Raw genomic sequence first — 144,179 nt, 5'->3', positions numbered from 1 at the left:
TCTTGGGGTAAATTGAGCCGCAGCAGTACAGTGTAAGTTACTCCGGGCGGACTGGGACAACAAGTCAGCCCTGGAATGTCAATCACACCAGCCTTTTGTCTACCCAATGGCATGCCCTACCAATGAAAGGCCCTACCCAATGGCATGCCCTACCAATGGCATGCCCTACCAATGGCATGCCCTACCAATGGCATGCCCTACCAATGGTATGCCCTACCAATGGCATGCCCTACCCAATGGCATGCCCTACCCAATGTCATGCCCATCTTTTTGTGAGAAAGTACACTGGTGACTGCAAACACAAGTGGGAGTAATGATTAATCATTTATAAATGTCTTATAAAATGTTTTTTTTAAGGACCCTTAAAATAAAGTGTTACTCATCCTAGTTGTGAATGAATGAACACCATATATATTAAACAAATTTGAAAATGACTGAATAAATGCCTTAAGGTATTATATAAGCCAGTGGTCATCTATAACAGCCCAACTACATATTTCAAATTCATTCATGTCAAGTGTCCCCCCCGTCCACGTAGCTAAGTGTTTAAATATTAGGCTATATATAATTCAATAGAAGAGAGAGAAGTAGAGAGAGAGAGACTGACAGTTCCTTAATGTTTGGGTTACATTTAAGGAACTGGCACTCTCTCTCACTCTCTTGCTCTCAAACACAACCTTCTGTGTTTGCCAAAGAACGGTGCCAGGACTAGTTTATGTAGATCCGGATAGATTTCCAGATCTGTGCACGCCATTTTACAATGGCGCGCATTTCAGCAAATGAAATAAGAGTGAGATAGGTGGGACTTTCCAGCCATCAGTGCTGTGGCTATGTAATGTCATCCGAGTCACTTGTCACTAAAGCTCCTAAACCCACTCGCTGGGCTAAAGAGACTGATATTCAGAAGCCAATAAACATTGATAAAACAATTCAAATACACAGACAGTCCCCGAATGTACCTGTATTGTAATACACTCGACTCAACTGTCGTCACAAACGATAGACCTGTATCCTTTCTTTCTTTTCTTTCCAAAACACTTGAGCGAGCCGTCTCTGACCAACTCTCCAGTTATCGCTCTCAGAATGATCTTCTTCACCCTAACCAATCAGGCTTCAAGATGAGTCACTCAACCCGAGACTGCTCATGGAGGCTCTCCTCACTGCCAATGCTGACTCTCTCGCCTCTGTTCTCCTCTTCCTAGATCTATCCACTGCCTTCGACACCGTGAACCATCAGATCCTCCCCTCCACCCCTCTCAGGGCTGGGTGTCTCAGGCTCCGCACACTCTTGGATTGCATCCTACCTGCCAGGCCGCTCCTACCAGGTGACATGGAGAGGATCTGTGCCTGCACCACGTACTCTCACTACTTGGTTCTAGGCCCTCTCCTCTTCTCGCTTTACACCAAGTCACTCAGCTCTATCATATCCTCACATGGTCTCTCCTATCATTGCTATGAGGATGACACCCAACAACTTTCTCCTCATCCCCTTCCTCCACAAACTTCTAAGTGTTTCCATTCAAATGGTATCAAGAATATGCATATCCTTGCTTCAGGTCCTGAGCGACAGGAAGTTAGATTTGCGGCTGTCATTCCATGCAATATACAGCCAAAATATTAGGCCTAACTGGCAGCATAGTAGTAGGCCACAAGAGCTGCGTCAGTGTGCGTGAATGTGTCATTTTCTGTTCTCTTCCTACCTTGACTGCACAGCAGCTGATTTGTCATTTCTTACAGACATGCATACAGCACTCGGACCAGCAGAACCAAAACCTTTAGCCAATAAGTCGCTAAAAAAACTTTTTTTGCCGTCACCTTTCCGGGACTGACAGAGTCAGAACTGGTCCATCTTGGGAGAGGGGCCGCCCGTTGCCCGCTGCTATGGTAAATGCTAAATATAGATGATTATGAAAAAGAAAAATAGCACAAAAGTCATTAAAAAAAGAGGCCCAAGGGTCGCTGGCAGTGTCCATTATTTATATATATATATATATATATTTTTTTTTTCTTTACCAGCCCACCCAAGAATTGCCAGGTGGCCAATCTGCCCACAAAGCCGCCTACACGTTTCTGTAATAAATGAAATGTTACCACTACCTTTTTAAAGCCATGTCCATCTTTATTTCCCAAACACAATTCAACACAATTACAATCGCTTTTTTGTCTATTAGTCATTTTACGCATATTTTTATACACAGGTTTAAAAGCCCCCGAGAGAAATCTGTCAATGTAAGCTCAATCCACCGCATCCGCCGTTGTCGCACTTCCACATCTGCAGTGAAAGGTGACAGAGCCAGAGCGCTGTTCTCCGATTTGCTCGAGGACCCCCACAAGCATCTTGGGACTCTTATAGAGAAGCTTATAGAGACCCCAGCTGACGTATAGAACAATATTAAAATGATCTACTTAGGTTTAGATACAAGCATCATGAAACCTCTGACACAATCAATTCATTTGACTTGGTGAAAATCTGTTTTTTTTGGACCTAACTTGCTTACCACGTTGTCCACGTGGTTTTTTCCTTCAAAGATTCCATGAAATGATGACCTCTTCCTAAATAATTTGGTCAAATTAATAATTTTGTGTGTGTGGTTTCCAAGAAACAAGGGTGGATCAACTTACCCCACTCTCCCCTATATGAGAAAAAATTTGACAAATTATACACATGCACTATGGTGGCAGCTCCTCGTGTCTAGGTGAAGTAGAGGGGTCTGGTCCGTTAATTGGAAGCTAGCTGGAGGTGATTATAGGTGGGAATGGTTGTATAAGGGGGCGAGGTTGAGCCAGGACAGCCGTCGTCTTGTAATAAGTGCCTAAGAATGGCTGATGGCTAATGACAAAGTCAGGCCTCATCTGAAGAATGCCAGCCTGACAGCCTTACCTTCTAGCATCACCATTCTTGCACTCTGTTATTTGAACTATTTGGTTCAATTCATCTTTTGTTTTTATTGTATTGCTGTGTTTTGACCAAGGCTGGCCCCTTATGAAACCACAGTCACCTATAATCTCTTCCAGCTTGTCCAATTGACACATCTGCGCCTCTACTTCCTCAAGACTACTATCGCTAGGAGCTATTACTAGTGGAACTGGTTCCGAGTGGTTCAATGAGTAACGGTTTTAAAGACGAGATAAACTGCAGTACACATAGGCGTACACTTTGGGGCAGACCCCAAATGATCAGCGGTTTAGGGAAACAGGGGTAATCCTTTTCTCCAATGTGTGAGATTCAGGGATTTCTTCATCTGAAGTATAGGAAGCATGAAAGGGAGCCCTGTTGCCTCAACTGTGGACAAAATCATTTGCACAGAATTGATTTATTGAGGATATCAACCATAGCCGACTAGTATGCAAATGTTCTGGAAAAACAGCTAATTTAAGTGAGGAAGTGAAGCCTCTGTGCAAAATCCATGCTAAGTTAAAAAATGTCGTGGCTAAGGTTTGGATCAGACTGACCTGCTCTGATATAGTCAGAGCAACTGATTTTAATTAATTTCTTAATACGATATAATGGGCCTAGATCTTGTACAAGGGTATTATGTTTAGATTTCATTTCAAATTGAATTGATCTGCCTTAAAGGCACATTCTGGGATCTGGGAATGTGTTAAATGGTCATTTCTTTACGTTTACCCTTAGATTTTTAAAGATGATGAATTCTAAATACCTTGTGAACTTAGCACAACTGTCTTTCTCTATCATAACGCCCCCCCCCAAAAATATGGTTTTATTGCTTCATTCTTTTTAAAACAGGATTCAAATCATCGCCTACATTGACACTTTGGGATGCCATGTTTACAAGAATGTAGACAAACAATGTATGTCTTCAAAATTGTCTCATTGTGTAGGCTACCTTCAAATTTTAATACCTGTCCAACTTCACTTGCAATCTTAGGTAGTCATGGCTACTGTGCTTTAACCCTAAAGGGGTAGTATTTTTTTTTTCCTAACATTATTATGTGGAAACGTATGCTGATTATATTTTTGTTTTATGGAGGGGTGATGGAAAACAGCTCCGGGCATTCCATGCTTTTCTTAACTCCTGTTCTGAGCACTTGATATTTGCTATGCAATCAGACACCCATCAAACCAGCTTTATTGAACTTTGGATTTTGTGTGAGGATCATGTTCTACACACTGATCTTTACATGAAACCTACTGATCATAACAGTTTGTTGAGGGCTGATAGCTGTCACCCGCTTACCTTGAAAAACAGTTTGTCATACAGCCAATTCTGTCTAATTAAAATAGTTAGCAAAAAACAATCAGATTTTGACAGAAATATGTTTGAGATGCAAATAAAATTCAAGGAGAGGGTGTACAAAAATGGTCAGACTAATACAGCAATTAAAGTGTTTCAGTACTATATCTCTTGACACAATGATGAAAACAATCATGGCCTCTAAACCTTCAAGCTGCATACTGGACCCTATTCCAACTAAACTACAGAAAGAGCTGCTTCCTGTGCTTGGTCCTCCTATGTTAAACATAATAGACAGCTCTCTATCTACCGGATGTGTACCAAACTCACTAAGGGTGGCAGTAATAAAGCCTCTCTTGAAAAAGCCAAAACTTGACCCAGAAAATATTTTAAAAACTATCGGCCTATATCGAATCTCCCATTCCTCTCAAAATGTTGTGAAAAAGCTGTTGCGCAGCAACTCACTGCCTTCCTGAAGACAAACAATGTTTACAAAATGCTTCAGTCTGGGTTTAGACCCCATCATAACACTGAGACTGCACTTGTGAAGGTTGTAAAGGACCTTTTAATGGCGTCAGACCGAGGCTCTGCATCTGTCCTCGTGCTCCTAGACCTTAGTGCTGCTTTTGATACCATCGATCACCACATTCTTTTGGAGAGATTGGAAACCCAAATTGGTCTGCACGGACAAGTTCTGGCCTGGTTTAGATCTTATCTGTCAGAAAGATATCAGTTTGTCTCTGTGAATGGTTTGTCCTCTGACAAATTAGCTGTAAAGTTTGGTGTTCCTCAAGGTTCTGTTTTAGGACCACTATTGTTTTCACTATATATTTTCCCTCTTGGGGATGTCATTCGAAAACATAATGTCAACTTTCACTGCTATGCGGATGACACACAGCTGTACATTTCAATGAAACATGGTGAAGCCCCAAAATATCCCTTGCTGGAAGCCTGTGTTTCAGACATAAGGAAGTGGATGGCTGCAAATGTTCTACTATTAAACTCAGACAAAACAGAGATGCTTGTTCTAGGTCCCAAGAAACAAAGAGATCTTCAGTTGAATCTGACAATTCATCTTGACGGTTGTACAGCCGTCTCAAATAAAACCGTGAAGGACCTCGGCGTTACTCTGGACCCTGATCTCTCTTTTGACGAACATATCAAAACTGTTTCAAGGACAGTTTTTTTTGCAAAAATCTGAAATTGTCTGTCCAAAAATGATGCAGAAAAATTAATTCATGCTTTTGTTACTTCTAGGTTAGACTACTGCAATGCTCTACTTTCTGGCTACCCGGATAAAGCACGAAATAAACTTCAGTTAGTGCTAAATACTGCTGCTAGAATCCTGACTAGAACCAATTTTTTAAATCATATTACTCCAGTGCTAGCCTCCCAACACGGGCTTGCTGTTAAGGCAAAGGTTGATTTCAAGGTTTAACTGCTAACCTACAAAGCATTACATGGGCTTGCTCCTACCTATCTTTCCAATTTGGTCCTGCCGTACATACCTACACGTACGCTATGGTCACAAGATGCAGGCCTCCTAATTGTCTCTAGAATTTCTAAGCAGACAGCTGGAGGCAGGGCTTTCTCCTAAATTCACATGCTCCACATATCTTATAACTTGTCCTTGTGGTGAAACTGATGCGGAAAATTAAAATTAAAATCTTGGAGCATCGTAGCACCATAAGGTGCAAAATCCTGACGTACCCAGTTGCGGCCCACTTTTTGGAAGCGAACCACTTTATTTCGTCCCTTCGCTATAACGGCATCTATAACGACATCAAACACATCACCCGCCCTGGGAGAGGGGGAGACCTTAACAATTTATTGTTAAAAGGATAGGCTGCCTGGAACTTTAATTTAAACACCCTTGCTCCCTTTGGTCTCAGCGTGGACTTCCATCTGAAGCCATTCTTATGATTATTGTGATTTTGCTATTCATTATAAATGTTTGTAGGCCTATCTAGCCAAATTGTACTTATGTAATCCATTCATGCTTTTTATATGTTCTCTTTATATCTAAATCAACCAGTGACATCAAGCCACACCCAGCCATGATTACAGACACCTGTGTCCCTCCAAATTATATAAATTAGTAACCTGCAGTGTTTTTCGTAATAACCTGATGAAGACAGCTTCTCTGTCGAAACATTGGTTGCATGCTCCTAGAGTTTGAGGCTCTCCTTTTCTTTTTCAGGTAGTCATGGTTACCACGAATCTGAAGATGTTCAAGTATGTAAAACGTTTGTTTGTCTGTCTGACTGTGTGCCACCTATGCGTGCCCTCATCTGGGGAAAGGTAGTTCAGTGCAACCTTGCAATTCTATGGGTCGGATCGGGAGGATGTAAAGTTAGGCTGCAGAAGTTTCAGATGGAAATGTGTAGAACCGGCATGATTGTCTTTCATGTAGAATAGGACAAAACAACATTTCTTTCCTGGAATATTCTGAACATTTCTCCTCACTGAATACACCCTTTGACTAATAGGTACATCCAGCCTCTGTGCTAGCCTCAAAAGACAGGCAATGCAAACACATTGACCCAGCTTTAGCAGATAGACACACAAACCCACCCACGCACTCACAATGCAGGCTATGTAATTACCACTTACTTAGTATGTTCAATTATATGAAATATTGCAAACTATTTTATTTCCATTAAACTGTGAAAATGAATAATAAGGTTAATGATGTAAAACATACAACAACTTACTCAAAATTAGTCTACATTTCTGATATGCTGATACACAGTTCTGCATTTGATTGTAGTTTGTTTTTATGTCTTGTTTTTTTCTCTCACCTCTCGTACATTTACAAAATATTATAAGCTATGAAAGTCATGTTATTGCCGCTTCTCTCAGACTTTTGATAACTTCCGCAGCGCAAATACTCGATAGACGACACGGAACATAACAGCAGTCGTGTTTTTACTTCCTAGCACATGTGCTACGAAGTGGTTATTGGAAATGGGAAATGTGGTTTTATATATTAAAAACTGTTCTGCACTGCAACGCTAGATGCAACAAATACGGACAACATATCCCAGAGAAACCCGGAAAGCGCTGTTCGAGGAGGGTTTTGTTTGAAGCTATTTTTGAAAACTTATCCTTTATTTAACTAGGCAAGTCAATGAAGAACACAATTTTATTTACAATGACGGCCTACCAAAGGCCTTTTGTGGGCTGGGATTAAAATTGTATTGAATAAAAATACAGGACAACACACACATCACGACAAGAGAGACAACACTACATAAAGAGATACCTATGACGACAACATGCCATGTGTTGCTGCCATGCTAACACAGCATGGTAGCAACATGACAACAACATGGTAGCAACACAACATGGCAGAAACACATGACAACACAGCATGGTAGCAACACAACATGACAACAACATGGTAGCAACACAACATGGCATCAGTACAACATGGTAGCAGCACAAAAAAGGGTACAAACATTGTTGGGCACAGACAACAGCACAAAGGGCAAGAAGGTAGAGACAGCAATACATCATGCAAAACAGCCACAACTGTCAGTAAGAGTGTCCATGATTGAGTCTTTGAATGAAGAGATTGAGATAAAACTGTCCAGTTTGAGTGTTTGTTGAAGATCGTTCCAGTCGCCAGCTGCAGCAAACTGAAAAGAGGAGCGACTCAGGGATGTGTGTGCTTTGGGGACCTTTAACAGAATGTGACTGGCAGAACGAGTGTTGTATGTGGAGGATGAGGGCTGCAGTAGATATCTCAGATAGGGGGGAGTGAGGCCAAAGAGGGTTTTATAAATAACCATCAACCAGTGGGTCTTGCGACAGGTATACAGAGATGACCAGTTTACAGAAAAGTATAGAGTGCAGTGATGTATGTGTACCATAAGGATGATTACTGCCAAATCTGATGACCGAATGGTAAAGAACATCTAGCCGCTCGAGAGCACCCTTACCTGCTGATCTATAAATTATGTCTCCGTAATCTAGTATGGGTAGGATGGTCATCTGAATCAGGGTTAAATTTGGCAGCTGGGGTGAAAGAGAAGCGATTACGATAGAGGAAACCAAGTCTAGATTTAACTTCAGCCTGCAGCTTTGATATGTGCTGCGAGAAGGACAGTGTACCGTCTAGCCATACTCCCAAGTACTTGTATGAGGTGACTATCTCAACCTCTAAACCCTCAGAGGTAGTAATCACACCTGTGAGAAGAGGGGTATTCTTCTTACCAAACCACATAACCTTTGTTTTTACTATTAGCGCAGTAAGTCAAGTAGTATTTGTAGGGTATTAAAGCCCCTCACCAGCATTATGACCAGGAATACAACTTTCCCAAATTAGATCCTTTGTTTGCACCCCCCGGTGCAATTGAACTTATCCCAGAGGCTGCTCCAAGACGCCGCCGGCAGAGAAGAGGTATTCGGAGTGGACTTCTAGTCTGACTCAGGAGGCGTGCACACCATCCACTGCTTCTGAGTATATTACTTGCTAATGTTCAGTCTCTGGATAATAAAGTAGACGAGGTCAGGGCGAGGATCTCCTTCCAGAGAGACATCAGGGACTATAACATACTCTCTCGGGATATACTGTCCCCATCCATACAGCCAGCTGGGTTCTCAGTTCATCGTACAGACAGAAATAAAGAACTCTGCGGGAAGAAGAAGGGTGGGATGTATGTTTCATGATTAACTACTCATGGTGTGATTGTGATAACATACAGAAACTCAAGTCCTTTTGTTCACACGACCTAGAATGCCTCACAATCAAATGCCGACCGTTTTACATCCCAAGAGAATTCTCTTCGGTTATAGTCACAGCGGTGTATATTCCCCCTCAAGCCGATGCCAAGACTGCCCTCAAGGAACTACGCTGGAATTTATGCAAACTGGAAAACACATATCCTGAGGCTGCATTTATTGTAGCTGGGGATTTTAACAAAGCAAATTTGAGGAAAACACTGCCAAAGTTCTATCAACACATTGACTGTAGTACTCGCTCTGGTGAAACATTCAATCACTGTGGACACCAACATCTTGCTCCCGGACAAGCTAAACATCTTCTTTGCCCGCTTTGAAAATAATACAGTGCCACCGATGCGGCCCACTCCCAAGGACTGTGAGCTTGCGTTCTCAGTGGCTGACATGAGTAAGACATTTTAGCATGTTAACCCTCCCAAGGCTGCTGGCCCAGACGGCATCTCTAGCCGTGTCCTCTAGCCGTGCATGCGCAGACCAGCTGGCTGGAGTAGACATATTCAATCTCTCTCTATCCCAGTCTGCTGTCCCCACTTTCTTCAAGATGTCAATCAAAGGTAATTGAACTAAATGACTATCGCCCCTTAGCACTCACGTCTGTCATCATGAAGTGCTTTGAGAGGCTAGTTATTAAAGGATCACATCACTTCTACCTTACCTGACACCCTAGACCCACTTCAATTTGCTTACCGCCCCAATTGACGATGCCATTGCACTGCACACTGCCCTATAAATCTATCATAAAGTTTGTAGACAACATAACAGTAGTAGTCCGGATTACCAACCATGACGAGACAGCAAACAAGGAGGAGGTGAGGGCCCTGGCAGAGTGGTGCGAGGAAAATAACCTCTCCCGCAACGTCAACAAAACAAAGGAGCTGATCGTGGACTTCAGGAAACAGCAGAGAGAGCACGCCCCTATCCACATCGACAGGACCGCAGTGGAGAAGGTGGAAAGCTTCATGTTCCTCAGGGGGAAAACACATCACTGACAATCTGAAATGGTCCACCCAAATGGTCCACCCACACAGTGCGGTGAAGAAGGCGCAACAGCGCCTGTTCAACTTCAGGAGGCTGAAGAAATTCCACTTGGCCCCTAAGACCCTCACAAACTTTTACAGATGCACAAGTGTTAAAATGTTTTATGGAAAAAAATTGGTGTTTCCATAATGACAACTGGTAAAAAAAAGTTGTCACGACATGCATGCATGCTGCTCTGTCCCCTCTCACTCAGGTGACTCAGCCAATAGCGGACTAAGCTGCCTGCTGCAGTGCTTTCTCAACACCGGCCCTCCCCACCACTCACTCACTCAGCAGCAGCCTGCCTCACTGCCTGGTAGTTGGCAGCAGCAGTTCACAGGGAAATATCTACATATTTAAATACAAATCTACATATTTTAAGAGAAATGCCATTGCGGCTGCACTGCATCTTAGAAGTAGCCCAAAAACCTGCTACCCTGCTCGGATGAGAGTGCTCTGAAATCAGAGTAGATAGCTAGAGTGGCTTTACGAACCCACCCAGTATTGTGTGGCTCATCCTTATTGTGGCTAGCTTCAAATGAATTCATTAGACACTAAAACAACCTAATCAGATAGGCTTTTTGACATAATGTGCTTTTATTTCCATTTGTGTAGTGCCTTCATTTGGGTGAAAACTCAGATATTATGCTAGGCTACTCTGATTATATAATTGGTACATTAACATGATAACATAATATTGGGACAAATGACCCAAATAGGCCTAGGTTATATCTTTAGTGTCTCTCAGTAATCAAGTTGTTCATGCTTAGTACAGCCATTATCTTTTCTCTCTGCTTCTCATCTCTCAATGCAACATTTCCATGACGACAGGTGCCTTTCTCTAACATCACAAGGGGACCGATTACTTTGAATGAATGGGGCGATTTCACACCAGCAGAGTATGAAAATATATGTATCTCAGATTGTTCTGGTAATTCTCACATAGTAACTTCATTAGGAGGAAGGATGTTTGACATGCTTTTTACATGTGTATCACAACCAACTTTTTTTTGGAGAATTATGATGAAAGTGTCCGTTTTAGTCTGTTTTTGGACCCATGTCTCCTGTAAGACTCTATGACAGCGTTCCCCAAACTCTGTCCTTCAAGCGGTGCACGTTTTGGTTTTTTAATTAGTTGATTATTAGAATCAGCTGTGATGTGCTAGGGCAAAAAGCAAAACGTGCACCTTTTGACCCGAGGACCGACTATGGGAAACCCTGCTCTATGATCTGTGAACCATGCATGACACAGACAACATTTTGCTGTCAATATACTCCTTATAATGTTCTCTCAAATATGGAGTATGTCTTGATTCTGAAATACAAATGTTCATCACTTTATTCAGCATTTATAAATATTCATATCTTAAAACAACCCTAATTTGATTTAGCTTATTTTTCGACATTGTTTGTAACAATATACTCTTCAAACATATCACATTTCCAAAGTAGGCTCTCTGGTACGTTTAATTACATTTTATACATAGAAATTGAAGTTATAGGTCATTAATCAATCACAGCCCTCCTTTAAGATTGCACATTCAGCAAGTCACCAGAGGGAGTGTCCATTAAATCAATTTTCCCTTTCACTGTGTTGGTGGTGCTCATAAATTGATCATACCTTCAGTATTAGCTGAGAGCCCACTCTGGAAATATGATTTACCTGTAGAGTATATTGCTCCAAACAATTATATCTTAAAATTAACAAAATCAAAAAGGGTAGTTTTGAAATATTACTATAATTTTTTTATGATGACTAAATTAATGTGAACAATTTTATTTCAGAATCAGGACATACTCCATTTTTTTTATCGTCAAAAATAATATCCCCCGACAAAAAAAGCACATCCTTCCTCCCAATGAAGTTACTATCTAAAAATTGCCAGAACAATCTGAGATATAAAAAATAATTTAAGCTACGCTGGCATGGAATCGCCCAATAGGACTATATATTTTATTATCTTTTCTTATGTCTCTTGTTCTAGATGTCTGTCTTTCTCACAGTAGCCTAATTAAGTTGTTTAGGTATATTGATGTATTGTCTCCTTGCCTTCTCTCTTTCTCGCACACACACCTTCAGTAATCTTAGTTTAAAATCATAATTATTATGTCAAGCACATCTCTTCTCTGTTTCTCTTTCCTCTCTCTTGATCTTTCTTTCTCTCTCTCGCACTGTCACGCCCTTGCCATAGAGAGGCGTTTATTCTCTATTTTGGGTAGGCCAGGGTGTGACAAGGGTGGGCATTCTAGTTTCTTTATTTCTATGTTTTCTGTTTCTGTGTTTTGACCGGGTATGGTTCTCAATCGGGGACAGCTGTCTATGTTGGGAATCATACTTAGGCAGCCTTTTTTCCTTTGGGTATTTGTGGGTAGTTGACTTTGTTTAGTGGCCTGTATAGCCCTAGTAAGCTTCATGTTCGTTTTTTGTTGTTTCTTGTTTTGTTGGCGACATTTATAATAAAGAGAAATGTACACTCACCATGCTGCACCTTGGTCCGGTCATTTCCCTGACGACGTTCGTGACACGCACGCTCTCTACTTTCTCTCTCACACACTCTCTACAGCAGGTATTCTCCAACTGGGGTACGCGCAATGTCGTCGGTGGGTAAGCCAAAAATGCCTTCGGGGACACGCCAAAACATACTTTTTACACGATATATATTTATTTTTTATATAAAAAAAAAAGATCTTCACATTTTCAAACAGTACATTCATATTTTCTAATGGGGCTATACATTTGGGTGAGGTCTCTCACCTGAGTAGCCTCGTTTCGCTGCGAAAAATAAAATTAAACCATCTAGTGTTCAGCGAAATAACACCACATTGTCAAATACAGGAAGCCTAGTCAAATAATTAACATCCAATCACATTAAACGTTACTCTCTCGCAGGAAACGTTCACTCTTGTGCAGATATTTAGAAACGAATCATGACAATTTGAAAAATAAGCCATGGGACTTTTTTGAGCGAGAATAAAGATGACTGTCAAGTAGTAAGACATGTATAAAAGCAACAGATACCATTAATAAGAAGGGGCTAGAAGCGTCTGATATGGTGAGCTACCGAGTGGCTAGGACAAGCAAACCCCATACTACCGTGGAGGACTTAATTCTTCCTGCTACTGCGGATATGGCTGGGACAATGCTGGGAGAAAGGCAAAAAAAAACTATACAGACAATGCCTTCATCAAACAACTCTGTTTCACGATGCATCAGTGAATTACTACTTCACCTACAAGCTGGTGAATTATATGCGTTACAGCTGAGTCAACAGATGTGGCGGGCCACGCACAGCTCCTTTGTAAATGTCCGTTACATTTATGGGGGGTCAATTATGGAAGACATCCTCTTCTGCAAACCACTGGAAACCAGGGCAACATGATATGATATTTTTAAAGTACTGGACAGCTTTGTGATGTCAAATGGATTTTGGTGGTCAAGATGTGTTGGTATCTGTACTGATGGCGCAACAACCATGACAGGGAGACATAGTGGAGTGGTAAGCAGTTGCAAGCAGTTGCTCCCGACGCCACTTGGGTCCACTGCAGCATCCACCGAGAGGCTCTTGCTGCCAAGGGAATGCCTGACAGCTTGAATGACTTTTTGGACCCTACAGTGAAAATGGTTAACTTTCTTAAAGTAAGGCCCCTGAACTCTCGTGTATTTTCTGCACTATGCAATGATATGGCCAGCAACCATGTAACGCTTTTACAACATACAGAAGTGTGCTGGTTATCAAGGGGCAAAGTATTGACACATTTTTTTTAAAATTGAGAGACGAGCTTTACTGACCATACTTTTCACTTGTCTGACCGCTTGCATGATGGTTTCTCACACGACTGGTCTATCTGGGTGATGTTTTTTCTTGCCTGAATGATCTGAAGCTAGGAATCCAGGGACTCTCCACAATTACATTTAATGTGCGGGACAAAATTGAGGCTATGATTAAGAAGTTGGAGCACCTTTCTGTCTGCATTAACAAGGACATCACACTGGTCTTTCCATCATTGTATGATTGTTTGTGTGCAAATGAACTCAAGCTTACGGACAATGTAAATAATGTGATATAGTGAAGCTCCTGAGTGAGCTGGATGCGCAATTACGCAGGTACTTTCCCAAAACGGACGACACAAACAGGATTCGTCATCCCTTTCATACCAGGCCTCCAGTCCACTTACAGATATCTGAACAAGAGAGCCTCATCAAAATTGCAACAAGCTGTTCTGTGAAAATGTAATTTAATCAGAAGCCACTGCCAGATTTCTGGATAGGGAGCTCTGAGTTTCTTGCCTTGGCAAATCGCGCTGTTAAGACACTGATTCCCTTTGCAACCACGTACCTATGCGAGTGTGGATTCTCAGCCCTCACTAACATGACAATGAATACAGGCACAGACTGTGTGTGGAAAATTATTTAAGACTGAGACACTCTCCAATACAACCCAACATTGCAGAGTTATGTGCATCCTTTCAAGCACACCCTTCTCATTAACCTGTGGTGAGTTATTCACAAATAAGGTTTTATATGTAAGATGGCTAAATAAAAAGCAAAATTATTGTTTATTATTATATTAATATTTGTGCCCTGGTCCTATAAGAGCTCTTGGTCAATTCCCACGAGTCGGGTTGTGACAAAAACTCACACTCATTCTTATGTTTAATAAACACATCATATAGTGTGTGTGTGTGGCAGGCTTACAATGATGGCAAAAAACAACATTTGAGAGTGAGCTGACCCCGGTGGTAGAGGAGGTACTCAGCTGGAGGTTGAATGTTTGAAGGGGTACGGGACTATAAAAAGTTTGGGAACCACTGCTCTACACTTAGTGTAGTCCTTAAGCAGTAACAACTTGATATCTTTTCTCTGCGCTTCCCAACTCTCAATGCAACATTTCCATGACTACAGGGGCCTATCCCAAACATCAAAGGGGGACAAAATATTTTGAATGAATTGGGGGAATTGGGGCGGCAGCGTAGCCTAGTGGTTAGAGCGTTGGACTAGTAACCGGAAGGTTGCAAGTATAAATCTGACAAGGTATAAATCTGTTGTTCTGCCCCCGAACAAGACAGTTAACCCACTGTTCCTAGGCCGTCATTGAAAATAAGAATTTGTTCTTAACTGACTTGCCTAGTTAAATAAAAATTCCACACCAGTATAGTCCAAAGATATATTTGTTAAGTCAGATTGTTCTGGCAATTCTCACATAGTAACATTGGATGTTTGACATCATTTTTACATATGTATCACAAACAAGTTTGGGGGAAAATCATGATGAAAGTGGCAATTTTAGGCCCTTTTTTAGACCTGTACATTCCTCCTCTAAGACCCTACGATCTGTGAACCGTACATGATACAGACATTGGTGTGATTATACTTGTGTTCTGTCGAACATCTAGATTCAGAAGTCAACATGTTCACATATTCCTTTGTTCAACGTGAAACCTCTGATCTTCTATTTCAGCTCATGAAACGGGACCTACACCTTGATATTATTGTTCAGACTTGTTTTGATCAGTCATATTAAATCCCTTACTAAAAAGTAGCTGTCGGTCTTTCTCACAGTAGCCTAATTACGATGTTGATAAATATTGATGTGTTGTTCGATCGCTCTCTTTCTCTCTGCAGTTAATTAAGTTGTTGATAATGAATTACAAATGACCTGATATCTCCTCTCTATATCAGCAGCCACTGAGTTGACTGTGAGTGTGCATGGGCAGTTAGTACAGTGTGGACGAGTTCCCAGAGAGCTTTAACCAGCTGGAAATGCTGAAGACCCACGACCACCTGATCCCCCTGCGGAGCATGCAGCCTCTGGCAGGGAGACGAGGAGGAGGACGGGGGGGGGGGGGGGGGGTGAAGACTGGTATCAGCAGAAGGAGGAGAAGCTGAAAGACAGACCGGAGGAGCTGATGCTGTGGGCGGCGGAGAATAACAGAGGGAGTGTGACGCACTAGGGCTGGGAATTGCCAGGGACCTCACGATACAATGTTTTCATGATACTTAGGTGCCAATATCATATGTATTGTGATTCGCACGATTCTATGTGTTGCTGATTCTAAACTGTGATTTAATTGGGATTTGATATTCTAAACATATTGCTCACCATATGTCTCCTGCAGAGGGACAAGAGAGAGCCAGGAGAAAACACGTTTTGACCAGTCATGGAAAGAAAAGTGCTGAAAACAAGTATGAATTATGAATGAATGTTTACTTAATAATTTGCAATTTACCCAGAAAGACCTGTGACCGTGAAAAGCTTTAATAAAAGTGTACAACAAGTTTTGGCGTTGACCCTGCTATCCTGGAGCTGGTCATCAGGTGCTCATAGTTGACCTATTTTGCACACCACAGCCTATCATGAGACATCCATTTTCTTCGTCACTGGGCCAATATGTATGGAAAGGTTTGTTCAAATCCAAAGTGGTTGCGGTGTAAAAGTGAATGAGTATGAGCTGTGAGATCACTTGCTTAAGATTGGAACAGAACAGCGCGGTAAGCTTTGGATTACTGTGTGTGTCCTTGTTTGTGCGTGTGTCATGATGTGTCTCACTGGTATCGCCCACAGCCAGAGAGGTGGTGAGATTTAAACAAATGGAAGGAGGGAGGGGAGGGAGAAAGATAATCCTCTAGAGCTCTTGCTTGTTCCCCCTGTCAAAACTGTGCAGAAATAACTTTAAATCTCCATCTCTCAGGGAATCCAGAGGCAAGAACAGATTTTTGTTGGCGGCTTGATGGAGGTTTGATTTAGCATAGAACAAGCTGAATAATAGTTGTGAGTTGATTGTCATCTGTAGGTGGGATAATGTTGGGTGGTTTTAACTATTTTAAGCTCCGGCCTTGTTTTTTGATTTTTATGAAATGCATCTGCCTTTCGGCTGTTTCATGATATGTTGAAGAGTTCGATAAAGGTCAGTTAAAATGCAAATATTCTCTCTCTCTGCCTCTTTAAGCTGCCGACGGTCAAGCGGCTGCTCTCGGTTGACCCCTTGATTGCGCATTGCCAGGACAAGGACGGCTATACTTCGTTGCACCATATCGGCCTACGGAGGCCACGCAGCCAGGGCCTCTAACCCTGCTGCCAGCGGGCACCGAAGTTAAATCCCGCACTGCCGACGGCTGGACGCCCCTACACGGCGCCTGTCGCTGGGGCCAAGTCGTCACTGCAGCCCTCATGTTGAGTCAAGGGGCGGAGTTGTATGCCCAGCCCAACGGTGGCCTCACAGCGCTCCACCTAGCTGCCTCCCACCCTGGACAGGGCTCCGCCCACACGCTGGAGTTCCTCCTATCGCTGTGCTCCATCAAGGCGGAGCTTCAGAGCAAAAGCTAGGAGAAGGCCAGTGAAATCACTAGCCGAAGTGGACCGCATGACTTCCTGTTTGAGATGGCGGAGAACTGTAACAGCGTGCTGTCTCTCCGGTGACCCCCCCCCCCCCTCACATCAGCCCTCCTTTCCCTCTACCCGGGGGACTTCATGGAAGAGAAGACAGTGTTCCAAGAAGTGTCTTATGAACATATGAACAGTCATGTACACCACCACATTGTCTTTCTTTGCAGTCCTGGGAGGAAATGTCAATTATCAGTATGATGACAGTTTCTCTTATGTGTCCTCTGCACGCTTTATTTGTCCCAAATGCCAACATATTCTGTACATAGTGCACTACTTTTGGACCCTTCCCTGGTCAAAACTAGTGCACTATGTAAGGGAATAGGGTGCCATTTGGGATGCAGATCCTAATATCCGTGTACTTGGAATGGGTTGAAATGAACTGGTCCAATTAGTATCCCCTCAGAAATGGGGAGATTTTAGCATGGAAACCCACACGGTCAGACACTGTACTTTGGATTAGGTCATCTTGTGATTGGTCGAAGGTGATCCAACTCATCCAATTGCTGACATACATTTTTTTGTTGTTGATTGTCCGTCATTACACACGCAGGCTCAAATGGGTTTCAATGGTGGGATGACTAACATTGTGAAATGAAGCAGATCAGTTTGGGTTCCAGGCTAAATAGTGTGTGCTGGAGTAATGTTTCTCATTGGTTTCTGAGCATTTGGGCTGTATTCAACTCACCTATTGAATTGATTGTCGAGCGTTATGGCCATTAGAAATATAATGATTCATTCTAATGCTATGGTTACAGCTCATTTGTTAGTCATCCAAATGTCATCCGTGCTCGCTGTAGAAATACAAACACAATCAGTATACATTGGACCAGGTATGTTTTCACTTAATGCCTTTGAATGTCCCATCTCCCTTTAAAAATAATGGCCATCATTTTGATAGCGCTTAACCAAACCCAACCTGAGGACATTATTCAGAACCGCATTCATTTCCAAATGTTTGTTTGCCTCCGGATGTCCATGAGAAGATGTCTAAAGTGTGCCTATGCCCTGCGCACAGTCAATTCAAAAAGCATAGTGCCCGAACGGCGGTGTTTCAAACTCGCTTGGGATGAAGCGCTGTCCCATGTTATGGCAACTTGTGGTTGTTTTTGATAAGATCACCTTGATCACCTATTATTTGATCTTAAAATGGGTAGTCAGACCTGTCACTATCCAGCCGTGCTACAAAGGACGGAAGTATGGTCATCAAAAGGTCACTAAAGGTAAGCAGAAGGAGAGTCAAACCGGTGACGTTTCCCCTATGTACAGATCTAGGATCAGCTTCCCCTCCCTCTATCCTAACTCAACCATCATTGGGGTAAATGCGGAATTGACCCAAGATTAGTGTCTAGGGTCAACTTCAGCCTACTCTGAGGGTCAACTTTGAGCGTGACAGTTTAACTTCTAATTTAAAAAAAATGTCAAAAAACATATTCGGATACCCACAACTTTAAAGCGCAACTGAATATAATAACCAACTTCTCGGGTTGAAAACGGCCTATGTAGTATCAATATTAGTCAAACGTTCAGTGGCAAAACTGACTGAAGTATAAGTAGGATCATTTTGATCATATAAGTCAGTATATTCCAAAACAGAGTTTTGTGAGATTTGTGTAATGGAGTTCGTCATGACTTTACATGAGGGTTGGGTTTGGATTACAATCATGCCCACTTTCCCACAAACACAAGATGGTAGAATAGTCATGAACAGAGAAACAGCTGCGCTGATTGCGCTCCATCCAATCATAGCAGCCAGAATCTACAGACATTGGGCTTGTTCGACATTGCAGACGACAGTGCAAGCAACTGCCGACTGATCTACAAATCATTTAGCACCGTAAATAACTACTCATTATTATTTGTAGAGCAGTCAGTCACCACAATGCATCTCGAACACTGCTATTGAGACAGACCTGCCCATTACGCAGCGCCACAGACTTTGTTTACATAAGACAACCCAGCGCCAATGTTATGTTGCTGAAAGAACACTTGGCCTCTAAGCCCTTCATGGGGTGGCCAATTACTAATGTTTTTGATAGTGATCAATTGTGTCTGCCGCGTTTTTTGGGCAAAAGGAGAATTGAGATGATGCACTGCCACTTCTCAATATTCCATTTGCGAGTCGTGACCTGTTTTGTAACATGATTTTCTATCAAACACTGCCAGACAGACGCACTGGATAGTGAGAAAGTTATAAAAATAAAAAAAACGTCACGAAGCACACTCGCAAGTGACTTGATAAGCTGATTTAGCTGACCTGGCCTGGCTGCTCAATGTGCCTGCTAGCTACTACTAGCTTCATTGACAAATAAACTGTATGCAGGGCACTGACTAGTTTTTCATGCACATTTTCTTACTTGAGAAATACTGCACCAAACAACTTAGCTAGGTGTAAAATTGTGCTATTAAGACCTTGGCAAAAGCGTCAAAATGACTGACAGATTTCTTGATTTTCCTCTATTTGGAGGAAGCGAGTGACTGTTGTTGCTATGGTGACTCGGGAGGGACAACACAACAGTAAGTGCCAGGGTACGATGTGCGAACACAACACACCCACATCGAACCACTCCCCCAAGACCCAAATCTCCTGTTTTTTTGGGGTAATTAATCACCAGAAAAACACAATGCAGAATCCTTGTGTTCAGTCAGTCCCCCTTTAAGCAGCATATCTTTAAACCCCAGAACTTCTCTACGGCTCCATCAATGTCTGTGAGACGGGGCTGATTTTATTCATGCAAATTCAATCGCAAGATAATTGTCCTGTCTGTTTAAAAAGTTGGGTTACTTTGTGCACAGCGTGTGCAACTACAAGTACATAAGATCTGAGTGACTTCTACCCGTTGTCATGGGAACTGGGAGAGTCTGCTGTTCTGCGGTACATCTGTGGGCGCAGCCATGTTAAAATACTCAACACTCATACTGTCCTGTTTCCTCCCACACACACACACACACACACACACACACACACACACACACACACACACACACACACACACACACACACACACACACACACACACACACACACACACACACACACACACACACACCTAACCCTAGCCCTTGGGTATTTATGTACAAAGGATTGTTTGTACCTACAGTCCATTAGCCTTTCAAATGCCTGGGCACTAAGGGGATAGGGATTGCAAATGGATTTGGAATCGAGCAGCTGCAGTATGTATAATGGACCCTGGGTCATACTAATTAGGGCACACCGTACCAAAATGTTTTGCAACGGAAAACGAAAATGACTGTTTCTCATTGGACAAGTTACGATAGTACATCCCCATTTTTGTCCGTTTCCTTCCATTTTGGGCCTAGTGTATACAACCCTGCTGCTGTTGAGGTAAGGCCTCTCAGATATGACCCAAAATGGCTATTTGACCCCTGTTTGTTTCTGTGTGAGAGCAGAGAAATGCGGTGAAGTTGTCCCTAGATGCTGATCTTGGGTCAGTTTTGCATTTTCCCCACTAATGGTTAAGGTTAGGATTGCGGGGGGAGCTGAACCTAGATCTGTACCTAAAGGACACTTCACCTTGGAGTGAGAGCAGAGGGACTAACAGCCCTCTGCTCTCATGTTTAACTGTGAGATGCAACTGATATGCTAAACAGTAGAAGCCCTGCGACATCTTTAAGGTGCTCGTTCAGATAGCAACCACTGAATATGCATGTTAAAACTGCACATTTGAAATCTGAAAGAAATCAAACTTGATCGTTGTTTAATGTCTGCTGAACCTTTTTGCTGCTCATTGACAAGTTGTAATCCATGCTCGCTGTGGAAAGACGAATACATCTTTGTTCAAATCTCCGTTTTCAATCTTCATAGTGCATGTGCAAATTGGAACGAGCAATACATTCCACGTGAACCTCGTCTGGTTCCTTCTCCGATTGAGACCGGTATGCTTTGAATGTGAGATGCAAAAGATATACCCTCTGTTCTCAAAGCAGCAGCACTTCAAAACTTGACACATGTTTATCCCTAAAATTGCTCGAGTACACAACTGTCTTTTTCAAAGTTCTTCCTTCAGGATACTCTTCTAATGTAGCAGATCCCACAACTACGCTAGGAGAAAGCTTGTCTGTGTGCCAAAATGGCAACTTATTTCCTTTATTGTGCATTACTTTTGACCAGCCATTATGGGGCTCTGCACTAAAAGGGAATATTGCACAAAAAATAGGGTGCCATTTGGGGGCGAACCCTTTGCCACGTCATGCAAACGAAGCATTCAAGCTGCATTTGTGAAGTCGATCGCAAAGATTTCCTATGTAAGGGATCTAAATTTGACTAAACCACAGAGCCTACGGAAGGTTGCAGGATACTAATGGGCACTAGCTAGATCTGTTTGGCATAACTCGCATCTCGAAATTAAACATGGAAACCCTACACACACAGATTCCTAATGTCCTTGAGTGATCAAACATCATGTAGAACCCCGACTTCAAACAGGCAGAGGTTGGCCTTGAAGAGTAATCGCAGGGGAGATCAGGTTTAATATTGCAGAAAGATTGTGGGTTCTATCAATGTAATTGTCGTCATCATTTCCCATCCCCCATATATATTTTAAAAACATTTGACTTCTTTATTATTTCCCCCCAAGCCTACCTCCCCTAATTTGAGTAAACCAATGGACAACAATACTTAGGCATCTACTCCTAGTTTTTTAATTGCAATCGGAAAGTATTCAGACCCCTTCCTTTCGCCCACATTTTGTTACGTTACAGTCTTATTCTAGAATATGATATATGAAAAAAAATTCCTTACCAATCTACACACAATACCCCATACAAATGTGAGCAAATGTATAAAAATATAATTTTTTGCTTATTTACATACCTATTCAGTCCCTTTGCTATGAGACTCGAAATTGAGCTCAGGTGCATCCTGTTTCCATTGATCATCCTTGAGATGTTTCTACAACTTGATTGGAGTCCACCTGTGGTAAATTCAATTGTTGGAAATGATGTGGAAAGGCACACACCTGTCTATATAAGGACCCACAGTTGACAGTGCATATCAGAGCAAAAACCAAGCCATGAGGTTGATGGAATTGTCTGTAGAGCTCCAAGACAGGATTGTCGAGGCACAGATCTGGGGAAGGGTACCAAAACATTTCTGCAGCATTGAAGGTGCCCAAGAACACAGTGGCCTCCATCATTCTTCAATGGAAGAAGTTTGGAACCACCAAGTTTCTTCCTAGAGTTGGCCACCCGCCCAAACTGAGCAATCGGGGAAGAAGGCCCTCGGTTGGGGAGGTGACCAAGAACCCGATGGTCACTCTGACAGAGCTCTAGAGTTCCACTGTGGAGATGGGAGAACCTTCCAGAAGGACAACCATCTCTGCAGCACTCCACCAATCAGGCCTTTATGGTAGAGTGGCCAAACGGAAGCCACTCCTCAGTAAAAGGCACATGACAGCCCACTTGGAATTTGCCAAAAGGCACCTAAAAGACTCTCAGACCATGAGAAACAAGATTCTCTGGTTTGATGAAACCAAAATGGAACTCTTTGGCCTGAATGCCCAGGGTCACGTCTGGAGGAAAAACGTGGCACCATCCCTACGGTGAAGCATGGTGGCTGCAGCATCATGCTGTGTAGCTGTTTTTCAGCGGTAGGGACTGGGAGACTAGTCAGGGTAGAGGGAAAGATGAATGGAGCAAAGAGATCCTTGATGAATACCTGCTCCAGATATTATTAAAATATATTTTTTGAATACATTTGCAAAAACATTTCTAAAAACCAGTTTTTGCGTTGTCATTATGGGGTATTGTGTGTAGATTGATGGGGGGGGGGGGGAGTATTTGAATCAATTTTAGAATAAGGCTGTTACATAACAAAATGTGAAAATGGTTAAGGGGTCTGAATACTTTCCAAATGCATTGTATTGAAACGTTCAGGTTTCAACCATTTAAGTATATGTTTTATAAAAAATGCACAGGCCTACTCCCTCCAGCTCATTACAATGTGGTGTGTGATGCACTGATGAAGCCTGCCTTCCGTTGCCGTTTGATTCCGTGTTCAAAACAATTTGCAACTCAGAAATATCCAAACTTCCGACTTCAGTGCGTTCAAGATAACTGGGGAGATAAAACAAGCTCTGACTCATAAAAATTATTTTGAACAGTCGGAATTTAAACATCGGGAACTCGGGCTTCTTTCTAGAGCTCTGATTTACAGACCTGAAGATCACTGGTGGTGTCTGACAGATTATCCATTTAAAAGCTCTGTATCTGTATGCTGTACACACTAGCCAATTTAATTCCACTAAATGTAGCTAATTAATCTATAGACCGACAAGCATGACCAGTCAAATCAATGAATCAGTTTAAAAAAACATTTTGCGCCTCCCTAGTGGCCAGTGGTCTAAGGCATCACTACAGACCCAGGTTCAATCCCAGGCTCTGTCACAGCCGGCCGTGACCGGGAGACTCATGAGGCGGCGCACAATTGGCCCAGCGTCGTCCGGCTTAGGGGAGGGTTTGGCCACAAGCTGACTTGGTTTGTCAGGTGTACGATGTTTACTCCGACAAATTGGTAAGGCTGTCTTCCGGGTTAAGCGGGCAGTGTGTCAAGAAGCAGTGCGGCTTGGCAAGGTTGTGTTTTGGGGTACGCATGGCTCTCGACCTTCGCCTCTCCCGAGTCCGTTTGGGAGTTACATTGATGGGACTCAATACCAATTGCATATCATGAAATTGGGGCGAAAAAGGGGTAGAAAGTATTAAAAAATATATATTATAAAACGTTGCGATGGGATTTTTTTCTTCTTCTCCCGACCAATTTTATTGATCAACTTTAGAATTTCTTTAAACGGACGAAAGCCAGCTGTTACCGGCTAACAGAAGCCCTGGTGTGCTTGTGTGAGAGAGAGCGAGTGTGTTTTTGAAAATGTCTGTGTACGCGTGCATGAGAACTAGGATTGGGCGGTATCCAGATACCTTCATACTGACCTTCCGCTAATACCTGCGCTGAACAAGCTGCGCTATTGTCACACCCAACTGAGCCTCTGTAATCCGATGTTTAGCACTTAGCTAGATAGCTAACTAGCTACTAAATTAGCAAACCAAATGCACAACTACAGAGTATTTAGCACATTTTAGACAGTTAATTTAATAGTTATAAGATATCTAGCTGGTAAACATTTAGTTATGAGTTCCATACTGTAGCTATATAGATCCCTTGGCATGTGCTGCACAACAGTGAGTGACTCACAAGGCTCCGGTATCTCGTCGTTGTGCGCTTAAAAAGTAGCTTCAAATAATCAAATGTATTAAAAAACTTCAAATAAATAGGGTTAGGGTTAGAGAGAACTTGTATTTCAACACGTGCGTGTGTGTGTGTGTGTGTGCCCTTCAGTTGCTGTGGTTTGGATAAGGACTTTGAAGGGTGTCAAGGAACACGGTGCACATGGCATTACCATGGAGACAGATCTTATGAAATTAGAGTTGGGAAAGGTAGAACATGATAGGATCAATGTTCCATTGTGGTCCTCTATTGGTAGGCAAGTGGCTGCAGAGCAAAACATGGGACATGGACACTCTGTGCCATACATTAAATCCTGATGGCGTCGACAGATGGTCGCCCCTCTTCAGGTCCTTAGGAAACTGTGCAGTATTTTTTACAATGTATTATGTCTTACATTGTTAGCCCAGAAAATCTCAAGTGTTATTCCATACAGCCGGAAAGATGTACTGGATACAAAAGCGACGTCAATTTACCAACATTTACAACCAGGAATACGACTTTCCCGAAGCGTATCCTTTGTTCGGACCTCCACCCTGGACATGGGATCTAATCCCAGAGGCCGACCCAAAACAACGCGGTCGCCGCAGGAGAGGCAGAGGGAGCGGCCTCCTGATCATCACTAGCCACGTCCCCAGAGCATGCCCAAACCAGCTGTCTGGTGTTGTGCCTACATGCTCCAAGATGGCCACCAATTGTTCCTGTTCCCAAGAAAGCTAAGGTGACTGAACTAAATGACTATCGCCTCGTGGCACTAACTTCTGTCATCATGGAGTGTTTTGAGAGACTAGTCAAGGATCATATCACCAAACCCCTACCTGATTACCAAGACCTACTCCAATAGGTCCACGGACGATGCAATCGCCATCACACTGCACACTCCCCTAAACCATCTGGACAAGAGGAATGTTGTTCATTGACTACAGCTCAGCATTTAACACCATAGTACCCTCCAAACTTGTCATTAAGCTTGAGACCCTGGGTCTCGACCCCGCCCTGTGCAACTGGGTCCTGGACTGTCTGACGGGCCGCCCCCAGGTGATGAGGGTTGGAAACAACATCTCTACCCCGCTGATCCTCAACACTGGGGCCCCACAAGCGTGCGCTCTCAGCCTCTCCTGTACTCCCTGTTCACCCATGACTGCGTGGCCACGCACGCCTCCAACTCAATCATCAAGTTTGCAGACGACACTACAGTGGTAGGCTTGATTACCAAAAACAACGAGACAGCCTAAAGGGAGGAGGTGAGGTCCCTCGGAGTGTGGTGTCAGGAAAATAACATCTCACTCAACGTCAACAAAACAAAGGAGATGATCATGGACTTCAGGAAACAGCAGAGGGAGCACCCCTCTATCCACATCAACAGGACAGTAGTGGAGAAGGTGGAAGTTTTAAGTTCCTCGGCGTACACTTCACGGACAAACTGAAATGGTCCATCCACACAGACAGTGTGGTGAAGGCGCAACAGCACTGCTTCATCCTCAGGAGGCTGAAGAAATTGGACACTAAAACACTTTTTACAGATGCACAATCGAGAGAATCCTGTTGGGCATCCTGTTGGTCCACAACCAAGACAACCCTCTGTCATTTTTATGTTGATTTGCAACATGCAGGTTAATCGCAAGATTGAACCCAACATTGGGGGACTGTCATGACGTTGGTCTGGGGGTAGGTTTATGACAGTCATAAATATCTCTTCCCCCCCTTTTTCCTCTCTCTACCCTACTGATGTTACATTTGCAAACCCCTTTGGTTAACATAGAGATTCTGGGAACAACAGAAGGTGGGGGGAAATGAACTATATTCTGGTAATCCGACCAATTGAACATATGCAGTGGTACTTAATGAATATGATGTCAGTTCGGTTGTCATCTGAGACATTCTCATCAATCATAAGATGACATAAACTCTACAGTGGAAAGTCTACACATCAGAGTTATCGGATTCACATGGAATTGTTGTTCAATTTAAATGCTTGAATATGAAATTGTTCGTGATGGGATGTAATGTGATTTTAGCTTCTAAAATGTGAGATTTGGGTTTTCATAAGATTAGGGCTATGCTCAATCCGTGGCCCGCCCCTGTGAAGGGACATGGGCTATAAAACTTTTCAAACGCCCTCCTCTCCCTTCATATATAAAGCCTTGACGACAAAATAACCTCCTGTTCCGAGGATGTGAGGACGATGGTCCGATGTCAGAAAGGTTCAGATAATATCTACAGAACGAAGCCAACATCAGCGTGAGCTTTGGTTGTGAATGGTATGAACTTTGAACTCTTATTCACTACAGAAGTGATACCTCCTAGCCGTTGAGTTAGCAACAGCCGCTGCAAACCCGGGTTAGGAAGGAACAGACAGAGTATCCCGTCTATCACACAATGACGTTACTACAACGTATCCAATTGACAACCAGAGACATTCTTCAAAGGACTCGGTTTGGCAACACGGCCTTCCATCTACCACCAACCTACTGAAGCGCAGCCCAGAGTAAATATTTATTGCATTTTCCTTTTCCAAATGTGCGGTAATTTAGAATGCATAAGATACTGTATTTACGATAGCACAGCTTCGCCCTTTGTTCCTCAGTCTTCCTGCTCTTTCACTCAAAACCACCCCTTTTCTTTTGTGTAACAAGCTGTCATATCTGTTCCGCCCGCTAGGGACGGTTTCCTTTATGACGTAATTTGTAATCAAGTTATGATTAATTATGTGTAATTATATGTAATTCTGTGTGATTAGTTAGATGTTTAGTAAATAAATAATTCAACCCAATATTGTATTGCTGATTCAACTTGTTAGCCAGGGTTCGTGCAGATAACCAAGAATTTACAACTTTCAGATGAGACTGAATTAAGGTGACGATTAAAATGGACTGCTATTGATGTAAGATTCCAAGAACTCTCAATGAGATGTTACTATCCTTTGTGCAAGCACTTCCAAGAGTTCATGAACAGTGAGCCTGGTGAAATTTGGGGAGCGCATTGTCAGTAGTGTACCTTTGGTTCCTAGGGTGTTTTGGCCTTTCACACTATACACCCTCCCCAAAGGCGGCCAGCGACAGGGTGATCAATCCTACACTTGCGTCCCATTCCCAATTAGTCATAGGAGTTGCCTTGTTGTTGATAGCCAACATCTCATGGGACTATGAATGGCAGGGGCGTCCTCCTCCCTGAGTCAAGCATTGTTGACCGCATACCTCCTGGCCCTCTCACTTCGGGGCCCAGCTGGGGTCTTTCCTCTTCATCCAGAGCCACTGACTGCTGCCTTCTGCCGCCTCTGATACAGCTTTGATTGCCGAACGCTGGCTCTGGCCCTTAATTCCCAGGTCTCTAAGCAGTTTGGTTGTAGATGTTGCCACAAAACCTCTGCAACCCACCTCCACTGGTCGGACTTCTGTGTTCCAGCGATGATGCCGTGCTTCGGCAGCTAGATCGGCATAGCGCAGATGTTTTCGCTCATAAGCCTCATGTCAGGTCTTAGGGTGGTGATTGCGATCTCCGGAGGAAACACAAGTTGCCGGCCAATGTCAGCTAGCATTTTCCAGTCGCGGGTCAAGCGCAGCTGGTCTCGCTCTAATGGTGTAGAGCCGCTCTTCGGTGGTTTAGCCCCTTCACGGACAAAGGTCGTCCGTAAGGGGTGTGATGCTGCTGGGGGTGGTAGGGAGTTGGTGGCAGCTCGCTTGTCCTCCAGGGCGGACGCAAGGTTTTTAAGGACTTGGTTGTGATGTCAAGCGTCCTTGGGTAAAGCTTAAAGACCTAGTAAAATATTACTAGGTCTTTAAGAGTTTATTCGGAAAATAACAGCTCTATAAATATTATTTTGTGGTGCCGCGACTCTCTAGTTAATTACATTTACATGATTAGCCTAATAAGGTAATATTAATTACGGATAAATTATTTTATAGAATAGGATGTCATATCACTTAATCCGGCATAGCCAAAGACACGACAACAGTGTTTAAACCCATTACAATGAAGACCTGTGAAGTTATTTGTATTTTTACAAATTATCTTTGAAAGACAGTGTTCTGAAAAAGGGACATTTCTTTTTGCTGAGTTTATTTTATTTTAAAACATTTACATGTTTTGCAAGAAGAACGATTTCCCCAATGATCCTCTTCACATGGACACATCTGATAAATAACTGCAGAAAATCGGCAATCAAAATAATCAATCAAAATCTACCACAGCGACCATGTTATTTTAGCGAAGTCAATTTGATTCTGAAGGAGACTTGTGCAGATCAAATACACCACTGGATGCCAATTTAAGCTATTTACACTTCTTAATAATTCTAAAACCTGTTGCTGTAATCGGTGTATGCTTACTTCGATTTTGACATTATGCCAATTAAGATAAGCAGAGTCAATTGTTTACATGACTATTGCCATACTCGGCCTACTGAAATAATCAGTTTAATATCTAATTATTAATGCGCATGTAAACATACCCACTGATTAGTCAGTTAACCTTTTAAAAGCATCGCAGACCCATATCCCCACTTCCCCAGCCTCTCAGCCCCCCAGCCCCCAAGCTCCACAAATCCCACATCCCAAACCCCACACCTCCACCTCTCCATACTCCCAGGATGCGTCCCAAATAGCACCCTATTAGTTCACCACTTTTGACCATGGTCCCATAGGGGAACTATATAGAGAATACCGCACCATTTGGAACACACCCCCAGATTTGAATACAAATCCCCCTCTAGGCTAGACACACACCATAGAAATAGATTATTGGATTGTATTTCTATGACACACTGCCCCCTAGGGGGTAGTACTAGCAGAGCGCTTTGGAGCGGTACTCCACCACTTCTCAGTTAAACGGTGCTCAGGTGAGTCAGTCTCTCGCAATGAATGTATGTCCCTGAGGCAAATACTGCATGGAAAGATAACCACTTATCATACACGCAGCAGACCTGAGATGGAATATAGTGTGTCCCTTTTAGAGTAGTGCACTGTAAATGGAATAGGGTGCCATTTGGGACGCAACCCAGTCTGACATTTCGTTGGGAAACTATTTACCAATTATGGTAAATGTTCACCGATACATTCAAAAGCACTTTTCCCATCCCGAACTCAACCACAACAAGTCTCTGGAATCAAATCAAATGTGCTTGGAAATGTTCAGCATGCACAGCAGGCTACCACACGCCGTCAGCTAAATACATAGCTTTTCTTCCTGTGAAATTGCTGAAAAACATCACCAGGTTGACCTAGAAGCGACTAGTTTCAGTTGTAGAATGCAAGAATTGTCATGCTTGTCAGTGACCGCCAATCTGGAAATGGTTAGTGTTTGACAGATGTAACATTTCCCTGGTTGTTTCTTTTGGATGACTAATCTTATGCATATTCTAAAATGATTTTCCTCAAGACATTGCCTCAATTAGTTCATAGTCGGTACCCAACTTTGATTGTCCATATACACAGTGTACAAAACATGAGGAACATCTGCTCTTTCCATGACATAGCCTTCACTTGGTCAGTCTATGATACTATTATTGACTTCACTTGTTAAATCCACTTCAATCAGTGTAGACGAAGGGGAGGAGACAGGTTAGACTTTTAAGCCCTGAGACAATTGAGATTGCTTCTGTGTGCCATTCAGAGGGGGAATGGACAAGACAAAAGATTTAAGTGCCTTTGAACGGGGTATCCTAGGTAGTAGGTGCCAGGCGCACCGGTTTGAGTGCATCAAGACAGCTGTGTTTGTCACGCTCAACAGTTTCCTGTGTGTATTAAGAATGGTCCAACTGTTTTGTTCACTCAGTGCTCGTCAGGGATGGGCAACTGGCGGCGGCACCCCTTTTGATGGCTCTCGGGAAAGCCCTGTAAAAAACAACTAATTTTCCTCTCTGCTATATGGCAAAATGAGTACAATTGAGTTATAAAATTTCAAAATCTTCTCTCCCACCACATGGCAAAATGTGTAGAATTGCACCAAAGAAAAATATGTATGTGGGTACGCAGACCTGCAAGCAACTGTGGCCCCTCATGATGAGTTAAACAATTGTGGCCCCCCACTCCCATCAAAGCCGCCCTTCCCTGGTATAAGTAATCTAGGGACAAACCTTAAAGCTAGTGTCACTCTTATGTGCGATGCATCGGATTCTGGTTAATTCAATGTTTAAATTGTGTCTCTCCCTACTTAAATAACGGATTACCAAAATAAGTGCATAGAGCTGTGAGCCGGAACCTACAAGACAGTGCTACACCATGGCTCGCCCCCCTAGACCCCATTATCTACACATCCCCAGACTCAGACCGTAGCACTCTACCCCTCATTCCTCCAGCCATCCAGCACCCACCCAGCCTCCCAGTCTTCTAGCAGAGGGGCCAAAGATATTAGACCCCCCTCCCCCTAGACTCACTCCTCAGCCCCCAGCTTTCCATCTACCCTGCCTCCCAACTATCCATCAATGTTGCCACCTGGCCTCCAAACCCACCAGCATTCCATTCCCGAGCCACTCAGCCTCTCATTCATGTTGCTACCCAGCCTCCCAAACATTCAGCCTTTCATTCCCCAGCCACTCATCCTCATCCACCCAACCATGTTGCCTCAAGACATCCATTTACCCATCCATCCATCCATCAATCCATACTCCCACCCACCCACCCTTCATCAGTCTTCCTGCCCACCCAGCTGTCATCCCCACAGAAATAGGGCTGTAACTTCAGCATTTCTCATCAAACACACATCAACAGGCAATCATTGCTGATGTGTAGGGCTTTGTAGTTTGACAAGTGTGTGATTATATCCAAATGAACCATGCGCACTATGAGAAGGGAGGCATGTGTTTTGAGAGCGCTGCCATCACGCACACACTTCTGAGGTCTCACTGCCCACTAGTGGGAAAGTTCCAATAGGAAGTCTCACATGGGATACATCTCAATACTTTCAAGTAGCTTCTTCTCCTTCCATGTATACACCAAGTTAGACACACACCCTCACGTAAACATACTATAACTAGCTTTGGGAAACAACATTGGGAGTCTGTGTATTGGTTGGACTCCCTGAGTTGTGCACTGTTCTGGTGGGTGGCGACAGAAAATAAACCTAACCCAATAGGGGAGAGTGTGGTAAGCCGTTTTTTACATTCAGCATCACTGCATCAAGGGAAATGTAGTACACTTTCTAACAAAGATATCTACATATATATTTCAGGATGTTGTGTATCCCTGGAAATAATCAGAATGCACATAAACATAATTGTTTTAAAAACATAGCTTGTCCAAAAAAAGTGGTCTCTTGGCACAATTTACCCTGGGTATGGGATAAGTTGAGCCTCCTTGGGGTATGTGGGTGATGGTGTCCCGTGATGGTGCTGGTAGGTTGAAGTTTAATATATGGAATGGGGATGTGGTATATTGTATAGTGGGGTCTGAAAAAGACCACCTTGATAAAGATGAGAAATAATGACTGTATAAAATAAGTAATTAAAATACTGAGCTACAGTGTATGCTCAACATGTGGCTGTTATTATTCTATACTAACACAATTGCTGAGAGTTTTTATTTATTTATTGTTAAACATCTCAAAAAGGTAGGGGTCCAAATTGACACCCCTAAAGATTTTTTTGTAAATAAAGTAGTCAAACGTTCAGTATTTGTTCCCATATTCCTACTGTAGCATGCAATGACTACATCAAGCTTGTGACTCTACAAACTTATTGGATGCATTTTCAGTTTGTTTTGGTTGTGTTTCTGATTATTTTGTGTCCAAATTAGAAAAATTAGAAATTAATGGTAAATAATGTGGTGTGTCATTTTGGAGTCCCTTTTACTGTAAATAATGTACCATGACTACAGATAATCCTAATTGAATCGTGAAGAATAATGAGTGAGAAAATTAGATGGTCAAATGTCATAAAAGTGGCTCCAAAATGACACTACATCATTTACCAATTATTTGTATTGGGCACAAAATAATCTGAAACGCAACCTAAACTGCAAATCCATCCAACAAGTTTGTATAAAATAACATAATTTCCCCCCAAAATGTAGAATACAACATAGCTCAGTATTTGAATGATTTATTTTATACAGCCATTGTTGCTCATTTTTATCAAGGGTGTCAATCATTTCAGACCCCACTGTATATCGTAAATATACCTACATTCAGATATAGAGCTCTCTGTTCAATATCCACGGTCTGCCACAGTGTGCCACGGTGTGTTTGTAGGCAAGTTCTCTGCATTTGAGCTTACTACGCCCAATGATATGTTTATCAAGCCCAGACTCCATGTCATCAGATAAGATCTTCTGCGCCTCTGCTGCTCTCTCACAGCCTCTCTGTCACACAGGTGCATGTTTTGTTTCCATTTTTTAGTCAATGTACCCCCTTCAGTGTCATTCAGTCATATTTCAAATAAAAAATACACATCTCTTGCTGCTGCTCGAATGGACTTCTTGCTTTCTCTTACTTCCTTGGCTGCTCTATCAAGGACCTCAAGGGAGGGGGCATAATGTCCGCTCTGTAACAATAAAAGTGCACTAGCTTGAATTCATATGCACGATACATTGCATAAAAACTGACTAAATGTAATCATCATTTGAATGGGGTATGGTGGTCATTGGCTCAACTTTCCCCAAAGCAAACATTTTTACTATATTAGCACACGCGGCTACAACGATGTTTCATGAACTGAAAGATCCCAGGAATTTTTCATACTCACAAAAAGCTTATTTCAGGTATGGCATATCAAGAAGCTGATTAAAAAGCATGATCATTACATGATCATCACACTCTAAAAATTGCAGTTTGGTCACACAACACAATGCCACAGAAGACTTTAGTATTGAGGGAGCGTGCAATTGGCATGCCGACTGCAGTAATGTCCACCAGAGCTATTGCCAGAGATTTTAATGTAAATTTCTCTACCATAAGCCACCTCCAATGTCATTTTAGAGAATTTGGCAGTATATCCAACCGCCCTCACAACTGCAAACCACGTGTAGGGCATCGTGTGGGTGAGCGGTTTGCTGATGTCAACGTTGTGAATCGAGTGCCTCATGGTGAAGGTGGGGTCATGGTATGGGCAGGCATAAGCTACGGACAATGAACACAATTGCATTTTATCAATTGCAATTTGAATTGTCGTGCTATTCATCCGCCGCCATAACCTGATGTTTCAGCATAATAATGCATAGCCCCATGTCGCAAGGATCTGTACATAATTCCGGGAAGCTGAAAATGTACCAGTTCTTCCATAGTCTGCATACTAACGAGACACGTCACCCATTGAGCATGTTTGGGATGCTCTGGATCAACGTGTATGACAGCGTGTTCCAGTTCCCACCAATATCCAGTAACTTCGCACAGCCATTGAAGAGGAGTGGGACAACATTCCACAGGCCACAATCAACAGCCGGATCAACTCTATGCAAAGGAGATGTGTGTCGCTGCATGAGGCAAATGGTGGTCACACCAGATACTAACCGGTTTTCTGATCCACGCCCCTACCTATTGTTTTTAAGGTATCTGTGATCATCATGCATATCTGTATTCCCAGTCATGCGAAATCCATAGATTAGGTCCTAATGAATTTATTTCAATTGACTGATTTCCATATGAACTCAGTAAAATCGTTGAAATTGTTGCATATTGTGTTTATATTTTTGTTCAGTATACTTTGGCTTAGATCAGGGATTCCCAAACTCGGTCCTCAGGACCCCAATGGATTAATGAAGGGATGTTCGACTGGCACTATATGGTTATGTTGTAGTCATTTTAAGTGGACAAGGAGAGTGGTAAGTACAGTCTTGCTAATCTATTGTTAAATGTTGTACATTGTTACAGATATGGGTTGTGTGCTAGTTTGAGTGTAGTTATGTCAGTGTTATGCAGTAGTAGATGCAGGCTACCTGATTATGGATAGTAGGGCGCATAAAACGTCAACTCTAAGTGGGATTATTTCAGAAAGTACCATGTACATTATGGTTCGAAGATGTGTAAGAGCAGTAGTGGTCACATCTACCAAAAAGATGTATGTTTATTTCTAAACTCCCAAGTATGTCTAGTAATCAAGTGACAAGTCGATTGAAGCTGGTAAGTTTGTAGTAATGCTGGTATTTTTTATTTTTTTGCTTTGGAGCTCTTACAGAAATGTGAGAAGTGAAAGAAGCGAAGATTCCATGGAATGTCACAAGCACTAATAAGGAAAGATTCCATAGAATGTCGTGACCACTTGCTCTTGAGGGTAAGGGACTAGATATAGGAAATTGGGGTTAGGTTTGGCCAGTTGAACAGCCTTTCTTAAACAATTAGGCTGCGTTCACACAGGCAGCCCAATTCTGATACGTTTTCCACTAATTAATATTTTGACTAATTACATCAGATCATCAAATGACCAACTAGTGTGGGGGGGATATCAGAATTGGGCTGCCTTTGTAGACTGCAAGGCCCCATAACAACTGCAATGGCTAAGAGCCCCTCCCTTGGACCTTTCCCTCCAATGCATTTGAGGAGGTGAGGAGAGAAGACAAGGAATGGAGGAAATGTACACACATTTAAAAACGACACACTACTTATGCTTTTATCTATTGCGTTTTTGTTTTAAAACCTTACCCAACATTCTTAGCTAATAACATTTCTTATCTAACTGTATGCATTTTCAATGGCTCCATTCAATCTGTATCGTGGAAGTTCATCTTTGTAGCATGTTGGACAATTAAAGACAATGTTCCCGTGGTCGCAGAGACCGCATTCACGGTGAACGCTGCACTAAATCAGGGCCCATATTCATAATTCCTAGAGAAGCAATGCTGATCTAGGGTCAGTTTGCCTTTTAGATCATAATGATAATAATAATAATGATGACATGGGATAGGACCCTCCGAGACGCTATATGAATGTGGGTCTAGTTCTGTTTGATTCCAGGGCAACACTCCCACCTAGTGGTCTAGTCAGTTGGTGTGGAACAAATAAAGCACTCCGCCCATGGGAAATACTGGGGAAGTTTACTTTTTGGACTAATTATGTCTTCTTCCTCCCAAACTGTGCACCTGCTCACTTTCCTTCACCGATTAAAGTGAATATTGTGGAAACTCCCACAATAATGTTTTTAAACTAGTGTACACTTCAGAAGATTGTTGCAACCCCTATTACTATCCTGTTCATCCTCTCTTTCATATCATCTGAGATTCCCAAAGATTGGAAAGCTGCCACGATCATCCCCCTCTTCAAAGGGGGAGACACTCTAAACCCAAACTGCTACAGACCTATATCTATCCTACCCTGCCTTTCTAAGGTCTTCAAAAGCCAAGTTAACAAACAGATTACCAACCATTTCGATTCCCACCGTACCTTCTCCGCTATGCAATCTGGTTTCAGAGCTGGTCATGGGTGCACCTCAAGGTCCTAAACGATATCATAACCGCCATCGATAAGAGACATTACTGTGCAGCCATTTTCATCGACCTGGCCAAGGCTTTTGACTCTGTCAATCACCACATTCTTAAATTGGCAGACTAAACAGCCTTGGTTTCTCAAATGACTGCCATGCCTGGTTCACCAACTACTTCTCTGATAGAGTTCAGTGTGTCAAATCGGAGGGCCTGTTGTCTGGACCTCTGGCAGTCTCTATGGGGGTGCCACAGGTTTCAATCCTCGGGACGACTCTCTTCTCTGTATACATCAATGATGTCGCTCTTGCTGCTGGTGATTCTCTGATCCACCTCTACGCAGACGACACCATTCTGTATACTTCTGGCCCTTCATTGGACACTGTGTTAACTAACCGACAGATGAGCTTCAATGCCATACAACTCTCCTTCCGTTGCCTCCAACTGCTCTTAAATGCAAGTAAAACTAAATGCATGCTCGTCAACCGATCGCAGCCTGCACCTGACCGCCCGTCCAGCATCAATACTCTGGACGGTTCGGACAGAATATGTGGATAACTACAAATACCTAGGAGTCTGGTTAGACTGTAAACTCTCCTTTCAGACTCACATTAAGCATCTACAATCCAAAATTAAATCTAGAATCGGCTTCCTATTTTGCAACAAAGCATCCTTCTCTCACGCTGCCAAACATACCCTCATAAAACTGACCATCCTACCGATCATTGACTTCGGCGATGTCATTTACAAAATAGCCTCCAACACTCTACTCAGCAAACTGGATGCAGTGTATCACAGTGCCATCCGTTTTGTAACCAAAGCCCCACATACTACCCACCACTGCGACCTGTATGCTCTCGTTGGCTGGCCCTCGCTTCATACTCGTCGCCAAACCCACTGGCTCCAGGTCATCTACAAGTCTCTGCTAGGTAAAGTCCCCGCCTTATCTCAGCTCACTGGTCACCATAGCAGCACCCACCCGTAGCATGCGCTCCAGCAGGTATATCTCACTGGTCACCCCCAAAGCCAATTCGTCCTTTGGCCGCCTCTACTTACAGTACTCTGCTGCCAATAACTGGAACAAACGGCAAACATCACTGAAGCTGGAGACTTATATCTCCCTCGCTAGCTTTAAGCACCAGCTGTCAGAGCAGCTCACAGATCACTGCACCTGTACATAGCCCATCTGTAAATAGCCCATCCAACTACCTCATCCCCATACTGTATTTATTTATTTATCTTGCACCCCAGTAACTCTACTTGCACATTCATCTTCTTCACATCAATCACTCCAGTGTTTAATTGGTATATTGTAATTACTTCGCCACCATGGCCTATTTATTGCCTTACCTCCCTTATCTTACATAATTTGCACACACTGTATATAGAGTTTTTTTCTACTGTATTATTGACTGTATGTTTGTTTATTCCATGTGTAACTCTGTGTTGTATGTGTCGAACTGCTTTGCTTTATTCTTGGCCAGGTCGCAGTTGTTAATGAGAAAGTGTTCTCAACTAGCCTACCTGGTTAAATAAAGGTGAAATAAAAATAAATAAAACATAAAAAAGCAGATATTATTGGGATGCACTCATTGTTAGTACATTGAAAGAATCAAACTTCAGAAATACGACTTGGAACTTTTCAGACTTATATAAAAACATAACACAAAAAAACAAGCCATTGTGTAGTTTTTTTTCCCCTTTATGCATTTCTGTGAATATTTACAAAACCATAGACCTATGTACAATACCAACTCGCAAATGAACAAATAAACTACGGACAGCACAAACAAACCAGTTTACGTAATGATCATATTTTTTTATGTACATCGAAACTGGCAAGATGATAGCATGAAACAATGTAAGATTATATGTGATTATGTTAAATAAATTCATCTATCTATCAAGAGGTGTTGTGCGGTTTTAATCCAATAAGACATAATGCCGGGTTACTTGGGGCTCCGGCAGACCTACAAAGAAGCCTAGCTCTGGTCCAGGGCGTTAGTGCGACTAGCTAAAGCTGTGAAGGCTCAAACCGGGATTCCACCCGACCGCACTTTGTCAGCTATGCACCTTTTAAAGGCAATGTTTCCGCAAACTCTGTATATGTCGGCTTAATCGGAAATTACTTTTAAAAATGTCAAGCGCGCTATAATGCAAATCTACCACTGATCGGATTGAATGCCAGCCTAAGCGTTAGCAAGCCACACTAACACCCTGGACTAGAGCTACAAGCAGCTCATCATCTAACAGCAGTGAATGATAGAAACCAGAGTTGCTGAAAAAAGACTGGAGCTACACTGGTCAGTCTGAAAAGGCAAAACAATCAACATAAATGACGCAACAACACTGCATGTAAAAAATAACCATAGCGTGGCATAGTATTCAGCTATTCCCACTCTTCTGAAAGATTGCCCCCCCCAAAATCACTTTGAAGAACACAGCCAAGTTAAATACAGAACTCTGCTCGTCGCAGAAGACTGGCCCGGCGGCCTAATGCACCTTTTCAAAGCGCTTTTAAGAAAACACGTGCAACAGGCACAAAATAAAAGAAAGATGCCAACAACAAGAATATACTTGGTGTATTTTAGGCAAAGCAGTATTCAACTGCTGTCTTGTAGTGTTCATTTTGAAGGAGGGAGCGGGGAAAAGCCCCAAACTGACTATACAGTGTCTTAGGTAGTCCAAAAAGAAAATTTACAACACACTGATGGTGGCGTTTCCTTCCCCCCCTTCACTCTAACCCAGGGGCTCTCTTGCTCCGCTCCTGGGGTGCAGGCTTTTGCTCCGGCTCAGCGCTATTAACACACCCGTTTTAAATAATGATTTAGCCATGGTCTTTCAGTCAGGTGTAGTTTCATCGGGTGAGTTAGTACTGGAACTAAAGCATGCACTCTCCAGGACTGGGTGTTGGAGACCCTATAACATCTTCTCAGCACTGGAAACACACACACACACTACAGCCTCAAACCCTAATAGTGTTAACTTGAGTGTGTTCAGAAACGTCCATACAACACTTGAAATACAAACAATCTGTGGTGCGTTCTGAACATTGTTCATCTCGTTTTCAAGCGAAAACTAAATTAAAACGTCCACATACACAACACAGGCTGTTGTCACTCCTACACAGTCACTCCTTCTCTCACTCCCCCAGTCTCTCCCTCTTTTTGTCTCAGAGGACAATATATAAGGGTATCAATAGCTAGGTTTCCATCCAATTGGTGACAGATATTCTCAAATCCGCACAAAAACAATCTGTGCATTTTCCCACCAGAGACGCGTTTCCATCAAATTGACTGTGCGTGATGATGTGGTGCACATACAAATACCTTTTGCTGTTAAATTCCCATGTACCAAATAAAAAAAATAAGTTAAATGGATTTCCATCACATTTTCAACTCTACAGATGGTTTTCCCACAAAACTGTTCTGTTATATAGCGAGTCTGCCCACTCTGGTACTGGCACGTGCGTGCTGTTGGCTAGAACACACGTATAGGCTACATGAGATTATTATGGCCAAAAGAGCGAGTTTTCTTTATTTGTCAAACGGCTGCCACGCATCGATGATCACCAAAATAAGACCCTTGATATTTATTAAACAGGAGCATCAAGCTCATCACCTTGCACTTTCACCACCCTGTGAAGTTCATCCCAATGTATTTAATCTGTAGCCTAAAAAACTGCATGCTTTCCTGACGCGCCGTAGTGGGAGGGCCACACATGTCATCGCGCGACCCCAAGTTTACTTCGATATGATGGTTATTACATCAATAGTTCCACCGACATTTCTCGCATACTTCATTTTACCGACACAAAATATCCCACCTTGTCTAGCGTATTTCGTTTTTTTGACATTTGGAAAGTGTACCGAAAAATGTTGTTTCCATCAGGCCTGTCACTACATTTTTGACCCGACATTGACCCGTACTTTACTACATAAAAAGGTTGGATGGAAACCTGCTTAATGAGATGTAGGCTACATTCCAATACCCACATTAGCGTACCACTTCAAAGGCACGCCCACTACATTGCTTCCTTAAGCATCAACTCTTGTTTTTGGACCGCCAGCGAAAAAAATATTACAGAGTTGACAGTCACTGCTGTAACGTTACGGAGTTGACCACGCCTCTGTTTTGGCTTCCTTCATTCCAAGTAGCATGCTATTGTGGATACTGTGGAGCTATTGTTGTGTCTGTCCATCAATCTCTCAGTCTCTCAGTCAGTCTTCTCAGCACACCATGATGGGCGTCCCGTCGTCCTCACGCCGCTGGTTCTTCTTAAGCAGCTGGATGCGGTTGTGACAGTAGAATTTGATGGCCCGCCAGTCGCGCCGGTTGGTGACCAGCAGCGGGCAGCTCTGCAGGCAGCGCTCGCAGTCGGCCTTGGCAGGCACGCGCAGCTCGGCGATGTTGCAGGTCAGGTGCTCCTCCACAGCGGCGCGCTCTGCGTCCGACCACGGGCGCTTGAGGACGCCGCGTTTTCCTGTGCGGGGAGGGGGTGGGTTAGTACACACAGGGATGGATCTGTGTAGACATGTCTTTGTGGTGGGCTGTATACAGTACACACACACTACTGTGTACATACACACACACACTTCTGTATTGGTCTTGAATGTCTCAGCTCTTTCAAAGTTTGAGTATGGAATGAACACACACACACCTGATTTGGGCCCACCTGAGCCTCTTCTGCGGCCGGGGAGCGAGGGGGAGAGGGGCGATGTGGAGGAGGGTGTGACCTTGAGTTTCCTGGCACGCGGCGTCCTGCTGTTGGTCCTGCCCTTCCGCACCATCAGCAGGCTGGGAGGGGCCACCTCGCCCTTCTCCTTCCGCCCCTCGCCGTCAGAGTCGCCCTCCGAGTACGAGTCGGCCGAGTTGCCTGACATCACTGTAAGGGGAAAAAGATAAGGGTCAAATACATGTAAATGTTTCTCAACTTTAACTACAACGAACAATCATCATGAGACGACGCTAAACTGTTTAACCCATAATAAATAAAAAAATCCCCATCAAAATGTCAGTTTAAGTTAAGAGATATCTTTTTCAATCCACCGCAACCGCCGATGTCGCACTTCCGCATCTGCGGTGAAAGGTGGCAGAGCCAGAGCGGTGTTTGTCAGACCATGAGACATCCTGAAAATTGGTCGTCTCACGAAAACTTCTGATCGGTTTGACCTACAGCTAACCTTTCTCTAAGGGTCATCGTGTTTTGTTCCATCCGTTCCATTATATCAAGCAGGTTGAATCAAGCGTACTTAATACACAGTAAAGGAGAGAAAAATATCTCCACTTCTAGCTTGACTATTCAGGTCTGACGTACATGTTAATCCTCAGTGTCTCCTTACCGTCAAGCTCCAGACAGATGTGGTGGAGGCTCATCCCACGGAACAGCACGCCGTCTCTCTCCCCGCACAGCACCACGCGCCCCACTCTACCCATCAGCCCCGGGTCCTGGCCAATCCCGCCGCAGCTCTGCATCACGTGGTACTCGCGCTCCAGGAAGTGTTCCAGGCGCTCTACGGCGTTCCCACCCGGCTGTCCTGGCTCCTCCCCCTCGCCGAGCAATAGCAGCTGCGTCAAGATAGCGACCTGGCGCCGGACTCGGGTCTGGGTGAGGGCGCGGGGGTTCCGGGTGCCACTGGAGCGGGCCAGGCTCCGGAGGAGGTCGGTGCCACGGAGGGGGGTGGCTGGGGAGTGGTACGGCCGGGCGAAGACGTACGGGTTCTGGGGATCGACGCCAACATCTTGCCTGGTCTGGAGGAGGAGTTCCAGACACGGCTCGCAGTGCGGTGGCAGGATAAGAGGTTGGACTCTTCCTCGTTTGCCCTGGACACCTACCCGAGGCAAATGTGGAAGCACGAGACGCTCAAAGGGCGAAAGCGATGCCTCCAGGGGTGTGAGGGCGGGCGGGGCGCCGGGGGGCACTGGCACGGGGCACTGGGGGGTGACACGGGAGCGGTATTCGGCTATGGCCAGTTTGGAGACCTCGCACTCGCGGCGACGGTTGTAGAGTATGAGCAGGGCGAGGGAGGAGTGGCACAGGAGGCGCCAGGCCTCGGCGGATTGGAGCTGGCGGGACAGGGAGAGGAAGGCTGAGTGCTGGAGCCTGCGGAGGTAGAGGACCAGGGAAGACAGGGAGGAGAGGAGGGGCAGCATGTGGAGACGTCCCGAACTGAGGGAGAGGGAGGGAAGAAGCGAAAGAATGAGGGAGAAAGGAGAGAGAGAGAGATTAGTTTCAATTGCAGGCGTCAGTTATTAATTTATTCAAAAAACAAAAAAATAAACATCTATTTAAAGTATGTACTATACTCATAACATTTAATATATTGATAACATCACATCAGCAGTTTGGAGTTAATTTGAAGTCTAAATCAGTCAACTGAAACAGTCATCTAATTAAAGCATGCTAAAAGCATTCCTGCTGTTTCACATTCCTCAATTCTAAAGCTGAGCAGCAGTTCAGTTTGCTGGCACTTTGCTGATCCATCAACTACTTTCTCAATATCCATTTGATGAGGTGAATCTGTCATTTAGGTGAACAAGTCCTTTAATGGAGTTCCTCACCTCAATAACTCCTTCTCCTTATCCTCCGCTCCACTGTCGTCTTCCATCATACCTTTCGCCTCCTCCTCTTCTTCATTTTCATCCTCTTTAGGCAGCCGTTCCATCTCCTTGGGCGTCTGCTGAAAGACGTGGGGAAAAGCCGCCTCTGCCTCTTCTTTGGGCTTCACCACCTCAACTTCCACCAGATCGTTCTCCTCTTCCTCCTCCTCTTTTTCCTTCTTCACTTTGCGCAGTCCCGCCTTTCTGGGCGGGGTCACAGCCGCCGGAGGCGGGCTTCTCTTCAGAACGGACACGGCCACCGCACTGCGCCCTCGGGGTGGAGTCAATACCAGGGGGGAGGAGTTTCCCCCAACGGCGGAGGAAGGGGATTGGGCGGCCGGACGTTGAGGAGACAGGGAGAACGCGGTGGCGCCCCCCAGTGGTGGCTTGTAGGAGTTTTGCTCCACTCCTGATGATGACCGAGGTTGCTGCTGGGTCTGAGTGTGGTGTGTGGCGTGCGCGGCCGCCAGGTGGGGCATAAAGCGCTCGATGAGCGCGGCGCGGATCTCAGGCTGGTTGGTATGGTGCTTGTCCAGGTGGCGCCCCAGTGAGCGGAAGTGGCGGCCGCAGTAGGCGCAGCTCAGCTTCTGGGGGGGCACACCCATGCCAACCCCCCTGGCGATGTTAATACTGATGTTCGCCGTCGTGTTGGGCCCCAACGGAGCGGGGGATTTGAACAGAGAAGAGCGAGAAGAGGTGGAGGAGGAGGGAGGGGGGGAGAAGGTGAGGGGGCGGTATGAAGAGGAGAGGGGAGGGCGGCCCGGGGATGTCCGGTGAGGGGTGGTTCTCTTTTTGGAAGGTGTGGTGGTCCGGCGGCGTTTTCGGCGGCGAGGTGTGCGTCTCTGACCCTCGTCCTCGCCCTCCTCATTCTGGGGATCAGAGTCGCTGGCGTTGGAGTGGGAGAGGGGGGAGGAAGAGGGGGACAGGGGCCAGGAAGGGGTGAGGTAGTCCTGGGCTGAGAGAGAGGAGGGCACGAGCCCGGACTCTTCCTCCTGAGAGAGAGAGAGAGAGAGAGAGAGAGTAGAGAGAGAGAGAAGAGAAAGAATGAGGAAGAGAGAGAGACAAGAGAAAGAATGAGGGAGAAAGGAGAGGGAGAGAGACAGCGAGACCGAGAGATGAGTGGTGTTTGAGCCAGTTGTGTGAGTAGAGTACAGACAAGTACATAAGACAGACTGTTTAGAGCAGCGGTTCTCAACCCTGGTCCCGGGGACCCAAAAGGGGTGCATATTTGCGTTTTTCCTTAGCACTGCACACCTGATTCAAATCATCAAAGCTTAAAGCATTGATGATGAGTTGATCGTTTGAATAAGCTGTGTAGTGCTAAGGTAAAAAATAAAATGTGCACCCCTTTGGATCCCCGGGACCAGGGTTGAGTACCACTGGTTTAGTGACTGTGAATGGTGGGTGCCTGAATGAGGAGTGTCCAATGAGAGCATTGAGTGAGCAATACTAGTATATTACAACCGTTGAGGGTACACATATAAAACAAGCACATCAGTATAATATTGAGTGTTGTAGAAATATAGTAGGTGTTTGTAGGCAACAGGCGTATTTTCGTACCTTTTTGATACGGTTGTTCTCAGGGTCAGCGATACACTCATATCTCCCTGAGGAGACAGTACCACGGAAACCCTGGAGGGATACAGACTCCATTAACATCCATTAATTACCCCCCCAGTGCTGTCAATCAGGCGGTCAAACCAATTACAGTAGCTACTCAAAAAGCACTAGATACTATAATCAGTCAAATACAATAGTCAGCCCAGGTGAAAAGATCCAGATATGTATTACGGCGCAAAAAAACGACTCAACGACTTCTGCGAGGAAAAAGAGGATCATTTCATCAAAGTAAAAGTAGACAGCGCAGAAATGTGTTGCACGTGATCCAGTCGCTAGTTGCAGTACTTACAACTTGCCTCGGATAAACAAATCATGGATATTGTGGCATACTGTCTATTCAAAATGTAACTATTTTGTGGTTATTTTGATTCGGAAATGTAAGCTGTACGTTGCCTGCACTTGACTTGCATTTACGGTCCACTACATCCCAGGCTATATCGGTACCAGCCATCGCTATGGCTACAGTTACTTAGGCTCTAACAGGTACATCCTCATGGTTACTCACCATGGCAACAGTTACTTAGGCTCTTACAGGTATGTCGCCATGGTTACTCACCATAGTGTTGTCTCCCCACTCGGTCAGGCTGTAGTCAACGGTGATCTCCTCTCCCTTGGTGATGTCTCGGATCGCTATGACGACCAGACGCACCTGGCTCCCACAGTGTACCTCTCGGATGCGGCAGTTTGGAGGAGGGGGGTACATCACCGCCGCCCCCCTGCCCCCGCTGGATCCCTCCTCACCCAGCTCTGAAGACCCACTGCTGAAAGGGGGGAGAGAGGAAGAGAGATGGGGGGAGAGAGGAAGAGAGATGGGGAAAGAGAGAGAGAAGGAGAGGGAGGGAGGTAGATAGATCAGCACACGTGGACCTATGCATACAAAATCAGCAAAAATTGCGTCTGCTATCTGAAGCTAAGACACACACACACACACACACACAAAGCTACCCCAAGCAAAACAGCACAACTATACAAAACATTAGGAACACCTGCTCTTTCCATGTCATAGACTGACCAGGTGAAAGCTATGATCCCTTATTGATGTCACTTGTTAAATCCACTTCAATCGGTGTAGATGAAGGGGAGGAGACAGGTTAAAGAAGGACTTTTAAGCCTTGAGAAAATTGAGACATGAATTGTGTATGTGTGCCATTCAGAGGGTGAATGGGCAAGACAAAAGTTTGCCTTCGAACCGGGTATGGTAGTAGGTGTCAGACGCTTTGTGTCAAGAACTGCAACGCTGCTGGGTTTTTCCCGCTCAACAGTTTCCTGTGTGTATCAAGAATGGTCCACCACCCAAAAGGACATCCAGCCAACTTGACACAACTGTAGGAAGCATTGGAGTCAACATGGGCCAGCATCCCTGTGGAACGCTTTCGACACATTGTACTATACATGACACACAATAAAAAGTACACAAATGTTATCAAATAAAAAACATTTTATCATAAAAATAACACCATGAAATGAAATCCCACTTACCAGATCTGAACAGGGTCATTGATGTAGCAAGGGCCATCCAGGGTTGGTCGTTTGTTCTCTGCAGCCCCCTTACCATCACCTGAGAGAAGAGTATAAAAGGATTACACACGAGTACACAAGCAAATGCACACAGACACACATGTACGACTGCACACACACACACACACTGACACGCTCGAAAGGACACACACACACACACAAGGTCATCACCCTTTCCCCACCTAAACACATATGCACATCACACACCACTCACACACAAACACAGTCAGTCACACAAACATTTATATAGGTCAGCACGCACCCCCACCCCGCCCCTCTTCCACCCATAACACGCACAATCCCAGACGCATGCACACACACTCAAAAGGACACGCACTACACAACTATAAGACACACGCGTCAACAGAAGAATCGTCCCTAAAGGACAAACACACACCTGGACCGTAGCTGTGTTCGGAGCTCTCCTCCTCATCCTCTGTGACAAAGACGCGGTCGCACACTTTCACCGGTGTTCCCTTCCTTTTCCTCCCACAACCGCGTCTGTGGAACACACACACACACAGAGACAGAGACAGAGACAGACAGAGAGACAGAGAGAGAGAGAGAGAGAGAGAGAGACAGAGAATCATTTTATCAATGCCCCAGGCGGACCAATCTTAACATCAATCCAGTAGGAAAAGCAATCAATACACTGATTACCAATAGGAACCCAGTCTCAATTTCTGTATCCAATTACTTTCAACCAATAACAACGGAATCTTTGATTCATTTAGACTATGCTGAATGCTGACTGGACAGAATTTGGGCAGAATTGGGCCAAATTCTTACTGGGTAAATTGGTGTTGAAGGGACATTTGTGAATCACAAGCCACAATACAAGACACTGATCCAAGGTCTGTGTTGAGTTTCACTCCACTACTTCAGGATACAGGGATGGTAAACTGATCCAAGATCTCTATGCTACGGTGCAGATTCTAGCCATAGCGTAAAGCCACTTGTAAGTAAGAGCAGAGGATACACTAGGAGCTGATCTGAGCTAATCTTTCTTTGCCTTAGGCCTAGCCGTAACCATTCAAATCCAAGCACTAGAAACTGGCTTTGGATCAGTGTGATTTAGGGCAGTTTTTTTACACACACACACGCTGTTTTCCGTAATTCTTTCTATTTTTTCCTTACATGACATTGAACGTTCTTAAAACTAGGCCATAGGAAGACAGTGCCTTGGTTTCTCAAGTGTTCATTACTGCGTGTGTGTTTGTGCGTATGTGTGTGTGGGAGCGAGAGGTGTATGTGAGAGAGAGAGACTCTTTGAGCAGAGATATCAACCAGACTCGCTGTCTTTGTATTGATCTGCCCCTCGCTCTCCATCTGGACTCGTGATAACGTGTGTGTGTGTGCGCGTGTGCGTGCTCGCCTGCACTTTCTTGTGTGCACACTCTCTCGTGTGAGTGTGTATGTCTGCATGGTCACTCATGTATGCCCATACTTTTGTCTACTAAGCTTGGGCCTAGTTGCTCTTTCTTAAAGTAACAGCGTTCTTTTAAATGCTTTCCACCCATTCCCCATTGTATAAGGTAATTACATTATAAGAGGCATTAGCAACGATTGATTTGCATACAGTACCGTGGTTCATAGTGTGTATATATATGTGTGTGTGTGTCTGTGTGTGTAGTACAGTACCACAGCCTTTCTAGCCTGGTCAATTCTTCCCGTTAGGTTGCATACACTACATGGACCAAAAGTATGTGGACACTTGTTCGTCGAACATCTAATTTCAAAATCTTGGGTATTAATATGGGGTTGGTCCCCCCTTTGCTGCTATAACAGCCTCCACTTTTCTGGGAAGGCTTCCCACTAGATGTTGGAACATTGCTACGGGGACACAAGAGCATTACGCTTCGATCACACCGACAGCGCCATCGCATATTTGGTTCACCAGAATTTCATTAATTTCCAATGAAACGCTGCGTTTGGCCTGCAGCATTGCGTCGCAGAGGCTGTTGCAGTGTGTTCGGTGTGGTGCATACATTGAATTTATCAAACCTATGCGTCAAACTGTATGCATAGGTGGCTCGACAGAAATGGTAGCAGAAGATGAACGTTGAACTTTTGTTGCAGACATATCCAGATGACGCTGCGTACTATTTGGCGCAAGGACACTGTCGGTGTGATCGAAGTGTTAGTGAGGTCGGCCACTGATGTTGGGCGATTACGCCTGGCTCGCAAGTCGGCGTTCCAACTCATCTCAAAGGTGTTCGACGGGTTTGAGGTCAGGGTTCTATGCAGGCCAGTCAAGTTCTTCCACACCAATCTCAACAGACCATTTCTGTATGGACCTTGCTTTGTGCATGGGGGCATTGCATGCTGAAACAGGAAAGGGCCTTCCCCAAACTGTTGCCACAAAGTTGGAAGCACATAAACATCTAGAATGTCATTATATGCTGGAGCATTAAGATTTCCCTTCACTGGAACTAAGGGGCCTAGCCTGAACCATGAAAACAGCCCCAGACCATTATTCCTCCTCCACCAAACTTTACAATTGGCACTATGCATTGGGGCAGGTAGCATTCTCCTGGCTTCCGCCAAACCCAGATTCTTCCTTCGCCAGATGGTGAAGCGTGATTTGCTTCTATTTTTATTTATTTTTTACTTTAAAAAATATATTTTGTCATTTAGCAGACGCTCTTATCCAGAGCGCATGAGTGCAAACATTTTCATTCTGGTCCAACCGTGGAAATCAAACCCGCAAACCTCGGCGTTGCAAGCGCCATGCTCTACCAACTGAGCCACACGGGTCCTCCAGAGTCCAATGACGACGAGCTTTACAACACTCCAGTTGACACTTGGCATTGCGCATGGTGATTTTAGGCTTGTTTGTGGCTGCTCGGACATGGAAACCCATTTCATGAATCACCTGACAAACAGTTATTGTGCTGACACTGCTTCCAGAGGCAGTTTGGAACTCAGTAGTGAGTGTTGCAATCGGGGATGCGCTTCAGCATTCGGCGGTCCCGTTCTATGAGCTTGTGTGGCCTACCACCTTGCGGCTGAGTCGTTGTTGCTCCTTGCCTTTTCCGCTTCACAATAACAGCCCTTATAGTTGACTAGGGCAGCTCCAGCAGGACAGAAATTTGACAAACTGACTTGTTGGAACGGTGGCATCCTATGACGGTACCACCGTTGAAAGTCACTGAGCTCTCCAGTAAGACCATTCTACTGCCAATGTTTGTCTATGAAGATTGCATGGTTGCGTGCTTGATTTTATACACCTGTCAGCAACGGTGTAGCTAAAATAGCCAAATACACTAATTTTAAGGGGTGTCCACATACTTTTGTTTATATAATGTATTTCCTAACCAACATGTTCCAATGGAATTTTGCGTATATCTCCTTGATGGTTTTAAGGGTCTTCAAATACAGCAGGGGGGACAAGTGTGAAATTGTCTACTACTATGTGTGTTTGTGAATTCTACATGATTCAATGCACTACGACCACACATTATATAGTGCACTACTTTTGACCAGGGACCAGTTACGACCACGGCATATCGCCAGTCTCTTGGATTTATCATGACATGTTTATGTAAACCCAACCAGGATTGAGGAAGTAAGTCCATAGGAGTGTTTCTCTTGGTGATAGTCCATTGTGTGTGTGTGGTCTATTCTAGCACTGTCTAATCAGATGTCTCTCTTCTCCATTCCATCTGTCCTTCACTCTATCAATCTCTTTCTCTTCCTACCATTGATTCTCTCCATTCCCCTATCCCTGAACATCTCTCCCTCTCCCACAAACAAACACACTCTCACACACACAGCCATCCTCCTTTACCAACCCACATACACACACAAATATACAAACAAGTCCTCACTCAAGACCAACATGTGCACACACAAACACACACCCTCTCAGGCACACACACATTCTCTCCAGCCAAGCTCACATGCACGCACACACACCCCTCCCCCTCTCTAAAGCTCACATGCTCGCTCTCTCTCTCTCACACACACACACACACACACACACACACACACACACACACACACACTCTCTCTCTCTCTCTCTCTCTCAAATATCCAAACCCACAGTCTCATGTTCCCTCTCTCTCACACGCACACAAAACGCACACACACATACAATCTGCACCATACCCACTCCTAGACTTCTTCATTTTTCCTGCAATACACCTCTTTTCTCACTCTAACACACACACTCAATCTCCAGAACACATGAGCCATCTATTTCTCTCATGAACGACAGTACTTTTTAATACACACACATCCTCTCACACACTACACGAGTCTCCATAAGGCACGCATGCACACACTCACGCAATCCTCTTCGCACACTCTCCCTCCTCCATGGATAACATTCTCTCTACACGCACACTCCCACCCTCCCCCCACTCGCACACACACACACACACTGTCCTTCCCTCTTTCGTAAACAAAGTAGATGCATAAATACTCTCCTTTCCTGTCTCGTACACACAAGCAAACACACTGCCCTGTCTAAGTGTCACACACACACACACACACACACACACACACACACACACACACACACCTTCTCTCTGTATCCCCCTTTCACACACACCCTTCCCTTTTTCTCTCTGCCTGCAGAACACACACACACACACACACACACACACACCCTTCTCCCTCTGCCTCCAGAACAAACACACACAGACACACATTCTCTCTCCTGCTTGCTTGCTCTCACACACACACACACACACACACACACACAAAGCCTTTTTTTCCCTTCCCAGACAGACACTCATTCTCCCTCCCTTCTGTTTCAAAAGTGCACGCACGCACAAACACACACACACACTTCCTCACCCTCTCTCCATCACACACCCTCCCCTTCTCTTTCCCTCTCACACACACCCTCCCTCTTCTTGCTCTTCCCTTTAAACACACACACACACACACACACACACACACACACACACACACACACACACACACACACACACTGAGAGGGAGACAACCCCCTCTCTCTCCCTCTGTGTGTAACACACACACCCTCCCCTTCTCTCTTCGTCACAAACACACTCTATCCCTCCATTTCTTAAAGACAGACACACACACTTTTCCTCACCCGTCTTCACTGTCAGTTTAAAATAACTAAACAAAAACTAAAATCTCTCACACACACAAAATATGATACCACAAAATGTTAGTCTCTTACTAAACTATTCTTTCTACTTAGAAGACAACACACTAATGGAAAGTCAGAAACACATTCTCTCTCTCTCTCTCTCTCTCTCTCTCTCTCTCTCTCTCTCTCATCCCCTTTGCTTTATCCCTTCTACAAACACACACACACCCACACATTTCTTGGTTACACATAAACACACTAGTCCCTCACACAGACCACTCCTCTCTCCCTCTCACACACACACACACCACAAACAAACACTCATACACCCTCCCCCACTAAGCAACACACATGTATGCACAAACACACTCTTCCCTCCCCTTCCCTGTACCTCTCTCACACACTTCCCCTCTATCCCTCCCTCACACACGCACACACACACTCCCCCTTTATTACACAAATATGCTCACAATCACGTACACACGTCCTTCACAGTCTCTCTCACAGCTCTCTCCTCACACACACTCTCCAAAAAAACACACCTTATTTATTTTGTCTCTCCCCTTTTCCTCACACTGCAGCTCTCCCCCAGCCCTTTCTCTCACACAATCTCTGAAAAACACACCTTTTCACTTTTCCCCCTTCCTCTCCCTTACACACACACACTCTTAAACACACACACACTCTTAAACACACACACACTCACATACACACAACTCCTCCCCTCCTTTCTCTCTCACACACACTCCCTCTCTTAAACACACACACACACACACAAATCCTCCCCTCCTTTTTCTCTCTCTCTCTCATACACACACACACACACCCTCTCTTAAACACACACAACTCCTCCCCTCCTTTCTCTCACACACATTCATCCACACATGCCACCCCCTCTAGCACCCCCCCCATCTCTCTCTCACACACACACACTCTCTCTCTCTCTCTGTGCTCATTCCTCTCACACACTCTGGTTCTCTTTGTCACACAGTCTCTCCACACCACACGCACCCCCACTCACACACACATACTGTGTCTGTCACGCACACACTCTCCCCCTCTCCAACACACACCACTCCCCCTTGCCATACACACACCACACACACTGTGTGTCTCTGTCACGCACACACTCTCCCTCTCTCCAACACACACCACTCCCCCTTGCCATACACACACCACACACACTGTGTGTCTCTGTCACGCACACACTCTCCCTCTCTCCAACACACACACACACACTCCCCTTTCCCTCCTCTCTATCTCACACACAGTGCTCATTCCTTTCTCTCACGCTCTCTCCTCTCCCTGTGTGTGAGCTCTCTCTTCTCACACAACCACACACAATTTGATAACTACACAAGTACAGTAGTTGCTAAATTTGCTAGCTACTATAGCTCGTACAGTTCTCTCTCTCGCTCGCTCGCTCGCTCACACACACACACACACACACACACACGCACACACACACACACACACACACACACACACACACACACACACACACACACCATTATATTTATAGCTGCTTTGTGAAGTGGGTAGCAACTATTGCAACTAATGAACACTAGACTATAATTTATACTGGTTTCTCACACAATGTCTCGCACAGAATACGTTAATAACGAATGTGTTACGCATTACAACTTTCCTTCAACACGGCGTTAGCTCAAACACGCCATCTCGCTCGCGCTGTCACACGGTCACCTCAGAAAAAATACCTTTAAATGTCGCCATGGCAACTAATTAACTAACTGACTGACTAAAACCCTCACCCCCGAGGTGTCGGCGCCGGTTTGGTTCCCTCTCCGTCGCTGTCCAGGGTCGGTGGCTCCCGGTAGTCGAAGAGCGAGCGTACGGTCTCCGCCATGTTAAAAACCGACTAGTCTTCTCCGTCAGTTTCTCGCTCTCCGGCTCTCTCGACTGGCTCACCCGAAGGTTATTCTAGCCACTCCCATTGCCTCAGAGCGGAGGGATGAACAAACACATCAACAACACGCTACTAAGCGATACGTTTAGCTCACATAGTGTTTAGCTCATATATAACACGTAGTTGGTGACTGTTAAAAAAAGAAGAACATCCACACATTGTGGTAGTAGTGTCGTTTAAAGGGAGTGTGCTTAGAATGCTGATTCTTTGGAAGTGCGGTAAAGATCCAACCCTACATATATAAGCAATGGACTCGTCCGCGGAGAGAGAACGAAAAAAAATTGTTGTTGCCTACTGACTACCCGTTTCTATGGGAAGACTTGATTATCTTGTTAACTGTAACTGGAAGAAGGGGAAACAGCATCTGTCTTGGTCTCTTTCTGGATTCACCAGCGAATTTAAACACGTTTTCTTGCTGGGAGTAATGTTATTACCTCTGCAAGAACTCCAAGATATCACCAGAGTTAACTGAATTAAACTGCTGGGGCAACTTGATTGTGCTCAGTAGCGCCATCTAGTTTATTACCCTACATCAACGTTATTTACCAGCACCCCTATCCTATCTCCAGTTTGAGTTATTCTGGTACAATCAGCGGCGATTTTAGCATGTACATCTTGGTGGGGCAAAAAATAATAATACATTGGGATGCATGCCTGCAAAACTACTACACAACACAACACTAAACAATACATGAATTGCACTATAACGGTGACAAACGGTGCCCACAAACTGTAACGGCCTACATAAAGCTGTCCCAACAGCAGAGTCCCAACACCTTACCACTGCTACACCTGGCTATCATCAGAGCCGTATCTGGCAGTGAAACAGTTAATTCAGCTCCATTTACTGCCTTTGAAAAAAACATAGCTGATATGGCTGACTTGCTTAACCAATGTAGTTGAGATGTACAAACTATGGCATAAAAGGGATAACAAGCGGATAAGTGAATTATGAAATCCATAATTTCAATAGAACTATTTATTCAGCACTTTTGAAATGGGCCGTTCTTACAGTGTTCTCCCTGTACACCAAGTCAGAACTGTAGTATAAATAAAGGGGGCATATAAGCAGACAATGAAAGCTCTTATAATATTCAATGATTATATTTCTCAAAAACAGGCTATAGGCTACATGTGCACCACCAAGTCAGAACAGTAGGCAAAATTAAGAGGTGAAAATAGACTCAATTATTAGGGTGAGGCACACAGGCTACTAACAGCTTACTACACAACATACACTTTTGATTTAGAATTACTTTCTTAGCTACAGTATACATATCTCCCTGTTATATTACATCATTTATGCAGCAGCATACAATACATTTTTGGACTCACCTTGTTGTGCTGTGCTCACTTGAACAGGAAGGTGGCACGGCAGTCCTTCGTGTGCAAATTTTGTCATCAAACTTTGTCATCAAAGTCTGCCATTCTCTGGATTTATGGTGCTTTCAAAAGAACTGGGAACAACAACAAAAAGTTGAATCATGATGACATCAGTGATCTTCAGGTTGTTGTTCTAGAAAGAGGCCCGAGTTCCAGATTTACAATTGCGAGTTGGATAAAAGTTCCCAAAGTTTCCCAGTCTTAGCTCATTTTTCTAGAGTTCCCAATTGTCTTGAACTCATTAAAGTCAGATTTTGCAGTTCCGAGTTAACAATTGTTTTGACCGCAGCACATTTCATACTTTGTTGACAGCATGGCCAATGTTGAATGTTTATAATTTTAAACTGGGAAAAGAGACTCTCAATCTTAGACTTGGGACCACACAGCCATTCCACTGAATAGCAGGCTAATGATTGTTTTGCAATGCTTGCAGTTAGCCACTGATTCCTTCCAAACCACTCATTGTTGAATTTGCGATTTCCAACTTGTTGTGTAATGTTTATGTCCAACGGCCGATGAGCACCGATACGTTTTATCTATAATTTCTCTTCATTATTTCTCTTCATGACAAAGAATAAAAAAGATTTGCCAGTAGATTGTTGACTTGATTCATAATGATGACTGCTAGCTAAGATTTTGAAAGTACAATGTTGACTTGATCAGTCCAATTAAATCTATTGTAGATATAACGTGATTTTATGTTATTTTATTTTTATGTAACTTTGATTTAACTAGGCAAGTCAGTTAAGAACAAATTCTTATTTACAATGATAGCCTACCCCGGCCAAACCCGGACAATGCTGGGCCAATTGTGCGCCGCCCTATGGGACTCCCAATCACGGCCAGATGTGATTCAGCCTGGATTCAAACCAGGGACTGTAGTGATGCCTCTTGCACTGAGATGCAGTGCCTTAAACTGCTGCACTACTCGGGAGCGCAAATCTGTGGCCTGTGACCTTGAGCCTTCTTGGATAGGCACTTCTAATGTAACTCTATGGCAGCACCGAAGGGGCTTGAATTTTCAAGGTCTACCCTTAGACTTGGCAGTGACGTAGTGTCCCCATGAGTGATAGAACACTGAGCCAATCACGGGGCAACACTCCGTATTTTCTGCTGGCTTGCCCCACCACCACAGAAAGCACTGAGCTAGGCTGAAACACCTGACTTTTGGAGCTGCCTTACACGAGAAACAAAAAAGTGACCATGTTTGAATACGGCTTTATTAACTCAATTCTATATTAATTTTTTTACATTATTTGCAAACTGATATGTGACACATATTAATGCCAAAATAACATGCAAAACAGGCAAGCCCACCCCCCAATAAAAAACAAACACTTTTTGCATAAAACGTGGGGCTCAAAACAGGTGTGACTCTGCCCCACCTGCCCTGAATGACGGGTCGCCACTGGTTACAATTACCATTGAAGATGGACGTAGGCTCCCGTAACCATCCTCTGCTATCCCTTTTAGGGCTCCTGAGTGGTGCAGCGGTCTAAGGCAGTGCATCTTAGTTCTAGAGGCGTCACTACAGACCAGGCTCTATCACAACCAGCCGTGATTGGGAGTCCCATAGGGCGGCGCACAATTGGTACGGCAATGTCTGGGTTAGGGCTTGGCTGGGGTAGGCTGTAATTGTAAATAATAATGTTTTCTCAACTGACTTGCCTATATAAAGGTTGAATAAAAAAATACAAGTGAATAATAGGTGAATTCAGGTCTCTAAAAAGTTGAAAAGTCACACTGACCACTTTATATTTGTCAGCTTGGATTGACATATTTCATTTGTAAGCTAATATATTTAATTTGTAAGCAGTGGTGTGTGTAGCCTCCTGTAAGATGAGAAAATTCACGGTGTGCTCTCATCCACGTGCACATACACACACGTCAAACAATAGTCACACACACACAAACCTTTATAATAGAAGAGTAGGCTAACATAATTTTCCTACAAAAGGCACCGGCACATTTTGTTGCACCGTAACACACACAAACACACACTACACACATATTTTCCCTGACATACAGTACAGATATTATTGCACTGTAACACACACACGAATACACACACGGATACACACATACACACGGATACGCACACACACACACACACACACACACACACACACACACACACACACACACACACACACACACACACACACACACACACACACACACACACACACGCCATTTGCAGAGCTCCTCTCTCCCCCTCTATCTCTGTCAGACACACACAAATACACACGTACAGACACACTCATTCTCCCTCCTACGCAAGCGCACAGACAGACACACGCACACACACAGCCAGACAGACACACACATACACGTTTCCCTCTCTCGCCTTTCACACACACAGCTCTCTCATACACCCATCCCCCTTTCTTTCTCACACACACATGTCCTTTCTCTCTCTCTCACTCACTCGCATACACACACATCCTCTCTCTCTATCTCTCCCTCACTCTCACACACATAGGCACACACACACATAGGCACACACATCCAGGCACACACACACAACCGCATGCGCACTCACACACACACACACACACACACACACACACACACACACACACACACACACACACACACACACACACACACACACACACACACACACACACACACACACACACACACACACACACACACACACACACACACACAAAAGCACACGTACAGACACACACTCACACACAGACGCATGCACACATTCTCTCTCCCGCTTGCTCTCCCTCACACACAAACACATGCAGACACATGTATGCGCACACACATTTTCTCTCCTGCTTGCTCCCCCTCCCTCCCTCACAACACACACATACATTCTCTCTCTCTCTCTATCTCTCTCCACACACACATTTTCTCTCTTGCTCGCTTTTACTCTCTCCTCCTCTCTCCTTACCTCTGTCTCTCACCCCCCCCCCCCCCCCCCCTTCCACAGGCATCCTGGCTGCCACTCCTTCTCTAACAACCACACACTCACACACACACATTCCCCCTACTATCTGTGCACACAAACACCCCCCCCCCTCTCACACACACACACACACCCCTAAAACACACACCCCACCTATTTTACCCAAACATACATCCTGTCTTTCCTTTAAAGTTAAACATCAACACACATACACACACACACACACATACACAAACTCAAATGTAACCCAGCCTTTTTTTTCTTACATGAGCCTCTCCCTCTCCCTCCTGCTCCAAAATCATTAATGCGCACACACACACACACTCACCCACACAAATCCACCCCCACACATACACACACACACACACACTACTCATCACTTGCATCGAGAATGTTCGTAAGCCATCCAGTCCTTAAGCCAAACAGATCCAAGAGACAATTCAAAATATAATCCACAGACATTTATTTCATCCTTTCTGCATATCTCAAAGTCATACATGAATAATAAATATGGTTTCTATATCTTCCCACACCACACCAGAGTTAATATGAAACACATCAAAAGAAAATCAGCAACAGGAAATGTTAGTAGATTAGTTTGGAGTGAGTTAACAAAGTATCCATCAGTCCTATGTCTAACTACTTTATATACCAGGGTTGGCTGGCCTTCTCTAGTCACTCATAGGCTCAGTCACTGGTAAACTTTAATTTACAAAGTCATTTTTGGGTTTACTAACATTTTATTTGTGCTTTTTTATTGTTCAGAAATGTGGTGAGCACTCTCTTCGTTCGCTGGACTTTATCCTGCTAACTGTTCCAAATTTCTGAACTGAATTTGGAAAAAGGGCTTTTATGTACTCTGCGCCATCGTCTTGGAACGCCTTAAAATACTTTCAAACTGGAAGAACTTGTCCCAATTTGTGTTTGTAAATCATTGATGAAGGATTTTGAGGAGGATTCCCTGACCTGTCAATGTTTTTAATTCGCTGTTTTATAATTTTGTTATACTCTTGTGAAATCTATGTTGTTTTACTAGATTACCTGTAGTCTTTCATGTTGTCTGTCTGTAATTGTGTAATGACTTGGTGCTGCCTATCTTGACCAGGACACTCTTGAAAAAGAGATTTCAAATCTCAATGAGCCCTTCCTGGTTAAATAAAGGTTAAATACATTTTAAAAAACGACTGTCTCTCAATCTCATCAATGTGCCTAACCAAAGGATACAGGGTTAGATCCGTTTGCATCCTCCTACTGGTTAAAATTAGGATTGGGGATAAGGTCATCTGATCCTAGATCTGTGGTTACGGGCAACTGGCACTATACCAAGAGGTCATGGAAAAGGGCTAGTTGCTCCAGCAACCGTGTGTACTCAACTCAGCGTAAAAATGGAGGAGACTTTGCTACAGTGCATCTCAGTCTACAAATGTACTAAAAACAATCCAGTCTGGCAATTTCAATTTTCCTTCAAAGTCACATACACAAGAATAGGGATGGCCATCCCTCCGCTTGGAGAGCTATTGTCTGCAGGCTTTTGCTCCAACCCTGCACGAACATACCTAATTCTACTGATCAGCTGCTCAATCCGCTCTAATTTGAATTGCGAACATGGTTTAACAACATCCCACCGCCCAGCCCTACCAATTTGACGGCTACGGAATTATATTAAAAGGGTCTGTTTCAACGGGGGTCATATAGTAATGATTGGGTTTAAAATATATATATTTGTGTGTGTGTGACAGTACCAGTCATAAGTTTGGACACACCTACTCATTCAAGGGTTCCATAACACATATGGAATCATGTAGCAACCAAAAAGTGTTAACAAATCAAAATATATTTTATATTCTTCAAAGTAGCCACCCTTTGCCTAGACGCCAGCTTTGCACACTCTTGGCATTCTCCCAACCAGCTTAACCTGGACTGCTTTTCCAACAGTCTTGAAGGAGTTCCAACATATGCTGAGCACTTGTTGGCTGCTTTTCCTTCACTCTGCGGTCTAACTCATCCCAAATAATCTCAATCGGGTTGAGGTTGGGTGATTGTGGAGGCCAGGTCATCTGATGCAGCACTCCATCCCTCTCCTTCTTGGTCAAATAGCCCTTACACAGCCTGAAGGTGTGTTGGGTCATTGTCCTGTTGAAAAACCAATGATAGTCCCACTAAGCGCAAACCAGATGGGATGGTGGATCGCTGCAGAATGCTGTGGTAGCCATGCTGGTTAAGTGTGCCTTTAATTCTAAACAAATCACTGAGTGTCAGCAGCAAAGCACCCCCATTCCATCACACCTTCTCCTCCATGCTTTCACGGTGGAAACCACACATACGGAGATCATCCGTTCACCTACTCTGCATCTCACAAAGAACCAAAAATCTCAAATTTGGACTCAAAAGACCAAAGGACAGATTTCCACTTGTCTAATGTCCATTGCTCATGTTTCTTGGCCTAAGCAAGTCTCTTCTTACTATTGGTGTCCTTTTGGTAGTGGTTTCTTTGCAGCAATTCGACCACGAAGGCCTGAATCACGCAGTCTCCTCTGAACAGTTGATGTTGAGATGAGTCTGCTACTTGAACTCTGTGAAGCATTTATTTGGGCTGCAATCTGAGGTGCAGTTAACTCTGATGAACTCATCCTCTGCAGTAGAGGTAACTCTGGGTCTTCCTTTCCTGTGGCGGTCCTCATGAGAGCCCATTTCATCATAGAGCTTGATGGTTTTTGCAACTGCACTTGAAGAAACTTTAAAAGTTCTTAACATTTTCCACATTGACTGACATTCATGTCTTAAAGTAATGATGGACTGTCGTTTCTCTTTGCTTATTTGAGCTGTTCTTGCCATAATATGGACCTGGTCTTTTACCAAATAGGGCTATCTTCTGTATACCAGCCCTACCTTGTCACAACACAACTGATTGGCTCAAAAGCATTAAGAAGGAAAGAAATTCCACAAATGAACTTTTAACAAGGCACACCTGTTAATTGATACGCATTCCAGGTGACTACCTCATGAAGCTGGTTGAGAGAATGCCAAGAGTGTGCAAAGCTGTCATCAAAGCTAAGGGTGGCTTCTTTGAAGAATCTCAAATATAAACTATATTTTGACTTGTGTAACACTTTTTTGGTGTGTTTTTACATTGTAGAATAATAGTGAAGACATCAAAACTACATAGTTTTGATGTCTTCACTATTATTCTACAATGTAAAAAATAGTAAAAATAATTAAAAATCCTTGAATAATTAGGTGTGTCCAAACTTTTGACTGGTACTATATATATATATATATATCGTTTTTTTCTAGCTTTAACAGGTTCAGAACTGGATTAGCAGAGTCTGGTGTTAGAGCAGGGCTGGAGCAAACGCCTGCATTCTCAGTGGTTCTCCAGTAGGAGGAGCTGCACAGCTGGGATGTTTTGTTTTGGTTCCTCTACTCACCACTAGAGGGCAGGGCACAGTCTGTATTGGACAGCTAAACTCATCACATCACTTCAAGGCACAATATGTGAGATTACCATCCACCAGTAATGAAAAGTTCTGGGACGAAGTTTCCCCTGGGTACAGATCTAGGATCAACTTCCGCTCCCCATTCCTAACCTTAACCATTAGTGGGGAAAAATGCAAAACTGATCCAAGATCGGCTTTAAAGGGCAACTACACCCAATGAAATCGCCTACCCTTTCTCATACCTTGTCATAACCCCAAAATGACCAATGTTCCATTGTTTGTAGTCTCTAAATGGGTAGGAAGCCATTTAAGACTATTGGGATGCATCTTAAATGTGAAACAATTTGTGGTGATTTCCATCTAATGCTGGTCCTTGCTCACAAGGACTGGAAATTAATATCACATAAACCATCGTCTTGAACCGGAAATCTACACTCCATTATCAAAGTGGATCCTGTAGCTGTCACCAACATTACATCTCATTTGTGGGATTGTTTTGGGATCAAGGGGCCAGTTTATCAGAACATTTAATCCATATCAAAATGATCCTGTGTTGTATCAAATTCTGTTTCCCTAATCAGATTGGAAATTGTAAGGCAATGCCAAACCAAATCTCTTACAATAACCACACCAAATGTTACAATCAAGATCATGCTTATATTAATGACCACATGACATATGAATATTGCCTTTCAGTTAGCATAAAGAGAGAACAGCCGACCGGGCACAGATGTCAGTTCGACGCCTATTCCACGTTGGTTCAACGTAATTTCATTGAAATGACGTGAAGACAGCGTTGATTCAACTAGTGTGTGCCCAGTGGGAGGAGACTAAATTAAATGTTCTGAAATACTGTTCCTTGTATGTCTGGAGTAGGCCAAAGGAAGGTCATGGTTGAATACTTTGACTGTAGGCTGTAAAACCAGGCAGAGAACACATCTTGATACCAGGTGTAAACCGCAAACATCTTCTGTAATAACTTTACTTGATTTTTACTGCATCAAACCGTGTTGAACTACAGCGATTTTTTGTTTGTTATTGACACATTTTAGCTAGTTACTAGCCTAACGTTCTAACCGCTAGGCTACGTGTCACCCAGTGTCCTATGTCTGTTAGCAGCAAGCGGAGCTACAGCGCAGGGCCCTTGTTAGAAAAGTATGTCTTGAATGACCAAAATTGCTTCAAAATCAACACTGTTATGTCACACATTGGTTGTACAGTATGTAGTAATATACTTTCTCATGCTTTCTCTTATGTCCTTGTCACCACTGTATATATTTGTTTATTAACTTAAACATATATTCCTCTCCCTCTTTTCACAGAATCTTTATACTGGCTGTTGTCACTCTTTCCCTTCTCCTCTTGTTTCCATCTCTCTCTCAGACTTTCAGACTCCTGCATGCCTTTACTCTTTCTTCTTCCACATCAGACCCTCCTACCTCATCCTCTCAAGCTACCTCTCTATCTCTCTCCCATTCTTTCCATCGCTACCTCTCTCTCCCCTGCTCTCTCGTTCCTCACTCACAGGCTACTCTTTCCAATCTCTACTATCTCATCTCCGGGTCCTCCTCCCTCTTGGCCTCCCCCTCGTTCTGCTCTCCTTGGAGGTGGCTCCATCGGGTTGCAGGGCCTTCAGGGTCCTGGAGGTGGTGAGGGTCCAGTGCTCCAGCTCGCTGAAGATGCGGTAGATCCAGAGCTTTAGCGCAAACGGGCTGCCGTTCACCAGACTAGCTGTCTACTCAGGGGGGGGGGGGGGGGGGGGGGCAGACAGAGAGAGGGAGAGGAAGAGAGAGGAAGAGAGAGAGAGAGATGTGTTAGGACAGTATTTCTGTTTTCCGGAGATCCCGATGGCTGTAATATTTTTGTTCTAGCACTAGCACACCCGATTCAGCTGGTGGACTAACTAACGCCTGGTCAACCCCGGGACGTGCACCATGAATAGATTAGGAAACACTGCACTAGAACATACAGTGGGGTCTGAAATTATTGATAAAGATGATCATACATGTCTGTATAAAATAAGTAATTCAAATACTGAGCTATATTGTAACCTAAAAAAAAACGGGGAAAATACATTATTTTATAATAATACAATTGCTCAGAGAAAGAGATTTTGTTTTACAAGTAATATTTTTCCTCCAATGAGGAATGATCTTAGACCATTCCTCATTGATATCCTTAGTCTGCACTTATAAACTGCCCTCTTCTATTCAAACCACAGGTTTTCAATGGTTTAGCAAGATGGCGCTAACAGACATGTCAGCTCTGCTTCTAGCTCCTAAGCAACTTTGCAGTATTATGATTTTTTTGTGTGTTATTTATTACATTATCAGCCCAGAATGTTTTTTTGTGTTATTACATACAGACGGAAATAATTTTTGCATATCAGTGCGGCGGTAACTCACCAGCATTACGACCAGGAATACAACTTTCCAGAATTGGATCCTTTGTTTGTACCCCCCAGGGCAATTTAACTTATCCCAAAGGCTGCTCCAAGACGCCGCCGGTGGAGAAGAGGTATTCGGAGTGGACTTAAGGAGGAGGTATAATGAGGCGTGCACACCATCCACTGCTTCCGAGTATATTACTTGTTTATGTTCAGTCTCATGACAATAAAGTAGATGAGCTCAGGATGAGGATCTCCTTACAGAGAGACATCAGGGACAAGGGCAAGACATGTGATGTCCATCCTTGTTCCTGTACCCAAGAAAGCAAAGGTAACTGAACTAAATTACTATCTCCCTGTAGCACTCACTTCTATCATCATGGAGTGCTTTGAGAGGCTAGTTAAGGATCATATCTCCTCTACCTTACCTGACAACCTAGACCCACAATTTGCAGACCACCCTAATAGATCTACAGACAATGCAATCGCCATCGCACTGCACACTGCCCTATCCCATTTGGACAAAAAGAATACCTACGTCAGAATGCTGTTCATTGAATATAGCTCAGTCTTAAACACCTTAGTACCCTCCAAGCTCATCATTAAGCTCGGGCCCTGGTTCTGAACCCCGCTCTGTGCAACTGGGTCCTGGACTTCCTGACGGGCCACCCCCAGGTGGTGAAGGTAGGAAATAACATCTCCACTTTGCTGATCCTCAACACAGGGGCCCCACAAGGGTGCGTGCTCAGCCCCCTCCTGTACTTCCTATTCACCCATGACTGTGTGGCCACGCATGCCTCCAGCTCAATAATCAAGTTTGCAGACGACACAACAGCAGTAGGCCTGATTACCAATAATGACGAGACAGCCTACAGGGAGGAGGTGAGGGTCCTGGCCGGAGAGGTGCCAGGAAATGAACCTCTCCCTTAATGTCAACAAAACGAAGGACCTGATCGTGGACTTCAGGAAACAGCAGAGGGAACATGCCCCTATCCACATCAACGGGACCGCAGTGGAGAAGGTACGGCAACTGCACCGCCCGCAACCGCAGGGCTCTCCAGAGGGTGGTGCGGTCTGCCCAACGCATCACCGGGGGAACACTACCTGCCCTCCAGGACACCTACAGCACCCAATGTCACAGAAAGGCCAAAAAGATCATCAAGGACATCAGCCATCCGGGCCACAGTCTGGAGCCTCCAACGACGGTCCCCAGCTCGGGGTCTCCAACGACAGTCCTGGCCTCCAGCAACGGTCCCCGGTCTGGGGTCTCCAGCGATGGTCCGGGGTCTCCAGCGATGGTCCGGGGTCTCCAGCGACGGTCCCCAGTCCGGGGTCTCCAGCGACGGCCCCTGGTCCAGAACATCCGGCAATGATTCACGCAGCGAGGGACCCCAGCCCGGGGCCTACGGCGAGGATCCGCAGTCCAGAGCCTCTGGCGATGATCCACGGGTCAGTGCTACAAGAGCGGACTTGGGGTCATTGTCCAATTGTCCAAATGGACAATGACCCCAAGCATACTTCCAAAGTTGTGGCAAAATGGCTTAAGGATAACAATGTCAAGGTATTGGAGTGGCCATCACAAAGCCCTGGCCTCAATCCCATAGAAAATGTGTGGGAAGAACTGAAAAAGCATGTGCAAGCAAGGAGGCCTACAAACCTGATTCAGTTACACCAGCTCTGTCAGGAGGATTGCGCCAAAATTCACCCAACTTATCGTGGGAAGCTTGTGGAAGGTTACACGAAATGTTTGACCCAAGTTAAACAATTTAAAGCCAATGCAACCAAATACTAATTGAGTGTAGGTAAACTTCTGACCCACTGGGAATGTGATGAAAGAAAGAAATACTGAAATAAATCATTATCTTGTCACGCGGGACTAGGTGTGTGTGCAGGAATCAGACGCAGAGAGAGAGAGTAACGGAGTAAAGTGCTTTACTATTGCAGGACACTATACCAGACAACCCAAAACCACAGGGTGTCCAGTATAGAAAATAAAATACATCATGACCTAATATCTACACAAAAAAAGACAATCCCGCACAAATTAAGGGCGGGTCAAACTACTACATATAGGGAAGCTAATTAAACCAAAATACACACAGGTGAAACTAATAAGACAAAACTAACAGACTAACGAAAAAGGGATTGGTAGCGGCTAGTAGGACGGTGACGACGACCACCGAGCACCGCCCAAACAGGCAGGGGAGCCAACTTCGGCGGAAGTCGGGACATCTCTCTACTATTATTCTGACATTTCACATTCTTAAAATAAAGTGGTGATCCTAACTGACCTAAGACAGGGAATGTTTACTAGGATTTAATGTCAGGAATTGTGAAAAAAATTGTTTAAATGTATTTGGCTAAGGTGTATGTAAACGTCCGACTTCAACTGTATACAGTACATATAAACAACTGATTTGACCGAATCCTATATAAATAATTATTAACAAACTATGATTAATTGATCACTCCAAGATGGCATAGCAGTTCAGACGTCTTTTGTCTTGTCGTGTCCCGTATATATATTTACAACTTTCTTCGCATACCTTTTTATATATTTGTATTTTATTTTCCATAAACTCATCTTCAAAACACTCTCCTGCAACCCGCCTCACCAATTTATATTTAAAAAAAAGAAAGAATTATTTATCTCAAATCTGTAATCCTCCATAGAAGCTAACCAGAAGCTAACCAGAAGCTAGCCAGAAGCTAGCCAGAAGCTAGCCTGAAGCTAATCAGAAGCTAGTTAGCTTCTTTACTGGCTAATCGTTAGTATTCAGCTAACCACGGTTTGTGGTCATCAGCTATCCTTTAGCTCGAAAACCTATTGCCAGTTTTGTACGGAACATACCGGGCCTATTTTTCTCTCCATGTCCCCGGATTTCAACTGCTAACTCTAGCTGCTATCCGTGTGACTATCGGCTTTCGTCGATTCCGGAGCAAACATAAATTATTCCGGAGCTAGCCAGCTGAAGAGTTCCATCAGTCCCTCCTGGGCTACAATCACCTATCCGGACCCGTTTTACTGCCAACGCGGAGCCCCACCGGGTCTTCACAACTGGACTACCGACGTTATCTACCCGAGGGAGTTATCCGGCTGGCTCCTCCGTCGCGACGTTACCTGAACGCCCATCTGCGGTCCGCTAACCGTTAGCTGTCTTATCGGCTGCTATCTGAATAGACCTATCAGACAATAATTTTTTTACATTTTATTTTATTTTCTCTTGGGCCTCTATAACTATATCTATAGTTTTTTTGTTTTTGTTTTTGCGAATTGGATTCATCCCCTCTACCACACGGAACCCCACTAATCCTACCGACAGAAACGCACGAGGTGGCTAATAACAGACCTCTATCCTATGCTAGCTTGCTACCGATGGCCCGGCTAGCTGTCTAAATCGCCGTGACCCCAACCAACCTCACTACTCACTGGACCCTTTTGATCACTTGACTAAGCATGCCTCTCCTTAATGTCAATATGCCTTGTCCATTGCTGTTCTGGTTAGTGTTTATTGGCTTATTTCACTGTAGAGCCTCTAGTCCTGCTCACTATACTTTATCCAACCTATTAGTTCCACCACCCACACATGCGATGACATCTCCTGGTTTCAATGTTTCAAGAGACAATATCTCTCTCATCATCACTCAATACCTAGGTTTTCCTCCCCTGTATTCACATCCTACCATACCTTCGTCTGTACATTATACCTTGAAGCTATTTTATCGTCCCCAGAAACCTCCTTTTACTCTCTGTTCCAGACGTTCTAGACGACCAATTCTTATTGCTTTTAGCCGTACCCTTATCCTACTCCTCCTCTGTTCCCCTGGCGATGTAGAGGTGAATCCAGGCCCTGCAGTGCCTAGCTCCACTCCTATTCCCCAGGCGCTCTCTTTTGATGACTTCTGTAACCGTAATAGCCTTGGTTTCATGCATGTTAACATTAGAAGCCTCCTCCCTAAGTTTGTTTTATTCACTGCTTTAGCACACTCTGCCAACCCGGATGTTCTAGCTGTCTCTGAATCCTGGCTTAGGAAGACCACCAAAAATTCTGAAATTTTCATCCCAAACTACAAAATTTTCAGACAAGATAGGACTGCCAAAGGGGGTGGTGTTGCAATCTACTGCAAAGATAGCCTGCAGAGTTCTGTCCTACTATCCAGGTCTGGATTTGAACTTCTACTTTTAAAAATCCACCTCTCTAAAAACAAGTCTCTCACCATTGCCGCCTGCTATAGACCACCCTCTGCCCCCAGCTGTGCTCTGGACACCATATGTGAACTGATTGCCCCCCATCTATCTTCAGAGCTCGTGCTGCTAGGCGACCTAAACTGGAACATGCTTAACACCCCAGCCATCCTACAATCTAAGCTTGATGCCCCTAATCTCACACAAATGATCAATGAACCTACCAGGTACCTCCCCAAAGCCTTAAACATGGGCACCCTGATAGATATCATCTTAACCAACTTGCCCTCTAAATATACCTCTGCTGTCTTCAACCAAGATCTCAGCAATCACTGCCTCATTGCCTGCATCCGTAATGGGTCAGCGGTCAAACGACCTCCACTCATCACTGTCAAACGCTCCCTGAAACACTTCAGCGAGCAGGCCTTTCTAATCGACCTGGCCGGGGTATCCTGGAAGGATATTGATCTCATCCCGTCAGTAGAGGATGCCTGTTTTTTTTTTAAATGCCTTCCTAACCATCTTAAATAAGCATGCCCCATTCAAGAAATTTAGAACCAGGAACATATATAGCCCTTGGTTCTCCCCAGACCTGACTGCCCTTAACCAACACAAAAACATCCTATGGCGTTCTGCATTAGCATCAAACAGCCCCCGTGATATACAGCTGTTCAGGGAAGCTAGAAACCATTATACACAGGCAGTTAGAAAAGCCTAGGCTAGCTTTTTCAAGCAGAAATTTGCTTCCTGCAACACTAACTCAAAAAAGTTCTGGGACACTGTAAAGTCCATGGAGAATAAGAACACCTCATCCCAGCTGCCCACTGCACTGAAGATAGGAAACACTGTCACCACTGATAAATCCACTATAATTGAGAATTTCAATAAGCATTTTTCTACGGCTGGACATGCTTTCCACCTGGCTACTCCTATCCCGGTCAACAGCACTGCACCCCCCACAGCAAATCGCCCAAGCCTTCCCCATTTCTCCTTCTCCCAAATCCAGTCAGCTGATGTTCTGAAAGAGCTGCAAAATCTGGACCCCTACAAATCAGCCGGGCTAGACAATCTGGACCCTTTCTTTCTAAAATTATCTGCCAAAATTGTTGCCACCCCTATTACTAGCCTGTTCAACCTCTCTTTCGTGTCGTCTGAGATTCCCAAAGATTGGAAAGCAGCTGCGGTCATCCCCCTCTTCAAAGGGGGGGACACTCTTGACCCAAACTGCTACAGACCTATATCTATCCTACCGTGCCTTTCTAAGGTCTTCGAAAGCCAAGTCAACAAACAGATTACCGACCATTTTGAATCTCACCATACCTTCTCTGCTATGCAATCTGGTTTCAGAGCTGGTCATGGGTGCACCTCAGCCACGCTCAAGGTCCTAAACGATATCTTAACCGCCATCGATAAGAAACATTACTGTGCAGCCGTATTCATTGATCTGGCCAAGGCTTTCGACTCTGTCAATCACCACATCCTCATCGGCAGACTCGACAGCCTTGGTTTCTCAAATGATTGCCTCGCCTGGTTCACCAACTACTTCTCTGATAGAGTTCAGTGTGTCAAATCGGAGGGTCTGCTGTCCGGACCTCTGGCAGTCTCTATGGGGGTGCCACAGGGTTCAATTCTTGGACCGACTCTCTTCTCTGTATACATCAATGATGTCGCTCTTGCTGCTGGTGAGTCTCAGATCCACCTCTACGCAGACGACACCATTCTGTATACTTCTGGCCCTTCTTTGGACACTGTGTTAACAATGCTCCAGGCAAGATATTTTGTCACGAAAAGATGCTCGACTATGCATATAATTGACAGCTTTGGAAAGAAAACACTCTGACGTTTCCAAAACTGCAAAGATATTATCTGTGAGTGCCACAGAACTGATGCTACAGGCGAAACCAATATTAAATTTCAAACAGGAAGTGCCCCAGATTTTGAAGGCGCTGTGTTCCAATGTCTCCTTATATGGCTGTGAATACGCCAGGAATGAGCTTACACTTTCTGTCGTTTCCTCAAGGTATCTGCAGCATTGTGACGTATTTGTAGGCATATCATTGGAAGATTGACCATTTTACACTACATCTACCAGGTGCTCGCTTGGTGTGGTCCGTCGCAATTATTGCGTAATCTCCAGCTGCGTGTATTTTTCCATTTGCTTCAGAGGAGAAACACAACTGCCACGAATGATTTATCATCGAATAGATATGTGAAAAACACCTTGAGGATTGATTCTAAACAACGTTTGCCATGTTTCTGTCGATATTATGGAGTTAATTGGAAAAAAGTTCGGCGTTGTAATGACTGAATTTTTTATTTTTTTTCTTAGCCAAACGTGATGAACAAAACGGAGCGATTTCTCCTACACAAATAATCTTTTGGGAAAAAATGAACATTTGCTATCTAACTGAGAGTCTCCTCATTGAAAACATCCGAAGTTCTTCAAAGGTAAATTATTTTATTTGAATGCTTTTCTTGTTTTTGTGAAAATGTTGCCTGCTGAATGCTAGGCTTAATGCTATGCTAGCTATCAATACTCTTACACAAATGCTTGTGTAGCTATGGTTGAAAAGCATATTTTGAAAATCTGAGATGACAGTGTTGTTAACAAAAGGCTAAGCTTGTGAGTGAATATATTTCTTTCATTTCATTTGCGATGAATAGTGCGTTATGCATTATGGTAATGAGCTTGAGGCTATGATTATGCTCCCGGATAAGGGATTGCTCAACGCAAGAAGTTAAATACAAGTAAAACTAAATGCATGCTCTTCAACCGATCGCTGCCTGCACCTGCCCCCCTGTCCAACATCACTACTCTGGATGGCTCTGACTTAGAATACGTGGACAACTACAAATACCTAGGTGTCTGGTTAGACTGTGAACTCTCCTTCCAGACCCACATCAAACATCTCCAATCCAAAGTTAAATCTAGAATTGGCTTCCTATTTCGCAACAAAGCATCCTTCACTCATGCTGCCAAACATACCCTTGTAAAACTGACCATCCTACCAATCCTCGACTTCGGCGATGTCATTTACAAAATAGCCTCCAATACCCTACTCAACAAATTGGATGCAGTCTATCACAGTGCAATCCATTTTGTCACCAAAGCCCCATATACTACCCACCATTGCGACCTGTACGCTCTCGTTGGCTGGCCCTCGCTTTATACTCGTCGCCAAACCCACTGGCTCCCCCCTTATCTCAGTTTGCTGGTCACCATAGCATCACCCACATGTAGCACACGCTCCAGCAGGTATATCTCTCTGGTGACCCCCAAAACCAATTCTTTCTTCGGCCGCCTCTCCTTCCAGTTCTCTGCTGCCAGTGACTGGAACGAACTACAAACATCTCTGAAACTGTAAACACTTATCTCCCTCACTAGCTTTAAGCACCAACTGTCAGAGCAGCTCACAGATTACTACACCTGTACATAGCCCACCTATAATTTAGCCCAGACAACTACCTCTTTCCCTACTGTATTTATTTTATTTATTTATTTTTCTCCTTTGCACCCCATTATTTTTATTATTATTCACTGTATGTTTGTATGTTTGTTTTACTCCATGTGTAACTCTGTGTCGTTGTATGTGTCCAACTGCTTTGCTTTATCTTGGCCAGGTCGCAATTGTAAATGAGAACTTGTTCTCAACTTGCCTACCTGGTTAAATAAAGGTGAAATAAATGTTTATTTTATTTTTATAAACAATATAATATAATCAGTTTGTTTAAACTAAAAAGTATTGTCCTTACATAAACAGTTTATAAGCATATCATAAGTTCTTAATAACAAAAGCCTAAGTTCTTCCTCTCCTCCTTGAACTCATCAGTGATCTGAAATATTATAGATATCTGAAAGCAAAATGTTTCCACCAGTCTTATCTGTCTTCTATACGTGGCCCTGGTTTACACTAAAAAGGGAAATGAACCTTGCTCTGCAACCTAGGTGCATGAATTGAGGAGAAAACTTAAGGGAAGAGGAAATTCAGCAATTCTCTTGGAAGACAGTGTCAGTTGATAAACTGCTTTGTTATTGTTAAAAACCAACATGTTTCGGCCAGTAGCTTTCATCAGGGTTTACACTACATTATGTTCATCACACCAGTCAGATCAAGGATGACTTCCAAGTAAGGAGGAAGGAGGTAGGATTTTACAGGTATTCAAGTACTGAAATGAGGCCTGCTGGGTTAACTGAGGGTTTCCAGTAGGTACTGTATCTTAACCTTAAACATTTTGGGGGGAAATTCAAAACTGACCCCAGATTAGTGTCTAGGGGCAACTTTACCGTACACCAGTGATTCTGTACCTCAGTATTCTTCGGATCAGGAGTGAAGGCTGCAGTTCCAGCTCCGTCCTCCAGGAGGAGCCGTGTGCTCGCTAGCAGGTGCCCCAGCCGGTCCCTCACTGTTTTCCTCTGGCTTTCGTATTCGGCCCTGTCCCCGCCGTTTCCCACCCCCTCTTCCAGGCCAATGGCACGCTCCAGGAGGTTCCGGCACTGTTGCAGGGCGGAGTAGAGGCGCCACAACCTGTCATTCGGCGAGAGCTGGGAGGAGAGCGGCGGCACGGTCACCAGGCGCTCCCCGCCGACGGTGAGTTCCTCTGCGAACGTCTCCTTTTTTCTCTGAAGTGGGGAGTGAGGAGGAGGGATGGAGAGAGTATGGAGGTGGAGAGGAAGAGGAGGGTGATGCCGTGTAAAGAAAAAACACATTAGCAGTGTTTAAAAGTACATTTCCATGACAGTGAGTGGAGAAAAATAAACGTGTTTTTTTTTGCACAACGAAACGGTTACACTGCAAAAGGAATCACCACAGATGACCAAAGTCAGCCATAACACAACAATTAGTGCGCAACCAAACTCAATATGCTAATGCAACTCAAAGGCAGCACTGCTAATGCAGTTATCTAAAAGAGACGAGGCATTGACAAAGGTTTACGGCTTAATAAGTGCCACTACTCTATTTTGTTCATAAATTAGAAAGCGCTAGTCACAGCCTTAACACATTTGGAAAAGCCTTTCTAAGACACCACTATTTTGTATTTTGAAATACCACCATGGACACCACGTTTAACTGCTCATGAGTCTGTCCGAATATGGACACCGTAGTAATGGGAAGCTGTGGAATAAGTCACTCATTCCGAGTTAGTATTGAAACCAAACTGCACGTAGAATGTTCAAGGAAGTACAAAAGAGCTGACCCAAGAGACTGTGCAGTAAAGAGCATGTTTGCCCATTTTCCGATGATAGTCTAGCAATTTTCCATGATGAGCAACAACTGGCAAATGTTTGAACCCTATTGCGGTTAGGACAACATCCGCCCTGGCCCCATTGGAACAGAGGGGGTTAGTGGTTCAAAGGGATGGCTGGTTCAACTACCAGAACCAACCTTCCCCAACCACTCCAGGGGGAAAAACAGGCAGGATGTGTGACATCACAGGTGACAAGTGCCGTGTGTGTGTGTGTGTGTGTGTGTGTGTGTGTGTGTGTGTGTGTGTGTGTGTGTGTGTGTGTGTGTGTGTGTGTGTGTGTATGTGGGGTAGGAAGTTATTATATTCTATTGCATCTAGATCAGAGAATAGTGAGTGAGCTGAGATTCCCTTGAGCACTTAACCCCCAGTTAAGTTATACCAAGATGCTGACATTCTGACCACCGTGAAAATTATTCTGTGCCTGTGTGGTAGAATGATTACCGTGTAACATTGACAAGGCAGCCCTGCTTATACAAGGGCAATGGTCAAGTAAATGTGTATATTGGTTTATAATAGGCTACTAGACAGGGAGCAGTGGAGTGGGTTATGAACTTTGAGGGATATTGTATAGATCGGCCTGTCTAGAGGGAGAGGCAGAGGTAAGGCAAACCGGAGACAGCAAGCTCTTGATCTGACTGTCATGATCTATTTCAACACCTTATTATGAGTAAGGACTACGCGGTAATAGATAAGTTGAAAATTGTGGGCTATATTTTGAGTGAATTTACGTAAACTGCATGTGTGTATTATGTTGAGTAATCTACCTAAACCAAGATTATTATAGTTTTGTGTTTTTATATTTATTTTTTATTTATAGTAGCTTTAAGATTTGTGTTTTAAATTCAGTTTAGTTTGTTTTTACATAAACCTTACTTGTTTTATTAAAACATTTATATATTTTCTTTAGTGTTAGTGACAGAAAGAAGCCTATGTGTGGGAGGCTAGGAGACATGTATGTGTTGTATAGTTTCAGTGTTTTTTGGGATGTAACTTCTTGCAACTGTGGGGAAGTAATGCATAAGGTGTCACACTCTGATCTGTTTCACCTGTCTTTTTTGATTGTCTCCACCCACCTCCAAGTGTCTCCTGTTTTCCCCATTAGTCCCCGGTGTATTTATCCCTGTGTTTCCTGTCTCTCTGTGCCAGTTCATCTCGTTTTGCCAAGTTAACCAGCGTTTCTCCTAGCTCCTACTTTTCCCAGTCTGTCTTTTCCTAGCCCTCCTGGTTTTGACCCTTGCCTGTCCGGATGCCATATCCGCCTGCCTGACCACTCTGCCTGTTCTGACCTCGAGCCTGCCTATCGTCTGGTACTGTTTGGACTCTGACCTGGTTTATGAACTCTCTCCTGTCTCCGACCTGCTTTTTTCCTACCCCTTTTGGTATAATAAATATTGGAGCTCAACCATCTGCCTCCTGTGTCTGAAATTTGGTCTTGCCTTGTGCCCTTATATAAGGGGCAATTCCATGGTAAAGGAATTATGCTGTGACTCAGATTTTTCTCTTTAAAATACATGCCAAACAAAACATTGATCTCAAAGTTTAACAAACCATACGATTCTACGCACAAGGACTAGTTTGAACAATTTACAAAGAATTTAACAAAATGTTCAAAAAACTCTGTTTAATATTAGGAGATAGTGAACTACAGGGAAAGGAGGCCCGAGCACGCCCCCATTCTCATTGATGGGGCTGTAGTGGAGCAGGTTGAGAGCTTCAAGTTCCTTGGTGTCCACATCACCAACAAACTATCATGGTCCAAACACACCAAGACAGTCGTGAAGAGGGCACGCCAACGCCTATTCCCCCTCAGGAGACTGAAAAGATTTGGCATGGATCCTCAGATCCTCAAAGTTATACAGATGCACCATCGCATCACCACCTGGTATGGCAACTGCTCGGCCTCCGACCGCAAGGCACTACAGAGGGTAATGCGTACAGCCCAGTACATCACTGGGGCCAAGCTTTCTGCCGTCCAGGACCTCTATACCAGGCGGTGTCAAAGGAAGGCCCTAAAAATTGTCAAAGACGCCAGCCACCCAAGTCATAGACTGTTCTCTCTGCTACCGCACGACAAGCGGTACCAGACCGCCAAGACTAGGTCCAAAAGGCTTCATAACAGCTTCTACCACCAAGCCATAAGACCCCTGAATAGGTAAAAAAATGGCTACCGGGACTATTTGCATTGACACCCCCCCTCCCCCACCCCATTTTTACAATGCTGCTACTCTGTTTATTATCTATGAATAGTCACCTACTTGTACATATTACCTACATGTACATATTACATAAATTACCTCAACTAACCTGTGCCCCCGCACACCGACTCTGTACATAAACTTGTTTATTTAAAAATATATATATATTCTGCCCCCAAACAAGACCACGTTTGTTTTTTCCGGACCAGACCAAATCTGAACCAATCATAGACGTCTATGTCACAGTACAGCACAGCAGATCACAGTAGATTGGTGTATTTCTAATACCTTTTGTAAGATGTTAGAAGCTGTTTAAGACCAGTTTTCCAGCTATTTGACAAGAAATCAAAGCCTTTGCTTATTTTAGCCAAATTTTTAGGTTGAAAAATGTATATATACCTTAATTTAAAAAAACTCTTGGCTTTCATTTGACACCCAATTTGACATGCTCCTATGAACTTCACATGTTGGTGCTCATGGGTCCGTTAAGATGGATATGCTCTAAGGTGACGGGTCAGGTCATAGGTTAGGTTAGGTTAAAAGGTAGACTCAGTGAGATAATATAGATGCACGAAGTAAACAGTAAACATTTTTGCAACAACCAGGAGCACTGAAGAGTGAGGCGAAACATCTCTGCTGTTTTAGTCCCGTAGCTGCCATGTTGTAGCAGCGTGAAGCGCACCTGTGCCAATACGCAGATACTATGTGTGACTGTGTATGAGCATAGTTGTAACGGCTGTCGTCGGAATGAGACCAAAGCGCGGCGTGGAAAGTGTTCATGATTTAATGTTCAAAAAACACTCAAACAAAATGACAAAAGATGAAAACGAAAGCGAACAGTTCTGTCAGGAAAAAACACTAAACAGAAAACAAAATCCCACAAAACCCAAACGGAAAATGACAACTTATATATGATCACCAATCAGAGACAACGATAGACAGCTGCCTCTGATTGGGAACCACACTAACATAGAAATAAGGAAACTAGAATGCCCACCCTAGTCACACCCTGACCTAACCAAAATAGAGAATAAAAACCTTTCTATGGCCAGGGCGTGACAGTACCCCCCCCAAAGGTGCGGACTCGGGCCACAACACCTGACTCTAAAGGGGAGGGTCCGGGTGTGCATCCATTCACGGCGGCAGCTCCGGTGCGGGACATAGACCCCCCTCCGCCCGTAGATCCCTCTGCTTTGGTGGTGGCCCTGGTGCATGGACCTTCACTGGAGGAACCTGGCCGCAGATCATCGCCAGAGGAACCAGACCACCGATCATCGCCGGAGGCTCCAGATCGGGAACCGTCGCTGGAGGCTCCGGACCGGGGACCGTCTCTGGAGGCTCCGGACCGGGGACCGTCGCTGGAGGCTCCGGACCGGGGACCGTCGCTGGAGGCTCCGGACCGCAGATCATCACTGCAGGCTTCGTGCCATGGATCATCACTCGAGGCTCCGGGCCATGGATCATCACTAGAGGCTTCGTGCCATGGATCATCACTGGAGGCTTCGTGCCATGGATCATCACTAGAGGCTCCGGGCCATGGATCATCACTGGAGGCTTCGTGCCATGGATCATCACTGCAGGCTCCGGGCCATGGATCATCACTGGAGGCTCCGGGCCATGGATCATCACTAGAGGCTCCGGGCCATGGATCATCACTAGAGGCTTCGTGCCATGGATCATCACTGGAGGCTTCATGCCATGGATCATCACTGGAGGCTTCGTGCCATGGATCATCACTGGAGGCTTCGTGCCATGGATCCTCACTGCAGGCTCCGGGCCATGGATCATCACTGGAGGGTCCGGGCCATGGATCATCACTAGAGGCTTCGTGCTATGGATCATCACTGGAGGCTTCGTGCCATGGATCATCACTGGAGGCGAACACACTAACATAGAAATAAGGAAACTAGAATGCTCACCCTAGTCACACCCTGACCTAACCAAAATAGAGAATATAAACCTCTCTATGACCAGGGCGTGACACTAGTCTTGCATCATGCTCATCTCAATGGACACGTTTGAGCGGATCATTTTTGTCAAGTTGGTGACAATCGTTGGTCACCGCCTTTCAAATTGTGTTGCTTTCTGAGGTCAAAAATGGTTTGACTTGAGCCTACCTGTCGACTGCATAAACTTGACAAAAATCATGTCATCAAAGGGCATGACGTTTTGACTGCAATCGACTGCAAGTTGCTGCAGTTGCTCTTCACCAAGTTCATCCTGCAGCCATTGACTGCATTGTGAAGGCTCTATTGTCAACCAATCATTAGGTGGTTTTTGTTTGACCCATGTGACCAAAAACAAGAACCAATTTGCTTTATGTGTACAGTGGATATAAAAATCAATGGGATATTTTAATCTCTCTCTCACTAATTGATTGTACAATGTGTAAACACACAATATTATATTATGATTTCAGTTTGTGTGATATGGGGGTTAGATACATGTTTATTTCATCATTATGAAGAAAACATTTTATAATCAATGGCAACACTGTCATGTTGATTTGAGCCTTGCTGTTGGAAAATCACTTTAGTGCCCGACTTTCATTTGTCGCAGATGCACCTCCCCCAGACTTACTCCTCGACTTTCGTCTACTGTCGGGTGCTTTAGCCGTGTCGGGTGTCGGGTGCTTTAGCCGTACAACTCAAAAACGCCTGATATGGTGTTGTTTGTGGCAATGTCATCTTGCCGAGAATACCTTTCAATTACGAATTCAATCTCAATGTGAACCGTCAGATTCAGAAGCTTGAAACTCCCATAAGAAAAATGTGAAAACATTCAGCCATTCAAGCTAGAAACGCCACTGGGGGGGATACCTAGTCAGTCGTACAACTGAATGCCTTCGGCTAAAAATCACTAAAGTGATTTAACCCAACCCCTCTAAATCAGAGGTGTGGAGGATGCCTTAATTGACATTTTTACCTTGCCAGCTAGGGGATTTGATCCAGCAATTTTTCGGTTAATGGCCCAACGCTCTAACCACTAGGCTACCTGCCGGGGTGGAGATTCAAAAGCATTGGTATAATTAGTCGGCTAATAGATAAAGGTTACATTCCTAACCGCTCCCAAAAGAGGAAGGGAGCTGCAGGTTGAGATGTGTGCGTATGAGAGGGAGGTTATACTGTATATGGCTATTTGGCGGAAAACCAAGAAGAATTTCATCATTCGCTCCCCATCATTTACATAGTTCATTCATTGAGTGAGAACGAGATGCACATGGAAAAAAACGTGCATGTCCGGACATCGACCTGTGCGCCAGAACCCCCCCCCCCCCCCCCCCACCTCTGTCATTCTTGTTATATGGGGCGTACATTAGTATTCACATATTCACCCCCTCCTTATCTAGTTACATTCCTGGACCCCCACTCCTGGATCGGATGCCACAAACACATCAATCCATCAATACATGTCCATTATCGCAAATCATGTGCATCAACACATTTCCATTTCCCAATATTCCATATCCCTTTCATAGGCTAGGCTACTGGCTAAATAACATGTTTTGTCAAGCAACCAGTAGGCCTAATAACAGGTTAATTACTGCGAAGCAGAATGCAATAGCCTGTCCAGACTCAACACTAGACGAAATACTTACATAAAGTTCCAATAAGAGAGTGCATTCATGGTGCAACTCCTCAGCAAGAGCAGCTGCCCTCGCAGTTCGGGACTGTTCCGAACCAGCCACTCTTCTTGTACGTGTCCCTGCCATATTCAGTAGAGAAGCAACAGACAGGCACCGAATAGCAATAAGGTTTTTTTATATATTTTTTAAAATTTTCCCTAATGTCTGCTAGTTTTCCTGTTTCATAGTGCTCAAAGTTAGACAGCCATCAAGAAGCGCGTCTCCGCCCTTTCTCAGGCTTCAACCAAAGCCCGTTAATTCAATACCGTTCTGTGTACGAATTCCTTCCCTTACTTCCACAACTTTACCCGTTGTGTTACTATGTTACAGTATTAAATATCCTTGTCTAGTGCCACACCTCCCCTTCCCCCGGTAGGTTTATGTCAGGCAGGCATGTGGAATTTAACCGGATAACTCAAGCGGAGGCATAGGAATGGGAGGAGTCGCACGTTGGTAAGCTATTATTTATTCATGACGAGTTTAAACGAATTAGCCTGACATAATGACGAATCTATTCAACAAGACTAGTGACCCGTTGACGCGCTAGTCGGAACTGGGAAACTCGGAAATGTCAGACTTGCTAATTGGTTGTAGTTATACACGTCCCGCGTTCAACCAGTTAGCAAGCCTGGCATTCCGAGTTTCCTAGTTCCGACTAGCACTTGAACGCGACATAAAAAAAAAAAAAATCTTTGTTTAACTAGGCATAGGCTACATCAGGGGGAAGTCCGTCACAGGTTACTGCCTAAATTAGTAACTCAGTTGATTTGATGATCAAGTAGTCTTTATTGTTAGGTTATTGTGTGGCTCTATAGTTATTGCTTGTCAATAGACGGGAAAGTGGTTTTTTAACCATAGCATCGGGCCTCATGGCTCGCAAGATTTATCATAGGCTAATATGCATAGGCTTAAAAAATAACATTTCTGAACTGTTGAGTGCGCGTTTTTCTTTTCCCTTTCCCGGAACGTTCTATACTGCTGCCCGGACGGGATTAGTAACATTGTTGTCAATCGCGGGGGATAGAGGAAGCCTGTTGTGTCAATGCATTAGAGAAATAACGAGGGCTCAAGGTCTGTAAACATCTAGAATGCGTTCGCAATAATAGCCTACAGCCAGAAACAAACGAATCATTTTTTAAATGATAGGTGATAAATAGTTTCTAATAATGGAACAGTTGATTATGTAGTTTTGGTAGGCCAAGGGTGAAATCGACTTTATATAGACCGTCATTGTAAATAAGAATTTGTTCTTAACTGACTCGCCGAGTTAAATAAAGGTAAAATAATAAAAATACATATATTGTCTTGAGGCCTTGAGTGTGAAAGATAACACCTTGAGGTGCGCTATTTCAGTGTAATTCTTAAGCTAAAATCACGCTAAACCAGTTCAATGGGAAATTTTGAGGATTAAATGTATTAACTAAAATGTCAGACGTTTTATTCCTTCCAAAATGTCAGATGTGTCTCGACTTGCATCATTCAGGTATGTTCCAAATTGTAATACCACTTCGATACTCAGGGTGACATAGTGTCCAATTCACAGAGAAGCCATTTTGGTTTATATGGACGCGTCTTTCTAGCGCAGAGACGGTGGCCTTCCAAGGTAACAATGAGCTGCCTACCGTAATGCAGGCCTATTATTATCATGTTTGGTAACATTTGCCCATGTATTTATTTTCAGAGTTTGTATGAGTTGTAAAAATGTCTCAGAGAACTCTGCTGAATTCCCACAATTGAAGGTCAGCTAAATTAACCTAGGCTACTTAACGTTACTATACGGACAAGTTCCTTATTAGCGTCATTTCGTCAACATTAGCGTCCCACCAGCAACATTAAGACTTACAGCGTTTCCGCTTTTGCCTTCAAAATCAAAGTTTGCAGTAAAACGCAATGTGTATGATAACGAAAAAATAAATAATTGCGGCTTCACATTGTGCATAATATTAAAATGATGTTTCACATGTAAAACTACATCAGAGAAAATTTAATCTTGTGACTATTTTACCCATGCAACAGAAAATATCAATTGACTGGAATACATATTTGACTGTAGAGGAAAAAGTTTACTACCTGTCTCACCTAAAGACTCAGTAGGGTCTCTACTAACCGAATATGCTTAATTTTGCAAGGGTACTGTGCCCTACAGGCTGTTGCTAGCTTTTTACTCTGCCCCGTTCATAGCCTCCTATATGCAATTCACTGTATTGGACTGTCAACTACCTGTCTCAGCTAAAGTGGGGTGGAAAACACTCAATAGTGTTGAGTTGGAGCAAAAAGCTATGTCATAAGAAGTGTTGCTGGACTTTTAGCAGGTCAAACAGCTAAAATGGGGTGCCTGGACACTATACGGTTCAAATATAGCACAGTGACATAGGATGCATATAGTATATTGTCATACCCAAATACTGTAAAACGCAAAAGACAAATATCTTACAATCTTCCTTTTGGTGGAAACTTAAGAAAAAAAATACAACATACAATATGTTTATTTAGAAAATCAAGAGAGATGCAAGTAAATTAGGTCCAAAAAAGTATACTTTATTCATAAAATATTACAATGACGTTATTAATTAATCTAATTGATCAACAATTACACAGGTTTCAAATTAGTTTCAAGTTTTATTGTCACGTGCACAAGTACAGTGAAATGCTGACTTGCTAGCTCTTTCCCAACAATGCAGTATTCAAATAACAAATAGTATAAAGTATATCTTTTTTTAAACACACAAGAAACAAGAAAAAGATGAGAAAGTAAGCTATATACAGGGTCAGTACCAGGGACACTGGCATGGTTAAGGTAGATAGGTACATGTAGGTAAGGAGAAAGTGACTGGTAGCAGGATAAATAATAATAACATTCAACATAGCAGCAGCATAAAGGAGCCCTAATACGAGGTTCGGTTTGCACCTACCAGAACTTGGCTAGCTGAAGCGAACGTGTGTGCTTCGCATAATCCCTTAAATGTACATTTGCTTGCAAAACGAGAAAAAAAATGCAATATTATAGTTTGTCCCTCTTGAGACACCGCAGCAATAACATTGCCATAACACTTCCTCAAAATATTCCTAATCAATCAAAGATAAATACAGGCTTTAGTGGTGGGTGGATGTGCTGGTGTGTGCGTGCATGGTGATGAGTGTGTGAGTGTTGGTGTTAGTGTGTGTGCAGGAGTATCAGTACGTGCATGTGTGAGTGTGTGGGTAGAGACCCCTGAGTGGCATATAGTGCAGATAGTCAGTGCAGATAGCTGGCCATCCTCACCCACGGTCTATTTCCTAGCTGTTCAAAAGTCTCAGTGCCTGGAATCACCATTATACTCAATGAACCTGATATACACATTCTTACATAACATTAATGCAATAATATTTTTTTTCCTGATCATTCATACAAAATCTCATATTGTTGTGAATGAATTCATTGATGTTATCTCCAAATAGGACTGCTTACGTAAACAAACACACATAGGGACTACAACTACTTCCATCTACTCCTCTCTTCACCATACTGAGCCGCACCAAAACCAAACCCTTAACCTACCCCTTACCCACAACCGGGTTCGTGTCCTAACCCCAATCCTGCCCCTTACCCTAAACTGGGTTCGTATCAAAATCCCGACCCTACCCTCCCCATACACTCATACATCACTCTTTGCCCTCTTTGAGCCCACCCGTCTTCATTCATGTTTTGTATAGTCTGATGTTTTGACTCCTATTTATTTGTCTTTTCATTTCTATAATTGTAGTGACTTTGGGTCCTTGAAAAGCACTAAGCATTATCATTATTATCATCATCCTCTACCTGAGCTTTGAAATTCCCACAATGATTTGAAAATTCATATTTCAGAACAATGTCCACAAACCTTTCCATGTAATGCCAAATACTGTAGAGACAGATATTTCTGTAGTGAGTGAAGAATGCCCTCCATTTCCTTCTCATACTGCTTTATGGAGTGCATTATTTTAACTCTCAATGTAATACTATTGCGAGCACATTACTTTCTTTTTAATTTGTATTGCTATGGCCACCCAAAGTGCTTTTAAATTCACAGGTATTATTACATATTTTAAAAGCCACCAATTGCTTGCTATTCTAGGTACCTTAGGCAGAACATCAATATTCTCAGAACAGAAATTCTGTAACTGTTGGCTAACAAAAGAACAAGAAGCACATAAATACAATGTGATCCTCCAAATGAGATTTTACAAGATCAAGGTGCACATCAATTTAGTGGTGGGTGGGTGTGTGCGTGGTGATGAGTGTGCGTGTGTACAGTACCAGTCAAAAGTTTGGACACACCTACTCATTCAAGGGTTTTTCTTTATTTTTTACTATTTTCTACATTGTAAAATAATTGTGAAGACATCAAAACTATAAAATAACACATATGGAATCATGTAGTAACCAAAAAAGTGTTAAACAAATCAAAATATAGTTTATATTTGAGATTCTTCAAAGTAGCAACCCTTTGCCTTGATGACAGCTTTGCACAATCTTGGCATTCTCTCAACCAACTTCATCTGGAATGCTTTTCCAACAATCTTGAAGGAGTTCCCACATATGCTGAGCACTAGTTTTCCTGCTTTTCCTTCACTCTGCGGTCCAAAACATCCCAAACCAGTCTTTGCCCAACAAAGTGATATTAGGATATATAAGTTATCCTGCATGAGCTGTGTTATTTGTTTATTTTTTTTTCAAATAAAGTACAAGGGAGTTGTACTCCAGTCTAGTAGGTGGCGGTAATGCATCATTAACTGGATGCCAACCGCCGTTAAATCTAATCGAATAAGAAGTAGTAGTACGCGGAGAACTTTTATTTTGAAGTTTTTCGAAATTCGGTGACCCAGAGGTGCTTACACTTTCATTTGGATTAGCAAATTGTAGCTACAACAACAATTCATAAATTTATTGAGCAACAAACACCTTCATACGGAGCATAACTGCTAGTTCAATCAAACATAAGACGCAGACCGCAATTTGTGACTGGATTAAAGCGAAAGAAGGACGAAGAGACGGAAAAATATAGATACTAATTAGCTAGCTAACGTAAGGCTAGCAGCAAGCTGACACATGAATTCTCTCGTTGGCTATGGCGTGTCCTCTGATTCTGACAGCGATGGGGATATTGGAAACAACAATAAGTAAGTTACAATTCAGGAATACAATTGAGCAAATATTTATTTGTGGAAGAATCATTGAAAAGACGTGTGTTCCATAGAGCCCGCCAAGTTGTCCTAAAACCCGGGAATTAGTTACCTCTGGTTCGTTCAGACCGAGGTAAAGTTGGTTTTATATTCACACATTGACATTCTTCAAAAGCCATTTACAAATGAACTAATCATGAACTAATTCACCGTTTGTCACAGAATCATTAAACTAGATATGATGTATTCTATAAATGTCCAGCATACCTTTGTTTTGAATACAAATTCCAGTTTTGATTGGATAGAAATACATAATCTATTAAATGCAATTTAAAGCTGTATAAATCAATAACTCACCGTTTGTCACAAACATCAAACTAGGTATGATTTATTCTATAAATGTTTAGCATACTTTTACAATCTTTTTTAAAAATGAAAAATTCCAGTTTGGATTTGATAGAGGGCAGCTTCATATATTACCCACAAAACACCAGTCTCAACGTCAACAGTGAAGAGGCAAATCCAGGATGCTGGCCTTCTAGGCAGAGATGCAAAGAAAAGGCTTTGTCCAGTGTCTGTGTTCTTTTGCCCATCTTAATCTTTTATTTTTATTGGCCAGTCTGAGATATGGCTTTTTCTTTGTAACTCTGCCTAGAAGGCCAGCATCCCGGGGTCGCCGTGTTTTGCTGGTACTATTTAATGAAGCTGCCAGGTGAGGACTTGTGAGGCGTCTGTTTCTCAAACTAGACACTAATGTACTTGTCCTCTTGCTCAGTTGTGCACCGGGGCCTCCCACTCCTTTCTATTCTGGTTTGAGTAGTACACATCGTTGTACGAGATCTTCAGTTTCTTGGCAATTTCACGCACGGAATAGCCTTCATTTCTCAGAACAAGAATAGACTGACGAGTTTCAGAGGAAAGTTCTTTGTTTCTGGCCATTTTGAGTTGTAATCGAACCCACAAATGCTGATGCTCCAGATACTCAAGTAGTCTAAAGAAGGCCAGTTTTTTGCTTCTTTAATTAGAACAACAGTTTTCAGCCATGCTAACATAATTGCAAAAGGGTTTTCTAATGATCAATTAGCATTTCGAAATGATAAACTTGGATTAGCTAACACAACTGTAACACAGGAGTGATTGTTGCTGATAATGGGCCTCTGCATGCCTGTGTAGATATTCCATAAAAAATCAGCCGTTTCCAGCAACAATAGTCATTTACAACATTAATAATGTCTACACTGTAATTCTGATCAATTTAATGTCATTTGAATGGACAAAAAAACAAGGACGTTTCTAAGTGACCCCAACTTTTGAATGGTGGAGTAGTTCAGGGGCGGCAGGGTAGCCTAGTGGTTAGAGCGTTGGTCTTGTAACCGGAAGGTTGCAAGTTCAAACCCCCGAGCTGACAAGGTACAATGGGGGTTAACTATAGGAACACACTGCCCCTGAACAGGCAGTTAACCCACTGTTCCTAGGCCGTCATTGAAAATAAGAATTTGTTCTTAACTGACTTGCCTAGTTAAATAAAGGTAAAAAAAATTTAGTGTTTTGGTTCACTCTTAGTTATCCTTATCTCCACTGTGGAATGTCCATGTTGATCCTCTTGGTTGTCTTGGTCCTCTTGATCCAACCACCTGTCTTTGTTAGTCAGACCTGACCCCTTCATCCTGTAGTTTTTTCCTGTAATCTAATTTAACATGACTGAAGATGCAGAATTTTATGCCGGCCCCTTCTAATAGGGTATAACAGAGTCGTTAGAACTTTGACCACATTCCCTCTAGACTGAATTTTTACTTAAAACTAAAGTTGTAAAAGTATGCTAGACATTTTATAGAGTAAATCATGCGTAGTGTGATGTTTCTGTGACAAATGGTGAATTAGTTATTGGTTTATACTTCTTTAAATGGCATTTTATAGATGTATTTCTATCAAATCAAAACTGGAATGTTTATTCAAAACTAAGGTTGTAAAAGTATGCTAGACATTTATAGAATAAACCATATCTATTTTTCTTTTTCTGTGACAATCAGTAAATTAGTTATTGATTTTTACCATTTTAAATGGCTTTTGGCGAATGTCTGTTGAATGTCTGAATGTGTGAATATAAAACCGTCTTTACCCCGATTTCGTTCAGCCATTCCTATGGGGAAAGAATAGGGTTTGTGGATAAATGCAGAAAATAAGGTTAACTCAGGTTTAGGAGATCTTATACGGTTTGTTCTATGAGCTAGTATCAGTCAGTTTTATTTAATTTAACCTTTTATTTTACCAGGGAGTCATATTGAGACCAAGATCTCTCCGAATTACAGAAAATACACACATCAAAACATATACACAAAATGCAAGCAGAAATAAAGACATGGTCATAAAAAACAAACACATTCATCAGTACTCTGTAGAGACCAAAGGAATTTCCTGGGTTAACCATCCCTGAGACCAGGTGTGGTAACTCGCATGTCTGAAGTTTAGTAAAGAGGTTAGGTACAGTGGGACTTTTTGTAAAAGAGCTTTTATAAATGAAAAAAATAGCAATGTATCAACCTACGTGACATCAAACGAGGGCCAGCCAACTTTCTGGTAGAGAATGCAGTGATGAGTCCTAAAATTGTCGGGCCGTAATAAAGCGCAGTGCGCTATGATAAACTGCATCTAGCGGCTTTAATGAAGTAGCAGCTGTGTTCCTATAGATGACGTCGCCAATAGTCTAGGACCGATAGGAACAGCATCTATTTCTATAGAAGAATCCCATTTTTATTCTCCGCTTCTGCACTAATTTGTCGATATGCTTTTTGAAAGACAGCTTCTCATCTATCCAGACGCCTAGATATTTGTAAGCCGGGACACGAGCGATATGGGCACCAACCAAAGTACATATGCTTTGATCATCAGAGTTATTTTTATGCGCTCTAGAAAAGTGTAGTTTTACCTGCATTCATTACTCATTTCAGGTCAATCACGTTTTTCTGTAGTACAATGAAGGCAGACTGTAGTTCAGACAGAGCCTGCTCAACCGTGGGGGCAGTAGCATACCCAACACCACAACACCAACACATCATTGGCATATTAAGTGCAGGTTGTAATTGAATGTAAACAGTAAAAAGTACAGGACCCAAAATCGACAATTGCGGGACACCTTTAATATCCGGGAAACCTGATTTAACACCGTTAAGTAGATACACATGACGAGTTATTTTTAAACCAGTTACATGCAGCCTGGTCTAGACCATTTTGACGAAAGCCTCTGGATTAGCAGTGAGTGATCGCAAATATGGAAAGCCTTTGCCAGGTCAATGAAGAGGGCAGCACAAGGTTGCCTTTTATCCATACAGTTAACCGCTAAAATATTTGAATCCTTTGTTAATTCTCGGCTAAGATCTTTACACTACAGCTAGTATACCAGCTCATTTATACATGTTGTTTATTTGAAGGACTGAGAGCAAGGTGGATGGAGAGACCCAGAAGAAGGGCCGCAATTTCCTCCTAGAGTCCGGGTCAGCCTCCAGTGATTCAGACTGTGACTTCGACCCAGAGGAAGAGGGAGACCCCGTATCTCAACTAAAACCTAAACGCCCTCCTCCTGCCTGTATGGCACCGCCCTCTGAGTCCCGGACCCCTCTCCTCCCCGCACCCCCTAGTTCCCTCTCCCACAAACTCCCCCCTCCACCCCTTGGGGCCTCGTCCAAGAGTGGCGTATTCGCCAACCCCTTCAAGGCGCAAGCCGACCAGAGGCTCAACGTCTTGCAGAAGCACGTCCCTCTCACTCTGCTGGCCCGGCCCTCCCAGATAGGAGGCAAGAGGATGTGCGTGGCGTACAGGAAGGACGGACGCTGCAGGTTCGGGATCAAATGCAAGTTTGCCCATGACAGCGACCTCCAGAGCTCCATCATTCCCAATGACTATGACCCCCCTGCGGGTGACGATCCCAGATCGGACCAAGCTGACCCCAACGAGGGGGGCTTTTCATACATGGGTCGCCAGAACTTTCACCAAAACCAGGGAGGAGACCCTGAAGAGGAGGGTCAGCAGTCTAGGAAGAGGAGAGTAGGGCTGAGTAACACCCTAGTGCCTCCTAAAAGGTCAATGAAGAATTATGCAATGCAGAGGAAGAGAGAACAGGTCAAATTGAACTGAGTGACTTGCAAAGGGATACTGTCAGCAGCAATACTGTGTGTGTGTGTGTGTGTGTGTGTGTGTTCACATCGTTTTAGTGTGTGACAGAGAAAATGGGAATGTGTTCCAATTTTTGTACCCTTATTCTGCACTCATTTACTCCCCCTCATGGATGTAAAAGGAATGGACTGGTGTAAAATAGGGTTTAAACTTCTCCCTACCCATGATTACATCACTGTAATGGAGTGAGCACGTGCAACCTTCTGTTAGAAGAGAAGATAATCAGACCACAGCCAGAGAGCATTCTATAGGATACCTATAGCACACTTCCAAACTTCTGTTCAGTCCAGTACATATACTTCAGATTGGTAGTTTCTACATGAAACGTTTTTTGTAGTTTCATTGAAAACGTATATTCCTTTCTGTAAGAAACTGTCCATTGGAAATATAAGCTACAATTTATCATTGTTAAATAAATGCTTTAAATGTTTAACTTCTGTTTGTGATCACTTAATGATGAATGGGAATCGGAACTGGAGATACGAATAAAGTTATGGATCGAGTTTAGGAAAATGTAGAATTATTGATTTTAAAGTGGATTTTAAACGGTTTTGCTTTGATTAGAGAACGATTGAAAGAGGAGGCAGCACAGGGTTACTTTTTTGGATCAGTTGCAACACACTTCGGCATCAGTCACAATGTAAGCACACACACTTAGCTCCTGCTTTTTTGGGATGAACCCTCAATATCGATAACATCCAAAAATGATCAAGGTTGTCACAAGAAATAGGATAATCAGTAACAACAATAATCAAATGTTTTTATTTTACTAAGGCACCATGGCTGACTGACTCCCAGCATTCTCTGCATTGATTGTAAAGTTGCTCTTGATACAAGCATCTGCTAAATGACTAAAATATCACATGTAAATGTACTAGTAGTGAGTTAGCCTGGGCGCCATGTCTTCTTGATCTGACAATTCCACAAGCAGTTGGCTAGAGAGCAGAAACGCTCCTTAGAGGAGTGGTGCTCCGAGGAGGCTAAGGAGTCCGGAGAGAACAGGGAGGTGCAGAAACGCTTCAGCAAAAAGGTCAAAGGTCAGTAACACTTTTTTTTTGTTGAATTTTCTTTAATAAACACAAGTTAAATACTGGGATTGGGACAGACAATAGGCTTTACAGAACGACTCTTCTGATCCTCTCTCGCGACACACGGACACTCATAAGTCACCTAATAGAGATAAAACCTACCAGCTCCAGTGGATTGTGGGAAGCGGGTGATGCAGTTTTTGTTTCTTTACTGATTTAAAAGCACCTGCACACTAAGCTTGCCAAGTATCACTTGTGTTTATTCAGCTTACTGTACATATTAAATGGATTGGATTGTTATTTACTCTGTTGTGAACAGACCAGTGTGTGGACAAAGGACACCAGTGCTCACCAGCACGGCCCTGAGGAACTAGTGGATGAAGAGGAGGATCTCTACAGGAAGGTCTGTAACACCTGTGGACACAAACTGTCCTATGAGAAGATGTAGCTTAGTGTCCTTTAAACATTATCTCGGGGTCCCACAGGGTGAGTTATTTGTGGACCACTGGTAGACGCCGGACACGAAACTGAGATTCAAATGACGATGTACTTGACCCAATTCCTTGCTGAAGCAAGGAGGCAGGCGTTCCTGAAATCTTATACATGCCATACACAATGTGGCCACAAGAGGGCAGACATACATGAACATTCCTCTACATGTTGTGCTGCTCAGAAGCTGGGGATAGCTGTCATACTACAACATATCAACTTAATCATTTACCTTTTATATTGACCATTTGTAAGATAATGTAATATGTAGAAGGATCTATGTCTGAAAATGTGATAATGATTACTGTGGATAAATAAAGCCAGGAATCTAGAGTGGACCGTGGAAGTTCCCGAAAGTGGTTGAAGTCATTTCCGATTGAGCCGACATATGCAGCATTTACTTTGAATTTGTGATTTCGGTGACCTCTGTAACATCGCCATAAACATCTCATGCCTGATCTACGGGCTTGATTCGATCAGATCAAGTGATAGCCGACACCCGCTCAGCTGGTGTTTCGGTGGTGTAACTGCATTAGAGCTGTCGAGTCAGTGAGCAGCTGCTCACGGGGTCATTGTCACGAAGTCACACCCGTCCCACTTGCATTAGATGTTCAGACTGAGAAAGTGTAGAGGGTATATAGAAACAATGAGACTCGGATTGAAAATCATTAAACAAATTTGAGAATTTCTATCAACCTGATCATGGTTCGGGCTAGATCTCAAGTTCCAGTGTTCGAACTTGTAAACAAGGCTGCACGGGGATTTCTTTCAATGTGACTCTGTGCAGCCAGTGTCAACTCTTTGTATAATGCCGTAAGCCGCTTGTGGATTGGACAGCTATAACGCAGTTCCAACACCGCTATAAGGGTGTTGGCTACACAGATCTGATAGAATCTAGGCCCTTAATGTCAGTGCATACGGCTGTTTTCTTTGTTTGCCATGGAAAATGCAGGACTGTAGTATTGTAATACTGGTATCATGAGAACCAGAGGAGGATGGTGGGAGGAGGGCCTCATTGTAATGGCATATTGGAACAGAGTCAAACACACGGGAACAACGTGTTTGACTCAATTCCATTCCAGCCATTACAATGACGTCCTGTGTGAATTTAAGTATGCTCTCTCTAATTTTCTTTCGGAGGAGGACCTGAGTCCTAGGACCATGCCTCAGGACTACCTGGCATGACTCCTTGCTGTCCCCAGTCCACCTGGCTGTGCTGCTGCTCCAGTTTCAACTGTTCTGCCTGTGGCTATGGAACCCTGACCTGTTCACCGGATGTGCTACCTGTCCCAGACCTGTTGTTTTCAACTCTCTATAGAGACAGCAGGTGCGGTAGAGATACTCTGAATGATCGGCTATGAAAAGGCAACTGACATTTACTCCTGAGGTGCTGACCTGTTGCACCCTCGACAACTACTGTGATTATTATTATTTGACCATGCTGGTCATTTATGAACATTTGAACATCTTGGCCATGTTCTGTTATAATCTCCAGGCAGAAGAGGACTGGCCACCCCTCATAGCCTGGTTTCTTCCTAAGTTTTGGCCTTTCTAGAGAGTTTTTCCTAGCCACCGTGCTTCTTCATCTGCATTGCTTGCTGTTTTAGGCTGGGTTTCTGTACAGCACTTTGAGATATCAGCTGATGTAAGAAGGGCTATATAAATACATTTGATTTGAATAAGCCCATCCTCCTATAGCTCCTCCCACCAGCCCCTGATGAAAACACTAATCTAACACAAACACAGAAGGCCAGTTGATGGGTTTAGATGGCTACATCACTTTATGTACAAAGGCAACAAGTCACACACAACTGCCCTGATGCGGGTAGATCTAAAAAGCTACCAAAAGTGACTATAAATACATATTTCTGTGATCCTATATATTTCAAATGATGCCACAATACATTAGGAGGGACATAGCTAGACCTCTCCCTTAATTACTGTCTTTCCACATCGTTCGCAGTTTTCCCTAACCTCAATCCAGACTGAATCATGTTATTTCACTTTCCTAATTAGTGATAGTACAGTGAAACAGAGCTGAATTCAGTTTGAATTTCCAGACTAGTCTCCCCCCACCCACGCAGACTAGTCTAGATAAGTACATGTTGCATGTGTACTTCTGTGGCATCAGTCAAGACATCCCCCTCTTCTACTCCGTCTCCGCCCCCTTCCCAAACTACCTCTCCCTCCCCTACAGTCTCACACTGTTGAAGGGTGTTAGGGGAAGGAGAGGAGGCAGAGGGAACAGAATCGTCCAGAGTGTAGCTTTCGCTACAACCCACAGTGGTTGGGTCCTGAAGCTGAATGTCCTGAGGTTGTGGTTGAACCTGGGCCATGAGAGGGAGGTTGGCAGTAGAAATATGGGAGCTACTCTGGAGGGTTTGGAGTTGCTGGGGGGTGGCTAACAGGGGGATCTGCTGGAGATGGGTCTGTGACCCATCGACGTTCTGGAAGGTCATGTGGAGAATCTGCGGCTGCTGATTCTGCTGATAAGACTGCAGGGTCATTTGCTGGAGCTGGTGGGGCTGATGCTGCTGGGTTACCACTGAGCTGGAATGAAGGGCCAGTTGCTGGATCTGGGCCTGCTGCTGCTGCGACTGCTGCTGATGCTGCTGAACAAAATGAAGGGGCATCTGGAGCTGGAGGGTGTGGTGGGGTTGCTGCTGGGTGTCGGAGGGCGACGGGGGGTCGATGGGGGACAGGGCGATGGTTAGGGGCATCTGCATGGCATGCAGGCCCTGGTCCTGACTCACTACTACCACCTGGTGGCTGACCTGACCCATCTGAGCTACCTGTTGCCCCATATGGGTCACTTGTTCGCCCACTTGGGTCACTTGCCCCAGCGGAGCCACCTGTTGCCCCACTTGAGTCATCTGCTGGGTGGGCTCCAGTCGTACCAGCTCCCCCTGGTTCCCGACAGAACCCATTCCAGAGGCCTCCAGCAGGGAGGCGGGGGTAGTGATGAGGGCACCGGCGTTGGCCGCCAGGGCCTCGGCGATGAGCACCTCCGGGTGGCTCTTGGCCTTGTGGGCCACCACACTGTCCTTCTTCTCAAACTTCTTGTTACAGATGGAGCAGGAGAACTGGTAGGTGGCATCAGCGTCGTGCTTCTTCATGTGCCAGTTGAGGGAGGCCTTCTGGCGACAGGTGAAGCCGCAGATCTCACATCTACAGGAAGTGAGGGAGAGAAAGAGGGAGAGTGAAGTAGAATGTAAGAGAGAAAAGGAGGAGGATACATTCAGGGGGTGAGGTGCAGACAGGTGCGACATTTACAGCTGAAGTCAGAAGTTTTACATAAACTAGTTTTAATGACTCCAACCTAAGTGTTTCAACCACTCTACAAATTTCTTGTTCACAAACTATAGTTTTGGCAAGTCGGTTAGCACATCTACTTTGTGCATGACAAGTAATTTTTACAACAATTGTTTACTGACCGATTACTTCACTTAATCACAATTCCAATGGGTCAGAAGTTTACATACACTAAGTAGACTGTGCCTATATACAGCTTGGAAAATGCTGGAAAATTATGTCCTCTGTTCTGATGAAACTAAAATGGAACAGTTTGACCATAATGACCATCGTTATGTTTGGAGGAAAAGGGGGAGGCTTGCAAGCCAAAGATCACCATCCCAACCGTGAAGAACGGGGGTGGCAGCCTCATGTTGTGGGGGTGCTTTGCTACAGGAGGGACTAGTGCACTTCACAAAATAGATGGCATCATCAGGAGGAAAATTATGTGTATATACTGAAGCAACATCAAGACATCAGTCAGGAAGTAAAAGCTTGGTTGCAAATGGGTCTTCCAAATGGACAATGACCCCAAGCATACTTCCAAAGTTGTGGCAAAATGGCTTAAGGACAACAAAGTCAAGGTATGGTAGTGTCCATCACAAAGCCCTGACCTTAATCCTATAGAAAATTTGTGAGCAAAAAAAAAAAAGCATGTGTAGCAAGGAGGCCTACAAACCTGACTCAGTTACACCGGCTCTGTCAGGAGGAATGGGCCGGAATTCAACCAACTTATTGTGGGAAGCTACCAGAAACGTTTGACCCAAGTTAAACAATTTAAAGGCAATACACTCAATTAGTATTTGGTAGCATGTAAACATCTGACCCACTGGGAATGTGATGAAAGAAATAAAAGCTGAAATAAATCACTCTACTATTATTCTCCATTTCACATTCTTAAAATAAAATGGTGATCCTAACTGACCTAAGACAGGGAATTTTTACTAGGATTAAATGTCAGGAATTGTGAAAAACTTTGTTTAAATGTATTTGGCTAAGGTGAATGTAAACTTCAACTGTAAATAAATGGAATTAATGAACAACCAAGTAAATGAGGTTGGAGATGGAAACTCACTGCAGTGGTTTTTCTCCGGTGTGGATCATGCGGTGCACGGCCAGATTGTGGGAGCTCTTGAAGGCCCGGGCGCAGAACTCGCAGATGTAGTCCCTCTGGTCTGAGAGAGGGAACAGAGTGAGTTAGCAGTAGCTCAACACAGAAAACAACGACAGGTCAAGCGCTGGTTATATATATAATGTACCTGTGTGTAAATGTTAAGTGAGGATAGTGAGACATAGTATTCAGTGTGGGTGTATGTGGATCTCTCCGTGTGTTTACCTGTGTGGTGCTTGGCATGGCGAAGTAGCTGTTTCTGCAGCCTGAAGAGTCTTCCACAGGATGGGTGAGGACATACAAACTTCTTCTTCAACAGGTGCTGGTACTTAATATGGTGCTAGGAATTACAGGAAAAAGAGAGTCAGAGAGAGATGAAGGATGGGGGGGGGGGGGGTAAGCTAAATACTATTCACCAGTGTTGGGGTCAATTCCATTTCCACACCCAATTCAGGAAGTGAAATCGAGATTCAATTGCATGCACTGAAAAAAATTCTGAATTTAAAATCGACCCCAACCCTGTACGTGCACAACGCAATCTTAGAATAGCTTGGGTGCTTAATCGTCGCCATGGCGACCACTAGAGTTGCTATGGCAGACCTGCAGGTAGCGAGGGTGAGCCAGGACTGTGCCACACCCCTCCATCTCACAACGCACGTACTGCACCGGGGGCTTCTTTCTGTGGGGGCGGGACATGACAGAACTGTCAATCATCATGTATGTCAGAAGTGAGGATTTGGCTTTTATACATATAATTTCACAAATGTTTTGTTAGTTGACTGTATAAAAAAAAATATATATAGCGTATTGTTGCAGTTGAACAGCAATGTCAACTTTACCTTCTTTTCGGGAGCCGGGGACTTTTATCATCTTTCCTTCGCCTGCCTCTTCTGAGGGAAATGGAGAGAATAAAATAAGTTTGAGAACTCTATTCAAGCAAGTAGTTAAATCAAGAGACCAAACCAATGCCAGATCCAATTAAAATGTCCATTAACGTAAAAGAAGTCTGCCCTTGCACACCCTTCCTTTTTAAGGGAAGGGTGTGCAAGGGCAGACTTCTTTTACCCTCTGAAATTGCACACTCTCCGTTATGGATGTAACAATGGTGGAAATGCCAGCCACTTCCAAAGTTTTTAAATACATGATGGGGAGAGCTGGAGAAGGTTGAGGGGGGGGGGGGGGGGGGGCTTACTTTCTGGGCACATCCCCCTCTCCGAACTCATTCTCCAGCTTCACATCTGTGCCCTCTATCTTGATTCCTGGCTCCTTCTCTTTCTGTCTCAGAGGGGGTTTGCGCCGCGGTTTGGGGACATCCCTGAGAGACGGAGGATCCATTTGGAAGGTCAACAGACAGGTCACATGGGTAAAACAAACATTTATATGCACGCACACACACACCCCTATTCACAAAAAGGGAATCATTCATTGAAGCTGACATACACACACTCACAAATGGAATGCATTACGACAGACACACACACACACCTAGTAGTCTCAGCCTCTGGGTTGTAGCTCTGGTCGTTGAGGTCATCTCTGAAGGGAATGTCATCGTCACTGCTGATTACCTCCTCCCCACTGCAACAACCACAGTGCTCAAACTCATAGCCTTACACACACACAATGATCCTACCACACCTCCAACTAGCTAAACATTTGTGGACCATTGCTTATTGCCTATTCTGATCAACACACACTGCTGTCTCGCCAACATTACCTCTGTGACCGGGGCTGGAAGCTGAGGTCTTTCGGGTCATCTTGGAAAGGAGGCTCATCTTCTCCTCCCAAGAGAACATCTTCCTCATTCTCCTCTTTTTTCTCACTGAGGCGAGAGGAGGCAGTGTTACTACGGTAGCATAGAGAGACAGACCCAAGCCCCTCTCACACACACACTGAGTAAGAATGTGTGTGTATACTCACATCCCAACTGTCTTCTTTTCGACTACCTTTGCCTCCACCTCCACTGGAAAAATAAATCACATAATGCCAATACAACAATTACAATTTAATTGGGCTTTTCAGGATCCCACATTCCTCTTTGTCTCTGGAACGGCCCAACCCCGACAGAATAGAGGTAACCGACCAGAAATCTAACCCCAGGTGTCCATGCAACCGAAGACCTTGTTAGCCCCACCCAGTTTAATCCCAAATGCAATTTAGCTGGTTGGTGTGCCTACCGGTTGGGGTGTCGGTGCCAGGCTCACTCTTGCACACAGGTTTGGCAGACCCCCTGGCACCCTGGGCAGAAGGGGCCTTGGCACGCGCCTGAGCATTCTGTGAGTAAGGGGGGGCTGGAAGTGGCAAAGTGAATGCCATCATACACACCTTGAATTAGAACACTGCAACAAGTCTTATTCGTTTGTTACTGTAGACACATGTCTGTCTAGTTTATCAAGCAATGTATGAGGGTGGTCACCTACCTTGAACGGTGGGTTTCTTTGGGTCCCCTGAGCTGCAGAGAAAGATAGTTATCAAAATAGTGAACTACTTGGCAAACTCTGTTAATCTAGCTATGTGCAATGTGACATCATCATGAGTTGATCTCGTTCAAGACTGCTACATACAGGTCACAATTTGACAAAAACCGCTCGCACCAGGAGTGAGGAGAGAACAGGTAAAGTACATTAGACATTAAAACCAGGTATTACCCCTCCCTATTCCTCGTCCCTTATATAAAAAGGAACTGTGCTGGAATACGTACATTTCAGAGAATACAATTAGCAGCAATGCATTCAACCGGTTTTATGGCATTAAAATGTTGATTATCAAACATTGCTGGCTAACAATTTCACAGGCATTTAAAGATGTTACGTGTATTGCAGAGGACAATGCTATATTGCAATGTATGGTGTACTAAAGGCGTATACGAACGTACTCATGAGCTTGACTACTGTCGTCATTCCCGACCTCTTCTGTACTCTCTGTTGGAGCTGCGGAGGAGGCATTTTTCCTGGGTCGTGGACAAGCAGCCTTCCTCCGGCGGTTTACGGCTTTGTCGGGGCACGATTCTTCTGCATCGTCACTCTTCTCGCTCTGCAACCAAGCTGGTACCGTTCGTGTAGACCGGTCTCGTAACACTCGTCCAGAACTCGGAGTGCCTGGTGTTGCTCCATTCGTACACGGCGAAGGAGAAACCCCCTTCTTCCGGCCGACTCCGCGGCCTCTCGAAGTCCTGCGCGGGGTGACCGCTGCACTCGAGGTCGGGGATTGGACCGTGGCCTTGTCGTCTTTGGGCTCTTCCCTTTTATTGTTATCGCCGATTTGCGGCTCCATCGCCGCGTGTTCCTGGTTCCTACCCTTTTGCCCCGGATCGTATTTATGACTTTCTCTGATACTGTACTGACAGGAACAAAAATGATTACATTTGATACATCGATCAAACGCTTGGATTGCTAGCTAAAGGCCGTAATCCGACTGTGACATAATTCACAGAATTCGGGCCTTGTCCGCAAATTATAAGCATTCATTTATTGATCAATAATAATAAATAAAAAACTTTCTTAATTCTTACTATAATAATAAACCAATATCCATTTTTAAAGAACCAGACACGATTTTGCATTCTTAAAGCTATAGTAAACCTAACTATTTGCACGGGCCATGTCGCGTTACCACTTTGTTGCGTCTCCTTTAAGCGAAAATAAAAACCAAGGTTAAATGCATAAGCAACATATTGTTCAGCAGTTGCACACGTTCGCAGCATCATCACCCCAAAACCTATATATACAGAACACATAGCACGTGTTGGTCCCATCCCGAGTGTTTACAGATCTGTGAAATCGGACGAGCAGGAGCTGTGCAAAGAGTCCGCACGCACAGACAGCCTTCCTAGTCATGGGAAATGTAGGCTGAGTGCAAACATCATACATGCTATTTTATTTTATTTTATTTTGAGTGTAAAGTCTAACACAAAGTACAGTGAATGTAAGAATAGTACATTGTGTTATCCAGTCTTTTCTTTGTAAATGATACAATGTTTTACAATTATTATTGTATGCCGCCACTAGATGGCTGTGTAGCCTTAAGTGAAACGACTGTTCTAAAATTAGTGGGTAGCAGACAGGGGGCGCTGTCCGGAAGCCACTACCAACAATCCCTCACAGTCTTACGTCAGAATTAGACGTTCATCCATGTTTCTCAAACATAACATTTCAAAGGTTAAATTTAGGCATTAACTCCGAATGTATAAGGAAGGGTTAAAGACTTAAAACAAACATATCAAACAACTTTCTATTGCTGGATTCAGACTTGCAACCTTTGGAATCAGAGGCGGATGCTCACTGTTGACCCTAGTGGCTAGTTTCCAGGTAATCTCCCTAGTGACTTGTATCACTGGTGACCTGGCTGATCGCAACTACCTGGCCTACACCCTCTCAGCCCATTCACTTTCATTAATTTTGTAGTACAGTATTCAAAAAAATACATTTTTCTTTGGTACATTTGCTTGTTGTACATATATTTCTTTTGACAGATTGTTCATATACTTCTTTGTAATTTATCAGTCGAAAAAGGCTACATTTATACAATGTGTATTACACTTTAATACAGTGAATTATAAAGCCGTTATGCTGGCTTCATCTCTAATGACATATGTCATTCTCAGTCCAGTGATGGAACATTTTCTTGTTTAAAGGTCATATGCAGACGTTTTTACCTCAATATCAAATCATTTCTGGGTAAAAATTAAGTACTGTGATGTTTTCATTTTAAATCGTAAAACATTAACAAAAATAGCTTCTTAGCAAAGAGTGATTTCTCAAGCAAAAAGGTTGCTAGTACTATCTGGAAGTGGTCTGAGTGTGGAGGGGAAAACCGAAAACTAGCTGTTATTGGCAGAGGGGTTTGGAACTCTCTTTCTTATTGGTCTATTAATTAATTTACCACCTGGTGACATCACCAGGCAGGCCCAAACTCAATCCCACCATCAATTTTATGGATTTTTTTCAGTGTATTCACAGGAATGTCACTGTATTGATGTGTAATATTGTTATTATTGTTGCAATACAAATAATAAAAATAAAGTACAAATCACGTTTTTGACTGCACTGGATCTTTAAAATGGACTTTCACATTAAATGTATTTATTTAATTATATATTGAACATGAACAAAACATTTAAACATTGAAATATACTGAGAGGAGTACATAAACTCAACATAGATGGGTATTATACGTCAAAAGAAAATGTACATTTGTCAAAAAGTTTGGTATGTACTGCATTTTAGTTTATACATTTTCTGATCATTTCAAAATAATGTTTCAGTTCCACCTTAAACATCTTAAAAAGCAGTTTGTTCTCCACCCACTTCATCTTCTGAATAATCTTCCTAGAAAAATAAGTAAATTTACAATTGAATCGGGGTCCATATCAGTTGGGGTCAAAATAAAACATAATGTCAGTATTTTCCATAGAAACATTAAAAGTGGTTTCCCTTAAAATAAACTATTCTAAATCAATCCAAAATCTTCTGACACGAGAGCCGACATGCACCTGTTGGAGTGTTAGATAAAGGACTTAATAGCACCACTGGGCTGCGGTGTTGACCACCATCTTTATCACTATGCGGCTTTGGTAACCGGTCGGTCGGGAGAGAGAGATCGGTATGATGCTTTTCAACAAAGGGCACCTGTTGGAATGCTGAATGGATGACTCACCTTTCTACATTTCACAGCCACTTGGTGGCATGTCAATACAATATAGAATTTTTGGAGTGGCACGCTACATGCTGCTGATTCTGTGCTGCCTCCAGCCTCTTAATGTACTTGGGCATGGGCTGACCTGGACAAGAATTTGTCCCTGGCAGTTTATCCACACCAGCCCACATCACTGCACACACCGCCAACTTTAAAATGGTTTATGAGATTGAAGAACACATTGGGAGGGATCTTACATAAATCATATTTTCAGATCCTTGATATCCTTCATCTGGACTGCCCTCTTCAACAGGGACGGACATAATGATTTGGAGACCCCGGGCAGAGGCCAGTCTGAGGCCCCCCCTCCTACATTTTTTTAATGGGTTTTATAGTAAATACATGTCATTTGACTAAAAACTTTACATTTGAAGGTGCCATGAACACAACCAAACATGATGTTTTCATCTGATTTGTCAAACAAATCACTTCACGTTTATCCCAAAAATTCCAGCATCCGAACAGTGCACTGTGCACCTGCCAACTTTCCTTCAATTCCCAAGTGGCTAATACTATCTTACTGGAGAAAGCATCTGAGCTAACTAAACAGCGGTCCTCTGTCTCACTATATGTAGAGTTGGGGGGCCGTACTGTCACAGATTTACACACATAATATTACGAATTGGCCTGAGACCACATTGACCTTAATTTTTAATTATTATTACAGGGCTCAAGACTAACATTTTCCCCTGGTGCCACTGACTTTTACAGTTGGTGGCACCAGCCCATGATTTGGTTGGACCCAAATCATGATTTGGAATGATCTTATAAAGTCATTCATAGTGCTTTATTAAGGACAATAATATATAGACTACTGATTCAAGTAAAACGTTTTCATCTAACATGTCCAAGCAGGAATGCATATCAAGATATTTTGATGTGCAACTTAATTCAGTGATTGAATTTGTGATGCATTTTGGGTTGACAATTACACTATAGTTGCTATATTTTACTGTCAAAATAGGACTCCAGAATTTCCGTCAATTGCATTTTTAAATGCTGTATGATCAGAACGCATTTTTCTCTTGAGCGCATAGGGAGAGAGGAGAGTGGCTCCGTCATAGCAGCAGCCCCCAGCGAAGGGCACAGGCACATTGGGAAGGGCAGACACTTTCATTACAGGAATCATGAGTATATTGCACTTTACTGTTTGACCAAATCATGGTTTTAGCCTCCCAAAAAAGAGGACGTTTTGAGTGAGCTGACAATGTAGAATATGCTCTTTCTACGTTAATAAGCACCCTTTCCGCAAAAAAATCTTTAAAAAATGCATCTTAACAAATTTCAAATTTTGTATCATTTTATTTTTATAAAAAAATATATTTTGTGTGTTTCAATTTTGACAAGCCCACCCAAAAAAAAAAATTCCAGCCGATCTGGCATTTGCCAGAATTGCCCCATTGCCAATCTTCCCCTGTGTGTGTAAGGGTTTGGTTAAGTTAAATTAAATCTCCAAATTTATGTACTAAAAGAGACAATATCTAATCCTGATTTACTTAAATGCACTACAGGGTGATGTACATGACTCAGTTTTCAACAATGTCTTTATTCCATTATTCCTGTTTCTTGTTGCTAAATTTGGGACTATGTACACAGACCGTTATTGTCTTTTTCCACATTTTGTTGTGTTACAAAGTGGGAGTAAATTTGATTCAATTGTCATTTTCTGTAATGCCAAAGTGGAAGAAAGATTATAATATTTGAAAAATAAAACGCTAGTATATTTTGATTAGATAAGTATTCACCCCTCGAGATAATACATGTTAGAAAAACACCTTTGGCAGCGATACAGTCTTTTGGGGGTAAGTCTCAGAGCTTTTCACACCTGGATTGTACAATATTTGCCCATAATTCTTTAAAAAATACTTCAAGCTCTTTCATGTTTGTTGTTGATATTTGTTAGAAAACCATTTTATTGTCTTGCCATAGATTTTCAAGCCGATTTATGTCAATACTGAAACTAGGCCACTCAGGAACGTTCAATGTCATCTTGGTAAGCAAATCTAGTGTAGATTTGGTTATTATCCTGCTGAAAGGTGAATAATGAATAATTGAAAAAGTAATAAACTCCTTACACAAATAATAAGGAAAAATAAACAATTAATTGTTACTTCATAAATGTTCTGCATTTCAAGACTCTAATTCTTATTTTAACTAAGCATAAATGTCTTGTTCATTTGAAATATCCCTGTGTCTGTTGGATTTTGCCTGTGCTTAGTTGTATTCCATTTCTTTTATCCTAAAAAAAACTCCCTAGTCCTTGCCGATGACAAGCATACCCACAACATGATGCAGCCACAACCACATGTGAAAATATGAAGAATGGTACTCAGTGATGTGTTGTATTGGATTTGCCCCAACCTGTTTGCCACAAAACGTTCATTTCTTTCCCACATTCTTTCCAGTATTACTTAAGTTCCTTGTTGCAAACAGGATGCATATTTTGGAATATGTGTATTCTGTACAGGCTTCCTTCTTTTCACTCTGTCATTTATGTTAGTATTGTGGAACATCTACAATGTTGTTGACCCATTCTCTGTTTTCTCATATCAAAACTATTAAACTTGGTAACTGTTTTAAAATCACATTTGGCCTCATGGTGAAATCGCTGAGCAGTTTCCTTCATCTCCAGCAACTGAGTAAGAAAGGACTCATGTATCTTTGTAGTGTCTGGCGTTATTGATACACCATCCAAAGCCTAACTGTCACGCCCTGACCTTAGATATCTCTGTTTTCTTTATATTTTGGTTAGGTCAGGGCGTGACTAGGGTGGGTACGCTAGTTTTTGTATTGTCTAGGGTTTTTTGTATGTATAGAGTTTTTGTAGGTCTAGGTGATTTGTATGTCTATGGTGGCCTGATATGGTTCCCAATCAGAGGCAGCTGTTTATCGTTGTCTCTGATTGGGGATCATATTTAGGTAGCCATTTCCCTTTGGTGTTTGTGAGATCTTGTCTATGTGTAGTTGCCTGTCAGCACTCGTTTGTATAGCATCACAGTTCATTTAGTTATTTTGTTCAGTGTTCATTCTTAAAATAAATAAGAATGTACGCATACCACGCTGCGCCTTGGTCCGATCCTTATAACGAACGTGATAGAAGATCCCACCACAAAAAGACCAAGCAGCGTTTTCAAGTGGAGTGGACATCCTGGGCCCGGGAGAAAGATGAGTGGAGGACATCCTGGACCTGGGAGGAGGTAATGGCAGGGGACAAGACCCTGCCATGGAAGCAGGTGGAGAAAACGGCGACGATACGAGGGGACACGGCTAGCACGGAAGCCCGAGAGGCAGCTCGAGAACACAGGGGAGATTGTCAGAGTCAGGGGTTAGACCTGAGCCAGCTCCCCATGCTTACCGTGGGGAGCTTGTGACTGGTCAGACATTGTGTTACGCAGTGATGTGCACGGTGTCTCCAGTTCGCATTCATAGCCCGGTGCGCTCTATTTCAGCTCCTCGCATTTGCCGGGCTAGAATGGGCATCCAGCCAGGACGGATGGTGCCAGCTCAGCGCTCCTGGTCTCCAATACACCTCCTTGGACCAGGATATCCTGCGCCGGCTCTGCGCACTGTGTCTCCGGTGCGTCTGCACAGCCCAGTTCGTCCTGTGCCAGCGCCCCACACTTGCCGGGCTCAAGTGAGCATACAGCCAGGGCGCATTGTGCCAGCTTTACGCTCCAGATCTCCAGTGCGCCTCCACAGTACGTCCTGTGCCTGCTCCCTGCACTCGCCCTGAGGTGCGCGTCTTCAGCCCGGTGCCACCTGTACCGGTCCCACGCACCAGGCCTCCAGTGCGCCTCCACAGTCCAGTACGTCCTGTGCCTCCTTCCCGCACTCGCCCTGAGGTGTGTGTCTTCAGCCCGGTGCCACCACACACCAGGCCTCCAGTGCGCCTCTACAGTCATGTGCCTCCTCCCCGCACTCGCACTGAGGTGCATGTCTTCAGCCCGATGCCACCTGTACCGGTCCCACGCACCAGGCTTCCAGTGCGCCTCCACAGTCCAGAGCTTCCGGCGACAGTTCCCAGTCCAGAGCTTCCGGCGACAGTTCCCAGTCCAGAGCTTCCGGCGACAGTTCCCAGTCCAGAGCTTCCGGCGACAGTTCCCAGTCCAGAACCTCCAAAGACGAGCCACGGTCCGGGGTCTCCGGTGACGGGCCACAGTCCGGGGTCTCCGGCGACGGTCCCCAATCAGATGTGGTTCTAACCTGCTCTTTAACTGATGTGGTTTTAACCCTCTCTTTAACTGATGTGGTTTTAACCCTCTCTTTAACTGATGTGGTTTTAACCCTCTCTTTAACTGATGTGGTTTTAACCCTCTCTTTAACTGATGTGGTTTTAACCCTCTCTTTAACTGATGTGGTTTTAACCCTCTCTTTAACTGATGTGGTTCTAACCCTCTCTTTAACTGATGTGGTTCTAACCCTCTCTTTAACTGATGTGGTTCTAACCCTCTCTTTAACTGATGTGGTTCTAACCCTCTCTTTAACTGATGTGGTTCTAACCCTCTCTTTAACTGATGTGGTTCTAACCCTCTCTTTAACTGATGTGGTTCTAACCTTCTCTTTAACTGATGTGATTCTAACCCTCTCTTTAACTGATTTGGTTCTAACCTTCTCTTTAACGGATTTGGTTCTAACCCTCTCTTTAACTGATTTGGTTCTAACCCTCTCTTTAATGGATGTGGTTCTAACCTGCTCTTTAAAGAGAGGGCTAGAACCACATCAGTTCACCGGTCATTTGTGTCTTATGTAGCAAATGCGTTTTCTCTCTCTCTCAGCCTCTCCATTTTATTCTCTCTTTCCCTCATGTTATGTAATTTGACTAAAATGATTTAAAACAGTTTTTGATCTCTTTGATACATACAGTAGCTTAGGCTACCTGGTTTCTTGGCAACACTGGTAGCAGGTGGCACTGCCACCGTACCAGACAACACAATTATAACCACTTGAGATAAGAAAACAGGATGAATGACTGTTAATAAAACATATGTTGTTTCATTCTCAGGTCACCTGCTACATCATGTGTTTGCACAGCTCCAATCTGTATTTTACTATGCAGAGAAAATCACATTAAACAGAGTCCATTCATTTTAGGGATGTGTATTTGAAAAACAATAGAGACTGTGAAAGAAAACAAATGAAAAGGAAACCAGGTTTACATCACGAGACAAATGTCATCCTGGCTCCAATACAAGTATAACCACTTGAGATGAGGAAACAGGACGGAATGACTGTGAATCAAATAGATGTTTCCATTTCAGGTCACACGCTATGTCGTGTTTGCGCAGAACTTTTCTTAAATTTTTTAGAGACCTTTCAGAGCTCCTTTTGTTGTAGAAGAATTTTGACCTTTCGGGACATGGCTTTGACATCTGCACCGAGCCTCGGTGTTGGTTTGTCTCTTCTGATCAAACTCTTCCTGCGTGCACTGAGGTATGCACCTACAGGGTGAAGCCAATGGGGTGGTGGGTGGAGGAGGAAGGGAGTGGTACCTCTTTGGGAAACTTTCGTTTTCCCCAGCAAGGTGGCTAAACAGGATGCAAGTGGTTCTGAGATGCTTTTGGAGGACGTGCCTCTGGGGTTTTCGGTCTGGATAATTCGGGCTTTGTGTAGTTCTGGGTGTTGTTCACCACTGTTTGCCTTATGATGTTTATAGAACAGGGAAGTTGGTCGCTTACTGTCACGTGTTTAGGAAATCTGTGTCAGACCTATTATTCAAGATGGGGCCGGACCCCATCTCCAGTCCGGACTGGAGACAAGAGTTTTTTATGTTGATGTTTTGAAAACAATTATGCTTTTATCGTCATAAGTGGGATTATCATTGTTCTCATTGTTATTGATAGCATTGCGAGCCAGCGAATAAAAAATAAATCAAAATACAAGTTGAACCTGTTGTAAAAATGCTAAACAACATTCCTACAACACCTAGCAACTTCAAGAGTTTTTAGCCTTTTGGGAATGGTTTTAGAATGACAGTCACAGGTACCAGGGTTTGAGTCCCAGTCAGAGTATTGTGATTAACTATGTTCGTGTCAGCAGTTGGATTGCACTATTTAAAGCAAGTCCTGGCCGAGTTTTTAGTAACAATTCATTTTTCAAGATTGATGTGCTAGCTGAGTACACCAAACATTAGGAACACCTAATTTGCCCCCAGAACAGTCTCAATTTATAGGGGCATGCACTCTACAAGGTGTTGAAAGTGTTCCACAAGGATGCTGGCCCATGTTGACTCCAATGCTTCCTACAGTTGTGGCTTGTGGATAATGAAGATTGGATGCAGTTGAGCAGATTGGCATGGTCACGGCTCTATGTCCATATATGGAATTCCTTACTAATATATTGGTGTCTGGGGCCATATATGGAGTTCCTGCGCCAAGGCTGCATTCCAATACGGCAGTCAATGCTCATATATGCATGTTCCTGCTGTGGATTAGATGGGTTGTCTGAAGCCTGAAGAGGTCTACAGAGAATACACAAATAGGGAGGTTACCGCAGCTACATCATCCAATGTTTTTTTTCTACCTGGAATCTGAGACCTGACTCCTGCAATTAAACATTTCTCGAGTAGACTATATTTAATTTATAAACATAATTAGCATTCCTTGAGAAGAATGAGGGGTAGTATTGAATGAGTTTTGCAAAGGAAGACCCGCACCTGTGTCTACATCACATCTGGTATAAACTCAGAAGAGGTCAACGTTCTGCTACTTCACTTCTGCTGCTTGTAAGCTTCCTTTTTTGTGATTTTATTGATACGTGCAATTTGGTTGTATTCGGAGAATCGCGCAAAATACAACAGTGTCACAAGTGTAGTGAGGAGGAGGCAGTCGCAGGTTTAGAACTACTGAGTTTACTAAAGCACTATAATTATAAAAAGCAGAACAAAACCCAAAGTGCAAAATAATAAAGTACCCAGGAAATAGTGGGAGAGATTCCAAGCAACAAGCAATGACCGGGAAAGACAAATGACAGAGGGAGTATATATACAGTGATAGAGTGGGGATTGGAACCAGGTGTGTCTAATGATGACAAGTCTGGAGTTGATGAGTGAAGGACGTTTGCCAGCAGCAGGTTCGGCAGCAGCTAGAAGGCCAGGGACACCGAACGCCTGAGCTGGACAGGATGGGGGGAGCCAAAGTGAAGGCTGGTGTGACAAACAGCTGGAGGGAGATATCACGATATCACGATATCACGAGATATCACGAAATTTGAAAATCGATACTGATACTGTATCAAAGAAACATGGAGAACAATTTGGGACCGGTATGTTCGCAATCTGAAAATGGTGAATGAGACGAGGAGTGAGGCTGCTGCTGGTGTGTGTGTGTCCCACCGATTGTGCAATAACTGGATTGCCTTTGCGATCACGTGAAACATCGTCAGAAACACACCAATATGCCAGATATGGTATGGTAACTCGTCATGCAGCAGAGTCCTTTTGTACAGTGTTTGTGATCTCATGTTTAGCAGACGTAGTTAGAACATGTGAAACCAGCTCTTTTCCGGATGGGAGAAATTGTGAGTGGGAAGCATTATGTGCCTGTGTTGTCATAATGATTAGCAGGGCTAGTTAAAACATCTGGAAACAGACACTGTGGTGTGTGTGTGCTAATTAGATTGAGCTGTTTATGAAATCAGTTCTTTTGCGTAAGCATTTTAACTCAACCCATGGAGATGTTTTAAAATTGCCTGCAATGTATTCTCATGTATTGGCTATCTGCTTGTAAGTGTTGTAGGTAAGTGCTTGTACGTTTTTTGGACAACCCAGAGACAGCGCTAAGCCCATAGGGCCCATCTACAGATGGTTTATCGCCCCTTGGTTAATCAGCTCTCTCTCCGGCCTGGTTCATCACCTCCCCGGCTCATCTCCCCAACGCCCAGGCCCTTTCTCACCAATACCCAATGCATCGACACCCAACGCACCGCACCGTCCAGGCGCACCCTTACTCTCTGCCCTGCAACCCCATCGACCTCCACCAATGGCTGGAAGAGGAAGACGGCTGAGGATCCTTTGGATACTGACATTATGCAGTGGGTGGACGACTTAAAGACACGACAGCATGAGTTAAAAAAAAAAAACCAGCAGCAGTGTCCAGCAAAGGTTGGCTATGATGTCATGGTACCATGGATGGCGTCTACTCCTGATCAATGTCTCTCTTTTCTCTGGGACATGGCCATGTACTTTCACAGGACCATCGATCAGTACTGTGTGTCCGCTCCGTCCACTCTCGAGTGAGACAGAGCCCTCTGCCTCACCCTAAAAACTGGCGTTGTGTTCTTTTTTTTTTCTTTTCATGTTTTTGCATTGACTTATTTCCTAATTCACGTTACTTTGTTTTTTTTCTTTTTTTCCCCCCCCCTTTAATTCACACTTCTCACATGTTTATTACATTGTGTTTCACATTGCACTATTTTCCTAAATGAATATCTATCTGCAAATGTATTTGTCTGGTTCGTTGTACTTTGGCATAAAATATGACTGTTCAGTTACTCAGTAAACTTGTATCGCTTTGTACATGAGCTATTTAGTATTGAACAGGAACACGAAGGCTATCAAATGTGCACCGTAACAACTGTGTGGCCTATGCTTTGCACATAGGCCCCCATCCTCTTACTGGGATGCCAGATTACTTATGTGAGGCATATAATTACCACGTCTACATTGGTATAATTTCCACATCATATGTATAGTCACATGTATTTAGCATATCTTACCTGGATATGGTCAAATCAGGTTTACCGTCATAGGGAATACCTCGTCTCCCACAAAGACATATAGGCGCGGTGTTTGGGTCCCCGGCAAGCACTCAGGCCTTGGTAGCGGCAGCTGGCCTGCAATGATTTGGAAGCTGAGCTTGCTTCAATGAGAAGAAGCCCCACAGCGGAGTATGTGTGCATATACATATGGCCGGTGTTCTGCAGTGACGTCTAAAATGCTTTGAATTAATCAGCACCTTGGAGAGTGCTGTCCATTTCACCCTCATAGATAGTAGGTTGTTTACTCTGTCTGCTGCGATGCTATGTTGTGTTTGACACTTTTTTTTCTCTCAATGTGTTCCAGGACCTCCCGATTTACAAATTAAGCACTGGTCCCGCCTAGCTTATCTTTGCTCCGTGTTTTTAAAAATCTCAATATCAAATCATTTCTGTGTAAAAATTAAGTACTGTGATGTTTTCAATTTAAATTGTAAAAAAAGAAACAAAAATAGCTGCTTAGAGAAGAGCAATTTCTCAAGCAAAGAGTTTTGCTAGGACTGTCTGGGAGTGGTCTGAGTGGGGAGGGGGAAAACTGAAAACTAGATGTTATCGGCAGAGGGGTTTGGAACTCTCTTTCTTATTGGTCTATTAACTAATTTACCACCTGGTGACATCACCAGGCAGGCTAAAACTCCATCTCACCAAAACAGGCTTTATACTAAAGGGAATTAGCATAATTTTCACAATTTCATAGTATTATTCCAACCTCATAGTGTGGAAATGTAAAACACAGGAAATCACATTTTTTTGACTGCAATGAGTCTTTTAAATTGATTTAATTATATACTGGATAATAACAAAAAATACAAAAAGGTTAATATGCTGGAAAGAGTACATCAACTTAGACAGGGCTATTACATTTGTCAAAACGTTTTATGGTATGTACTGCTTTTTTGTTTTGACATTTTCTGATCATTTCAAAATAATGTTTCAGTTCTACCTTAAACAAATTAAAACTTTAAACTTAATCTTATGAATAAATAATCTTCCAAGAAAGTCACAATCAGTTGGGTCAAAATAAAACATAATATCAGAATCTTCCAAATGAACATTAAAATTGGTTTCCCTTAAAATAAACTATTCTAAATCAATCCAAAATCTTCTGACATGAGAGCCGACATGCACCTGTTGGAGGGCTGGATAAATGACTTATTCATTCCCAAAGAACACCACTGGGCTGCGGTGTTGACCACCATCTTTATCACTATACGGCTTTGGTAACCGGTCGGGAGAGAGAGATCGGTATGATGCTTTTCAACAAAGGGCACCTGTTGGAATGCTGAATGGATGACTCACCTTTCTACATTTCCCAGCCACTTGGTGGCATGTCAATACAAGAAAATACAATATAAGATTTTTGGAGCAGTGTACTACATGAAGCTGATTCAGTTCTGCCTCCAGCCCAGGCCTGAGCAAAGGCCGGCCCGGGGGCAAACTTTCCTTCAATTCGCAAGTGGCTGATACTATCTCACCGGAGAAAGCATCCGAGCGAGCGAAACAGCACCCCTCTGTCTCACTATATGTAGGGTTAGGGGGGCCTCAAGCGGATCATGGGGATCCTCAAGTGGAGAAATTATGTAAAAAAATAAAAGATTACCTGTATTATTTTTTTCAATTATGCTGCGCTCACAAACGAGGCCCCTTGATGATGTGATTTTTATTTTATTTATCAGATATTTTACTAGGTAAGTTAACTGAGAACACGTTCTCATTTACAGCAACGACCTGGGGAATAGTCACAGGGGAGAGGTGGGGGATGAATGAGCCAATTGTAAACTGGGGATTATTAGGCAACCGTGATGGTTTGAGGGCCAGATTGGGAATTTAGCCAGGACACCGGGGTTAACACCCCTACTCTTACAATAAGAGCCATGGGATCTTTAATAACCTCAGAGAGTCAGGACACCTGCTTTAACGTCCCATCTGAAAGACCGCACCCTAGGGCAGTGTCCCCAATCACTGCCCAGGGGTATTAGGATATTTCTTTTTAGACCAGAGGAAAGAGGGCCTCCTACTGGGCCTCCAAAACCACTTCCAGCAGCATTTGGTCTACCATCCAAGGACTGACCAGAACCAACCTTGCTTAGCTTCAGAAGCAAGCCAGTAGTGGTATGCAGGGTGGTAATGCTGCTGGCAATGCTGATGCCTGAGGCAACTGCCTATTCTGCCAAATGTTTATTTGATTTATTTAACCTTTATTTAACTAAGCAAGTCAGTTAAGAACACATTCTTATTTCCAATGAAGGCCTACCCCAGCCAAACCCTCCCCTAACCTGGACGACTCTGGGCCAATTGTGCGCTGCTCTATGGGACTCCCGATCACAGCTGGTTGTGATACAGCACGAGATCGAACCAGGGTCTGTAGTGACTCCTGGTGACGCCTTGATTTTGTGGTCAATTAACCATTTTGGGGATTTTGATGTGGCCTTGGGGTTATTGTCCCGCTGTAAGATTCGTTCTGCCACAGATTTACACACATAATATTACAAATTGGCCTGAGACCACATTGACCTTAAGTGTTAAATTATTATTTCAGGGCTCCAGTCTAACATTTTCCCCTGGTGTCACTGGTGACAAAAACTTTTACAGTTGGTGGCACCAGCCCATGATTTGGTTGGACCCAAATCATGATTTGGAATTATCTTATAAAGTCATTCATAGTGCTTTATTAAGGACAATAATATATAGACTACTGATTCAAGTAAAACGTTTTCATCTAACACGTCCAAGCAGGAATGCATGATTCAAGATATTTTGATGTGCAGCTTAATTCAGTGATTGAATTTGTGAGGAATTTTGGGTTGACAATTAGACTATTGTTGCTATATTTTACTGTCAAAATAGGACTCCAGAATTTCCTGCAATTGCATTTTTAAATGTTATATGATCAGAACGCATTTTTCTCTCGAGTGCATAGGGAGAGAGGAGAGTGGCTCCGTCAATTTGTTTTAATTGTCACGTTCTGACCATAGTTCTTGTGTGTTTTTCTTGTTTTAGTGTTGGTCTGGATGTGAGCTGGGTGGGCATTCTATGTTGTGTGTCTAGTTTGTCTATTTCTACGTTTGGCCTGATATTGTTCTCAATCAGAGGCAGGTGTTAGTCATTGTTTCTGATTGGGAACCATATTTAGGTAGCCTGTTTTGTGTTGGGTTTTTGTGGGTGGTTGTTTCCTGTCTTTGTGTTTTCTGCACCAGTTGGGACTGTTTCGGTTTTGCCACGTTTATTGTTTTGAATTCTGTTCATGTTTAGTTTCTCTTATTAAAGAACCATGAACTTTAACCACACTGCATTTTGCTCCTCCTCTCCTTCCCAGGAAGAAAGCCGTTACATTAATTTAGAAAATGTTCTACAAACAACATTCTACTTTGACATTATTGGGTATTGTGTAATTAGTGACATAAAATCTAAAATGTTATCAATTTTAAATGCAGGCAGAAACACAACAAAATGTGGAAAAGGTAAAGGAGTGTCAATACTTTCTGAAGGTACTGTAACAGTGACTGCCCAACGCCACAAAGCAAAAGTTGCAGAATTTCTGAAGAAAATGTGAGTTGGCTGCAATTCAATTTAGTACAATGACTTTTAAAATGGAGATCGGTAAATACAAAGTTGTAGGACTCATCATGGCTGCGTTGTGTACATCTGTACACCTAATCCCATATTGTGTGACAGAAATATATGACTGAGAGTTCAAGACAGGGTTAGAACCACATCAGTTAAAGAGACTGTTAGAACCACATCAGTTAAAGACAAGGTTAGAACAACATCAGTTAAAGAGAGGGTTAGAACCACCATCAGTTAAAGAGACGGTTAGAACCACATCAGTTAAAGACCGGTTTAGAACCACATCAGTCAAAGACAGGTTTAGAACCACATATGTTATAGAGAAGGTTAGAACCACATAAGTTAAAGACAGGGTTAGAACCACATCAGTTAAATTGGCAGTTAGAACCACCTCAGTTAAAGACAGGTTTAGAACCACATCAGATAAAGACAGGTTTAGAACCACATCAGTTAAAGACAGGGTTCAAACCACATCAGTTAAAGAGAGGGATAGAACCACATCAGTTAAAGAGACGGTTAGAACCACATCAGTTAAAGACAGGGTTAGAACCACATCAGTTAAAGACAGGTTTAGAACCACATCAGTTAAAGAGAAGGTTAGAACCACATCACTCAAAGAGAGGGTTAGAACCACATCAGTTAAAGAGGCAGTTAGAACCACCTCAGTTAAAGACAGGTTTAGAACCACATCAGATAAAGACAGGTTTAGAACCACATCAGTTAAAGACAGGTTTAGAACCACATCAGTTAAAGACAGGTTTAGAACCACAACAGTTAAAGACAGGGTTCAAACCACATCAGTTAAAGAGAGGGATAGAACCACATCAGTTAAAGAGAGGGATAGAACCACATCAGTTAAAGAGAGGATTATAACTACATCAGTTAAATACAGGGTTAGAACCACATTAGTTAAAGAGAGGGATAGAACCACATCAGTTAAAGAGACGGTTAGAACCACATCAGTTAAAGACAGGGTTAGAACCACATCAGTTAAAGACAGGTTTAGAACCACATCAGTCAAAGACAGGTTTAGAACCACATATGTTATAGAGAAGGTTAGAACCACATCAGTTAAAGACAGGGTTCAAACCACATCAGTTAAAGAGACAGTTAGAACCAAATCAGTGAAAGAGAGGATTATAACTACATCAGTTAAAGACAGGGTTAGAACCACATTAGTTAAAGAGAGGGATAGAACCACATCAGTTAAAGAGAGGGATAGAACCACATCAGTTAAAGAGACGGTTAGAATCACATCAGTTAAAGACAGGGTTAGAACCACATCAGTTAAAGACAGGTTTAGAACCACATCAGTTAAAGAGACGGTTAGAACCACATCAGTTAAAGACAGGTTTAGAACCACATCAGTTAAAGAGAAGGTTAGAACCACATCACTCAAAGAGAGGGTTAGAACCACATCAGTTAAAGACAGGTTTAGAACCACATCATTTAAAGACAGGTTTAGAACCACATCAGTTAAAGACAGGGTTCAAACCACATCAGTTAAAGAGAGGGATAGAACCACATCAGTTAAAGAGAGGGATAGAACCACATCAGTTAAAGAGAGGATTATAACTACATCAGTTAAATACAGGGTTAGAACCACATTAGTTAAAGAGAGGGATAGAACCACATCAGTTAAAGAGAGGGATAGAACCACATCAGTTAAAGAGACGGTTAGAACCACATCAGTTAAAGACAGGGTTAGAACCACATCAGTTAAAGACAGGTTTAGAACCACATCAGTCAGACAGGTTTAGAACCACATATGTTATAGAGAAGGTTAGAACCACATCAGTTAAAGACAGGGTTCAAACCACATCAGTTAAAGAGAGGGATAGAACCACATCAGTTAAAGAGACAGTTAGAACCAAATCAGTGAAAGAGAGGGTCAGAACCACATCAGTTAGAGAGAGGGTTAGAACCACATCAGTTAAAGACAGGGTTAGAACCACATCAGTTAAAGAGAGGATTATAACTACATCAGTTAAAGACAGGGTTAGAACCACATTAGTTAAAGACAGGGTTAGAACCACATCAGTTAAAGAGAGGGATAGAACCACATCAGTTAAAGAGACGGTTAGAATCACATCAGTTAAAGAGAGGGTTAGAACCACATCAGTTAAAGAAAGGGTTAGAACCACATCAGTTAAAGAGACGGTTAGAACCACATCAGTTAAAGACAGGGTTAGAACAACATCAGTTAAAGACAGGTTTAGAACCACATCAGTTAAAGACAGGTTTAGAACCACATCAGTTATAGAGAGGGTTAGAACCACATCAGTTAAAGAGAGGGATAGAATCACATCAGTTAAAGAGACGGTTAGAATCACATCAGTTAAAGAGACGGTCAGAACCACATCAGTTAAAGAGAGGGTTAGAACCACATCAGTTAAAGACAGGGTTAGAACCACATCAGTTAAAGACAGGGTTCAAACCACATCAGTTAAAGAGAGGGATAGAACCACATCAGTTAAAGAGAGGGATAGAACCACATCAGTTAAAGAGAGGATTATAACTACATCAGTTAAAGACAGGGTTAGAACCACATTAGTTAAAGAGAGGGATAGAACCACATCAGTTAAAGAGAGGGATAGAACCACATCAGTTAAAGAGACGGTTAGAACCACATCAGTTAAAGACAGGGTTAGAACCACATCAGTTAAAGACAGGTTTAGAACCACATCAGTCAAAGACAGGTTTAGAACCACATATGTTATAGAGAAGGTTAGAACCACATAAGTTAAAGACAGGGTTAGAACCACATCAGTTAAAGACAGGTTTAGAACCACATCAGTTAAAGAGAAGGTTAGAACCACATCAGTTAAAGAGGCAGTTAGAACCAAATCAGTGAAAGAGAGGGTCAGAACCACATCAGTTAGAGAGAGGGTTAGAACCATATCAGTTAAAGAGAGGGATAGAACCACATCAGTTAAAGAGAGGATTATAACTACATCAGTTAAAGACAGGGTTAGAACCACATTAGTTAAAGAGAGGGATAGAACCACATCAGTTAAAGAGAGGGATAGAACCACATCAGTTAAAGAGACGGTTAGAACCACATCAGTTAAAGACAGGGTTAGAACCACATCAGTTAAAGACAGGTTTAGAACCACATCAGTCAAAGACAGGTTTAGAACCACATATGTTATAGAGAAGGTTAGAACCACATAAGTTAAAGACAGGGTTAGAACCACATCAGTTAAAGACAGGTTTAGAACCACATCAGTTAAAGAGAAGGTTAGAACCACATCACTCAAAGAGAGGGTTAGAACCACATCAGTTAAAGAGGCAGTTAGAACCACCTCAGTTAAAGACAGGTTTAGAAACACATCAGATAAAGACATGTTTAGAACCACATCAGGTAAAGACAGGGTTCAAACCACATCAGTTAAAGAGAGGGATAGAACCACGTCAGTTAAAGAGAGAGTTAGAACCAAATCAGTGAAAGAGAGGGTCAGAACCACATCAGTTAAAGAGAGGGTTAGAACCACATCAGTTAAAGACAGGATTAGAACCCCATCAGTTAAAGAGAGGATTATAACTACATCAGTTAAAGACAGGGTTAGAACCACATTAGTTAAAGAGAGGGATAGAACCACATCAGTTAAAGAGACGGTTAGAACCACATCAGTTAAAGACAGGGTTAGAACCACATCAGTTAAAGAGAAGGTTAGAACCACATCACTCAAAGAGAGGGTTAGAACCACATCAGTTAAAGAGGCAGTTAGAACCACCTCAGTTAAAGACAGGTTTAGAACCACATCAGATAAAGACAGGTTTAGAACCACATCAGTTAAAGACAGATTTAGAACCACATCAGTTAAAAACAGGTTTAGAACCACATCAGTTAAAGACAGGGTTCAAACCACATCAGTTAAAGAGAGGGATAGAACCACATCAGTTAAAGAGAGGGATAGAACCACATCAGTTAAAGAGAGGATTATAACTACATCAGTTAAAGACAGGGTTAGAACCACATTAGTTAAAGAGAGGGATAGAACCACATCAGTTAAAGAGAGGGATAGAACCACATCAGTTAAAGAGACGGTTAGAACCACATCAGTTAAAGACAGGGTTAGAACCACATCAGTTAAAGACAGGTTTAGAACCACATCAGTCAAAGACAGGTTTAGAACCACATATGTTATAGAGAAGGTTAGAACCACATCACTCAAAGAGAGGGTTAGAACCACCTCAGTTAAAGACAGGTTTAGAACCACATCAGATAAAGACATGTTTAGAACCACATCAGTTAAAGACAGGTTTAGAACCACATCAGTTAAAGACAGGGTTCAAACCACATCAGTTAAAGAGAGGGATAGAACCACATCAGTTAAAGAGAGAGTTAGAACCAAATCAGTGAAAGAGAGGGTCAGAACCACATCAGTTAGAGAGAGGGTTAGAACCACATCAGTTAAAGACAGGGTTAGAACCACATCAGTTAAAGAGAGGATTATAACTACATCAGTTAAAGACAGGGTTAGAACCACAGTAGTTAAAGAGAGGGATAGAACCACATCAGTTAAAGAGAGGGATAGAACCACATCAGTTAAAGAGACTGTTAGAATCACATCAGTTAAAGAGACGGTCAGAACCACATCAGTTAAAGAGAGGGTTAGAACCACATCAGTTAAAGACAGGGTTAGAACCACATCAGTTAAAGAAAGGGTTAGAACCACATCAGTTAAAGAGACGGTTAGAACCACATCAGTTAAAGAGACGGTCAGAACCACATCAGTTAAAGAGAGGGTTAGAACCACATCAGTTAAAGACAGGGTTAGAACCACATCAGTTAAAGAAAGGGTTAGAACCACATCAGTTAAAGAGACGGTTAGAACCACATCAGTTAAAGACAGGGTTAGAACAACATCAGTTAAAGACAGGTTTAGAACCACAACAGTTAAAGAGAGGGTTAGAACCACATCAGTTATAGAGAGGGTTAGAACCACATCAGTTAAAGAGACGGTTAGAACCACATCAGTTAAAGAGACGGTTAGAACCACATCAGTTAAAGACAGGGTTAGAACAACATCAATTAAAGAGAGGTTTAGAACCACATCAGTTAAAGAGACGGTTAGAACCACATCAGTTAAAGAGAGGTTTAGAACCACAGTTTACGGGTCATTTGTGTCTTATGTAGCAACACATATCTTTCTACCTCTCTCTCTCTCTCTCTCTCTCTCTCTCTCTCTCTCTCTCTCTCCTTGGCAACACTGGTAGCAGGTGGCACTGCAGACAATGCCACCTGCTTAATGACTGTGAATCAAACAAATTTTCTTTTATTCTCAGGTTACACACTACGTCATGTGTTTGTACAACCTTTCTTTTATTTACTTTAGAGACCTTTCAGAGCTCCTTTTGTTGTAGAAGAATTTTGAACTTTCGGCACATGGCTTCGACAACTTCCCTGAGCCTCGGTGTTGGTTCGTCTCTTCTGATCACACTCTTCCTGCGTGCACTGAGTTATGCACCTACAGGGTAGAGCCAATTGGGTGGTACCTCTGGGAAACTTTCGTTTTCCCCAGCAAGGTGGCTAAACAGGATGCAAGTGGTTCTGAGATGCTTTTGGAGGACGTGCCTCTGGGGTTTTCGGTCTGGATAATTCGGGCTTTGTGTAGTTCTGGGTGTTGTTCACCACTGTTTGCCTTATGATGATGTTCACAGAACAGGGAAGTTGGTCGCTTACTGTCACATGTGTTCAGGAAATCTGTGTCAGACCTATTCTTCAAGATGGGGTCTGGACTGGAGACAAGAGTTAACTATGTTGATGTTTTGTGGGATTATCCTCGTTAACATTATTATTGATAGCATTGCGAGCAAGCGAATAAAAAAAAACGAAATAAAAGTTGAACCTGTTGTAAAAATACTAAGTAACCTTTGAACAACACTTAACGACTTCACCAAGAAAATGTTGCCTTTTGGTAATGGTTTTAGAATGGCAGTCACAGGTAACAGGGTTTGAGTCCCAAATAGGGTACCCCTGTGATGAACTACATTTGTTTCAGGCAGGAGTTGGATTACACCATTTAAAGCAAGTCCCGGCTGAGTTTTGGTCACAATTCATTTTTCAGAGGTATTGTTTTGACATTTTTCATAATTGATATGCTAGCTGAAAAACACTGAGTAAACCAAACATTAGTTGAGTTGCCGACGCATGGACTCTACAAGGCGTCGAAAATGTTCCACAATGATGCTGGCCCATGTTGACTCGAATGCTTCCCACAGTTGTGACTTGTGGCTAATGAAGATTGGTTGCAGTTGAGCAGATTGGTAAAAATATATATTTTTTTAATCAAACGCGTCTCCTTTGAAGTGAAGTGCGACATATGCCTAGTTTCTTGAAACGGGTCACATATGATGACAACTATGTTTTTGTTCGCCTGGTCACAGACAACTGATGTGTTGTGCACTGAAGTCCACAAGCGAAGGGAAAAAGTGAGAGGAGGAGAGCTAGTACATACAAGAAAAAATTATACAACGAGCACTTATCTGGTGTCCTGTGCGAATTTAAGTATACTCCCTCTAACTCTCTCTCTCTCCCTCTTTCCCTCCCTTAGGACCTGAGCCCAAGGACCATGCCTCAGGACTGCCTGGCCAGATGACTCCTGGCTGTCCCCAGTCCACCTGGTTGTGCTGCTGGTCCAGTTTCTGTTCTGCCTGCGGCTATGGAACCCTGACCTGTTCACCGGACCTGCTGTTTTCAACGCTCTCTCTCTACCACATCTGTTGTCTAAACCTCTACATCCTTGGCTATGATAAAACCCAACTGACATTTACTCCTGAGGTACTGACCTGTTGCACCCTCTACAACCACTGTGATTATTATTTGACCCTGCTGGTCATCTATGAACGTTTGAATATATTGAAGAACAATCTGGCCTTATAGGCCATGTACTTTTATAATTTCTACCCGGCACAGCCAGAAAAGGATTGGCCATCCCTAAGAGCCTGGTTCCTTGCTAGGTTTCTTCCTAGGTTCCTACCTTTCTAGGGAGGTTTTCCTAGCCACCTTTCTTATACATCTGTATTGCTTGCTGTTTGGGGTTTAAGGCTGGGTTTCTGTATGAGCACTTTGTGACAACTGCTGATGTAAAAGGTCTTTATAAATAAATTATATTGGAAAATGATCATGCTGTTAATATGTGAACTGTGTTTGCTTGTGATCAGGGGCGTATTCATTCAACCGATTCGGTTGAAAAACGTTCCTTAAACGGAAGCAAACAGAACGAAACGGGGATTATCATACCTGCATTTGTCCAGTAGAAACTCTCGTTTGCAACTGTTGGACTAATGATTACACCCTATGTCAGGTATAGATGCAGACAAGGCAATGCTATTGAATGTGTCACTGTCTGTCACCTTGATTACTAAAATGTATATCTTGACCTGTGCACCTACTTTGTAAACTTTCATTTATTGGATGAATGGAAAAGGAATTACAGTAATCCAATATGTTGTAATAGAAGAAAAATGATTGTCCTCCATCATCTTAATGTCACCGACCGCCACTGGTGTACACATTGTTTGCAGTGTACATTCTGATGTCTGGAAGTTCCCAGGGAAGGGCTGGTTTCTCAACATCCAAGATGTGACCGCCACAAACACATATGTTACCTAACTAATTCTGATTCAGCTACGACACACTTTAATAATAACTCTACCTACATGTACATATTGCCTCGACTAACCGGTGCCCACTCACATTGACTCTGTACCGGTACCCCACTGTATATAGTCTCGCATATGTTTTTTAACATATATTTGATTTACTTTGAGATACTTGTCATTAGAATGTCTCTTTTTGGACCATACTGTCGGCAGTTGCATTTTTCCTTTCTTCTCTAGGGAAAAGTCACTTGGGGCCCAGAGAGGGGAGAGGTCAGGCTTGTCTTTTACATGTCTGGTAATATGCAGAATATCAGAAAGGGGGAAGTCAGAATTGAACAGTGTCTTCCAATGTGAATGTATCTGTTAAACCATGTGATGGGGAGATGTCGTGGAAAATTGCAAGATTATGTTATAGTGCTTGTAAGATTATTTTATAATCTTTGTATTGCATTAGAATGGTTGTCTTATTCACAGAATAAAATCTGTCGAATATTGTGTGTGTTCCACTGAAGATGGGCCTCTATGAGATAGCACTGATAGAGGAGATTTACGATGTCTTTGGCCAATAAAGCCTAAAGAGCATTCCAGATAGTGAGGTAATGTTTTTGTACTATGAAGTACCAGAGAACAAATTGAACGATAATTTATAGCTAATGCTATTTGGCTATGGGATACTCTAGCCATATACATACTTTTCCTAAGATCTGTGGTTCGTCATGTAAGTTGAGAGGGGTGGATCTTTGCTATAAAAGATCTCAGTTGCCATTATGTTGAGACTCTCAACTTTTCATTAGAGATACTGAAATGTTGAAAGTCCAATTCTATTGCAAAAGCTCATATTATTAAAATATGAAATTTAAGTGTAACTCTGACTGGTGTGTGTTTTATAACTCTCCTCATTTAGTAATACGGCAATTGACATTAGACAGGTGGAAATTTGTCCTTTGGTCTGGAGTCCAAATCGGAGATTTTTGGTTCCAACCGCTGTGTCTTTGTGAGACACGGTGTGGTTGAACGGATGATCTCTGCATGTGTATTTCACACCGTAAAGCATGGAGGAGGAGGTGTTATCATGTGGGGGTGCTTTCCTGGTGACACTGTCTGTGATTTATTTAGAATTCAAGGCACACTTAACCAGCATGACTACCACATCATTCTGCAGCGATACGCCATCCCATCTGGTTTGGGCTTAGTGGGACTATCATTTGTTTTTCAACAGGACAATGACCCAACACACCTCCAGGCTGTGTTAAGGAGAGTGATGGAGTGCTGCATCAGATGACCTGGCCTCCTCAAATCACCCAACCTCAAATCATCAAATCAAATTAATTTATAAAGCATTTACATAGCCTTTCAGCTGATATCTCAAAGTGCTGTACAGAAACACAGCCTAAAACCCCAAACAGCAAGCAAATGCAGGTATAGAAGCATGGTGTCTAGGAAAAACTCCCTAGAAAGGCCAGAACCTTGGAAGAAGGGGGCAACCCAGACAGGAAGATCACGTCAGTGACTCAACCCACTCAAGTGATGAACCACTCCTTGGGACGGCATGGAAGAGCACCAGTAAGCCAGTGACTCAGCCCCTGTAATAGGGTTAGAGGCAGAGAATCCCAGTGGAAAGAGGGGAACCGGCCAGGCAGAGACAGCAAGGGCAGTTCATTGCTCCAGAGCCTTTCCGTTCACCTTCACACTCCTGGGCCAGACTACACTCAATCACAGGACCTACTGAAGAGATGAGTCTTCAATAAAGACATAAAGGTTGAGACCAAGTCTGCGTCTCTCACATGGGTAGGCAGACCATTCCATAAAAATGGAGCTTTATAGGAGAAAGCCCTGCCTCCAGCTGTTTGCTTAGAAATTCTAGGGACAGTTAGGAGGCCTGCGTCTTGTGACCGTAGCGTACGTGTAGGTATGTACGACAGGACCAAATCGGAAAGATAGGTAGGAGCAAGCCCATGTAATGCTTTGTAGGTTAGCAGTAAAAGCTTGACATCAGCCCTTGCCTTAACAGGAAGCCAGTGTAGAGAGGCTAGCACTGGGGTAATATGATCAAATATTTTGGTTCTAGTCAAGATTCTAGCAGCCGTGTTTAACACTAACTGAAGTTTATTTACTGCTTAATCCGGGTAGCCGGAAAGTAGAGCATTGCAGTAGTTTAACCTAGAAGTGACAAAAGCACGGAGTAATTTTTCTGCATCATTTTTGGAGAGAAAGTTTCAGATTTTTGCAATGTTACGTAGATGGAAAAAATCTGTCCTTGAAACAGTCTTGATATGTTCGTCAATAGAGAGATCAGGGTCCAGAGAAACGCTGAGGTCCTTCACAGTTCTATTTGAGACGACTGTACAACCATCAAGATTAATTGTCAGATTCAACAGAAGATCTCTTTGTTTCTTGGGACAGAGAACAAGCATCTCTGTTTTGTCCGAGTTTAAAAGTCAAAAGTTTGCAGCCATCCACATCCGCCATCCAGACCTCAACCCAATTGAGATGCTTTGGGATGAGTCGGACCACAGAGTGAATGAAAATCAGCCAACAAGTGCTCATCATATGTGGGAACTCCTTCAAGACTTTTGGAAAAGCATTCCAGGCGAATCTGGTTGAGAGAATGCCAAGAGTGTGCAAAGCTTCACTAAAATAATAGTGAAGAATCTAAAATCTAAAATCTGTTTTGATTTGTTTAACACTTTTTTGGTTGCTACATGCTACATGCTACATTCCATATGTTACAGTTTTTCTCAGACGCTTTGGTGCATTTCTTAGATTAAAAGTGCAATTCTTGATACTACTTGTACAAATTCCAAATCATCTAGTCACTTGTGCACATCATTAAAGCAATTTCTTATTCCTTTGAACAAATTGCAATTGATAATGTACAAGTGTCAGCTTTTTCCACATTATCAATTGCTCATGTCATGTTGATCAAAATATAGTAGATGGTTCTCTGTTGAATAGTCTTACCCCTCAAAACAGCTAGGCATTAGTTCCTTGCATAAGCCATTACATACAAAATTGTTGAACTATTTGTCATAAACTGTCAAGCATGGTTTTACACATTTCTATTAGACCTTTTGTACAAAAACGTGAATTGATGAATTGTGCAGGTGAAATTGACCCTCACTCATGAAGGAATGTAAAGTGTTAGTTCAACCAACAATCAACCACTTGTCTAAATTGCTCAAAGGTGCATCTCATGAAGAATCAATTGGCAAGCATATATAGACAGACCACAACACAGAGTTGCAATTTTCCAATAATGGATGGACCAGGAAACAAACATGGTCAACAACCAAGAGGAGGAAGAAGAGGAGCAAGGATGTGTGGTGGAAGGCAAAACAGAGGAAGAGGTAGAAGAGGACATAGGCGCATATCTGATGACATAAGGGCCACCATTGTAGACCATGTTGTCAATCATGGCCTTACAATTGCTGAGGCGGGTCAAAGGGTGCAGCCCAATATTGGGAGATCAACCGTGTCCTCAATAGTTCAAACGTTTCGAAGAGAGAACAGGTATGTCCACCAATGTACAGTGCACTGTTACTGTATATAAGCAGTATACTATATACTTCCTACAATACTTCATATTACAGTAGTCCACTTGTATTTCACGGAATAAAAATAGACGGACGGACGGGTGGACAGTCACATACAGAGACGGATGGACGGACAGACAGAAAGATCAACATCTTACAGTGCCTTCATTGGAATTTTTCACTGAGCTGCACAACCTTCTCCACATGTTCAGTGAAAGACATTGTCCTGATCCAGACAATTCTGTCTATTCACTCCTCAGCAAGGGAGAAATATGGGCCATTTGCTCGAGGCAAAGAAGACTTGGCATATGGTTTCAGGTTACAGAAATTCCTACCATAAAATGTCATGTACCCTGTCAATCCTGATTTAGCTAACATCTATCCTCAGAAAGCAATTCTGTCGATACATACGTGTATGTGTTGTCCTAGACCTAGAATATTCTTTCGCATTGTTGTGCTGTGAGCATCATTAGTTCCGTTACCTTTACACCTTCTGCATATTTTGAATGCCTTGCACTATCTGACCGATCATCTCAGTTCATTAGCCGGAGCTCTTTTTCACAGAGTGCACATTCCCCAACAAACCTCCCACTGAGTGACAGAAAGACCAGTTTAGGTTGGGCTGTCTGAAAGGGTCAGAGAGGACACAAGAACAAAAGCAGTCACTCATCACAGGCGGCAGTCACTAGGGACTTGAGTCCAAAATTAGATTCATATTCATGTACCTGCACATTCTTGATTGATGCCTCAACACCTAAACAGCAATACAAATGTATGAAAGGTCAAACATGTGAGTGCAGCTGATGGAGACAGAGGACAGCTGCTACGACCGGATAAGAAGTTCAACCTGTTCTGGCCATCCTCCCTTTACTGCTACACACGTTACTACTCAATGATCTATTGTTGTATTGGTTGTAATGTTGCAATGTTTTATTTCAAGGGTGGCCAACCATTCTCCTAGTGAGCTACTGGGTGTGCAGGCTTTTGTTCCAGCCCTCCTCTGACACAGCACATTCTACAAATCGAGCTGCGCAGCAGGACCTTGATAAGCAGACTAGGGTGTTTTTCAGGGCTGGATCAGGACCCTGCATACCCAGTAGCGCTTCAGATGGATGGTTGACCACGTATTTTACACAGTAAAGTTGTCCGTAGAGCTCTGAGACAGGATTGTGTCGAGGCACAGATCTAGGGAAGGGTACAAAAAAATGCATGCATCACTGAAGGTCCCCAAGAACACAGTGGCCTCCATCATTCTTAAATGAAAGAAGTTTGGAACCACCAAGACTCTTCCTAGAGCTGGCCGCCCGGCCAAACTGAGCAATCGGGGGAGAAGGTCCTTGAATCCGATGAATCCGATGGTCACTGTGACAGAGCTCTAGTGTTCCTCTGTGAAGATGGGAGAGCCTTCCAGAATGACAACCATTGCTGCAGCACTCCACCAATCAGGCCTTTATGGTAGAGTGGCCAGACAGAAGCCACTCCTCAGTAAAAGGCACATGACAACCCACTTAGAGTTTTCCAAAAGGCAGCTAAAGGACTCAGACCATGAGAAACACGATTCTCTGGTCAGATGAAACAAAGATTGAATTCTTTGGCCTGAATGCCCCGCGTCATGTCTGGAGGAAACCTGGCACCATCCTTACGGTGAAGCATGGTGGTGGCAGCATCATGCAGTGGGGATGTTTTCCAGCTGCAGGGACTGGGAGACTAGTCAGGATCAAGGCAAAGATGAATGGAGCAAAGTACAGAGGTGATGCTTGATGAAAACCTGCTCCAGAGTGCTCAGGACCTCAGACTGGGGTGAAGGTTCACCGTCCAACAGGACCGTAAGCACACGGTAACGCAGGAGTGACTTCGGGACAAGTCTCAATGTCCTTGAGAGGCCAATGCTGTAATCACTGACAAAGGTGCTTCAACAAGTATTGAGTAAATAGTCTGAATACTATTGCTGTTTCTTTTCTTCTAAAAAACTTTTTGGAGGGTCTGAATACTTTCCAAAGGTGCTTTACACCTGGTTTCTTGTGGTATATAGCTGCCACACAATTTTTCCCATACCACAAAAAGTACCACATAATGTGGTACCACCAAATGACCACACACAAAAACAAATTCCTGTGCTAAAATGTCCCAAAATACACACAATGGCTTGATATCAGAAGAATACCACAGGGCAGGTACCACCTGAATAGCCCAGACAACATTAAGACTACCACTGGAGAAGTACCACAGGAATACCTTACTGTATGTGGTAAAATTACCACAGGATTACCTCAATACATTTTTGTAAGGGATGTCAGCACATAAATCTGGTATTTGTTTAAAAATAAATACAAATAAAGGTTGAATAAAATATGGTTAGCCTCATATACATTGCTAGCTCAACAATATATAGCTAGCTCAACAATATATAGCTAGCTCAACAATATATAGCTAGCTCAACATTATGTAAACAATGTATGATTTGAGCTATTCTCTGCTTCAGATGTACAATGACAAGGGGTGCACTGTCTCCCCCCCCCCCCCCCCCCCCCCCCCATCCTGTGATGCCATCATACTTTCGGCATATAGCATGCCATACGATAAGCCGCAAAATTAGTACACATGCCTCATGTCCTGAGAGAGAGTGACAATCAAACAAACAGATTGGAGAGCTTATAACTGGACCAAAGGCAATGTTCATTTTAGAATACAACACAGAAACACAGACAAATTAGAGACACATCACTCTTTAAAATGTATTAAATTGATATTTTCTGTCTCTGGCTGACACACAATACGCCATAACATCAAACTGGAATACATTTTTTACCAAAATTGTCCAAATTAAGAAAAAATGAAACGTTTTTTCTTCATACATCAACTTTGTTTTTAAAGGGATTTCTAATATTTTTAATTAATGGTTCACCCCAGAGATTTTTTTTTAAAGCTATTGAACGTTTAAACCACAATAACCAGCATGTTGTTGAAATGTGTAAGCTAAAAATTATACTTGATGAGAAGGGTTGAGGTCTGAACAGGAGGAATGAGGAAGTTCCTCATATTTATTATGTTTCATCATCGCCACTGCATCTCTACCTGGATTATAGTAGGCTACCCAGTGGATATGCTTTTTGACAGGCATGAATGATGCTCAGCAATGGCAGCTGCCAAACAAGTCCTGCAAGTCTGAACAACCTAGCCTATAAATGGGTTAGAACCTCATTGGGTTGGACAAATTTCAAGTGTCATTCTTTGCCATCTTCCCAGAAGTTGTTCATCTTCAGTTCACAGAAAGCGAGGAGGATACGTTCTTTGTACATCATTTCTCATTTCATTAAGCTACAATCTGCAGGTCCTAGCTGACAACGTCTCGGATATAGGACGATTTATTCTCAGGTAAAATACAGCTGCAGTGAATTTGATGGCCATGATTGCTTGTTCAAATTTCAAAGCATTTTATCTTCATGTTTCAAGACCCTGTAGACTTACCTTTGCAATTGAAAGCTGGCACATCTGCACCATCTGTTATTAACGGGTCATCTTCCAAAGACAACATAGCCAATTCATTCTGATGTACTTTCGATATGTTTTGTTGGCAATTAAAGGCATGGTTGCATCTACAGGGTAAACCCATGGATGTACAACTGTCGAGGGATTGTTTGACAGGATATTTGAATAGCGGGGCACAAAGATGTAGCCATTGTTTCTCAAACCTCTCCTTCGGGGACACCTGAACTGGTTTGATGATTAGTTGACAAATTAAATCAAGTGTGCAAGCTCTGGAATCAAGCAAACATGTAGAGAGGCTAGGAGAGGTTTGAGAACCACTTATAGGCTATGGAATATTTGTGGTTTAATTGATATTTAGAATATTTAGATATTTAGATATTTAGAATAACTATCTGCAGTCATCTTTGACGTATTTCCTGTTGGTCAAACACATATTTCAGAAAACGTCCTTAATTGGGTCATAAAAGTATGTTTACACGCACACTAATCATTTGATAATAAACTGATTATGGAAATATACTGAACAAAAAGAAATGCAACAATTTTCAAAGATTTTACTGAGTTACAGTTCATATGAGGAAATCAGTCAATTGAAATGAATTCAATTGGCCCTAATCTATGGATTTCACATGACTGGGAATACAGATATGCATATGTTGGTTACAGATACCTTAAAAAAAAATGGGTATCACAATGGGCCTCAGGATCTCGTTGCGGTATTTTTGTGCATACAAATTGCTAATCGATAAAATGTAATTGTGTTCGTTGTCCGTAGTTTATGCCTGCCCATACCATAACCCCACCGCCACCATGGAGCACTATGTTCACAATGTTGGCATCAGCAAACCGCTCGGCCACACAACACCTTACACATGATCTGCCAAATTCTCTAAAACGACGTTGGAGGTGGCTTATGGTAGATAAATTAACATAAAATGATCTGCCAACAGCTCTGGTGGACATTCCTGCAGTCAGCATGCCAATTACATGCTAACTCAAAACTTGAGACATCAGTTCCATTGTGTTGTGTGACAAAACTGCACATTTTAGAGTGCCATTCTATTGTCCCCAGCACAAGGCGCACCTGTGTATTGCTCATGCTGTTTAATCAGCGTCTTGATAAGCCATAACTGTCAGGTGGATGGGTTATCTTGGCAAAGGAGAAATGCTAACTAACAGGGATGTAAACACATTGGTGCTCAAAATTTGAGAGAAATAATATCTTTGTGCGTCTGGAACATTTCTGGGATCTTTTATTTCAGCTCATGAAGCATGGGACCAAGACTTTACATGTTTCATTTATATTTTTGTTCACTGCAGTATGGAAATAGTGATTTAAACACTTTACTTTGCTTAATTGGAATATCAGATTTCAAGGTAAGACCCAGATGCAGACCGTGTCGAAGTAACAATGTTCATTACAGCAACAGCAACAGGGGCAAAGGTACAGGACAGTAGGCAGGCTTAGGGTCAGGTCAGGCAGAGGTCTGTAATCCAGAGGTGGGGCAAAGGTACAGGATGGCAGTCAGGGGCAGGGGCAAGCAGAGTGGTCAGGCGGGTGGGTACAGGGTCAGGACAGGCAAGTGTCAAAAACCAGGAGGACGAGAAAAGAGAGACTGGGGAAAAGCAGGAGCTGACACAAAAACGCTGGTTGGTTTTACAAACAAGACAAAAAGGCAACAGACAAACAGAGAACACAGGTAAAAACACACAGGGGATAATGGGGAAGATGGGCAACACCTGGAGGGGGGTGGAGACAATCACAAAGACAGGTGAAACAGATCAGGGTGTGACACGGAGTAAGGTCAAAATCGAATGATTTTATGGAAACTGTAGTGCGCTTCCAATATTTTGAGCCATCCTTTCCTCAACAGCCTCCTGTGCATCTTGAAGTAGTTTTCACATACTTATTTTATATGTCCCTGAACTCAGAATTTAAAAGGATGTGGTAGAATGTTTAATTTGATTGATAATTTTCTCCATTCATCAAGTCTTATCACGTAGAGAGAGAGAAAGAGAGAGAGAGAGAGAGAGAGAGAGAAAGAGAGAGAGAGAGAGATTTGGCATTATCACATATCTTCCCAAGACTGGTTCTGTGAGGTTTGTTCGAATGCCACACTATTCCCCCCCAACAGATTTTAATGTGGCTATAAAATGGGTCTCATCTTTCAGCAGCACTGGGTGTTTGAAAGTGCAGTTATAGATTGCAAAAGAGATGGACCAAAAGCATTTCTGTTTCGGCCTCCTTTGCAGTTCTAGTCTCTTTTGTGTTTTAAAGAGTATTTTAAATGTAGGAGTTGTAACAGCGTTCAGGACACCCACTGAGATAGGATCTTCAAAGATTACACAGTAACAAAGAATTGGGATGCGCAGGTTTGGATGTTATGTTTTGAAGTTCTGATCTGGCTGGATAAACTCATCACTGTGTGTGTATATTACTGTCAGTAAAATACCAACCTATGGTTTGTCAATTGTAGTCAGCAGGAATTCTCTGTTGGAGTTTTGAGCTGTCACCCTTAGGTGTTGAGTCCCGTTGGTAATCCTTGAAGTCACAGATCCCTGCTTCATAACATTTAGAATTGCAAAATGCAGTTATCAACAAATCTACATAATTACTAATAATTGGCTGCAAAGGCCAAACATATATAATTTTTGAATTTCAAGCCTTGCTTACATTTGTATACAAACACATATATATCTGTATTATGCATGGGAATACTTTGGAATAGATTTCCAAAATTAAAATCACTTGGAGCTGATTTGCTGGTATTTTTACAGTGTTATCTTCAACATTTAAAAAAATGTAATGGAGCAGAAAGTCCTTCAATATGGGTTAATGTAATTTAAGATTTGATGTGCGTGGATTGATGTTGTACACCTCAACAGGGACGTGGCGGATATGGAACCTCTGATGATTCTCCTTCTGCTAGCAGGTAATACACTGTGTGTTGGTAGTTGTGTGTGCGTACATCAGTGTGTGTGTTTTGTGTGTGTGTGTGGGTGGGTGGGTGGGTGGGTGGTTGTGTGTGGGTATGTTCCTCAGGGGTTAAACCTCACAGGTTAAAATAGCTATTTGCTCATGAGGGGTTGCACAGCCACCTTTTACCACTATCGTTGGAAATAGTTATGACTTTCTTTTTCTAACAGGACTAGTAGGGAAGACATCAGCAACGACCACAAGTGTTTGGGCCAAAACAACAATGGGTAATGTACCTTTATATGTATCTACATTCCAACTACTTCAACACAATCCATTCCAAGGAAACCCCAATTGATAAATGTGACCACACTAGATGCAGTCGAAAATCCCTGCTTCCTAACATTTAGAATTGCAAAATGCAGTTATTATTAACAAAGCTACCGAACAATGCCTCAAAGGGATGCTACCAAGTGGTTAGGGTAAATGTAGAAAACGAAGCCACACAAAAAACAAGCCTGCATTCAATTCATTGCCACAGGCTGAATATGACTGGAGTGCCACCAGATACCAAGAGTACGTAAACACTTGGACAAAATAGTTGGTAGCCGGAGTACTTGTCTTATCTTTGCATGCAAAATTTACTTTGGATCCCACTTCACAATAAATGTCCCGAATACCTTTACATGGTAGTTACATACAGTGAATTTGGAAAGTATTAAGACCCTTTGACCTTTTCCACATTTTGTTACGTTACAGCCTTATTCTAAAATAGATTTTTTTAAATCATCAATCTACACACAATACCCCATAATGACAAAGCAAAAACTGTTTTTTAGAAATTTTTGCAAATTTTGTCAAATAAATGCAAAACTGATGTATTCAGACCATTTACTCAGTACTTTGTTGAAGCACCTTTGGCAGCAATTACAGCCTTGACCCTTCTAGGGTATGACACTACAAGCTTGGCACACATGTATTTGGGGAGTTTCTCCCATTCTTCCTTGTTGAGCGGCCTTTCAGATTATGTCGATATAGGACTTGTTTTTGCTGTGGATATAGATACTTTTGTACCTGTTTCCTCCAGCATCTTTACAAGGTCCTTTACTGTTGTTCTGGGTATGATTTGCACTTTTCGCACCAAAGTGCGTTCATCCCTAGGAGACAGAACACGTCTCTTCCTGAGCGGTATGACGGCTGCGTGGTCCCATGGTGTTTATACTTGCGTACTATTGTTTGTACAGATGAACGTGGTACCTTCAGGCGTTTGTAAATTGCTCCCAAGGATGACTCAGACTTGTGGAGGTCTAACATTTTATTTTATTTTGATTTTCCCATGATGTCAAGCAAAGAGGCACTGAGTTTGAAAGCCTTGAAATACATTCACAGGTACACCTCCAATTGACTCAAATGATGTCAATTAGCCTATCAGAAGCTTCTAAAGCCATGACATCATTTTCTGGAATTTTCCAAGCTGTTTAAAGGCACAGTCAACTTAGTGTATGTAAACTTCTGACCTACTGGAATTACAGTGAATTATAAGTGATACAGTGAATTATAAGTGAAATAATCTGTCTGTATACAATTGTTGGAAAAATTACTTGTGTCATGCACGAAGTAGATGTCCTAACCGACTTGTCAAAACTATAGCTGGTTAACAAAAACATTTGTGGAGTGGTTGAAAAACAAGTTTTAATGACTCCAACCTAAGCGTATGTAAACTTCCGACTTCAACTGTAGGTATTCCTCTTTTCCAGATGGGATAGGGCAGTGTGCAGTGTGATGGCGATTGCATCGTCTGTGGACCTATTGGGGTGGAATGCAAATTGGAGTGGGTCTAGGGTGTCAGGTAGGGTGGAGGTGATAAGATCCTTGACTAGTCTCTCAAAGCACTTCATGATGACAGAAGTGAGTGCTACGGGGCGATAGTCATTCAGCTCAGTTATCTTTGCCTTCTTGGATACAGGAACAATGGTGGCCATCTTGAAGCATGTGGGGACAGCAGACTGGGATAGGGAGAGATTGAATATGTCCATAAACACACCAGCAAGCTGGTCTGCGCATGCTCTGAGGACACGACAAAGGATGCCGTCAGGGCCGGCAGCCTTGCGACTGTTAACACGTTCAAATGTCTTACTCACGTCGACCACAGAGAAGGATAGCCCACAGTCCTTTGTAGTGGGCCATGTCAGTGGCACTGTATTAGCAACCACTGTGGCTTCAGCAGTAAATATTGTTTCATTTCCCACTAAGCGGGTATTTAACTATCAGCTCAGTCCCTGAGCCCAGTGCTGTGGCAGTCATGATGGTAGAGGCAGTTTCAAGCAACAGCTCTAATTTCTCTCTCCCAGTGAGCACAGACTCTATTGTGGCTACAAGTAGGACTCAAATATTATTTGCACTTGTTGTTCATTACAGATTCACTGGTACTACTTTGTTATAATACATCAGTTAATTATAGCTTGCATACGCAAGGGATGGTTAATTCAATGCTCTGCAATTCTATTAAAATAGATCACAACGTGGGAGGTGTGATATGGTCCCAAAGAGGGAGCTGAGGTGGAGTAGGTCATTTCCATTGAACTATGCAGCCTTGAGTTGATAATCGGTCTTTTATTTTTTACCATAGCTGTTTCTACATCAACCTCAGATGCGGCTAAAACAACTATAGCCGTCTCCACAGCTCCCACAACAGCCCCAGCTACTTCCAAAACAACCGTATCTGCTCCCACAACGACCACAACTGTTGCTCCATCAATAACAGATGCGACAAAAACAACTACAGCCATCCTCACAACAACCACAGATGCTCTTACAACAACCACAGCCATCCCCACAACAACTACAGCCATCCCCACAACAACCCCAGCTGCTCCCACAACAACCCCAGCAGGTCTCACAACAAACACAGCAGGACTCACAACAACCACAGCCCTCCCCACAACAACCACGGCTGCTGCAACATCAACAACCATCCCCACAGAAACCACAGATGCTCTTACAACAACCACAGCCATCCCCACAACAACTACAGCCATCCCCACAACAACCCAAGCTACTCCCACAACAACCACAGCAGCTCTCACAACAACCACAGCATCTCCCACAACATCCATGGCTGCTGCAACATCAACAACCATCCCCACAACAACCACAGATGGTCTTGCAACAACCACAGCCATCCCCACAACAACTACAGCCATCCCCACAACAACCCCAGCTTCCCCCACAACAACCACAGCAGCTCTCACAACAACCACAGCCATCCCCACAACAACCACGGCTGCTGCAACATCAACAACCATCCCCACAACATCCACGACTGCTGCGACATCAACAATCATCCCCACAACAACCACAGATGCTCTTACAACAACCACAGCAATCCCCACAACAACTACAGCCATCCCCACAACAACCCAAGCTACTCTGACAACAACAACAGCAGCTCTCACAACAACCACAGCATCTCCCACAACATCCACGGCTGCTGTAATATCAACAAACATTCCCACAACAACCAAAGATGATCTTGCAACAACCACAGCAATCCCCACAACAACTACAGCCATCCCCACAACAACCCCAGCTGCTCCCACAACAACCACAGCAGCTCTCACAACAACCACAGCCATCCCCACAACAACCACGGCTGCTGCAACATCAACAACCATCCCCACAACATCCACGGCTGCTGCAACATCAACAACCATCACCACAACAACCACAGATGGTCTTGCAACAACCACAGCCATCCCCACAACAACTACAGCCATCCCCACAACAACCCCAGCTGCTCCCACAACAACCACAGCAGGTCTCACAACAACCACAGCAGGTCTCACAACAACCACAGCCATCCCCACAACAACCACGGCTGCTGCAACATCAACAACCATACTCACAACATCCACGACTGCTGCAACATCAACAATCATCCCCACAACAACCACAGATGCTCTTACAACAACCACAATCATCCCCACAACAACCACAGCAGCTCTCACAACAACCACAGCATCTCCCACAACATCCACGGCTGCTGCAACATCAACAACCATCCCCACAACATCCACGACTGCTGCAACATCAACAATCATCCCCACAACAACCACAGATGCTCTTACAACAACCACAGCAATCCCCACAACAACTACAGCCATCCCCACAACAACCCCAGCTGCTCCCACAACAACCACAGCAGCTCTCACAACAACCACAGCCATCCCCACAACAACCACGGCTGCTGCAACATCAACAACCATCCCCACAACATCCACGGCTGCTGCAACATCAACAACCATCACCACCACAACCACAGATGGTCTTGCAACAACCACAGCCATCCCCACAACAACCACGGCTGCTGCAACATCAACAACCATCCCCACAACATCCACGGCTGCTGCAACATCAACAACCATCACCACAACAACCACAGATGGTCTTGCAACAACCACAATCATCCCCACAACAACCACAGCAGCTCTCACAACAACCACAGCATCTCCCACAACATCCACGGCTGCTGCAACATCAACAACCATCCCCACAGCAACCACAGATGGTCTTGCAACAACCACAGCCATCCCCACAACAACCCCAGCTGCTCCCACAACAACCACAGCAGCTCTCACAACAACCACAGCATCTCCCACAACATCCACGGCTGCTGCAACATCGACAACCATCCCCACAGCAACCACAGATGGTCTTGCAACAACCACAGCCATCCCCACAACAACCACGGCTGCTGCAACATCAACAACCATCCTCACAACATCCACAGCTGCTGCAACATCAACAACCATCACCACAACAACCACAGATGGTCTTGCAACAACCACAGCCATCCCCACAACAACTACAGCCATCCCCACAACAACCCCAGCTGCTCCCACAACAACCACAGGAGGTCTCAGAACAACCACAGCAGGTCTCACAACAACCACAGCCATCCCCACAACAACCACGGCTGCTGCAACATCAACAACCATCCTCACAACATCCACGACTGCTGCAACATCAACAATCATCCCCACAACAACCACAGCAGCTCTCACAACAACCACAGCATCTCCCACAACATCCACGGCTGCTGCAACATCAACAACCATCCCCACAGCAACCACAGATGGTCTTGCAACAACCACAGCCATCCCCACAACAACTACAGTCATCCCCACAACAACCCCAGCTGCTCCCACAACAACTACAGCAGCTCTCACAACAACCACAGCCATCCCCACAACAACCACGGCTGCTGCAACATCAACAACCATCCCCACAACATCCACGACTGCTGCAACATCAACAATCATCCCCACAACAACCACAGATGCTCTTACAACAACCACAGCCATCCCCACAACAACTACAGCCATCCCCACAACAACCCAAGCTACTCCCACAACAACCACAGCAGCTCTCACAACAACCACAGCATCTCCCACAACATCCACGGCTGCTGCAACATCAACAACCATCCCCACAACAACCACAGATGGTCTTGCAACAACCACAGCCATCCCCACAACAACTACAGCCATCCCCACAACAACTACAGCTGCTCCCACAACAACCACAGATGCTCTTACTACAACCACAGCCATCCCCACAACAACGACAGCCATCCCCACAACAACCCAAGCTACTCCCACAACAATCACAGCAGCTCTCACAACAACCACAGCATCTCCCACAACATCCACGGCTGCTGCAACATTAACAACCATCCCCACAACAACCACAGATGGTCTTGCAACAACCACAGCCATCCCCACAACAACTACAGCCATCCCCACAACAATCCCAGCTGCTCCCACAACAACCACAGCCATCCCCACAACAACCACGGCTGCTGCAACATCAACAACAATCCCCACAACATCCACGACTGCTGCAACATCAACAATCATCCCCACAACAACCACAGATGCTCTTACAATAACCACAGCCATCCCCACAACAACCCCAGCTGCTCCCACGACAACCACAGCAGGTCTCACAACAACCACAGCAGGTTTCACAACAACCACAGCCATCCCCACAACAACCACGGCTGCTGCAACATCAACAACCATCCCCACAACATCCACGACTGCTGCAACATCAACAATCATCCCCACAACAACCACAGATGCTCTTACAACAACCACAGCCATCCCCACAACAACTACAGCCATCCCCACAACAACCCAAGCTACTCCCACAACAACCACAGCAGCTCTCACAACAACAACAGCATCTCCCACAACATCCACGGCTGCTGCAACATCAACAACCATCCCCACAACAACCACAGATGGTCTTGCAACAACCACAGCCATCCCCACAACAACTACAGCCATCCCCACAACAACCCCAGCTGCTCCCACAACAACCACAGCAGCTCTCACAACAACCACAGCATCTCCCACAACATCCACGGCTGCTGCAACATCAACAACCATCCCCACAACAACCACAGATGGTCTTGCAACAACCACAGCCATCCCCACAACAACTACAGCCATCCCCACAACAACCCCAGCTGCTCCCACAACATCCACAGCAGGTCTCACAACAACCACAGCAGGTCTCACAACAACCACAGCCATCCCCACAACAACCACGGCTGCTGCAACATCAACAACCATCCCCACAACATCCACGACTGCTGCAACATCAACAATCATTCCCACAACAACCACAGATGCTCTTACAACAACCACAGCCATCCCCACAACAACGACAGCCATCCCCACAACAACCCCAGCTGCTCCCACAACAACCACAGCCATCCCCACAACAACCACGGTTGCTGCAACATCAACAACAATCCCCACAACATCCACGACTGCTGCAACATCAACAATCATCCCCACAACAACCACAGATGCTCTTACAATAACCACAGCCATCCCCACAACAACCCCAGCTGCTCCCACAACAACCACAGTAGGTCTCACAACAACCACAGCAGGTTTCACAACAACCACAGCCATCCCCACAACAACCACGGCTGCTGCAACATCAACAACCATCCCCACAACATCCACGACTGCTGCAACATCAACAATCATCCCCACAACAACCACAGATGCTCTTACAACAACCACAGCCATCCCCACAACAACTACAGCCATCCCCACAACAACCCAAGCTACTCCCACAACACCCACAGCAGCTCTCACAACAACAACAGCATCTCCCACAACATCCACGGCTGCTGCAACATCAACAACCATCCCCACAACAACCACAGATGGTCTTGCAACAACCACAGCCATCCCCACAACAACTACAGCCATCCCCACAACAACCCCAGCTGCTCCCACAACAACCACAGCAGCTCTCACAACAACCACAGCATCTCCCACAACATCCACGGCTGCTGCAACATCAACAACCATCCCCACAACAACCACAGATGGTCTTGCAACAACCACAGCCATCCCCACAACAACTACAGCCATCCCCACAACAACCCCAGCTGCTCCCACAACATCCACAGCAGGTCTCACAACAACCACAGCAGGTCTCACAACAACCACAGCCATCCCCACAACAACCACGGCTGCTGCAACATCAACAACCATCCCCACAACATCCACGACTGCTGCAACATCAACAATCATTCCCACAACAACCACAGATGCTCTTACAACAACCACAGCCATCCCCACAACAACGACAGCCATCCCCACAACAACCCCAGCTGCTCCCACAACAACCACAGCCATCCCCACAACAACCACGGTTGCTGCAACATCAACAACAATCCCCACAACATCCACGACTGCTGCAACATCAACAATCATCCCCACAACAACCACAGATGCTCTTACAATAACCACAGCCATCCCCACAACAACCCCAGCTGCTCCCACAACAACCACAGTAGGTCTCACAACAACCACAGCAGGTTTCACAACAACCACAGCCATCCCCACAACAACCACGGCTGCTGCAACATCAACAACCATCCCCACAACATCCACGACTGCTGCAACATCAACAATCATCCCCACAACAACCACAGATGCTCTTACAACAACCACAGCCATCCCCACAACAACTACAGCCATCCCCACAACAACCCAAGCTACTCCCACAACAACCACAGCAGCTCTCACAACAACAACAGCATCTCCCACAACATCCACGGCTGCTGCAACATCAACAACCATCCCCACAACAACCACAGATGGTCTTGCAACAACCACAGCCATCCCCACAACAACTACAGCCATCCCCACAACAACCCCAGCTGCTCCCACAACAACCACAGCAGCTCTCACAACAACCACAGCATCTCCCACAACATCCACGGCTGCTGCAACATCAACAACCATCCCCACAACAACCACAGATGGTCTTGCAACAACCACAGCCATCCCCACAACAACTACAGCCATCCCCACAACAACCCCAGCTGCTCCCACAACAACCACAGCAGGTCTCACAACAACCACAGCAGGTCTCACAACAACCACAGCCATCCCCACAACAACCACGGCTGCTGCAACATCAACAACCATCCCCACAACATCCACGACTGCTGCAACATCAACAATCATTCCCACAACAACCACAGATGCTCTTACAACAACCACAGCCATCCCCACAACAACGACAGCCATCCCCACAACAACCCAAGCTACTCCCACAACAACCACAGCAGCTCTCACAACAACCACAGCATCTCCCACAACATCCACGGCTGCTGCAACATCAACAACCATCCCCACAACAACCATAGATGGTCTTGTAACAACCACAGCCATCCCCACAACAACTACAGCCATCCCCACAACAACCCCAGCTGCTCCCACAACAACCACAGCAGCTCTCACAACAACCACAGCCATCCCCACAACAACCACGGCTGCTGCAACATCAACAACAATCCCCACAACATCCACGACTGCTGCAACATCAACAATCATCCCCACAACAACCACAGATGCTCTTACAACAACCACAGCCATCCCCACAACAACTACAGCCATCCCCACAACAACCCAAGCTACTCCCACAACAACCACAGCAGCTCTCACAACAACAACAGCATCTCCCACAACATCCACGGCTGCTGCAACATCAACAACCATCCCCACAACAACCACAGATGGTCTTGCAACAACCACAGCCATCCCCACAACAACTACAGCCATCCCCACAACAACCCCAGCTGCTCCCACAACAACCACAGCAGCTCTCACAACAACCACAGCATCTCCCACAACATCCACGGCTGCTGCAACATCAACAACCATCCCCACAACAACCACAGATGGTCTTGCAACAACCACAGCCATCCCCACAACAACTACAGCCATCCCCACAACAACCCCAGCTGCTCCCACAAAAACCACAGCAGGTCTCACAACAACCACAGCAGGTCTCACAACAACCACAGCCATCCCCACAACAACCACGGCTGCTGCAACATCAACAACCATCCCCACAACATCCACGACTGCTGCAACATCAACAATCATCCCCACAACAACCACAGATGCTCTTACAACAACCACAGCCATCCCCACAACAACGACAGCCATCCCCACAACAACCCAAGCTACTCCCACAACAACCACAGCAGCTCTCACAACAACCACAGCATCTCCCACAACATCCACGGCTGCTGCAACATCAACAACCATCCCAACAACAACCACAGATGGTCTTGTAACAACCACAGCCATCCCCACAACAACTACAGCCATCCCCACAACAACCCCAGCTGCTCCCACAACAACCACAGCAGCTCTCACAACAACCACAGCCATCCCCACAACAACCACAGCTGCTGCAACATCAACAACAATCCCCACAACATCCACGACTGCTGCAACATCAACAATCATCCCCACAACAACCACAGATGCTCTTACAACAACCACAGCCATCCCCACAACAACTACAGCCATCCCCACAACAACCCAAGCTACTCCCACAACAACCACAGCAGCTCTCACAACAACCACAGCATCTCCCACAACAGCCACGGCTGCTGCAACATCAACAACCATCCCCACAACAACCACAGATGGTCTTGCAACAACCACAGCCATCCCCACAACAACCACAGATGGTCTTGCAACAACCACAGCCATCCCCACAACAACCCCAGCTGCTCCCACAACAACCACAGCAGCTCTCACAACAACCACAGCCATCCCCACAACAACCACGGCTGCTGCAACATCAACAACCATCCCCACAACTGCTGCCACGACAACAATAGCAGATCCCACAACAACCACAGTTGCTCCCATAACAACCACTGCTGCTCGCATAACAACTGCAACTACACCCACAACAACCATATCTTCTCCCACAACAACCACATTTGCCCCCATAGCAACAGCAACAGCAGCTGCTGCAATAACAACCACAGCCATCCCCACCACAACCACAGCTGCTCCCACAACAACCACAGCTGCTGCTAAGCCAACTACAGCTGCTCCAGCAACAACCACAGCTGCTCTGATCAAAGCTACCACAACACCGGCACCTCCAACACCGGAGGTGAAGTTGGAGTTCAAATTAGAGCAAAACTTCACGGCAGACTTGAATAATACATCTTCTGCAGAGTTCCATGCATTAGCAACCATTGTGGCTACAGCGGTAATTTCAGTTTTATATTCTTTACTACTGTTCATATTTAGTAGTACTTTCTGTCAGGTTCATAAAGAGGGATATTATCCCCCAAATAAGTTTTCATATTTGCCATTATGTCAGACACTTTCCCTCAAATTGTGCATGTCAACATTTAAGTTTTCAAGATAAATTGCTAAAATTTGTTATATTACATTTACAGTTGGACACAGTTTACCAAAACAAATATGGATCCCGTTTCAATCGCACAGAGGTCCTAGGTTTCAGGTAGGTAGTTATTCTTGAGTTTGTATTTTTACTTTGGGCCATTCTTGGAATTAATTTTAAGATAGACATTGTATTCATTAATTATTTTTACGGTAAATTATTAATTTGTGTAAGTGTTCATAATTGTCATAGCATTTAAATATGAATCTGCTTTACTGACGGTATCATATGAATTGTTTTTCATTTTGTTTTCCAGTAAAGGTTCGGTTGTGGTAGACGCTAAGCTGATATTTAACAATGCCAGCTCAGTCCCTGAGTCCAGTGCGGTGGTCACAACTTTGACAGAGAGTGTCTCAAGCAACAGCTCTAATTTCTCTCTCCCAGTGAACACAGCTTCTATCACGGCAATAAGTATGACACCTTCATTTTCTAAATTCTGAACTCTTAGTAACTCAATATTTCCCTGCACTCTCTCTACCTCATGTTCGTAAAATACCAAGTTATCATACAGCTGCACATCTTTATATGTCTGCATTTGACTTTTCTATGTTTCATTATATTATATTAATTATATTGATCTGGTCTCTATATCACTTAACTGTTCAACATTATAAGAACATTATGACAACTGACACAAATTCCTGTAAACAATTGTTGATTGGATATTAAAGCCATCTATTCTATCTTTTCATGTTCCAATATAATTCTGATAGTTAAAACAATGATCAGATGTTGTTGAAGCTGTGTGCAATGCTTAATGTTTTATAGAAGACCTATTTTCTTTGAGAGTAGTACATCTTCTATTATACGTACATCATGACGTCTGATGATTTGCTGTCTTCCAGGAGTTGTTTCAACCCCAGCTCCAACTACTACTTCTACTCCGGTGCCTCCAATGTCAACGTATATGGTCGCGCACGCAACGTCCGCCCCTTTGAACATGTCAATGCAGCACATTACAGTGAATGCAACTTCGGCCCCCTCAAACGTGTCAACTACAAACACAGTAGTTGACACGGTAGTCAACACAACAGCCCCTGCAACGAACACAGTAGTCAATGCAACGGCACCTCCAACTACACCAGTAGTCAGCGCAAAAGTTCCTCCAACTACCCCAGTAGTCAATGCAACAGCTCCTCCAACTGCCCCAGTAGTCAATGCAACAGCTCCTCCAACTGCCCCAGTAGTCAATGCAACAGCTCCTCCAACTACCACAGTAGTAAATGCAACAGCTCCTCCAACTGCCCCAGTAGTCAATGCAACAGCTCCTCCAACTACCACAGTAGTAAATGCTACTGTAGCTCCAACCGCTCCGGTAACCAACTTGACCGAAACACCAAATATCCCAGTACCAACTATCCAAGTACCAACTATCCAAGTACCAACTACCCAAGTGCCAACTACAAAGGCAGCCCCAGCAACAGAGGAGCCATTGACCAACCCTCAACTGTCACTGCAGTTCAGCCTGACATCTAACTTTACTAGCTCTCTGAGCAACAGCAGTTCACCAGAGTTCCTGGCATTGGCTAAACAAGTGTCTACACAGGTAACTTACATTTGATTTCATTTTACCAAAGATAGTGCCCTTAGTTTTCTTGAAAGGCGCTTCACAAAATCATAACCATGATCATCGTTGTCATAATTCATCATATGGCATCTTGATACCAGCCACACATGGTTGAATTGTTAATATAATATAACTTTTAATTCCGTATCCACTTTTTTCAGCTGGATAACTTGTTCAAGGCTGAATTTGGAGCCAGATTTATTCAAACTGTTGTCAATAGATTCCGGTGGGTACATGATTATAATTTGAATGACTTTGAAACAGTGTGGATGATGAAGACAAATAACATTTCTATGAATATTGTTATTTAGTATGCCTTGGGACGGGTTCTTACTGAACTAACGCTTTCAAAAGATATTTAAAAAATCATATTATTTTCAGGTCAGGATCAATTGTGGTGGAGTCTACGTTGATTTTCAACAACATCAGCTCAGTGCCTAACACTAGCCTGGCAGCACAAACTTTACAAACTGCCATTACTTCCAACACCTCTGGCCTGACCTTGCCTGTCAATTCATCCTCCATTGTGGTCACGCGTAAGACAATTCACCAACACATCACTTTACTTTTTCTCATACACTACTTTATTGCAATATGTAAACATTTCATTGAATGTTGCAATTTTGCAGGCGCTACTACAATGACTACTGCTGCTCCAACCGCAGCAACCACCACCGTTGCAGCAACTGCTGCTCCAACTGCAGCAACTGCTGCTTCAACTGCAGCAACTGCTGCTTCAACTGCAGCAACTGCTGCTTCAACTGCAGCAACTGCTGCTTCAACTGCAGCAACTGCTGCTCCAACTGCAGAAACTGCTCCTCCAACTGCAGCAACTGCTGCTTCAACTGCAGCAACTGCTGCTTCAACTGCAGCAACTGCTGCTTCAACTGCAGCAACTGCTGCAACTGCTGCTCCAAATGCAGCAACTGCTGCTTCAACTGCAGCAACTGCTGCTCCAACTACAGAAACTGCTCCTCCAACTGCAGCAACTGCTGCTTCAACTGCAGCAACTGCTGCTCCAACTGCAGAAACTGCTCCTCCAACTGCAGCAACTGCTGCTCCAACTGCAGCTGTCACCACGCCACCTCCAACAGTGGCCACCACCACCAACGCTGCTCCGGCGGCAGCCACCACCACTGCTGTCGCATCAACTGATCCTCCATCTTCTAGTGAAGGAACCCTGAGTCTTCGGTTTAGCCTCAACCAGATGTTCACCTCAGATCTTGCCAACTCGTCCTCTTCAGCATTCAAGGCTCTGGCTGGCACAGTGGTCTCGGAGGTAAGTATCCAGAGCCCTTTTCATCAATATACACCACACCAGAGAGACTAGATATGAGTGGGTGTCCTATTGTTAGATAGAACCAAAGATTATTCCGTATGAATATATCGTACTCTGGGACCTCCCGATCCAGACTTTTTTACGGTCTTCTTAGTGGACATGAACCCTTGTGCCTGCCTAACAGCTGCTATGGGCAACAGCGAGTGCAATGCGCACAACATGGGAAACATTTACAGTTTTGCATGTCAGTAATCAAGTCTTCAAGGTACATAACTTTTAAAATGCAGAAATACATCCAGAATTTTCTCGCCAATTTCTTGGTATCAAATTGGTAGTTACAGACTTGGTCCCATCGTGCGTCCTCCGAAACACGACATAGCCAAACCGCACTGCTTCTTGACACAATGCCCGATTAACCCGAAACCGGCCGCACCAATGTGTCGGAGGAAACACCATACACCTGGCAACCCTGTCAGCGTGCATTGAGCCCGGCCCTCCACAGGAGTCGCTAGAGCGCGATGGGACAAGGACATCCCGGCCGGCCAAGCACTCCCCTATCCCGGACGACGCTGGGCCAATTGTGCGCTGCCAAATGTTTTATTTATTTTTACCTTTATTTAACCAGGCAAGTCAGTTAAGAACATATTCTTATTTTCAATGACGGCCTAGGAACAGTGGGTTAACTGCCTGTTCAGGGGCAGAACAACAGACCTTGTCAGCTCAGGGGTTTGAACTTGTAACCTTCCGGTTACTAGTCCAACGCTCTAACCACTAGGCTACCCTGCCGCTCTAAATGTGGCTCCTGGTCACGGCCGGCTGTGACAGAGCCTGGACTCGAACCAGGATCTCTAGTGGCACAGCGCCTTAGACAACTGCGCCACTCAGGAGGCCCACCACTGTGAGTTCTGGCCCTGTTTACATTTTTACGCGAATGATTTTAAGCTTTGCTAATCGTATTTAAATCTTTCAATGCAGGTGAACAAGATTTTTGTTAACACCCTAAGCTTCAATCGTTCCATTGTCAACTCATTCAAGTAAGTATGAATTCTCATTACTGACTGACTTAAAAACTTTGATGATGACAGAAATGATGATAATGATTTCTGTGGGTTGTCCATTTTCTTTCCTAGGAGTGGCTCCGTAGTTACCAACATGACACTCGTGTTCAGTAACAAATATTTGGTTCCCAGTGCATCCAGCGCACAGGCAACTTTCACCAGCAGTTCCACCTCCCTGAACATCCTACAGGGCAGCGTCAGTGTTGGTAAGTATTAATCGTCACCACACTACACATCTGTAAGAGCAAAGTCAACATTTGAACAGAAACATTAAAAGACATTCCCCTTTTATCATCCAGTGAACCATATCTTTATTGTTCCTACTTTTTCAGAGTCATCAGTCAATTCAGGAAGTGCTCCCCGACCCACTGCCTTCTGTCTGTCTGCCTTGCCTCTCACATTGGCACTGCTAATGGTACAGTTGCTGGCTAACTAATAGCTTGTGTCATAGCTGCTGTGGCATTGGCTTGACCAATGAACTTGACCAATTTTGACCAATTTTCCAGCTCTCATAGAGACACCCTTAAGATGAATGAACTGCTTTGGCAGAAGAATGCACAATGGACTGTACCTGTGTTAATTACAAAATAAATATGTATTTCATGTACATACCCCCAAGTACACAAAAAACA

General features: G+C 43.7%; 5 protein-coding genes and 1 pseudogene across 5 annotated transcripts; 3 read left to right on the top strand and 3 right to left on the bottom strand.

Moving 5' to 3' along the window:
- The first annotated feature begins 12,551 nt into the window (after positions 1–12,551).
- LOC109894781 (ankyrin repeat domain-containing protein 49-like) lies at positions 12,552–17,284 on the top strand (annotated as a pseudogene).
- Positions 17,285–37,602: 20,318 nt separating this feature from the next.
- LOC109894177 (uncharacterized) lies at positions 37,603–52,650 on the bottom strand. The gene is made up of 9 exons (XM_020487448.2): positions 52,499–52,650; positions 46,059–46,162; positions 45,623–45,701; positions 44,700–44,904; positions 44,084–44,155; positions 42,485–43,515; positions 41,266–42,092; positions 40,584–40,808; positions 37,603–40,406 (listed from the first exon to the last, which is right to left on the bottom strand). The coding sequence occupies exons 1-9, from the start codon at positions 52,591–52,593 to the stop codon at positions 40,153–40,155; spliced, it is 2,892 nt and encodes a 963-aa protein (XP_020343037.1). The 5' UTR covers positions 52,594–52,650; the 3' UTR covers positions 37,603–40,152.
- An 8,702-nt stretch (positions 52,651–61,352) lies between these two features.
- LOC109894780 (uncharacterized) lies at positions 61,353–78,439 on the bottom strand. Its single transcript, XM_020488464.2, has 3 exons — positions 78,012–78,439; positions 71,278–71,592; positions 61,353–62,134 (listed from the first exon to the last, which is right to left on the bottom strand). The coding sequence occupies exons 1-3, from the start codon at positions 78,123–78,125 to the stop codon at positions 61,952–61,954; spliced, it is 612 nt and encodes a 203-aa protein (XP_020344053.2). The 5' UTR covers positions 78,126–78,439; the 3' UTR covers positions 61,353–61,951.
- Positions 78,440–82,837: 4,398 nt separating this feature from the next.
- Positions 82,838–87,783, top strand: LOC109894176 (uncharacterized). Its single transcript, XM_020487446.2, has 2 exons — positions 82,838–83,177; positions 86,609–87,783. Exons 1-2 carry the CDS (start codon positions 83,107–83,109, stop codon positions 87,309–87,311), a joined length of 774 nt encoding a protein of 257 aa, XP_020343035.1. The 5' UTR covers positions 82,838–83,106; the 3' UTR covers positions 87,312–87,783.
- Positions 87,784–90,621: 2,838 nt separating this feature from the next.
- LOC109894175 (E3 ubiquitin-protein ligase ZFP91-like) lies at positions 90,622–98,291 on the bottom strand. The gene is made up of 12 exons (XM_020487445.2): positions 96,142–98,291; positions 95,687–95,718; positions 95,444–95,557; positions 95,187–95,229; positions 94,984–95,088; positions 94,755–94,844; positions 94,462–94,584; positions 94,109–94,159; positions 93,870–93,948; positions 93,495–93,609; positions 93,234–93,333; positions 90,622–92,035 (listed from the first exon to the last, which is right to left on the bottom strand). Exons 1-12 carry the CDS (start codon positions 96,537–96,539, stop codon positions 90,958–90,960), a joined length of 2,328 nt encoding a protein of 775 aa, XP_020343034.2. The 5' UTR covers positions 96,540–98,291; the 3' UTR covers positions 90,622–90,957.
- Positions 98,292–120,438: 22,147 nt separating this feature from the next.
- Positions 120,439–143,983, top strand: LOC116374650 (probable cyclin-dependent serine/threonine-protein kinase DDB_G0292550). Its single transcript, XM_031828229.1, has 9 exons — positions 120,439–120,452; positions 133,051–133,395; positions 133,456–133,965; positions 134,251–134,829; positions 141,840–142,303; positions 142,386–142,489; positions 143,465–143,523; positions 143,620–143,753; positions 143,880–143,983. Exons 1-9 carry the CDS (start codon positions 120,439–120,441, stop codon positions 143,981–143,983), a joined length of 2,313 nt encoding a protein of 770 aa, XP_031684089.1.
- Positions 143,984–144,179: the final 196 nt, after the last annotated feature.

Source organism: Oncorhynchus kisutch, linkage group LG7, assembly GCF_002021735.2.
Source record: "Oncorhynchus kisutch isolate 150728-3 linkage group LG7, Okis_V2, whole genome shotgun sequence".
Taxonomy (NCBI): Eukaryota; Metazoa; Chordata; class Actinopteri; order Salmoniformes; family Salmonidae; genus Oncorhynchus; species Oncorhynchus kisutch.
Note: the sequence above shows the minus strand (reverse complement) of the source record. Positions and strands in the feature narration are given on the sequence as shown.

Coding starts and splice junctions, on each gene's coding strand:
- LOC109894177 (XM_020487448.2), bottom strand. CDS start 52,593: ATGGCGGAGACCGTACGCTCGCTCTTCGACTACCGGGAGCCACCGACC. Junction 46,163..52,498: donor CCGGCGCCGACACCTCGGGG/GTGAGGGTTTTA, acceptor TGTGTTCCACAG/ACGCGGTTGTGGGAGGAAAA. Junction 45,702..46,058: donor CGAACACAGCTACGGTCCAG/GTGTGTGTTTGT, acceptor CTCTTCTCTCAG/GTGATGGTAAGGGGGCTGCA.
- LOC109894780 (XM_020488464.2), bottom strand. CDS start 78,125: ATGGCAGGGACACGTACAAGAAGAGTGGCTGGTTCGGAACAGTCCCGA. Junction 71,593..78,011: donor CTCTCTTATTGGAACTTTAT/GTAAGTATTTCG, acceptor TCCCCACTTCAG/AGAAAAAAGGAGACGTTCGC. Junction 62,135..71,277: donor CTGATCCGAAGAATACTGAG/GTACAGAATCAC, acceptor CCCCCTGAGTAG/ACAGCTAGTCTGGTGAACGG.
- LOC109894176 (XM_020487446.2), top strand. CDS start 83,107: ATGAATTCTCTCGTTGGCTATGGCGTGTCCTCTGATTCTGACAGCGAT. Junction 83,178..86,608: donor GATATTGGAAACAACAATAA/GTAAGTTACAAT, acceptor GTTTATTTGAAG/GACTGAGAGCAAGGTGGATG.
- LOC109894175 (XM_020487445.2), bottom strand. CDS start 96,539: ATGGAGCCGCAAATCGGCGATAACAATAAAAGGGAAGAGCCCAAAGAC. Junction 95,230..95,443: donor TGGCACCGACACCCCAACCG/GTAGGCACACCA, acceptor TTATTTTTCCAG/TGGAGGTGGAGGCAAAGGTA. Junction 93,610..93,869: donor CTCACCCTCGCTACCTGCAG/GTCTGCCATAGC, acceptor TGTAATTCCTAG/CACCATATTAAGTACCAGCA.
- LOC116374650 (XM_031828229.1), top strand. Junction 134,830..141,839: donor TCCCACGACAACCACAGCAG/GTCTCACAACAA, acceptor GCAATTTTGCAG/GCGCTACTACAATGACTACT. Junction 142,490..143,464: donor CTGGCACAGTGGTCTCGGAG/GTAAGTATCCAG, acceptor CTTTCAATGCAG/GTGAACAAGATTTTTGTTAA.